Below are 144,179 nucleotides of genomic sequence, written 5' to 3'. Positions count from 1 at the left end.
CGTTTGAGCTGGTCTCTGAAGGACAGGCAGGACATCTCCATGCGGGAGAGGAGGAAACAGGGCTTGCAGCAGAGGGGCTAAATGTCTTCAAACTTAAGGTAATGAATATGCCATAAGGGGCTGCCCTGACACATACCCTGTCCCAACGTCTGTTAGAAACTGGAAACCGCAGGAAGAACATATGCTCACTTTGAATCGGGCAGGCCTGGACTCCGTGTTGGCTCTACCACTGACTAGCTGGGTGACCAGGGCAAGCCACTCCGCCTCCCTGAGCCGTGATCCCCTTGTCTGTTAAGCCAGGTACTACAGCTCTCAGATCATTGCAAAATGGAAACAAGATACATCACACACATCAGACAGCTGTGTGAGCTGGGCTCCCCACTGAGAAAGGTGTAGGAGGGGGCTGCAGGAATGCGGGCAGCTGCGGCCCCCTTTCCTCTCTTCAAGGGCCCCCTCTGGGTGGAGCATTCATGGGTGTGTGCCAGCCTCTCTTGACCAATTGAAGTTTTTATCCTGGCCCATCTTACAGGCCAGGATGGCCATTTGTGTGAAGAGCACAAAGTCTGGAAGCAGCCTTCCCGCACCCAGTCCTGCCCACCGCACGCCAGCTGCGTGCCTGTGAGCAAGCCCTCACGCCTCAGCCTGTTCCCTCATGTATTAATGCAACATGGGGGTGCATTCATTCCACTAGTTTTAATGTTGCACCTACTATGTACGAGGCACTATTCTGGCACACGGAACAATGCTGGGGCTACAGCAATGAACCACACAGATCCCAGGCCCAGAGCAGAAAATGTTCTGGATGAGCCTGGAACATCTTCTTGGCCCAGAAAACAAAGCAGTTATCAAAGATCATATGGAAAGTTCTCAGGAGCCAACTTGAAGGGGCTCCCTCTGGCCAAGGAAGAGCATTTTTAATGAGACTAGCAATGGCAATTGATCGACACGCAGCATTTGTAAAACTCCGTGAGTTCATACTGATGGTTTTTTCAATGGTGATATTTTCAGGATGTTAGATACATTATTCTGAAAACCTGCCCTTCCTGTATGCACTGTATCTCAACGTAACTCGAGAGGGGTTGGTGAGGGGACATTTCACTCTATTATTATTCCACATAATAAAATGAAAAAGAAATGATCGTCTCGCAATCCTCTGATGAATTAAGAGGTCTGGACCATGACCATTGATGGCTGCTCACGCCACAAAAGGAGAGGCAAGCGACACCATCAGACGCCTGATGCAGGGCTGCCTATGACGTTCTCCTGGCAAACAACAAAAAACAAACCCGAATCTGAAAAAGCCTTGAGACCTGACTACCAGTTTGCGGGAAATACAGAGGAATGTGTTAAACGGCGTCATGAGAATGCAGTCCGTAAGATCCAGGCAAACCATCCAGTTTCCGCAATAATAAATTGCAAAAAGAGGGAAAGTAGAAGGAAGGAGAGACCTGTGAACCTAAAAGAGATATCAATCAAACGTACTCTATGAATCTGACATGTCGATACAAACAAACCCACTATTAAAAAAAACCACTGATGGTGTTTAATGGGTACAGAGCTTCAGTTTGGGGAGATAAAAAATGTCCTGGAGATGGACGGCGGTGATGGCCATACAACAATGTCAATGCTACTGATCCGTACACTTAAAAATGGGTAGAATGGTAAATTTCATGTTATTTATATTGCATCATAATAAAAAATTGTTTATGAGACTATTAGAGAAATGTGGACACTGGATATTTGACCATATTAATGAGTTACTTTGGATGTATTTTACATGTTCTCATCATTTAGAGATACATATCAAGGTATTTATGGATTACATGATATGATGACTGTGGTTTGCCTTAAATGAATCCAGTGCTGGTGGGGGGATGGTATAAATGATACAAGATTGGCCGGAGTTGGTGATTATTACAGATGGATGATGGCTACAAGAGGTTTATTGTATATCTGAAATGTTCCATAATGCAGAAGTTTAAAAAAGACTCTTGTCTCACAGAGTTTACATATTTTGACCATGAGAAAATAGACAAATAAGCAAATAAAAGTTATAGATTGTCAGATGGTCCTAAGTGTTATGGAGAAAAAAAGAAGTCAGGAACGTAGGAGGAGATACAGGCTGGAAGCATAAATGTGGACATTTTCAGGATGTATAGCTATTTAAAGCCATGAGGCTGGACAAGTTCATCTAGGGCGTGAGTGTAGACAGAAAATGGTCTGAGTTTGGAGTCCTGGGGTCCTCCAAGGTTAAGAGGTTGGAGAAATAAGGAGAGTTCAGAAAATAATTTGGAGAAAGAAAAGTCAGTGAGGGTGGAGGAAAATCCCTAAATCCAGGGACAAACATGTTTCAAGGAGCAGGACACCCGTGTCAAATGATGCCAACAGCCCGGTGACTTCAGGACTGAAGATGGACCATTGGATTGGGCAACATGGAAGTCACTGGTGAGTGGGGCAGGGCTGGGCTCTGTGGGATGGGGTAGGCAAAAGCCTCCGTAGGGTGGGTTCAGGGGAGAACTGGAGACAGGGAGAATAGACAACTCTTTTGAAGATTGTTGCTGTAAATGGGGACAGAAAACCAGGGTGGTAGCTGGAGCAGTATAGGGAGTCAAGAGAGGAATTCTTTAAGATGGGAGAAACGAAAGTGTGCTGTTAGGCTGTGCGGAGTGAACTAGCAGAGAGCAGCCAAGTGGGGTGGAGGGGAGAACTGCCGGGGCGATGCCCTGGGTAGGCAGGGCTGGGGGTGGGGACTGCACACGCCCAGGGACGGCACTCACCGCGGGTGGCAGCAGGAGGGGAGGTGGGCGAGATCACGTTGGCACGGACTCTTCAGGTGGAGAAGACGTGCAGCTCTGTCCTGGGGGCTTCCATTTTCTCAGTGGCGTCATCAGGCGAGAGCAAGAATGAGGAAGGAGGTTCATGCGGAGATTTGAGGCAAAAGGAGTGAGGGAGTCACCCTTGAGTGGCGCAGGGGAGTGACTGCACCAGGAAGACACAGGTGGGCTGCCAAGGTATGTCCTGTACTTCTCCCATAAAGCTTTCACCAGAATTCAGTGAGATAATCCACTCACCTGCTCAGAACAGTGCCTGGCATCACAAACACACAGTAACTATTAGCTCGTGTTTTTTTTTTTTTTTACTGCTCTTCCTAAATTCTCTTAATCTTCAAGAATTGTCACCATTTCTCAAATCACAGGGTTGGCAGAAGCCCCAGGTTGTCTCCATCTTACGGCTCCTGGCATGACCCTCTGGGAAACAGTTCCTTCATCTCAAAACCCGCGAGGCTTTGCCTGCCAAGGGCGCGCCCCTGCGCATGCCCAGAAAGGAGCCAGCCCTGGACGGCGGCCACGGAACATGGTGTCCTGCTGCCAGGAGAGCCCCTGCGGGTCAGGTAGCTCTTTGTTGGTAATTGCAATGCCCCGGCCCCCGCCCCCCAGCCTCCGGACTTCATCAGGGCCTGGCGTGGCCCTTGGAATCCCAGCTCTCAGGGGCGCTAGAGTAACGTGGCGTGCTGCACAAGTAAGAAATAACAAACATCCGCGGGGTGTGCAGACTTGAGGAATTCTGTGCAGGAGTCTTTAATGGTGGACTTCCAGCCATGCGTGTGGGTCAGCTTGTGAAGATGAAGATGGATCACCCATGTGGGCACCGGACACTGCAGGGATATCGGGGGTGATGGCGCAAAGTACTGAACCAGGAGTCCAACGGCTCGGGATGGGATCCAGGCCCTGCTACAGTAAAACCTGTCACCCCAACCTATTCAGATTCCTTTGGGGTAGATAAGAATGATGATGAAGAAGGTGATGATGACGATGATAGCTTTACTCTGAGTCTGATGAAACCCAGCCCCTGCAGCTCTGAAGTCTGTGCTCCTAAAGGAAGGGAGATTGAAGGAGGCACGATTCCTGGGACAGCTGCCTCCTGCTGGCACCCCCACAGCCACTCTCCACCCTCGTCCCCTCCACTCTGTGTGCCGGGACGTGGGCCTGGGTGTGGCCTGCATCCTCGGGCTTCCTGGCCCTCTGGCTCCAGAGGGGCTCAGCTAAGGCGGGCCCCAGCTGGAGGTTGGTGGCTGGGAGTGGCGTGAGGTCCGGTATTTGTTTGCCACAGGTCGGCAGCAACCTCTGCTGAAGGTGGCAGCTCCCATAGGTTGTCATCTTCATCGTGCCCCTCCGGGTTCTGGTGGCCCCTTCCGCTACAGCTCCCCGGTGGGTGTCCTTAGCCCCACCACGCTTCACCAGCCCTCAGGGGCCTCCCCGAGCCCTGCCCACACCTTCATTTCGACTCTGTTCAAATGCCCTGCCTGGTTGTATGGACCAAATCCTCCCGAGAGCTTGGCTGGGTCCCCTTTTCTAGGAAGTACCAGGCTGTCGTATCACCCCTGGGTGGAGTGCAGGCACCAATGACAAGCCCCGAATGGGTATTTACGGAGCAGTTCATGTGTACCATGGCACAAAAGTCGAAAAGCATCACTTTACCTCAAAGGACTTAAAATCTCACTTGAAAGTCAAGGCACGTGTATATTAAAAAGCAAATGAAATACGAGGACTGTCTCCCAGGTGCCAGGGGTGACACACAGGAGGAGCACTGCCAGACTTCAGAGAGAGGAGGCGGAGAACAGGTTGTTGGGCCTGACAGGGACAGGGAGGAACACAGGCATTAACGACACAGACTGCGGTTCCAGCCCTCCCCTGCTCCGCTAGCGAGTGAGGACAACGCTTGCAGAACCTCTCTGGGCGTCCTCATCTTGTTGGCTTAGTGAGGGACTTTGAAAGTGGGAAAGGGAAGTGTCACGAACGCACTCCGGGCTCCTTCCCTCCCACCAGATGGGAAGCAGCTTTTCAGTGGCTGAGCCCCTGGGCCACTTGCCAAGCGGGGTCCCCACAAACCATGCCCCCCATGGCCCCAGGAGATGCAACAGGGAAATAAGCAAACCTGGCGCCTTTTGTTGTTCAACTGACAGGAGCTGACTGCCCGGAAAGAAAAAGCTAGTCCAGACACGCAGGGGCGGTGTCGGGCATGAGACTCAGAAGGCACTGGGATCAAGTAGAAAGGCCCTGGACTACCACAGGGCAAGGGGAGGGCAGGATGAATGTGGTATTAACGCTACGAACAGGATGCTTTGAGAGAAGAGCGAGCACAATTACACCACCAAGAGAAAAGCCCATGCAAAGATGGGTGGTGGCTTCCTAGCCCCCTCACATGTAAAAAGATGTCCCCAGCACCCAAGTCACACGCACACCTATGGCCCCGAGGCCCATTTAAGGCGGAGGTCGGAGAAGGCAGCTGTGCAGAGGTGCACACGCCCTCAGGGGACTGGGGCTGCAGGGTACTTCCCTGCAACTCTCTTTTGGTCATGACCACGGTAGAACGAGAAAAGGGGAGGGGCGAAGGGGAGGAGTGGGAGCAAAGCTTAATGACATGGGTGGGACACTGGAAGGCCAAAGGCTGGGGTGTGGACATGACCTTGCGCCCCTGGAGCCTTGGGGAGCAGGGGCAGGGAGCTGTCCCAAGCTGCCCGCTCTCTCCTCCCCTCCCCCACTCTCTCCACCTTCCCGCGTCCCTTCCCGGTGGGTCTCTTCCTCCTCTCCTCCCACCTCTCCACTCCCTGTTCCCTTTCTTCTCCCCTCCTCTTGCCACCTTCCTTCATCCCCTACCTCTGCCATCCCTGAGAGGTGGGCTGTGTGCAGCGTGGGCCTCAGAGTCAGGCAGACGCAGGCTGGCATCCGGACTCTGCCACTTAGCAGATGAGTGACATGGGCAAGGTGCTTGGCTCTCAGAGCTCAGTTCACTGTTCAGGGAAAGGAGAAACTAACACGTCACAGTGTTCTTCAGACTTCTGGCACCGAGGCCATATTGGTGCCAGACACAAATGCAGCTCATGGTTTGTTGATTTGCTTATAATTTTCTTTCTTTATTTCAGTATATTACAGGGGTACAAATGTTTAGGTGACATATATTGCCTTTGCCCCGCCTGAGTCAGAGCTTCTATCATGCCCATCCCCCAGACGGTGCACACCGCACCCATTAGGTGTGAATATACCCATCCCCTCCTCCGCCTCCCACCTGCCTGACACCCAATGAATGTTACTGCTAAATGTACACTTAAGCATCTATCAGTTGGCACCAATTTGCTGGTGAGTACTCGTGGTGCTTGTTTTTCCATTCTTGTGATACTTCACTAAGTAGAATGGGCTCCGCTCTAGCTATTCTATGGCGCTTTCTGCATTAGTTTCCTGAGGCTGCCATAACAAACTACCGCAAACAGCGGGAGGACAGCTCTGGGGGCCAGAAGTCCAAACTCAAGGTCTTGGTAGCATTGGTTCGTTCTGGAGGCTGTAAGGGAGAATCTGTCCTGTGCCTCTCTCCCAGCCCCCGGCGGTCACTGACAGTCCTTGGCATTCCTTGGCTTGCAGTCACATCCCTCCGATCTCTGCCTCCATCATCACATTACCTCTTCCCTCTGTGTCTCTGTGTCCGAATTTTCCTCTCTTGTAAGGACACCTACCAGTCCTTGGCTAGGAGCCCACCCTAATCCAATATGACCTCATCTTCCCTTGATTACATCTGTCAAGACCTTACTTCCAAATTAGGTCACATTGACATGTACTGGGGGTTAGGGCATGAGCATATCTTTTTTTGGGGGGGGGAGGGGACAGAATTCAATCCACAACTGTGCCGTTGAACTGCAGGCAATGCCTGGGAGGAACTACAGATTAGCAGACGGAAGCCCCAAAGAAGGAAGCAGAGAAAAGGCTGTGTTGGGAAGGAGACCCGAGCCCTAAACCCCGTGGGAAACACACAGGTGCACGCAAGAGCCTGGGCTTCTGGAGCAAAATGAAAGTGACTGAACCCCAGCCCCACCACGTGCTGGGTTTCTACACTGATGCGATGGGGACATGGTAATTACCTGCAGGCTGTTGGGAAGGTCTGTGAGAATTCAGTGCAATGACATCTCCAGTGTCCCTGGACAGGCATGACTTCCAGAGGCCCCTGGGAATGGCAGTCATTGCTCATGGAGTTCCCTTGCACCCTCTTCCTCCTCACTCTGCTGCCCCTGCTCCCTGGGCACGACTCTCATTTCCCTCCTCCTTTCCCAGATGGGCAGGAGACCTTTAGCCCATTGAGCTTGAAGGAGGAGGGAGCAGGGGCAGAGGACGGGTGCAGGGTGGTGAGATGAGAAAGTGCCTCCCTCACCCATTACTCTTGGAAAAGCTTCTCTTCAGGTCCCAGGGGCATGGACCAGGGGCCAGATTTTTTAAAAATAAACCTCAAAGCTTAAACAATGTGATACAAGTGCTATGTCAGGATGCCTTTGGCCAAATTAAACCCAGACTCAACTGATTTGAACAATAAGAAACGTTTACTTTTTTCACTAGAGGTCCAGGCAAAGGGAAGCTGCAGGATCAATTAGCCCAATAGCTCACAACATCCTCAACAACCTAGTTCTCTTTGACTTTCCACTGTGTCATCCTCAATGTCAGCTTTGTCCACAGCTGTCTGCCCTCATGGTCACAAAATGGCTGCCAGCATTCCAGACCTCACAACAAACAATGCCCAGTGGAAGAAGAGGGTCTGCTCTTCCTCAGGTTTTATTTTAAAAACAAAATCATCTTTCTCATAAATCCTCCCAGACACCTTCCTCCATGTGTCATTGGCCAGAAGAAACTCATGTTCCCCCCAAAGCAGTATGTGGTAAGACTATGGAGTTACCATAATGGAATTGGACTCATCATGACTTGCTCTTGAGGAGGAGATGGGTGTTGGGGTGTCTGCCAACAGTTCCTGTTACGGGTACCCACCAGAAGTCTCACTCTGTTCTGAGGTAATAGGTAGAAGGTACAAAGCTTTTGGATTAGCCAAGTTTCAATGAAATAATCCAACTATGAGATTTAGTATGCAAGAGATTGTGCAGCCCAAAGATGTAAAATAATGAGAAAACACAAAATTGATGGGAAGAGACAAAAGAAGTACCTAATTCTAACTCTTTGTTGGAGAGTGAGGAAGGAGGGGCTTGCTTAGAGGATGTGACAATAAGAAAGCAAACATATCTGGAACAGTTAGTAAATGCCCGGCACAGGGCTAAGTGCATTACACACGTTAACTCATCGCACCCCTGCGATAGTCCTCTGACGCAGTTACTACTAGTTCCCATTTTAAGGTGAGGAAATTGAGGCACAGAGAGGTTAAGTGGCTTTTCTTAGGTCATTAAGTTAGTTCGCTGGTCTTTGGAGTTAAGCCCAGGCAGGCTGACTCCAGACCCGTTCTGTTATTAACACTTAATCCCTGGACCATTCTTCCTCCCTCATCTCAAAAAAAAACAACAAATAACAACAACAAAAAAGCTTTCCACAAGGACGAATATGAGTTTTCTAGATGATTAAGCTAGAGACAAAAAAATCAGGAAGTCCAGGCAGAAGGGATAGCTACTTATATGGGTCGAAGGAGGTAAGGATGGAATACACCTGCTAGAAAGTTATTAGCTGGTTCAGGTGGGAGGTGATTAGGACCTTAGATAGATGCTACGAAAAGAAAGGAAGAGGCAAATTGAAAAAAATATATTAGCATTATTTTCAAAGGAAGAAATATTAGTACTAATGTTAATATACTTGGTAACAGGTGGATGTTGCCAGAACAGAGTCTCATGTCAGTGACCTTAAGAAAAATCAGATTTCTATGAAGGATTCATGGACCTGGAACTGAACCTGGAAAGCCATTTGATGTCCAAGCAAGTTGGCCCACAAGGTCACACTCATAGTTCCTCCATATCTGCCATTCAGTGTTCTCTGTGTTCTCCCTCCATGTTCCAGAGGGGCCTAGGAGCCTTTCTCCTTGGTTGCCATATGGGCAATTGGCCAGTGGATTGGTGGACCCACTCTTGGCCAGTCAGTTCCCACAGCACAGCCTGGCACTGCTTCTCCACCAGGGACCACGGGCAGGGCAGCATCAGCTGAGTGAAGAGACCATGATGCAAGGCAAGATGACAGAGCTGACCCAAAGAACTGGAAGGATAAGGCTATTGGAAGCAGGGAAGTGGATGTAGAACATTTAAAAGAACTATTGTATAGGAGGAAGGAAGGTGATGTGTTCAGTTTTGAATGGGTTGGTTGGGGGAAGTGTGGGGCGGGGTGACAACGCCATTACAAGATGGCGCCGATTTCCGGTGGCCCGCCTGTAGTAAACAAGTTCAGCGCATGCGCAGAGTAAGTCCTGGCCTGTTCTATAAGTATGCATATGAAGGATCTTAGCTTGGCCTATCAGTAATAACCCTCGCGCGCTTTTAACCTATCCCCATCACTTCCCTCCTTCCTTAGAGTATATAAGTGTGTGAGAGCTTGTGCTCAGGGTCTTCCGCATCATGTAAGTCTAAAGGGAACCCCATTAAAGCACTGTCAGAAGAACTCCAGTTGCCGCGTCTTCCTTGCTGGCGAGGCGGGCGCGACAGGGAAGCTGGTGGCACATCCAAAGAATGGCATTACAGGGGCAGAACAAGAATGCAGCTCAGCACTGTAGACAGAGGGATGAGATTCAGTCGTGTTGATGTGATCGTCCAGGTATTGAGCCCGTGGCCGGCACTGTGCTAGCTTCTAGAGCTGCAGCAATGATCAGAATAAAGCCTCTGCCCTTGCGCAGTGTACATTCCAATGTCTAAGCCCTTGAAAATAAATGACCCTTTGCACAACCCCCCACCGCCACCACAAACCGTCCCCAGTGTCCTGTGTGCAGAGGACTGTGCAGGGGAAAGAGTGAAGCTGTTTGGGAAGACAAAGCAAAGATGGTGAACAAGAAAATAAGGCAGGAAGGCGCCATCAGAGAAGAACAGAAAACTGAGAGAGTGTCACTTTATGGAAGCCAAAACAGGAGTGAGTTTAAAGAAGGAATTAGTGTCAAATGGCCTCAGGCTAGTAGCAAAGAAAAAGTCATTGAATTTGACAGCAAGGGTTGCCAGTGGTAAGCTTCTAGCAATGTTTTTTGATCCTCACTGTGCATCACAATCACCTGAGGAGCTTTAAAGCACACAGGTGCCTGGGAGCTATCCCCAAGCTCCTGCCTGCATTGGTCTTAGGAGGAACCTGGGCATGAGTGTTACTTTTCAGTGGCTCAGGTGACTGTAATACGCAGGTAGAGTCAAGAAACAATGCTTTAAAAGTAAGTGATTCTAGCATGTGTTCATTAGCTCCAGTTAGCCATTCTGCAATGTATGCATATATTTCAAAACCTCATGTTGTACACCATACATAGATACAATTTTTATTTTTCAATTTAAATAATTAATTATTGAAAGGAAGTTTGACAATGAAGAAGAATAAGAAAGTGACTTCTGTAGAGTGGTGACAGCAGAAGCTAGATTGCAGAGAATAAAAAGAGGGGCGTGTTTTTTCAGTACAGAGACTAGGAGTCTTAACATCAGACATGGATGTTTAGCCCCAGTCTCCTGCCTTACTGTGTGATTTAACCTCTTTGTGTCTTATCTGTGAAATCAGGGTAGAAATACTTGCTGTGCCCAACTCACAGTTTCCTTGGGAGGTCAAGATGGGATAATAGATGTGAGAGTACTTTGAAAAAAAGATTGAAGTGCTATAAAAATGTAAGATTTATATGGTTGTCAAGTTTTTTTCCCCAAAGATGGCCCTAAAGATAGTGATTATCAGCTGCAAAGACCTCCGTGGAACCAGCATCCCTTTCCACACTGAGCTCACAAAGACGGTGCCCTTTGATAAGTGCTCACAGCTGCTATCTGAAGGTCTAATGCTGTTTGCAACTCCTGCTTTTTCACAGCCAGCCTTGCACCGGATCTATAAGAGATGCAGCTTCCATAGTCTTGCAAATCCTGCCTAAAACTGCTAAACAACACAGCCAACCAGCATAAAACTAAAGAGCTGAAGGATGCTGCTGTAAACGTTAAAATGTAAGTTTGATGTTTTGAGGTCCCTATTAGACTGTCAATCCTCTGGTTATAGAGAAAAGGGAAGGCAGAGGACAGATTGAGAGACATCTGCAAGAGCAGGCAATGCTGCGGGATCAGAAAAGCCTAATTTCCCAGGCAGATGGGGGAGGATTGGCAAAGATCGGAGCCAAAACCAGCAGTAGAACTCAGTGACCACCTCCAGGTCTGCTTGGGTACCTGGATATACCCACCTGCATAATAGATGTCAGGCCAGGTCTCCGAGAAATGAAGCAATACTTCTCTCAATATTCCACAAAACTCTGACTGCCTTTGAGGTAACACCCGTCCCCAGGTGAGCAGCGATACCTGTTTGTGGCGACTAAGGTCCTATAGAGAAGCTTTCTTTAATCATAGATGATCACAGCTGTGAAGAGTAGTGTTTCAGCGTGCTTTCTACACACTTTTGGGCTGACATTTTTCTTAGGTGAAAATACAAGAAATACAATTCATTGTCAAGATAATAGAGTACTTAATAGTTGAGTTTCTTTTTTCCAATATACAGCTTGGATTCAGAGCAAAAATACAAAGATGGATCAACTCCTCACCAGGAGCCAAGCCAGGTGTCAGATAACTGGTGAGAGCATCAGAGATATGGGGGGGAAGATCAGTTACTGCCCTCTCTCCTCTGAGCCTGCCCTGCCTCCTTCTTCTCTGCTTGCTATTAGAGAGAAGGTGCTAATTATACTCTTGGTCTGCCTGCAACCCCTCTGTTACTCTTTACCCAATCTCTCCCACCTGCAGAAAAGCTTGCTTCAAAACTGCCCTCTTTAAAGCAGAAGTACAGACACCCAAAGCCAGCCACTCCCTCATTTAACACTACCTCCAACAGGACTTAGAGATTTTTGCATGTAAAACTGCAAAACCACAGGACAAAACGAGATTTGGAAATGAAGAGATAAAGGAGGCTTCATGACTTTACACTAACCTTCTGATCCATTGAGAAGTCACTTTCCTTGTGCTCAAACATCCTTGAACAAAGCTTCAAGGATGGGGGACAAGGGGTACAGAGGCCAGCATAAGTACTATACCCTTAGCTCCTTTCTTAATGACAAACACCCACTTTGAAGAAGCATCATGCCCCAGTAGATAGAGCCTAAACCAGGCGTCCTCAAACTACCGCCTGCGGGCCACATGCGGCCCACCAAGGACATTTATCAGGCCCACCGGGTGTTTTTGCTGCCGCTGCCTGTCCTGCTTAGCAGCCGACTGGTTCCGGGCCCACAGTGCGCATGTGTGGAATGTGTGCTGCACTCTCCAACGGCCCTCCAACAGTCTGAGGGACAGTGAACCGGCCCCGTGTTTAAAAAGTTTGAGGACCCCTGGCAAGCTTTTGGCTTGGCAGGTAACAAGGTTTGCTGGAAGAAGAATAATTTTGTAGTCATTCATTCCTATATTAAAATCCCATATTTTAAAAAGCTGCTGTGATCTTGGCCAAGCTATTTAACCTCCCTGAGTATCAATTTCCATATCAATGGAAAGGAATACAAATATGATCATATAGTATTATTATGAGCATGACTTGATATAAAATATAAAACATGGTGTAGATCAACCTTTTTATTTTTGCTCTCACTGAGACTTGAGTTTTTTTGATATTAGGAAGTCCAGTGACCTCTTACCTCTGTGGAGTCCCCGTGAACAGAAAACAAGAAATCTCAGCTAGAGGTATGTGCTTATAATTGGGGCAGGCAGTCCAGAGAACAGAGAAGGGGATTCTTAGCAGTTCATTCTTCAACAATTCCTATCATTTCCTCTGTGGGAACAGTATTCATCAATAAATCAGCAAGTGGCAGTGCATTTTCCAAAATTACATGGAAATGTGACCATTTTATAGTGTTATAATAATACACAAACAAAAGAGTGGGTTCCCCCATCCCCCCGCTCTCAAAGATACGTTGTTGACAATTATAGTTTCAAAGGCACAGGGCACAAAAACTGCCCAAAATCTCAAGATGAAGGCTAAAATTAGATTTCCTTTTCAAACACCTCTCCTGACAGTACCTGGTAATGTTATTGTGGCTGATCTAACCGTGGGTGATTTCCTATCCCCACAGTCAGTACAATAAAAAGACACAATAGATGTAAGAATAGCTTAAAACTTAACTGTGAGATTATTTTTCAAGTAGCTTCTCCAAGTATAATACCTTAGCTTCTAGAAAAAGTAATTGCTGCAACCATTTGAAAAGTCAAAATTCTATGCAAGGGCCTGAGAGATTAACACAATTGAACATAATAGCTCCTTCCAAACCATTTCCCAGGGACTCGACTGCCAAAAGCCTTAAGCCTTAAGATGGTTTTCCAAATATATTTTATTTATTCAACAAAGAAAAAGACTATCTGAAGTTCCTGTATTCCTTTCACATGGAGACACTTCACTGAGCTTTAAGAGAAGCATGAGTCTGTAGGTGCAAAATGAGTAATTCCTCAGCTTCTAGAAAATGTGATCATTGCAAACATCTGAAATGTTAAAATGCTTTGCAAAATGTCTTTTGTAGAGATACAGTCAAAAACCTCGAGGTAAATATCATTTCAAACCGGTCTTAGCGTTTATGTTCCAAAAATGAATACATACTTATTAATTTATGCTTAGGATGGGATGCGCAGGATATCTGGCCAGCAACCAAGGCTGCCTCCAGGAAGGGTAACTGAGAGATAAGGGCAAGAGGGAGTTTTACCGTTCACAGTGCATCCTTCTTACGTTTTATATTTTATACTGTGTGCATGTCTTAATATTAAGCTAACTTAATCTAACTACTTAATTTAATTAAATATGGCCTCTTCAATATGCAAGCCAGCTTATCCACCCCAGTGGAGCAGAAGATCTTTGTCCACAGTCGGTACTGGAGACTGGCTTCCTCCTTGGCCTGGACCTCCAGCATGCCGTCATGCAGAGAAGTTCGCTGCCTTCTTTTCACACTGAGCACCATCTGTTCTGGGTGCTTAGCTGGCACTAACAGGATACAATAAAAATAAGATGCTATCTCAAGGCTGTCCCCACAGGATGGCTAGCTCTGCCTTCCTAGGCTCCAGCCCTACTCAGCCCTCTCCCAGCCCCGGGGCAGGCCAGGCTTTTCAGATGCACCGCTCTGGTCTTTTCCTTTTTGCCTCTACCCCTCCACCCTTGCTCATGTGCACTCACTTCCTTAGGAACCTTGAGACACAATAATGAAGGGAGAAGGTTAAAGCCCCCCCCCCCCCCCGGCCCTGGAATACCAGGGGAACACTATGGGGGCCAAACCCTCTTCTGGAACATACTATGTGATCTTGGCATGTTACTGAACCTCTCTGAGCCTCAGTTTCTGAATTCTGAAATAGTGGTAGTCATTCTATCCTCAGGGGAATGGAATAGAGATTGAATGAGATCAGTTATGCAAAATGCCTGGTATAATACCCAACACAAAGCGAATGAGCAATAAGTGTTAGCCGATGTCATCACCATCATCATCATCATCAGTAGCAGTAGGGGTAGTATTAACTGGTTCCCACTACTAAAGGGCGATGCTTTCAAACTCCCCATGCCTGCACACATTTCTAGCTCTCTGTCCCGGGACTGGCTTACAAGGAGTGTGGATGTGTGGGGAGGGTGGGCTTTATAGCCAGAAGGGCTTTACCTTGAGCAAGTCCTTAACCTCTTTTAACATCTTTCTCTTCAACTATAAGTGAGGATAATTACACCTTCCTCATAGAGCGGGGCAAAGACTACAGATAACGTATAGAAGCACCTGGCACATAAAAAGTGCTCTGTATTCATGGCTATTTTAGTTTATTCCATGGGGGCTTCTCTACTCTACTCACTGGAACCTGCAAACCTTTCCCTCTTCTGCTTCCACCTTTTTGTTCGGCCCAGTTGCCCCTGCTACCCTGCCCTTTCTTACCATGTCTATCTCTGGAAGCTTCCATGTATCTTTCTAGCCTGTGTTCCATCTGAGAGCTTTTGGGACACCTTCTCTGACCACAGTGACTTTTCCCACCACTGAACTCACAAAGTGTTTATCTTCGTGGGGAAATAGGAGGTGAAAACCCAGAGGATCTCAAGATCCTTCCTCTGAGGCCACTGTTAGACTTATTAGAAACCAAGATGTTGGCAATAACATGCAGAAAGAACTTCAGTCACATGTAGCCCAAGAGCATGGACTCTCCCTGAACTCCCTGCACTATGATCTCTGTGTTGTCTGGTGGCAAGGGTCATTTGCCCTCCCCAAAGTCAACTCCCTGATGCCTTATTCAGGAGTGTCTCAAAACATAAAGTGGCCAATTGGTTCATTGATAAATTAAGACACGCTGGGGCTTCTAGCACGGGGACAGGCTGGAGGGCCATTGCACACATCAGCCTATATTCACACGAGCAGCCAGTATTTCATCTCCCCATGGACCTGGCTCCAGCTGCTTCTACATCCATTCCGTGCAAATCGGATGGAGTCATTCCTCTCTGCTTCTCAGCAGCGCTGCTAGGGGATACAGGGCAACTGCTTTTCATGTCCTACAGGCCCAGCACAACCTGACCTCAACTCCCTTTCTAGGCTCTTCTTTTGCAGCAGTCCCGTCATACCTCTTGCTGTTCCCCAAGCCCACCATAATCTTACCTGCTTCTAGTCTTCCCTCTACCTGGAATGTGCTTTTATTTTATTTTGAGATAGGGCCTTGCTCTGTCATCCAGGCTAGAGTGCAGTGGCATCACCATAGCTCACTGCAACCTCAAACTCCTGGGCCCCAGTGATCCTCCTGCCTCAGTCTCCCAAGTAGCCAGGACTACAAATGTGCACCACCATGCCTGGCTAATTTTTCTATTTTTTTGTAGAGACAAGTCTCACTGTTGCTCAGGCTGGTCTCAAACTCCTGGACTCAAGTGATCCCCCTGCCTCGGTGGAATGTGCTTTTTTAACTCCTTTACGTAGTGAATCCTATTCATGCTTTAAAGTCCAGCTCAAATGTCCCGGTGAAGAACTCTGCTAACCTCTCCCAGGAATAGAGATTGAGTGAGATAGAGTTTGCTAAACTCCCAGAGTTTGTTGCCCAGTTTTCTCATTGGTCCTCTGGTGTTGAGACTTTCACATGGTATTTCCATTCTGTTTACATCCTTCTCTCCACAAGACTATAAGCACGATGAGGTCAAGGGGGATTTTATAACCCCTGGGGCTGCCCAGCATGTTTTCTGATAACTAACACTTTTTATTTAATGAACTGATAAAAGATAACAAAAATAAGTGAATAAATGAATGAATGAACAATGCTGTTTCTAACAAAAGACAACATCCATCCACACCTTCCCATCCAAGTGGTGCCTGGAAATTAGTCTTGGTAGGTATGGTTGGGTGAGAGACTACACAGGGTAACAGAGTCATATTTGCAAATGGTGGCCACGCATGGGGGTGGGAGAAAGGAAGTAAGTACCTGTGTCCATATTAACACTCCCCCAGACAAACATTAAATCTGAGGGATATTTCCTTTTGATACTTCTGGTTTTCACCCTTCTATATTCTTGTACAGGGTTGATTTCCAATGAAATTTGATACACGATATTTTGTAAAAAGGTGCTAATTATTTTTTAATTTATTAAACAGCTATAATCCCAAGCCTCAAAAATCCCTTATCCAGTAGTAGCAGTTGCTCTTGGAAGCAGTGCCACCAAAATTATTCCCCTGGTAATTACTTATTCACCTGTAGGCATGACACATGAAGCAAGGACGCCTGCCTGCCTGCCTGGTTAACTCTGGGTAATTTGGTCCCTTTACATCATGTGACCTTCAGTGACCCATATGCAATGTAGTCATCCTACAGTGCCATACAGCACTAGAAATCACCTGACTAGGACTTTGTTTAGAAAGTTCGCAGAGGTGTGCTAAGCATAAACAATACATCAGTGTTTAAAGCCAGGCAGAGTGCATCCATATCATGCATGCCAGGAAAGCCTATAATACTGTTTGATAAGAGGAGCTGAATGAAGAGCTTCTTGATGTTTGCCATTCTCTGTAAGAAAATGCCTCACACAAGTACATCCTTTCCTGTGCGTTCCGTAGGAGGACATTTATGGGGTCAGAGAAAGACATTATCAATCTTCCCAAGCTGTTTAGCTCACATTCATGAACTGCTTAATACAGGCCAGAGTCCAAAAGCCTTTACATGCTTTGTTTCATCGTCCCCCAAATCCTGGTAGGTTTTTATCCTGGTTCTGCAAATGAGAAGTCTGAAACACACAGAAGTCGATAACTCACTCAAGGTCATGTGGCTCATAGATGCCAAAGAAAGAAAGCTTTTTCTTTCTTTTTTTTTTTTTTTTTAATTTCAGCATATTATGGAGGTACAAATGTTAAGGTTATGTATATTGCCCTTGCCGAGTAAGCTTTTTCTTAACTGGCACAATAACTGTACATATTTATGGATGCATACTGATGTTTTGATAGATACACTGTATAGTGATCAGATCAGGGTAATTAGCATATCCATCATCTCAAACATTTATCATTTCTTTGTGTTGGAAATATTCAATATCCTCTATTATTGTTAGCTATAGTCATCCCACAGTGCTGTAGAGCACTAGAACCTATTCCTCCTATCTAGCTGCACTTTGGTACTCTTTGATAAATCTCTGTTTATCCCCTCCTTCATCCTTCCACGTCCAGCCTCCACTAACCTCTGTTCTGCTTTTTACTTGCAGGAGACCAACTTGGACGCTTTTTGAATCCCACCGCTGATTGGGTAATTCCTCATGCTCATAGTTGATTGGCTGTGTGTAACCCCAAGCAGTGTATAACACTGGAGGAGGGGGGGCAGAGCAAGATGGCGGAGGAGACACCACCAGTGTCTACGCAAAAAAGACAGATTCTAGAAGAAATTAGAAGAATGAAGCAAGCAGAAGAGCACACATCGGATGAGGGTTGGAAGGAGGGGTACCGGAGACTATGGGAGACTTCGCGGGAGGAGGTTGCAGAGAAGAACTGGAAGCAGAGACCTACTGAGAAGCCTGGAGACCAGCGGCAAGAGTAGGCAGAGCAGTTAACTCTCCCATCCCTTGCATCTCGGACTGCTGGTGGGCTCCCCAGCGGGTGGAGAGACCTGCAGACACCAGCCCAGAGACGGCCACCACCAGTGAGTGGTAAGCTTGTAGTGGACACAGCACCAGGCTCCCAACTCCCTCGGGGCACCTCCGTGTGCACAGACCCAAGCTGCTCGGCAGGTGCCATACTGCTTCATTCTCTCCTCCCCCTTCCCTGTCTGCGGCTGCCCAGAGAGACAAATAGCCACCAGCTGGAGGCACCTCCAGGGAACGGGACCTTCCCCTATGGGGCCCTTCAGCTGACTGAGGGGTACTCAGATGGTAAGCTCCCTACCCGCCAGCCCTCCCAGGTGCTGCTGGCCCGGAGATCCCAGGAGAACGGGGCAGACCCTAAGGCTGAGAGACATTGACCCAGCTTGGGCTCCCCGTGGATGAATTAGGACTGGACTCCTCTCCCTGGTGGAGTCAAGGATTGAATTCTGGGGCCCAGAGGTTAGACCTGCTGACCAGATCCCATGCACCCAGGTCTCGCATTGCCCAGGGCACAGAAGGGATGTTCGTGAACAAGCCTACTAAGGTGTGTGTGCCTTAAAGGGCAGATCAGCATGCTTGAGGGCAAACCTCCTCCCAAGGCAGGGCCATGAGCCCAGCCCAGGTGGCAACCCTGCTCAGGGAACCTCCCAGACCACATCACAGCCAGGGGAGACCCGGTGGCATGAGGTCTGGCCTGCTGGCAGAGGCCAGGAGAAGCCGCAGAGTTGGGGAGGGTGGAAAGGAGCAACGCCTGCTCCAGACTGCAGGTCTCAGACAGTCCCACTGTCACACGCAGACTTTCTGATTGAGTGGGGCCATTCCAGCCCCTCCCTGACAGCTTTTCCCAGAAGCAGAGAACAGAACTTTGACCCCTGCTAATTGGTGGTGCCTGAGGGCAGGCTTACCCAACCCAGCTCCGCCCAGACTCACTCCCAGACCAGCCCTCACTGAGGTGGAGAATAAGGACACACCTGGAAGTCCCAGGGCCCTACCCAACACCTGAGGCATTAGAGTGCCTCTCTATAGGAACAAGAGCTGGTTACACGAGTGTAGCCTGCTCCTCCCAGCAAGTGCCACCTACTGACAGGACATTCTGCACACCCTATTATGGCATCTACTGACTCATCATACAGGGTGTGGTTGAATTGCACCCACAAATGCCACCTACTGGCTCAGAGACTAAACAGGGCATGTCATTATCCAAAGGAAAACCTAAAGGTAAGAAGCAACAACTGATACAGATGGGAAGAAATCAGTGAAGGAACTCTGGAAATATGAAGACTCAAACGGAAATCACACCCCCAAAGAGGAACACCAGCCCCTTAGAAATGGACATCAACCAAAATCAGACCACTAAAATGACAGAAGAAGAATTTTGAACATGGATCATAAGAAAATTCAATGACTTGCAAGAAAAACTGGATAACCAACACAAAGAAAACACAAAAAGATTCTAGGACCTGGAACAAAAATTCACTGAAGAAATTGAAATAATAAAGAAAAATCAAGCCAAACTCCTGGAAATGAAGACTCCATTCAGGGAATTACAAAACATAATGGAAATCCTCAAGAACAGGGTATCTTCAATCCTGGAGATTGAAGATAACACTTTCCAATTAAATAAATCAGTCACAGAGATAGAGCAGAGAAGCAAGAGAAAAAAGCAAAGCCTACAAGAGATGTGGGATTATGTGCAGAAACCTAATGTGAGGGTCATACGGTTACCAGAAGGGGAAGAAGAAAACACTCAAGGGTTGGAAAAGCTATTTGAAGATATAATAGAGGAAAATTTCCCAGACCTTGCTAAAAATCTAGATATACAAGTTCAAGAAGCTCAGAGGACCCCTGGGAGATTCAAGGCAAACAGAAACACGTCACGACATGCAGTAATCAGACTGACCAAAATATCAACTAATGAGGCTTTCTATGAGCTGTAAGACAAAAGAAGCAAGTAACATACAAAGGAAAGCCAATCTGAATAACGTCAGACTACTCAACTAAAACTTTACAAGCAAGGAGAGACTGGGGCCCCATTCTGACTCTTCTGAAACAGAACAATGCCCAGCCTAGAATCTTATTCCCTGAAAAACTAAGTTTTGTATATGAAGGAGAAATCAAGACATTCTAGATAAGCAAAGACTTAGGGAATTCACCAAGACAAGACCAGCCCTTCAAGAAGTACTCAAAACAGTGTTACCCATGGATCAGCACAATAAACACTCACAAATGTAAATCTACTCAAAAGCTAAAGATCAAAGCCCAGATACCACAATGGCTCAAGAGAGAAAACAAAGCAACAAAGTTCAACCCAACAAAATGAACAGAAATCTGCCCCACCCATCAGTTATCTCAATAAATATGAATGGCTTGAACTCCTGACTCAAGAGACATAGGCTGGCTGAATGGATAAAAAAAATACAAGCCAAATATCTACTGCCTTCAGGAAACACATCTAACCTGCAAGGATGCAGTTAGACTAAAGGTAAAGGGGTAGGGAACAATATTTCAAGCAAACAGAAGCCAAAAGAAAGCTGGCATGGTGGTGCTGATTACAGATAACTTAGGTTTTAAATCAAAAAAGGTAATAAAAGACAAAGAAGGTCACTATATACTGGTGAACAGTACAGTTCAACAAGAACACATAACAATTCTAAATATATATGCACCCAACCTTGGTGCACCCAAATTCATAAAGCAAACTCTACTTGATCTAAACAAATGGATAAACAACAGCACCATAATAGTCAGAGACTTTAACACCCCACTGACAGCACAGGACAGATCCTCCAAACAGAAAATCAACAAAGAAATAATGGACTTAGACAGAACTCTAGAACAAATGGGCCTGACTGACATTTACAGGACATTCTACCCCCAAACCACTGAATATACGTTCTTCTCATCAGCTCATGGGTCATTCTCTAAGATTGACCATATCCTAGGACACAAAGTATGTCTCAAAAAATTTTTAAAAATAGAAATTATACCATGTATCTTTTTGGATCACAATGGAATAAATGTAGGAATCAACCCTAACAGGAACTCTCATTTCTACACAGAGTAACGGAAACTAAACAATCTTCTACTGAATGATCATTTCATAAACGAGGAAATCAAGATGGAAATCAAAAGATTCTTTGAACTAAATGACAAACAACACACAAGTTATCAAAACCTGTGGGACACAGCTAAAGAAGTCCTGAGAGGAAAGTTCATTTCCATAAATGCCTATATCCAAAAGTCAAAAAGATCACAAATAGACAACCTAATGAATCATCTCAAAGAGCTGGAAAAAGAAGAACAGACCAACCCCAAACCCAGCAGAAGAAGTGATATCATTAAGATCAAGTCAGAACTAAACAAAATTGACAACAGGGAAACCATATGGAAGATTAATAAAACAAAAAGTTGGTTCTTTGAAAAAATAAACAAAATTGACACACCTTTGGCTAGACTAATGAAAAGCAGACAAGAAAAATCTCTAATAAGCTCCATCAGGAACAATAAATGAGAAATTACAATGGATGCCACAGAGATACAAGATATAATTTTACTACAAAAACCTCTATGCACACAAACCGGAAAATGTGTAGGAAATGGACAATTTTTTAGAAACACACAGCCTCCCTAGGCTCAACCAGGAAGAAATGGAATACCTGAACAGACCAATATCAAGTACTAAAATTGAAACAGCAATAAAAAACCTTCCTAAAAAGAAAAGTCCTGGACCAGATGGTTTCACACCCAAATTTTACCACACCTACAAAGAACTGGTGCCTATCCTGCAGAAATTATTCCACAACATGGAGAAGGATGGAATCCTCATCAACACATTTTGTAAAGTGAACATAACCTTGATACCAAAACCAGGAAAGGATGCAACAATAAAAGAAAACTACAGACCAATATCCCTTATGAATATAGATGCAAAAACTCTCAACAAACTCCTAGCCAATCGAATCCAGGTGCTTGTCAAGAAAATAATCCATCACAACCAAGTGGGCTTCATCCCAGGGATGCAGGGATGGTTCAACATATGCAAATCTATAAATGTAATTCACCAGATAAACAGAAGCAAAAACAAAGACCATATGATCCTCTCAACAGACACAGAAAAAGCATTTGACAAAATTCAATACCCTTTTATGATAAGAACACTCAACAAAATAGGCATAGACAGGGCTTACCTAAAAATGATATAAGCCGTATATGACAAACCCACAGCCAATATCATACTGAATGGGGAAAAACTGCAAGCATTCTCACCTAGAACTGGAACAAGACAAGGTTGCCCACCAGCTCCACTTCTATTCAACATAATGCTAGAAGTCCTTGCTACAGCAATCAGACAAGAAAGCAGAATTAAGGGGATCCAAGTGGGAGCAGAAGAGATCAAACTCTCACTCTTTGCTGATGACATGATATTACACCTAGAAAACCCCAAAGATTCAACCAAGAGACTCCTTGAATTGATAAACAAATTTGGTAAAGTCTCAGGATACAAAATCAATACACAGAAATCACAGGCATTCATATATGCCAACAACAATAAAAGTGAGGACCAAATCAAAGACTCAATCCCCTTCAAAATAGCAACAAAGAAAATAAAGTACCCAGGAATATATTTAACTAAGGAGGTAAAAGACCTCTACAGGGAGAACTATGAAACACTGAGGAAGGAAATAGCAGAGGATGTAAACAGGTGGAAGAATATACCATGCTCATGGATTGGCAGAATCAACATTGTTAAAATATCTATACTACCCAAAGTGACCTACAGAGTCAATGTAATCCCTATCAAAATACCATCATCATTTTTCACAGATATAGAAATAATAATCTTATGCTTCATATGGAACCAGAGAAGACCCCATATAGCAAAATCAATCCTAGGCAATAAAAACAACATAGGAGGTATCGATTTATCAGACTTCAAACTATACTACTGATGTGGAAAATGTCGGGCGCCGGGACACAGCCATTGCTGCCTCCCTGTAGTTCTGTATCTCCGGGAGCCAGTGCTGCATGTGGCCAGTTAGAGGCACACAGCCGCCCCGGACACTCGCGTGTGCCCCCGGGAACCTGAGTGCTGGAATGCCCCAGGCCCACGTGCTGCGGCCTGTTTCCGGCCACGCTGTTTGTGTGATCCTGATTGGGTAATTTTTGAATCCCACTGTTTTTGATTGCATGTTAAAGCTTGTTGTTGATTGGATGTAAAAGCCTGTTGCTGATTGGATGTTAAAGCTTGTAGTTGATTGGATGCTTTTTGAGCCCTACCAAGGGTATAAAAGCAGGGGCAGAAGGGCAGGAAGGGGGAGAACATCGGAAGACACAAAGAGAGCTGTAACACTAGGTGTGCTGAGCCTGCTGTAGAAGAATAAAGGCTCTTCTCCGACTCTTCGTGTGCCTCTCGGTTCTTTCCCCGGTCACAAGAGCTATAACACTAGCTGTACACACTGTGGCAACACTACAAGGCTATAATTAAAACAGCTTTAGATTGGCACAAGAACAGGGACATTGACCAGTGGAACAGAACAGAGAGCCCAGATATATAACCATCCTCATATAGCCATCTAATCTTTGACAAAGCAGACAAAAACATACACTGGGGAAAACAATCCATATTCAATAAATGGTGCTGGGAAAACTGGATAGCCATATGTAGAAGACTGAAACAAGACCCACACCTTTCACCTCCCACAAAAATCAACTCATGCTGGGTAACAGACTTGAACCTTAGGTGTGAAACTATTAGAATTTTAGAGGAAAACATTGGAAATACTCTTCTAGACATTGGCCTGGGCAAAGAGTTTATGAAGAAGACCCCAAAGGCAATCACAGCAGCAACAAAAATAAACAAATGGGACCTGATCAAATTTAAAGGCTTTTGCACAGCCAAAGAAACTGTCAAGAGAGCAAACAGACAACCCACAGAATGGGAGAAAATTTTCACAAGCTACACATCCGATAAAGGGCTGATAACTAGAATTTATTTAGAACTCAGGAAAATCAGCAAGGAAAAATCAAACAACCCTATCAAAAAGTGAGCAAAGGACATGAACAGAAAATTTTCAAAAGAAGACAGAATAATGGCCAACAAACATGAAAAAATGCTCAACATCCCTAATCATCAGGGAAATGCAAATCAAAACTGTAATGAGATATCATTTATCTCCAGTAAGAATGGCCCTTATCAAAAAGTCCCCAAACAATAAATGTTGGAGTGGATGCAAAGAGATAGGAACACTCCTACACTGCTGGTGGGACTGCAAACTAGTTCAACCTCTGTGGAAAGCAACGTGGAGATATCTTCAAGTGATATAAGTAGATCTACCATTTGATCTACCAGCAATTCCACTACTGGGTATCTACCCAAAAGACCAAAAGTCACTTTATGAAAAAGACACCTGCACTCAAATGTTTATAGCAGCACAATTCACAATTGCAAAGCTATGGAAACAACCCAAGTGCCCATCAATACATGAGTGGATTAATAAAATGTATATGTAGATCACAGAGTACTATTCAGCTATAAGAAACAATGGTGATATAGCACCTCTTGTATTTTCCTGGATAGAGCTGGAACCCATTCTACTAAGTGAAGTATCTCAAGAATGGAAAACAAGCACCACATGTACTCACCAGCAAATTGGTATTAACAGATCAACTCCTAAGTGGACGTATAGGAATAACGTTTATCGGGTGTCAGGCAGGTGGGAGGGGGGAGGAGGGGATGGGTATATACAAACATAATGAGTGAGATGTGCCATGTTTGGGGGATGGTCACACTTGAAGCTCTGACTCGAGGGAAGAGGGGGGACATGGACAATATATGTAACCTTAACATTTGTACCCCCATAATACGCTGAAATAAAAAAATTCAGAATAAAAAAGAAACAATTCAGAAAAAAAAACTGAAGGAGAACAACAAAGTGGTCCTCAGAATTTGGTGGCATGCCCCTCTGAGCCCACTGGTGGAATAAAGGCTGATTCTCTGACCCTCTGTGTGCCGCTCGGTTCTTTCCCTGGTCAGTCGCTGTTCACACTTGCTGTTACAAACTTGCTGTATACTAGCCAGAACACAACAAGATGTTTTTAACAGGTGTAATTTCTAGATAGCTCTCATAAGATCTTACTCCCTTTGGCATTTTATACCATACTCATATAATCTTCTCTGGGGAAAAAAAAATAGTAATTTTCCAAAAAACATGGTTTAAGTGTTCACCATATTCAGGTATGCAATAAATGAAAAATAAGTCATATCGGGAAGAAAGATTTTTTGTGTCCTCTTGACCACATTCTTAGATTTTGGTGTAAATGTCTTTAGTGGGTGCAAAGTGACCCCTTTGTCATTGGAAACAGACAGGAGCATTCTGTGTGCTGCTGTCTACGACCACACAGGTGTGTTTCACAAGGAAACTCATCTCGTCCTCATGCCATCTGTAAGAGACAGTGTTTGAGAAAAGAAGACATGGCTCTCCTCCTGAAGAAGCTTACATCCCAGGAGCTCACCCCTTTGAGGAATTTCCAGCCCCCAGACACACTATAAGATTAGGTCCACAAAAGCCCATAAGGCAAGAAGTCCAGAAGAGAAAGAAATCATTACCACCATGGAAAAAAAAATCTCAACTTGCTTTATTGGAAAAGGCTTTCAAAGTCCAATTTCTACCCTCCAGCTTCTTTCATTAGTGCTTATTGACCAGTATTGGGAGGACCAAGCCAAGAGCAAAGCTAGGGTGGAAAGGCCATAAGGTAATTGCAAGGGATAGAGCTGAAGAAACACGTGCGTTTTCCCAGTGCGCCCTCAGAGGCTGCTTCTCTTACTTGGTTCTTGGGCTCTTTCAAGAGAGACCTGGGTGCGTTTATAATACCCTCAGCTTCTGGGTGGCTCAGGCCACCTAGTCCATCCAGAAGGCCTGGATCCAAGGATGGATCCAGAAACCAGGCAATGGAGAGTTAAAACAGGGCTAACTGTCCACTGTCCGGGCCTGGGCAAGTGAGGGGCAGGTGCATTGTCCGCCAGCTGTGCCCCTGGAGCCCGGAGCTGGGAGGACAGGGGAGGAGAAGCCAGGTCCTCTCCACTCACAGGACACTTCCGTCCGAACTTTGCTAGGCACTACTCACCTTTGAGGGATAAATGCAATACGTGGAAGGCATAGGAGGCAGATAGGGGAGACATTCTTGAAAATGCCAAAGTAGAGCTTAAGCGCTCCCAAGGCAAGAGGGCCCAGCCACTGTTTGGGGGTTCCTGGGGGGCCAGGGGAGGAGCAGGCGGGGCCTCAGTGATGAGGGGAGAAGCTTGTAAACATCTGCCTTCCTAAAACCACTCTCCTTGCATCTCCTGAGAAGCACCCAGCTGTTGTTTATCCTCCTCCGCGGGCAGCAAATCCGGTTATTTATCTCCCTATTCCGTGATGTTACAAAGTAAAGAATGGTCCATTAAACTAAGTTTGGGCGTCTGTCTCCCCACAGCCGCCTCCTGGCTGGCACCCTCCTCCGGGGAGGCCGTGGGCGTGGGCTGCAGCCTCCCCGCGTCCGTCCCCTCCCTCCGCCCCCTCCCCTCTTCCCTTCTTCTCCCGCTCCCCTCCCCCCCCCGTTATTTGGGAGATTAGAGTTCATTAATTAAATCCTGTGCTTAGATCGAACTGTAACATTATTCCAATCACATTTATCTTGCGGGCGGCGGCGGAGATGGCAGCCTCGCTGGAAACGCGCGGGGGAGCCTGAGGCGGCCGCCGGAGACGCACGACACGGCGCGCTCCCTCGCCAGCCACGCCGCGCACAGCCCCTCCATCTTCCTGCTCAGCCTCCTGCCCCGCGCGCCCCTGCCTCGGGGGTCCCCTGCCAGGCTCCTGCCCGCCCCCACCGCAGCCCTCCGCGGCTGCCCTGCCCGGGTCCCCTCCTCCGCCACACACGCTCACGCGCGCGCGAACACACTCACGCGCCAGCGAGCTGCTGGCCGCTCGATGGATCGATTTCCCCGCGCTCCCTGATCCCAGCCCAGCCCGGGATGAGAAATTGCAAAATGGCCCGGGTCGCCAGTGTGCTGGGGCTGGTCATGCTCAGCGTCGCCCTGCTGATTTTATCGCTCATCAGCTACGTGTCCCTGAAAAAGGAGAACATCTTCACCACTCCCAAGTACGCCAGCCCGGGGGCGCCCCGAATGTACATGTTCCACGCGGGATTCCGGTGAGTGCGGGCCTCCGAGCGCCCTCGGGAATCTGGTTTATGGTGTGTTTGGGGAGGGGGCGGGGGGTGTTTTGGCTTCTCCGAGACACTTAGGGCGAGATCACTGCGTGGTCCTTCCACCTCTCTCTCTGCCTCTCCCTTCCTCCTCCCCTTTAATTTTTAACCCAAAGCCCATACCAGCCGTTATCCTAATCGATGTGATTGCATTGCTCGTTTTCTTCCTCGGCATCCCTTCCCCCATGTCAAAAATGGGGGTGGGGGGTTAGGAGGAGGATGGTGGAGGGAAGGGCAGCGTGTGCATTGGGGAGGGGGCGGCGACCCGAGAGGTGGACAGGCGCGAGGCGGGCGCCCTCCCCCTGCCCTGTCCGCAGACCGCGGGCCGGGCTCGGTGCGGGGCAGTTTAATGGCGGAGGCGCCGGGCTCCCCTCGCACCCGCCTCCTCTCCGCCCCCACCCTCCATCAAACGATGCACGGGTTTCTTCGCATGAAGCCCTTAGGGCGTTCTCCCTGGACCCTTTCCCCCGCCGCCCTCCCCTTTCCGGGATTTCTGCAATTCCCCCGCCCCCTGCGGGAAGCGAGCCTCCTAGGGGCCGCCTCCCCTCGCCCAGGTCGAAGTCACCGCGGGGCGCAGCTCTGCACAGCTCGGCACCGCTCTCCCAGAGCCCCCGCCCTACCTGCGACCCGGGGAGCTCTCCCAGCGGGGCCTCCTGATGGGCAGGTGGCAACTACAAACTGCAACCTGTGGTCCGAGCCGGGCCGGGGCTGTGGGACCTAGAGAAGCCCCGGCAGGGCGGAGGAGGGGAGCTGGCCGGGGGTCCCCAGGAACAGGCAGGGAGCGAAGTCGGGCTTAGGCTTGGGAAGGAAGAGGTTAAGGCAGGAGCCACCGCCAGCCTTCCCCTGGGTCGCCGGCTTCCTCAGCCCTTTCTCCAAAAATCAATTCTCTGGGCGGCGCGGCCGCTGTCCGCGGTGCTGACTCGGGCCCTCCGCGCGGCAGCTCGGCGCGGCTCCCACCCTGCTCGCCGCAGGACGGCCATTTTATGGTCTCTCCCGCACCCGGAGGGCCGGACAATGGAGACGGGCTTCCCTGTTTTCCTTCTTTCTCCCGGGTGTGCGTGGGGGCCGAGGGCGGATCAAAGGAGAAGGGGCTGCGGGACGCACGGAGCCAGCGCGTCAGCCGCCCCCCGGCCCAGCTGGGCTTTAATGGCTACCTCGGCTCCCGGGCTGAGGCCGGCACGTTTGTCTGTACCCATGCTCCTCTCCAGGTCACAGTTTGCGCTGAAGTTTCTAGACCCGTCCTTTGTGCCCATTACGAATTCTCTCACCCAGGAACTCCAAGAGAAACCTTCTAAGTGGACATTTAATCGGACAGCGTTTTTGCATCAAAGGTAGGATAGGAGGAAAAGGTCCAAAAGGTGCTTTCGAATTCTGGAGCTCAAACAAAACAAAACAAAACACAAAAAAACTCCCAACAACAAAAATCTGTACTCCCTGCCCTCACCACCAGGTGTATTTGCATTGTTTTCTTGACTTGACTGCACAAAGCAAAGATCAGTAACCCTCTCATATGTATGTAGTGCCCTCTCCTAAGAAAGAAACATCAAGAGGACCAATTTGAATAGGAGAGAAAAGATATTTTCAATACCCTCCCTAACTTGGGCTTGATTGAGCACCATGATTTACAATTAACAAGTCTGGCTCATACTCCCAAAGCCATCCATTTAAAAAAAAAGCTATTTGCAAAAAGACCACCCACAGCATTTTCATTCCCCCCCCCCCCCCCCCCCCCCCCCCGCTGAAAAAATTTGAAAAATAAAATAAAATGGTGTTGTTTCACTGAAACACACAAAAAATACCATAATCCATCTCAATCAAATGTTGACCCAAATACATGTAAGTGTTGAAGTATGATTTTGTTTTGGTTTGGCCTGTTTGTTTTCATTAAGCCTTTACAGCTTTTAACTTACTGCAAAGCTATGTAACTCCATTCTCACTAGTTGTCACAGCTTTATTTTATACATGAAGGAGGGTATTTTTGTTTTGTTTTGTTTTTTGAGGGGGGAAGAAGAAGATTTGTTCAGATTGATTTATTCTACTCAGTTATTCTGGTCTACTCTTAGCAAACCCAGTTAAATCATTACTCCTTCCTTCCTAGTGGGATTATTATGCTGCTAAATGGGATGTGAGCCATCTAGTGTATTCATTAGAGGTGTGAATACTTATTTTACAAACCACTCTATTTAGGGAGTTGTGCTTTGGTCATAGCATTTTTAGTTATTGCTCTCTCTCTCTCTTTTAATTTTAATCTACTGGTAGAACTAAAACAAATTCGGTGGGTATCCATGGTATTGAGAAAATATTATTTACTTGAAAAGTTGACATCCAGTCATATGATTATGATTAAAGTTTTTAAAACACTTATGTTTAATTAGAAATTAGTTTATGAAAATTGATCTGTTCTGAAACCCTAGAAGTACTTTTTAAAATCCTGGTAGGGATTTTAATTCAACATTAATTTTATAAACAACTCAGATTTTCATGGGTAGAACATCTTGTATCTTTCCCCAAAACATGTTTACAACTCAGTAAAAATATTCTTCCCACACTAGACCATGTGACCCAAATGACTAGTCAGAAGAATATTTCCTCCTCAAAACTCCTCTCATTTCAATCCATTCATTAGGTAATCTTTAATTAATTTTTACCAGTATCATTTTAAATTTGCCTTACCTTTTTAACAGCTTGTTAGAACAATGCTGGTAACTTTGGAAGTTTTGGATTGAAGATTTCAGTTTATATTCCTCTTGTACTTTGAAGAATGGAGTAGTTTTTTTAAAATAAAATTCCAAGCAAAGTTATGATCTGCAAAGCCTTTCATTTCCTTCCTTCTTTTTTTTAGGCAAAAGAAACAAGAGATTCAATGTGATTGCTTAGCACTGGAGAGTCTAGCAGCAAAGTAGCATGTTACTGGTCTCTCTTGAATATTTTAAATAGCTGAGACTTTAAGAGGAGACACTTAATTGTACTTAAAGCTCAATATGAAAGCAACCTAAAATTAATTCCAAGTGTCACTCTTGCTTTGTTTATGCTCTGAATTGTTAGAATATATATCCATTTTCAGGATTTACAGTAGCCTCATTTTCCAAGGACTAGATTTCTTCAACTAAATTGTGTTTCCATAAAATCAAGTAGAAAAATACCCTTGTTCCATTACTTAAAGGACCTTAATGAGATTATCATCTCATTTCTATTAAATATTCAACTACACCCGCTGCTATTACCATCTTCATATTTTAATAATAGATGGTGCTGTACTGACTCATATCTATTTGGTTCTTATTTGGACACGAGTGATATTTGATATTCTTTGAACACTGCAGTCCAATAGCACATTAGACCTTAGTTACAAACTCTAAGTCACTAATGTTTGTGCATGAATGTGAGCTCTTTCAATTGTGTAAATTGTAAACTGTGTCTGATACAATTTGGCCTATACCTCCTACCTGATCAAATATACTCTTCACTTAGAGCAGAAAACCAAGGAATGGCAGCTAAAACTGTAAGTTGCGCTTACAAGCCTCAAAGGATTACATTCAGAACTGGACTGAAAGATTAAAACATGTCTGCAGATTCTGAAGCAATCCTCTCTTCAAAGACCACAATTATGAATGTGTAATTTTTCTTGGATTCAGTGTGCCTGAGATTTTTGTCTGAATGAAATGGCAGCATAAGACATAAGATGGAAAATCAATTATTTTGAATGCATTTAATGAATTTCTTTTTATTTTAGGCAAGAAATTCTTCAGCATGTCGATGTAATAAAAAACTTTTCTTTGACCAAGAATAGTGTTCGGATTGGACAACTGATGCACTATGATTATTCCAGCCATAAATATGTTTTCTCTATTAGCAATAACTTCCGATCACTCCTTCCAGATGTGTCACCCATTGTGAATAAGCATTATAATATTTGTGCTGTGGTTGGAAATAGTGGGATCCTGACAGGGAGCCAGTGTGGACAAGAAATAGATAAATCAGATTTTGTTTTCCGTTGCAATTTCGCCCCTACGGAGGCTTTCCAAAGAGATGTTGGAAGGAAAACCAACCTTACCACCTTCAACCCCAGCATCCTGGAAAAATATTACAACAATCTTTTGACCATTCAGGACCGTAACAACTTTTTCCTCAGTTTAAAAAAGCTTGATGGGGCCATTCTTTGGATCCCTGCATTTTTCTTCCACACTTCAGCAACTGTTACCAGAACATTAGTTGACTTTTTTGTTGAACACAGAGGTCAGTTAAAGGTCCAATTGGCTTGGCCTGGAAATATAATGCAACATGTCAACAGGTGTGTATATTTTATTGCATTTTACTTATACCCCACCAGATGGCAAATCAATATTGTAATCTCTTGGGGGAGGGAGCCATCCAATTAGGTACTTGTGGTTAGTTTAGTACTTTTGGGCAAACTTTTACCTTTTGTAATGAATGAATGAATCATTCTAGGTAAGAAGTTCAGTCTACCCTCAGCTGGTAACCAAGTGCCAAATGGAGGGCTTGGTGTTTCATCAGTCTCCCTTCTCTATTGCCCATCCCCTGGGTAGTAAGCCTAACCGAGCAGTCATGGAAATCACCGCAAATCAAGAATTTTCTTTAAATGGATAGCTGTTTTCCAATACTGCCAGCAATTAAATTAAACAAGTCAAGTGTTTTGTTTTTTAAAAAGAAGATGCAATTGGCTTAAATTTTTCTCTTTTACTTGATATTTAGGTGTTTCGTAGATATCCAAGATTAGCAAACCATCTAGATAGATAAGTAATAAGTTGTACAACCTGCCTTTATAATTCAAATGCAAAAACATAGGAAAAGTGTTTTATGAAAGCTTATTGTTATCCCTTGTAATTTGATAGACAGATTGACCAGAGATGCAATATTTTAGTCTAGGCTGGTGAATTTCAACCCTGGCTGTACTTTAGAACCACTTGGAGAGCTTTAAAAAATACTTTTGCCTAGACTCTACCTCAGGAGAGCCTAATGCAGTTTTTCTGGTGGCGAGGGAAGTGGGAACCAGGTACTCAGTATTTTTTAATAACTCCCCAGATCATTCCAGTATGCAGGCCGAATTGAGAGCCACTAATCCAGAGTATTTTATAAAGCAAGATTAATTGTAAGATATTTTTTTCCTTTAAATCATTTGAGAAAAATTGCCTCAACTCCAGATTCCCCTGTGTAAATAGCCCCAGTGTCTTAATGTAGCCACAGATATTATCATGAGTTGGAGTGGGTTCTGGGAGATCTGGTAAATAGGGAATGCTAAAGATTTTTATTCCATAATAGATTATTCCCATCCTGTAGTCTCCTAAAGTCCTCCAAATTTAAGATCTGTGTACTGATGTCACATAGGAGGAGGAATTGTAGTCTAATGCACGGTATGTATCTCAGTGGTGGGGTAATACCATAATTGACAGTCCAGACTGGAACTTTTTCTTTGAGAGAAAGGAAGTGATAGGAATAATTGCAGCAGGAATAACAGACATCAACTGGGGTTGTCCTAGTCTTCCAGGAGGCATGGTCACCCTTTATAGAAGTAAGATAGCCCAACTCCTAAGTTTAAAGCAGCAAGAATTTATTTACCCAAAGTCATTGCCCAGAATGGGCAGACCCAGAATTAGAAGGCAGACCTTCTGCCAGCCAGTCCACTGGTCTTTTGACTTCATCATTTTGCTCCCCTTTTGCTCAATTTAAGTTCAGCTGTGCCAAAAGGACGGTCAGAGTCATTCTAACTCCTTAGGTAAGAACAAATAAAACCAAGGCTGAACTTTTCAATTTCATCTGGAAAGGGAAAGGTTCACCTTTGAAGCCTTCAAGTAGTGAAAAAGGAACTGTATGTGCCTAGAAACTTCTGGAAACTGGCCTGCGTGGACTACCTGCCACCAAAGGCCTGTGGAGTTCACCATAATGTTTCACAGCCACTCAGGCTTGAACCAAATACATTGGTTCAGTGAAAACTGGAAGGAAATACAGTCCATAGAAACCTGATTTCATGAATAGTTTAGTTCTGTCCACACACAATGATAAATACACCTTCCCCCCACCCCCCATAGAAGTTCAAATATTTGACAGTGTGGGTAGGAAGGCTTCAGAATACTATCTAAATAGGAAAGGAATAACCATAATTTAGCTTCTTTTTTTTTAAATTCAGAAAATGTGTAAATACATTTCTTAGGTCCTGGCATGACGAAGACAGGCTTGGGAACCTCTAGTTAGAAGACGGGGAAGAGCAGGGAATATAATTTTTTACAAGAGGGTGGTGAAAACTAAGGCCCTGCAGTCTTTCCAAACCCAGAAAGAAGAATTTATTTCTAGGTTTGGGAAAGGAAGTAACAGAGGAGGTCTCCTTAGGTTAAACAGCCTCCTCCACCATATCCAGGGCCCTTTCTGTAGGAGAAGCAGTGTCACTCTCATCAGTGGCCAACTGTTGTGCCACCATTGAGGCAGAGCCACCACCCTTTTAGGAAGACCCAGAGGCAGGGCCAGGTTCCAAGGTGTGACTGCAAGAGATCCCGTGCTCAGAAGGGCCCAACGCTTGGTTTAGTACTTTACTCTCACACTATTGAAATTTTCAATAATGTTTGAACAAAGAGTCCATATTTTTATTTTGCACTGGGTCTCACAAATCATGTAGCCAAGTCATGCCCAGAGGATTTTTGTTCTTTGTGGTCTAAAAGATAAATTCAAAGCAAGCATTAAGTTACCATGGACAGATCCACCTCCCCAGCCAGTCATATTGACCCAGCTGATTGAAACCTTCAACACTGACCGCTGAATCCACGTGTACTTATTGTTCTACAGGTACTGGAAAAACAAACATTTGTCACCCAAACGACTGAGCACAGGTATTCTTATGTACACCCTTGCGTCAGCTATATGTGAAGAGATCCACTTGTATGGATTTTGGCCTTTTGGATTTGACCCCAACACAAGGGAAGATCTGCCATACCACTACTATGACAAAAAAGGAACCAAATTTACCACCAAGTGGCAGGAGTCCCACCAGCTGCCTGCCGAGTTTCAGCTGCTGTACCGAATGCACGGGGAAGGGCTCACCAAGCTGACTCTGTCACACTGTGCCTAAGAACTCCGAACGGAAAGTGCCAAATGGCTGTTTAAAAAGTGCCCCAGATCAAATTGAATAGTCTTCAGAATAGAACCCTAGAGAATGTCTTATAAGGATTGTCTGCCATTTAAAAGGAAAGATGTCTTTTCTCTCTTTTGCACTGCTCTTTTAAGAGTTTTAGCAGATTTTTAGCAAGACAGATGCGTTGAAGGATTGAAACTTGATTGATAAAGGGAATGTTGCATTTGGGATTATGCTGCTAACGAAATGGTTTGAAGTATTTTCATGTTTGTATTTTGATAATAAACTGCCTCCCATTTTTATGAGGACTAGAGCTATAGTTTCTGCAGCTCTGCTCAGACGCAGTCCTTGTAATCCGAGGCCTGTGGCCAGTTGGGGCAGGATCTCAGTTTTGCCAGTGGGATCAGAATCTTCAAAATGGAAACATAAAAAAACTGGTTTGCATAGCTCATCTTTCTATCTCTCTATCTCTTATCATCTCTCTCCCTCTTCCTGCACCCATTCCCTGCCCTATTACCGTGGAGTTTAATAATTTGCTAGGAATCCTATTGAATTAGCTTGCTTGTATGTATTGCATTTGTAATTGATGTGTTTAAGGCTCTGGGTAACTTTGATGTTTCACGAGCAACCGAGCAAATCATGATGGGTCCTCCCATGATTACTTTTGTAAGAAACGCCTTGTAGGAAGCCCTCCCTCGTCCACAGCCATTCTCCAGCAGGGCAGTCCCTCTGTGGTGAGAGGCATATAATGCAGTGCATTTTTCATGATCACAAAGAAAGCCCAGGTCATGAGTGGTCATTGCACGTCTCCCACCACCCCAACCGAAGCACTGGGCTTAGCATTTTCTCAGCATATAGAGGCAGGTGTTAGCTTAAGATTCTGGGGCACATATAGGTCAGAGAAGAAGGGTGTTTAGAAGTTGTCATGGAATCCTGTATACCCTGAAGTGTTGTAACCATGTTACCCATTCAGAGCCTCTGAGAACCAGCAGGGTTAGAGTGGAGGAGAAGCTTCGAGGCTGGCCAGCCCAGGCCCCCCATGTGAACAGGGCTGAGGTGGGGTCATTGGGCCACCACGGCCAATCCACAACCATTTGCTCTCTTCAAGACAAGTGTAGACACTGGATATTCCCGCTTTCCACTGAAGTCAGACCTATATGCCTACAGACTAAGCATTTCAAAAGGAAAAAGTCATTGTGCAGTGGCAAGATTTGCTACTAAATAGCCCTTGGAATGTGAGATTATGTAGACCTTCCATGAGGAAATGAGTTGCCCATTCTCTTTTTCATTATTTCAGCCTTAGGAGTAGAAATCACATCATTCCCCATCCCTGGCTTTTTACTGAGCAGCACTTTGTTCTTCCAATGCAGCCCAAAGTCTGGCCAAGACGATGTTAAATTTTAATAAGGGTTTCTTTCTTCTTTCCAAATGCCAGTCAAGCACATTTTTATACATTTGAGTGGAGTAGCTTGTTCTTTTCCAGAAATCTCATCTAGATTCCTTGCAATGTGACAAATACTGTTTTAAAAAAAATTGCTGTAGTTCAGTAATCAGCTCATTGCCCCTCTTTTTGGGAAGGTACAATCGTACCGAAAATTACACCAAATACAATAAGGAAAGACACAGTCTTTCTGCTCATGTTCTGCCTGGTCCTAAAGCTGTCTTATTTTTTTCAGAAATTCTATGTAATTAGAGCAGCCTATAAAGATCCAGATGTTAACTAATGAAAGAAAAAACACTCCACTTCAGACATGTCACCTATTGTCACACCTTATGTCACATGGACGGCAGTCGTGCAAATAGAGGGGAAGAAACAGGCATAAATGTTTTGAAATGGGAAACACTAAAACAGCTCTATACTTTAATTATAAGGGGAGATATTCAAAACATTTTTAAATTCAATGGTATAATTCGATGGGCATCAAAACCACACCATGTCTGTTCCCTGTCACTTGATAGAGGACAGTGCCACCTTTCTCATGCTGTGCTCCATTCGGGTCACTGTGAGATTGATAACTGACAGAAGTGTTTAGTTGGCTGTTCTTAAGCACTTAGTTCATTTGGTTACAGCTAAGTGATATTAATGCTAGAATTACACGGCCTAGTTTCTGACTCTGGAGTTTTAATCCCAATGTGCCCATTTGTTTTCACTAAACAGAAATGCACAGACACTTTGAACTAGGAAGGTTAAAAGAGCAGAAGACCACAATCACTACAAACAGCTAATTGTTCCATGGTAGACTTTTTAAATTTCATCTCATCATAATGTCGAAGTTTCTGGCTTGTTTTTTTTAAGTTCAAGGAAATTTGTAAAACTCTCACTGCACTCTTGGCTCCATCTCAACCTTAAAGTGGGAGGACTTTGCCACCCCCATCACTATGTCATCTGTCACTTTAACAGGAATTCAAAATAGTGAGGCAATGGACTTGTCTCTGGAACTAGAAGGGGTTAGAGATCAGGCTCATCCCAGCTTATAGGCAGGACTTCCCCAGAGATGATCCCCAAAAAAACCACCCTTCCCTTTTTAAGAAAAGCAGCTTCTAGCTGATCATGCAGAATCTCTTTTTTGTTTTTAAAGACTGTCTCAAAGATTAAACCTGTGTAATCACTTTCACTACCAGAAGAGTTGGTGGGTCCCAAGTGTCCTGATTAGACAGGCTGTCCTGTGGCTCCCAGGCTTGTGTAGTCGAGTGCAGTGAGCTGGGCAGACGGGACCATTGGGTCGTCCCTCCTGATTCAGCTACCGAGACATGCCCCTGGCTTTTGCATTGACCTCGCTTTGTTGATTTCTAGACTAATTACATCCTTTTGTCAGAACCTTTCCCCTTTTTTGGGATACTCACAGCAGAGTCCACCTTCAGCTATTGGAATAAATTTCACCATAAAGCCCCCCAGGCTGTCTACACTTGACGCCAATACAAATGACCAATTAAGTTGCAGAGGAGGAAGAAAACCCCGCAGACATTTGGCAACCTGCTTAATGCCAGACCCTCGGTTTTCATCAGCCGCTCTGAGTGTCATATGCAGGCGTGTAGATCCAAGGGAGACAGGGTTAAAAGGTAGTATCAAGAATTCCTCCCACCCCCACCAAAAATATCGTTCCCATGTTTGATTATTAAAATGCCCATAGTCCCTCTGCCCTTGGGTCTGTGTCTTAAGTGTCCTTGACTATTATAGAAGTGCTGTACGTTGAGTAGTGCCACGTGCCTAGCAGCGCTGACAGGGGGTTGCTGTGCCATCTGCCTGTGACCTTGATGTCAGGCACCTGGCCGTGGGGCTACCAGCAAGATGTGCAAAGGAAGACCCTCCCTCCATCCCCCGCATCTTTGTGCCTAGGCCACCAGTTTTCCAAGATTGTGAGTGCCAAGACAAGCCTAATTTGGTGGGGAAGCCAAGGAATAGAAGAACATTTCTTCTGACTTGGGGCAAGGCAGTAATTATTAGATACTGTCAGATAACAGAGTGGTTATTGACCTGCGGTCAAAGAAAGCAGGGACACACATTGTAGAATGCTAGGCCGCTGGAAAGGGAAGAGGCTTTGGGCTCCTCCAGTCCTGATTCTTAACTTTACAAATGAGAAAATGGAGAAAGAGGGAAGCTAAGTGATTTGCCCAAGAGCGCATAGGTAATTAGTGGAGAAATTATGCCTCCTTCCCTAATACTTCTTAGCCTTATCAGCATCAAATAAAGATGGGCTCACAGGAAAAGTGATTTTGGTCTGGGATCTTCAGGACACATAAAATAAGGTTGAAAGGCTGTAAAGGAGGAAAAAGGAGTCTCCCCTTCCCACAGCAGAATTATTTTTCAATGCAAAACAATATGGAAGATGCTTGCATCGGTGTGCAACAGTCCACGGGTAAGCACCTACATTCTCCCCTGAGATGAAAGAAAAACCCCCCTGGTAAATCATGATTTGGTAAATAACAATTCAGTACTGACGGTTCACAGTCGACAGCTGGAATCTTATCCAATAATCTATTTGTCTTAACAGAACTTTGTCTTAGTAATATGTATGCATAATTTAGACATTGAAGGCTGAAAATGGTTGTGTACTTCTGCATAGGTATAATTTTCAACAGCGGTCCCTTGAGTTAAGAAATGTCTTCCATATAGTATAAGTAATTTCAACAGCAGACTCTAAATTATTATGTTTAGTTCGATGTGCTAAGAAGTAAGACAAATCTATAATGAATAACGTTGGTGCATCTTCGTGTGCAAAATGACAAACTGAGCGGTTTTCTGTATAATTCTGGACCCTTAAATCTGTTTTTTTTCCATAATTGTTCTAATGCACTAGGCAAAAGTTTCTGTTTAAGCCTCTACTTCTCCCTGAACATGCAGGACTGTCCTTTTGCGTACAGAGAGAGCCGGGGCTGCGTGCCTCTGTGCCCGGAGAGCCCAGATGGAGCACCACAGGCGCTGGGGATTGAGGGCACCTTCGCCAGCTGACTGGCCTGTCTGGTCTCTGTGGCCCAATTAATCAAGGCCGCAGATGAGTGGACACCAAGGACTAAAAATGACTAATTATGCGCCTCTCACACTCTGATTGTTTTGCCACATCGATAGAACATTCGAAATGGGAAACCTTTTAGAATGTCATTATTGTATGATGCAGTATTTCTGAACATTTATTTTTATTGTGATGACTTATTATTGAAGACGTGTGTATTTGAATAGATGTTTCTATCCTCCATGAAGCTCATTCTCTTGTTGTTCATGACAGTGGGGTCACAGCAAAGAGGCTGTTGCAGATTAGCTAACTCGGATTTAAGATTACAGCGGGGTTCTGGGGTTAGGACCCAGAATGTACGGCTGACCCTCCAGACAAAGCTGTGTGACATGAAGGAGCTCTTCAAAATACAACTCTCGCTCCTCACTCCAGACCTTTGACTCACTCATTGTCCGGGGATACGTCCAGTTTACAAAGATTCCCAGATGATTCTGATGTGGTCAGCATTTGGAACCCAGTAATACCTTGGAGCAGAGTCACGTATACGATTCTGAACAAAGCAGCTAAATGCTTATCCCTCCTCATGCAGTTAGTATCTGATGCTCCTTGAAGTTATCCTGATACGTGGCAACATAGGCACCGTCGTAGTGATGCAGCCGTTCAACTGTGTCGGCTGAATGGACCAGTCACTGGTCTGTAAGTGAATAGTAACTGGTCGATTTAGCCAGAATGGATGCGAGCCTGGAGAGAAGTGAGGAGCTCAGCTTTAATGCGCTTTACCCCAAGGCCAGCTCTTTGTATTTCACTCTTTATATTTCAAACTAGGAGTGGGATCTAAGGTCACTCATCTTTATAAATGGATGGATTGAGAAATGGGGAAGTTAAATGATTCATTCAGATTCAATTTGGAAGTCATTTTCAGAGCCTAAAATACCTCTCAAGGGGTCTGATTTCTCAACCTCCAGGAAATGCCCAAAATGCAAAAGTCTTCAAGCTAAAATGAAATAAATCAAAAAAGGAAATTCGAGAGGTTGACATTCTAAGACCAACCCAGTATAAGAGAGGTGGTCTGTTATTACTGCCTGCCTCGTACAGGCCTCTGTTGAACAAGGTGCCACCATCCTTGTGAAGGTTGTTTCTATAACTGTGCACGTGTAAAGCCTTTAATCGTCAGAGATACTGAAGGGCTCATTTGATTTCCCTCTTGTGTGATTCGGAGACAGTTTCAGCTCTTCGGTATGCTGCTAAATATTTCACAACTGGCTCTGGAAGACAGTGGGACCCTGATGTGTAGCAGCTACCAATTTCCATGGTGTAAATATTCTCATCCTGGCCAATTTCAAGCTGCTAACTTAATGTCAGCCAGCTGGAAATACAACAAGAGCCGGCATGAGTGGGCTCCTGTACAACAGGAGCTGGCTCCAGCATAGCACTGCCTGAATATTTTCTGAGTCAGTGAGTACCAGACAGGAGAGGCTAGCAGTAGCTTGGGAGGGACTCCTAAGTGCCCTCCTTGGTGAGTTTTACTAATTTTTAGTAAAAGAGCATATTATTGGCTTTTAGGTTAAAGCCCAAAGGTGTTGAAAATATTTCCTATCCATGTGACTCTTAGGAACCTTTTGACAGACTCCTCAATACCTTAGGTAATTACCAGCAATGGCTTTTCTAATTTCTAAGGGTGACTTTCCAGGTAAACATTCTTTTATTTAACTGCCAGTTAAAGCCATGTTTGGCTGATCTTTTTTGCATCCTATAGTTCATCACTTGTTTCCCTGGTTCTGTAGTTTTCCCTGTCCACTTGCTCCTCATCCTTCTGAGACTGCCAAAAATTCACAGGCATCCGTAAAACAGTGTCTTCAAAGGAGGAGGGGAGAATAAGACACCCAACCCACTTACCTGGCCCCACACATCGGGGGAGGCTCCGTGGTTCAAAGGTCTTTACCCCACGGGGGACACCCAGCTATGCATCATGCCCAGCACGTGAGCGTGCACTCCGCTGGGGTTCATTTGCTGTCAGAAAGTTCCTCCTAATGGTCAAGAAACACCACTGACTAGGAACATCTCTGGGCAACGTTGCTAGCTGACTGAGCAAACTCTTTGGAGCAAGGCATCATGTGGTGCTTCTCCTTAACTAAGCGAGGGTAAGGCTAGACCCTGGGGAAAAAAACATCTACCAAGGAACATTTGGCTACTGCAGTCCTCTGGCATTGAGCAGTAGAGAAACCGTCTTTCCTCACACTGCTTGTGAGGGCCCTTCCCACTGGGTGTTTAGAAATACCCTGATCATCCATTGAACAAGCTTTGTTTGCAACTTGAAAGTTTTTCTGATGGAAGTTTTAGGTGGGTTTAATTAAATCCTTTGGAAGATAATGCTGGGGAAAAAAACATGTATTTAATTCCTGGGACACAATGAGCAGCCATAAGTTTTTATTCTGCATGTAATAAAACAAAATTAGATTGCAAAGCAGCAAATCTGCTTTCCCTACTATAATAAAATACCCTACAAGTTCTTTAAGGCTTTTCTAGACTGCAAATGTGTGAAACTCAAGTTGGACATTTTCTACACTGCGTTTAAAAGACCAGGTTATACCTGTTTTCTATTATTTTTAACAGTCATTGAAATTAGCTTGTTTCTCTATACTGAGCAAGCCACATTTTGTTTTTAGCGAGTCAGATGTACATTCATATGTTTTTCTGTAGTCCCAAACAAATTGCATGTTGTTAGTTAGCCTGGGCACAAAGTACACCTTCATCCTCTGGTTCTTTTCCTGACACCAAAGAGATAAATCCATTGCTACAAGCACAAGGAACTTGACAGGTAGGCCCCCATTTTATTGTGAACAAATTCACAGCAAAAACAGCCTTGAGGGACCAGCCACTCCTGTAACACTTTTGACTAGGGGAGGTGGGGAAGAAAACTTGGTAGACAGTGGGAGAGAGATTTGGTAAACATGTATGGGTGGAACAAAGACATTAAAGCCCTTGCAGAAAGGAAGGGGAGGCTTCCCTCTGAAATATGGAAACTAGACCGTTTGTCAAGACTGAGAATAACTGGACCTCATGTTAGAAATGCTCTTTACCCACCTTTCAAGATCCAGATCTGAGCCCGTAGTAGGCAGAAAAGCATCCTTACAGCCAACAGTCTGGGAGGGGGTTATTGACAGGCTGAGAGCCAGTCACCAAGCGTCAGTAATTAGCACTGATATTCTCGTAGGACACAGAACAAACATATTGGAACATCACTGTGCAATATCATTTACTCACATGGGACAGTCTCCTAAGTCCATAGCAGAACTCCACAGACCTGGATGTTATCTCAGGTCAAGAATCCAGATCAACATCTACCATGTGGAGATGAGACAGCTGAGGTTCAGAATTGGCGTGGTTTATCCACCCAGCTAGCTAGCTGGAATTACAGCCTGGGCCTGCAATCCCACCCCACTCTCCCTCACGCGTTAGATAGGAAGCCAACAATCCATGAAAGTATTGTGAAAGTATGAGTGAGAAGTCAAGACAAAATAATGTTTGTGATATCTTCTCTCTCACTTAACCTACTTTGGTTCCACCATTTCACTTTAGCATCATTTTGAAGAATGGCATATCTGTGTAGAATGAGGAACAAAGAAAGCTCTTTACAGAGGAACCAAAAGATTGAAAGGTGGGAGAACAATGAATGTAAGTTACTAAAGAAATGAGCAAGTGTCAGGGGAAATACATGCTGCTTAGATTGTTACTACCGCAATGCCCACCCCCTACACACACACATTTGATGCATCTTTTTGGAAAATGCCATTTTCTGCTGAGAGACTAATTCTGAGGACTTCTCAGTTTTTCCCTTTGGAAAGGTAATGCTGGAAAAAAACATGTATTTAATTCCTGGGACACGATGAGCAGCCATAAGCTTTTATGGCTACATAAGGAAGTTCTCTTGCTCTTTGGGAGAAGCCACAGCCCTTACAAAGCAGACTCGCCTGCCCTGGGAAACAGGCTGCCGGACTACAAGGGCTGCAGAGACCCGAGAGAAGCCAGCACTGCTAGACTGAGAAACCTGTAAATATCTCCTGCCTTCTGGGTGATCAGGGACAATCACCTTTCACAGAGGCAATAGCGTGTCTACTGTGACTGTGGTCTGTGAAGAAAATGCAACGGTTTGCTCCGACAGCCCCTAAATGCACCTGTTAAGTGTGAATGTGCCTGCCTCGTTGCCTCACGTGCCAAACAGTACCGAATGCATTGTTTTTAAATACACTGTTCTCCCGTGCATTGGAAAACACTGCTGATCGTCTCTCTCCTATTCGGAACCCCGTCCCACCATGCACACTTTATCCATCGAAGAGATTGAGAGCATCCTCCTTTTAATCATTCTCAGTGTTTTGAGGTCCTCTCCTAGGATAGTTGTAGGACTCCAGAAAGGCTGGGGTTGGCTGTCTATAGCCATGAACTAGTGGCAAACTCCCAAAGCGTCCCCATGCACAATTTTTCCATAGGTCCTTTAAATGCTCACTAATCGGGCACCAGCTCTTAATATTGTTAATATTGTTAATAATAATACAGAATAATACAGAATGCGTGAATGCCACAATTACACATACTGGGTGAGGGAGAGGTGCTGAGGGACTTCGGTCCATGCTGAGAGCACTCATGCTGAGAGTGATGAGCCAAAATGGAAGCTCGGCTGACCCCCCCCCCCATCCCACATCCCTTCCCCTGCACCTTCCCTCTATCCCAGTCTCTCTGGGTCACCTCCTCCTGGAGGCTTCCCTGATAGCCACTGTCAGCCTCTATCCTTTTCTCTGTGCTAATTTTCCTTACAGCATTTTCTCTCATGGCTTGAAACAATACTGTTTGTTTGGTCATTATTCACCTGTGTCCCCCGCTATATTACAAGCTGTACCTTCAACCCAGCAGGGGACTGCCTGTCTTATTCACACCATGCCCCCAGTGCCCAGAACAGCACCAGGAGCTTGGTAGGCTCTCAGCTGATGTTTGTAGGATGGACAGATGGACAGATGGGTAAATGGATGGACAGATGCACACAGAGTCTGTGTATCATTTCAACTCTTTCATTATCTCCCTCCCCGTCTTTGTACCTGCACTGCAGACACCGGAAGTCTTGGCCCTTTTCTGACTGTGCTGCCCCAGACAGCACCATGAACAAAACTCAACAAGCCATTTGCTGAATGAATGAATGAATGAACAGTCCTAGGAGTTATTTTTCTCAATGTTTGTGCTCCAACATTAAAAAATGTCCCTGCATATTAATGCATCAAAGTGCATCCTATTCTTGTTCCTGGCTGATTGCAATTTCCCAGCAAAAGGAGGAACGTGAGGAGGGTAAATTGCACAGCATTATTGAAAACCCCACCTTCAGCAGATATGGCTGCACCTGAGAGGGCAATGGCTCTTCAGTCCAAATCTAAAGTCCTTATTTTTCACTACGTATAACACTGGGCAAGATATGAACAGGATACAAAATTTGCAAAATCACAAGGTTTATCCTGAAGGAACTTAAAAATCTTATTGGGGGAATGATCCAATACATTACAAGGGAATATCTTTTATCCTGGGAAGCTCCAGGGGGGATTGGGAATGAAGGTGAGGGACAGGGAGAAAGAGAGCAGCAGAGGGAGAAAAGGGTGACACCCATTAAATTCCAGGGAAGACAATAAAAATCTTTTGAGGCCGAATGTAATGCTCAGGGCTCTGTTTCCTGAAAACTATTAGCCAGGCTGATGCCCCTCCCTCCCCCCCACACATACACACATACCCGCGCACACACACCCAGAAAGGGTAACTTGTTCTAAAACAAAACAAAACACTTCACAAACTTCAGCAAAACATGAAATTGACACCAAGTTTATTGCAGGCTCTCTGCCTGGGGCAGATTAGTACAAATTAAATTTTAAAAGTAGAATTTTTTTTTCTAAGAAATTCATTACCGCAGCTTGATCAAAACAAAGAGAATAAACAAAAAAAAAGGAAAGAAACCCCCCTCATAAAAGGGCCAGCCTGACCCAAGGCTGCCAAGCCAGGAAAGAAGTTTGGCCTCTGCTTCTGTCCAAGCAAGAGCGTGAGCTCCTTGTGCACCAGCATTTCCACAAGGCCCGAGGGTCTGCAAGTGGTTGGACCAGCCTCAGCCCCAAAGCTTTCTCCCCATTTTGAGCGTGCAATTCTTGGTAAGAGGGGTCAGCTCTCGGACTAGGCTGCCCTGAACACTAACTGCAGCATGTCATAGGTAATCAGGAACTTAGAGATTCAGAAAACCCAATGCTCTCATTTCCGGAAGAAGAAACAGAGGCTTGGGGAGAGAAAGTGACTTATCCAAAGGTACTCTCCTAGCGAGCAACAATTTAAATACTTGATCAATTTTAACAGAAAAAAAAACCCAGAAAGTTATTTTTAAATCAACTAAAACTTCTCAACTCTAAATAAAAGTCTCCTCATTTTACTTCAATTAACTTATTATTATAAAACTGTTCATCGAAAAAATAGAAAATAAAGATAAGCAAAAGAATATTAAAATTAAAAGACACCTAAACCTTTCACCTGTTTTTCTGAGTATGTGTTTGTTCTACATCAAATTACTATTGTGTTTTCTTTTTTCCCTCACTTAAAATCATATCAACAGCATCTTTCCACATCATTAAATATTCTATGATAAACATAATATAAAAGCACTATCACTGATTGTTGTTTCAAATTTACATTCCTAGCAATTTTTCATTGCTATAAACAGTGCTCTGATGAGCAGCTTCCTAATTAAATATTTGATTATTTCCTTGGATAAATCCCTTGAAGTGGATTTCCAAGAGGTATGAATAATTTTTGTAAGAGGGGTCTTTTTCAAAACTGGTCAGAAGTGTTCAAGTAGAAGCTCAATGACCAAATTTCTAAATCTTTCTTTCTTTAGAAAACTTACAAAAAGGTTAGGAGAAAAACATGCATCATCATTGAGGTTGACTTCCTCAAGAGAAGAATAATGCTTTTTTGTGTACTAAATAGGGTAAATAAATAAGCTATTGTTGTGTGCTACTTAGATTCAGTTACTGAATCTCTTGTGTAGGAGCTGGGAGAACTTCACACACTCAAGAGACAAAGCCCATCCAATTGCATTCTCATTACTAATCAAATAAGAAGCACCCAGGACCACCTGGGAGAGACGAACCTTCAATACAATGATAGATAGCTCTTTTCCTTATTCCGAGAGTATGTTTATTGCTTACTCAATCCTACTGACCTAATAATGCTTCCAATTCACATTAAGTCCAAGAAGTCAAAATGAGGAGGTTGAACGAAACACTCTACCTTGGGGCTACACAAACCCTATAGATCACTTGTTTTTGTTGGAGTTCTTTTAATCAATATTTCCACTTCTGTAGGAAACATGTAACTTTAAGCAAATGCAAAATATGAACATAGAGATTTTTTCAAAGCAGATGTTATTAAGAGTGGCCAAAGCAATCACCGCAGAATCCCCTGTCTACCATTGTCCCTTTCTTAAGTAAATCTGGATTTGCAACAACAAAAAAAGTGGCAAATATATTAATCTCTGTAGGCCTTACAGTTTCTGTCACAACTACTCAACTCTGCTGTTGTAGCACAAAAGCAGCCACAGATAATACACAAATGAATGAGTGTGGCTATGTTATAATAAATTTTTACTTACAAAATCAACCAGGGGCCAGGTCTAGCCGAGGGGGCTGTCATTTGCCAACCCTACTTTAGGCAACGATTTCCTTACTGTATGTGAAGTATTTCGTTTGACCTTCACTGTATTGGTTTCCTAGGATGGCCATAATGAAGTGTCACAGACATGGTGGCTTAAACAACAGAAATTTATTCCTGCACAGTTCTGGAAGCCAGAAGTCTGAAATCAAGGTGTCGGCAAAGTTGACTCCTTCTGGAAGCTCTGAGAAAGAATTTGTCATGCTTCTGTCCTTGCTTTTGGCAACTGCCATAATTTTTATCTCCTGAGAATGGAGACATTGTCCCACTCTTATTCTGACAAAATTATGGGTAATGTGAAGGCGTCCAAGTGGAAAGAGCCTAACTGGTCTTTCCTGGGGTGTCCAGCTGGGAGGCACACTGCATTCTCCAGTTTTTATTTTATTTTTTTCTTTTTCTTTTTTTTTCTTTTTGAGACAGAGTCGCACTCTGTTGCCCAGGCTAGAGTGCTATGGCATCAGCCTAGCTCACAGCAACCTCAAACTCCTGGGCTCAAGCAATCCTCCTGCCTCAGCCTCCTGAGTAGCTAGGACTACAGGCATGCGTAATTTTTTTCTATATATTTTTAGTTGGCCAATTAATATCTTTCTATTTTCTTTTTTTAGTAGAGATGGGGTCTCACTCTTGCTCAAGCTGGTCTTGAACTCCTGAGCTCAAATGATCCGCCTACCTGGGCCTCCCAAAGTGCTAGGATTACAGGTGTGAGCCACCACGCCCGGCCTCCCCAGTGTTTGGATGCACAACTCCAACCTCCGCCTCCATCTTCACGTGGCCTTCTCTATGTGTGTGCCTCTGCTTCCCCTTCTTGTCTCTTATATGGACTTCCTATTGAATTTAGGTCTCATCTCGAGATCCTCACTTTAATTACATCCACAGAGGCCCTTACCCTTGGAAACCACTCAGTTTCCACGGGGACATATCTTTCGGGGACCACATTTCAACTCACTACATCTGTTCACAACAGTCCCAATCACCAAGTATTAATAATTTGAGGATTTATAAAGTATGGCCCATGGAACACAATTCAGCAATACACAGACTCAGATGTACTCCAGGTGTGCTCTGTCTCCTTCAAAGGTAACAAATTCATCCTGCAAAAGTCTAACAGCATTATTGGGTGACAGACATTATGTCCTCAAATTATAGTTTGCAAAGCTTTCCACTATCCCAGAACGTAAATGGATGCTTCCAACAAACAGATTCCAATATCAAATCAAATATCACCTCCCGAATCAACAAATTCTAAAGGCATTCCTAATACACAAGAAATCATTTCCCACATCCAAGAGGTGTGTGGTGCCAAGGAGATTGATCTTCTGTAAGTGGGTTTTCTGGCCGGGTTGCATGCACCACATTGAAGAAAAAGAACATGGATAGAGAAAATGTGAATGTTGATCAACCTATGACATGAAGGGGTAAGTTCAAAAGAAATGTCTAAGATGTTTCAGTAGACACGGTTGTTCTACACCTTAAGGATCAATTTAAAACTCATTCTCATCTTTGCAGCAGATATCACAGATATATAGATATAGATCTAAACAACTTTAGTCACTAACACTAATATGTCTGATTTAGCTTCCAGGAACCTCTGTAACCTAATCAGCAAACAAAACCTATTGGGAACTAAGGTGGAAATTTAGTAGGAGATATTTTTCTCAGAAATGGGACACGTTGAAACAGTCTTTAACAATGTGTTGACGATAGTAATGGAGGCTGATTAAGCAACTCCAAGAAGAGAAAAGTTAGAGTTCAATAGAAAATCGAAACTAAAATGGCCACAAGACTTGTTTCCTCCAGTTGGAAGCACTATGTCCATCAAAACGGAATGTGTGCAAGAAAGTTTTCTGCCTTCAAGTATGTTGATGCCAGAATGACTGCTTGGAGACTTCATTCTTGGTAGACAAAATTATGTGTAATGTGAAGGCCTCCACGAGGAAACAGTCCAATCGGTCCTTCCTGCAGGAGCCTGGGGCGTTCGGATGGAAGGCACATCACATCACACACCCCCAACCTGGGCGTCCAGACCAGCACACGATCCTCTTGTGCCAGGGACTGCCGTGTGGCTCATTTGTTCTCATTCTTCGATCCAGCACTAAGAGAAAGTATTTTCCATGTGCTGGATCCAGCAAATGCCAGAGGAGGGAGAAGAGATGAGGTGGGGAAGAGGTAAGTGCAGTTGAGTCTTTGGTATAAAAGAGGAAGGTCAGGTGGATCTGGATATTATCTAAAGAAGAGAATCACGAACTACAACCAGGGGGGACAAGGGATCATTCTCTATGTTCCTCAATGCTGAATACCTAGACTGTTTCCATGTTGTGGGCAGAGTTTACTCTCTGACAACCCCTTTAAGTTGTCTGCTTTGGTTCTGAATGTTTGTATCCCCCCCCCCAAATTCATATGTTGAAATGCTGACACTGCAAAAGGATGTTATTAGGAAGTGGGGTATTTGGGGTGATCAGATCATGAGGGTGGAGCCCTCACAAATGGGATTAGTGTCCTTGTAAAAGGGACCCCAGAGAGCTGTCTTGCCCCCTTCCCCAAGGGAGGACAGAGAGACGGCACCATCTATGAACCAGGAAGCAGGCCCTCACCAGACGCCAAATATGCGAGCACCTTGATCTTGAACTTCCCAGCCTCCAGAACTGTAAGAAATAAATTCGTGTTGTTTATAAACCACCCGGTCTACAGTATTTTGTTATGGCCGCCCAAACAGACTGAGACATGTTCTCAGCATGCTGCTTCAGGGAACTCCTCCTCATTTGCTTCCTTTCTGCCTACGCTAACCCTTCCTCACATTTTGACGCTGTTGTCTCCCTCCCACTCAGCTCCCAGCTGGGTGCCACCTTCTCACCTGCCCCTTATGGATTAAGGACCTCCAACTCCAGACCTCACCTTGTTCTGTAACCAGAGATCATGCTTGAGGTGCACAAGCCATAACCTCAGGCTTATGATGGTGCCCCCAGCACAAGCTGGGCTGAGCAAGCCCACAGCGGCCAAGACCATGCCCCTGTAGGAAGGGCAATCGGACCATCATCACAGTAACCTCGGAAGCTGGAAACTAGGAAGCCAGCCTCCTCTGCTGCCAGTCTGGGGACACAAAGAAGAAGCCCAAGGGATAAAATAGGAGGTGATCTTGTGATGAAAAAAGAGAAATTGACTCTCATATTATCTGAGTAGAGGAAAGCAGGATCCATTTTTAATCCTACTGAGAAATTAACTTCATTTTAATAATAGATTTTGTTTTTGCTTTTTGAGACAGAGTCTCACTCTGTCACCCTGTCACCGTGGGTCAGCCTAGCTCACAGCAACCTCAAATTCCTGGGCTCAAGTGATCCTCTTGCCTCAGCCTCCCGAGTAGCTGGGACAACAGGTGAGGCGCCACTGTGCCTGGCTGATTTTTTCTATTTTTAGTAGAGACAGGATCTCATTTTTGCTCAGGCTGATCCCAAATTCCTGAGCTCAAGAGATCCCCCCTCTTCAACCTCCCAGAGTGCTAGGATTACAGGCGTGAGCCACCGCATCCGGCCCATTTTAACAATAGTTTTTAACCTAGAAATATCAACGTCTTCCTATCAGAAAGTCTTTATTATTCCACAGGCATGGACAGCAGCAATCCATAGACTGGAAGGGCTGGAGGCCTTTCCAGAACCCCTCTCACTGCGCTGCAAGCGGCTGTGCCGACAGATCTGGACACGGCATCAGATCAAACAGAGCCCGTGAGATCACTCGTAAGATCTGACTCCTAGATGCAGACTATTGCTGACACACCGCTGTCACCTCGCATGCTCTGAGACACTTTAGAGATGCTTAGGTTCACGGCGACTGTTCTCCCCTCTTTGCCCAGGAAAGGACCAGTGTACAACACTTGTCCTGGCATAATTACCAACAGAGCTTCATCTCTCAAGAACGTCATGATTTGGACAATATACGATAACACGATCACCCTGCTTATTGATCATAGGGTCTGGCCACTTCATAGAGGAGGAAACTAAAACCCAGGGTGGTGAATGACGGATGCCAGCTCCCAAAGGATGGTGATGCACTGGCTGACCCTCCCCAGCCACCCAGCCGTACCAGCCTCTCTGCTCATTGGTGGCTTTAGGACTACAGACACTCTGCTGACGTCGCTGGACTTTTCCATGCCTATAGGCTAGATTTTCTCTTTTCCTACTGAAGAAGAATTTACATGTAATAAAGTACATAGATCTTAAGTATTTAGTTTCATGAATTTTAACCCCATTCATGACAACATATAAAACATTTCAGTCAGTCCCGAAATTTCCATCGCCCCCCCCCCCCCAGTCAATTCTTCCATCGCAGAGGAAAACACATTCCGGTTTCCATCTCTACAGATGATTTTGCCTGTTCCTGGACTTCGTACAAACACGCCTGTAATCCTAGCACTCTAGGAGGCCAAGGTGGGCAGATTGCTCGAGGTCAGGAGTTGAAACCAGCCTGAGCAAGAGTGAGACCCCGTCTCTACTATAAATAGAAAGAAATTAATTAGGCAACTAATATATATAGAAAAATTAGCCGGGTATGGTGGCACATGCCTATAGTCCCAGCTACTCGGGTGGCTGAGGCAGAAGGATTGCTTGAGCCCAGGAGTTTGAGGTTGCTGTGAGCTAGGCTGACGCCAAGGCACTCACTCTAGCCTGGGCAACAAAGCGAGACTCTGTCTCAAAAAAAAAAAAAAAAAAAGGAATCGTACAGCTATAGGTCTGGGAGGGTTGGGGGAGGGTATTCATACCACAGAATACTTTTCAGCAGTAAAAAGAAATGAATTACTAATGCAATTAGCGATAGAGATGAATCTCAGCATAATCATGTTAAGTGAAACAAGCCAAACCTAGGAGAGTACCTACTCCATGATTCCATTTGTATCATATAAAATTCTTGAAAATACAAACTAACCCATAGTGACGGAAATCAGACCCTGGTTGCTTGGGATGGGAGGGTGGGTGGTAGGAGGTGGGGGCAGTAGAGAAGGAAGGATTAAAAGGGGGACACATAGAAACTTTTGGAGGTAATAGACACACTCATTACTTTGATTGTCGTAAAGGTTTCATGGGTGTATACTGATGCCAATACTTGTCAAATTTTATACTTTAAATATTTGCAATTTATTGTATGTCAATTATAGTTCAATTAAAACTCTAATTTTTAAAAAAGTTATTTGAAGTTTACCTGGCTTCTTATCCCTGCCTTTGGCATGTTCTTCCCTGCCACTTTCCTATTCTTTCCTCCTGGGAAACGCTCATCACTTTCCAGATTATATTTCCTTCAGGTTTCTTTCTGTTTTTGCCACTCTGATTTTTTTAGTAGTAAAATATATATGATCGTAAATTATCATTTTAACCGTTTTTAGGTGTAGAGTTCAGTGGAACAAGTACACTGACATTGTTGTACAACTATCATCACCATTCATGTCCAACTTTCTCATCTTCCCAAACGGAAACTCTGTGCTCTTTAAACAATCCACTTTCCCTTCTCCTGCCAGCCCCTGGCAACCACATTTCTATTTCTATCTCTACAAATTTGACTACTCTAGGTAACTCATATAAGTGGAATCATATAATATTTGTCCTTTTGTGACTGGCTTATTTCACTTAGTATAATGTCCTCAAGGCTAATCCATGTCATCAGCATTTCCTTCCTTTTAATGGCTGAATAATAAGCCACTCTATGTGTACCACATGTTGCTTATCCTTTCATCAAAGCACTTGGGTTGCTTCCACTTTTTGGTTACTATATTTGATGGGTTATGATTTTGTAACTTATCTGGCTTATTCTTTTTTTTTTTTTTTTTTAAGGCAGAAGCAGTGGTTTGTGTTTGGTTGGTGGGGTTTTTGTTTTGTTCTGTTTTGTTTTGAGACAGAGTCTTCCTCTGCCTCCCTGAGTAAAGTACAGTGGTGTCAGCCTAGCTCACAGCAACCTCAAACTCCTGAGCTCAAGCGATCCTCCTGCCTCAGCCTCCCAAGTAGCTGGGACTACAGGTGCACGTCACCACACCTGGCTAATTTTTCTATTTTAGTAGAGACGGGGTCTCGCTCTTGCTCAGGCTGGTGTTAAACTCCTGAGCTCAAGCAATTCTCCCTCCTCAGCCGTCCGGAATGCTGGGATTATAGGTGTGAGCCACCTCGCCCCGCCCAGCCGTATTTTGCAATTCCACTCCCTAAGAATTAGAAGTCCTCCATATATTGACTTATTGATCTCATTTTTTTATCTGACGCAGAGTCCTAGAATTGTAGAAAGGGTGTTTATATTCTATCAAACAAAGAAGGTTACGAATTATGAAAAAACATAAATGCGAAAGCTTCTGATTTATAAAGATGTTTGTGCTTTTCAACATCTGAAATGAGAGAACCACAGCACAAACAGCCAACAGAAATGTGGTCACTACTGGGCAGGTACTTTTCAGTCTAGTTACTTTCTTGCTACATTGTATTTTCTCCATAGCATTAGTAGGAGATAGCACATTAGATTAAGAGATCAGACATCATAAATTAGTCAAATTTTTCACAAATTAATACACAAATGTAACAAAATTCTAACCAGATTTTGGAAATAGAAGGCAGAGGACAAGGCAAAGACCAACTTAACTTGACAGAATGCTATTAAGCTCAGCCTGAAGAATAACTATGAGAAAATAATCCAAAAATTATTTTTAAAAAAATTAGTAATGAATGACTAGCCTTGGAAGATATTAAAACATATTTTAAAAGTTACTATAATTAAAAGTATATTACTGGTGAATGAGTTGACGTAAAAAATCAATATATTCTGTTCTTGAACAGAAATTCTGAAAGCAGATCCAAGAATTCAGTATATGATTATAAAGACATTTTAAATTAGTGATTAAACAAATTACATTGAGGAAAATGGCTAAGCACCTAGAAATGAATAATAAGAAAGTTAAAGTTACAATCACTCAGGTTTCTGCATCTAAAGAGAGGTTTCTTGTTGCTGTTGTCGTTGTACTGTTTTTAACACAGTCTCTCATGTTCTCCTTCCATTATACTTATTTTTGTTTCATTTACCAGGAAACTTTTACCAGGTTACTCAAATGTTTGGATTACTAACCACCTTGCAAACTGTCACTTACGCAAAGCAAGCAACATTTTTTAATGGCAGATTTTTAAGAATTTGGATTTCTTTCATAATACTGGCTCCAGTGGAAAAGCTAAGGAATATTCTTTGGATATTTCCAAGGCTGAAATATTATTTACAAATATTCAACCAATTAAGCTCAGTCTATGGGCCAAGTAGTGTTGTGTGTAAGTTTTGAAGATAAAGAAACGCGTAAGGCTCGGTCCTCCCTTCAAAATGCTATCTAACCCATCATTGGAGGCGATAGACTGCCTGCAATATATGTCACCTCTTTGCTTATTGTGAAATCATATTGTTTGGTTATAATTTCGTTATAATAATAAGAGCGCATTGGGTAAAAATAAGAAATACTAGGTAAAAACCTAAAACTCCAGAAAAAGGATGCAGTACAGCTTTTGCTTATTAGATCTCTGCAGAGATTAAGCAGGATCGTCAGAATCTGATGCCCGTGTCTGAGGACGTTCGCGCTAGCAGGTTTGCTGAACAAGATGGATCCTCCAGTCTTCCCCCCTCGCCCCGCAAAGCAGACGCAGCTGGAAGCCTCATCACTGCTCTGCCCTCTCCCAGAACAAATCTGACAAGCTGATCGCATCAGGCCGTGACATACAAAATATGGCATAATTGTAGACTGTAATCATCGCCATGATAGCTGACTTGATAAGAGAGGTCAAATCCCATTTTTATATCCTGAATTTCTAAAATATTGTTTCGTCAAAAAAATCAATTTCTCATTTTTCTAGCGTTAACTTGAAAAGGGTATAATTGATCAAGCCTAAATCCCTCACATCACCCAGGACTGTGTGAAGGGCTCGTACCCAGCGAGCCACTTGAGTGAGGGCCGGGCAGACGGCAGCCGCCTCCAGCCTCTCACACCCATGGGCCCGCACGGCTTCAAAGCAAGAACACGTTTTACATCCTCTGGTTAAGACTGTGGGGGAAACACAGGCTCGTGGAATATAGATGCTCAGCTGGCTCATTTGGGTTTTGTGGTCCAATTTGTGGATGAGACAGTTATAAAATCCGGTGATTACAATGCCATCTCATTAACATTCGTTAAGTGAAAACCACAAAGTGCAGGATGAGACTCCAGTCTGAGGGGAGAGGGAGGAAGAAGATGAGCAGGGAGATTGGTTTTCCTACCTCAGCACAGGCAAAAACAGAGATCAGATGCAGAGGACCCCTGCCACTTCCTTCAGGTGAGACTTTCTTCCTGCGGAAGGGAAAAGGGAAGGGAGAGGAAGGTGAATAGTTTTTCCATGTGTTAGTTTTGTTTGATCTCTGAGCAAACCAAATCCAAGTGAAGGCCAAGTCAATTTCCCCACAAATTTGAATTCTCCATTGCTTGTAAGATTCAGCCAAGCAGATGCCTCCTCCAGGATGTCTGCCTAGACTGAATTTGCCTCGCTAGATCTCTGCATGCTCAATGAGGCCATGTGGACTGGACTCAGTGTTTTCAGCACAACGTTGCTGTTGCTGATTTGTGACTGATTTCTGCCCCCGTCCCTGTGGGGAGGCAGTTTGGCTTCATGGAGAGAACCAAGACTGTGCAGTCAGAAAAACCTGGGCTGCAGTCCCAGCTCTGGCACATCCTGGTCCCAGAACCTCTGATAATGTTCACTTTGCAAGGATGCTATGGTGGTGGGGAGTGTGGAAGGGAGGACCATATGAATTCCACAGTATCTATCTAATGAGGGCACTCAATCAATAGTAGCTACAATTATTATTATTTTATTGATATCACTGACTTTTCTAGTCAATCTCAAACTCATGGGTGGTTTAGATTATGCATCCTATGCATAACCAGCAATGGGGCTACCCATTCAGTGACAGACAGCATATACGAACTGAATGTATGAGTGATGCTACATCCAGCCAGAGGACATGTCAATGTTGGGCTCCATTTTCAATGATTAATGGCTGTGGTGTGTGCAGTGACTTTACTTCAGGATTCTGCAAACTTTTCAGACCAGTCTTTCTTTTTTATCAATTATAGAAAAATCTAGATCTCCAGTGTTCTTCTCTCCTAACACCCTAACACCCTAGTCCCCGTAATAGCCACATATGCAAACACACACGCACAAACACAGCCAAGATTGTTTCAGTGGTCCTTAGAGTCACTAAACATGGAGCCAGAAACTCCAAATGAAGATACAGAGGCCCAGAGCCAAAGGCTGCTGGACTTCCATCATATGCTCAACCCAAAATCATAACCCACATTTGTATCTTTTGCCAACATTCATGTTTTTGGCAATGAGAGGCAGAGAGCCATCAGCTAGAAAGGACTGTTTCTGTGACTTTAATTCCACACTGTGCTTTTCCACTGCAGACCAGAGCTGCATGCATAATTAACCCTCTGCAGGCTGAGTAACTGAAGCACAAGATTGCTGGAGCTGTCCAGTAGAAGCAGAAGACTGAGTCTGTCCTTCCAAGGGCCAGAGGCCAACACAATGCATCGCATGTAGAACTTGTGGAATTGCAAGTAAGAAGAGAATTTCCCAACCCTACTATCCTGAAAACAATCGAATGGGCTGCCATGGGAGATAATGCAATTTTCAAGATGATAACCACAGGAATTACTGGAGAGATTCTTGCATTGGGAGGAAACAGAAGTGGCTGGCCCCTGGGGCTCCTTCACCTACTCAGACTCAGCAGGCAGGCGCCAGGGAAAGGCTGGGAGCTGGGATGAAGTAAGCACCACTAAAGCAGTGATTTTGGAGCAATTAAGGCTTCAAAGCTCTGCTGCTACACCTCTCTGTTCATGATGGGTAGGTTCACACAAGAGCAGATTATTATACACAGAGACACATCAGTCTATTCATTGAAGCCTTTCAATAAGGAAGAAGAAGTCTGGAGAAGAGATGTTGTTGATCATCTTCAGCATTAGAATCTCAAACATCTTGGTCTCTCACCTGAGGGTTCCTTCCTCACAGCTGGAATGTCCTTAAATTCCCCATTCTATCTCCTAAACACACAGTCTCTTTGCACCTGGGTTTCTCTCTCAATTCTACTTCATTCAGCATGAGTAGACTCAGCAGCAGTTAACTTGGAATGATTCAAAAGACATTCAAATTCCCTCTCACCCAAAGTTCAGTTCCTCTACCTAATTGTAACTATCCCTGAAACTACTGCTATTAGACAGACAGCTTTAGGTTAAAGAAATTCTTCGAGGATTGTGGTAAGTACATGGTGAGCCCCACACACATGGAGCACATATTATTTTACCAACTCCCTAGCAAGGACAGGGTCCTGAAAAGAGTAGGAGCAAGACCAGAAGGTCTAAGTGGGAGGTGAGATGATGGCGTGAGGCTAACTATGCAAGGTGAAAGATGGATTGTGGAGTTAGGAGAATAGGAAGCCCATGAGAGGTTCCAAAGTTGGAGAAGGGAGCTGAGTACCCAATGAGTCTGCAGTAGAGTGGAAAAGAGGAAATCCAAATAGAAATAGCAAACAAGTAAAACCACAACTGGCCAATATTCATTCATTCATTCATCAAATGCTTCTTGAGTGCTACTATGTACCAGGCACTGTCCTGAGCACTGCAAAGTCGGGGACTTACTTTAATGTCCCCGACTTTGCTTTCTGTCCACTCAAGTTTTGGCTCTGTGGATCTAAACCTCCTAATTCCCAAAGGAGGAACCCTACTACATGAGGACACAGTTAAGAGTCCCTTTAAACCTTAAGCTAAAGCTGCCACCCAATTATTTTGGGGTCCTCATGCCAAGAGACCAGTAAGCAAGTAAAGGAATCAAGCACCTGGCAAGGGTAATTGACCCTGGTCAACAGGACGGGGCTTTGCTTCTGCTACATGATAGAAGTAGGGAAGATCGTGGTTGGCAATCAGGTGTCTACTGGGGAGTCTCTTGATGCTGCCATGCTCATCATTTAATGGTGAATGGGTGAGAACAGCAGCCACAGACTGAGAACAGCACAGTAACCAGGAGCTCAGGACCCTCTGAGATGAGGGACTGGTTACCTCCAGCAGGTAAGCCGCCCAGATCAGCACAGGAGCCAGCCAGAGTTGAGGGGAACAGAGAATGAGTGGTGAAGAAGGGCAGAATGAGTGGTGAAGGAGGCTTGAGATCAAGTGCAGCAGCAAGAACTGCGGTATTTCCTACTAAACCTTCCCTCATAAGCTCCCAGGAAACAAGACCAGCCAAAATTCAACGAGAGATGTTCCCAAATAGGGTGATTTTATCATAAGAAGTAAGTAGATTTGGGTGACACAGGGACGGACTGTGGTGCTAAGGTGCTCTACCCAGATCCCCTCAGACTGACGCACACACCCCCCCATGCCCGCTGCTAAGAATACTGAGCTGCCGGGACTCACTGGGAATTATCTCAGCTGCAAGAGCTGCCTTGTCAGGGGTGTCAGCCCCTCTTGGGGACAGCCTACCGCCAATGGCTGGCTGATGAAGGGATGGGAAGGTCTGGTCCCCACGCATCAATCAGAACAGCTCTGAGGGGCCGTCCCAGCTCCAAAGCTCCCTGTAGAATTGGCTGAGACCTCCTCTGCTGCAGGAATACAGGCAGGTTTCTCCACCACCTTACAGACGTACGTTTTGAAAACACTCACAACGAACTTTCTATGTGAAACCCTGTCTTGAAGTCTGTTTCCTAGTACACACTCTCGGACAGCCCCGCTCGCACACAGCACCCCACCGCCCAAGCAGACTGCGCTGGAACAGAGAGCAGGGGGGTTCCTTGTCTTGGCTCCATCTCCTCAAGTAAGTTCTCTGTTTAATCAGATCTACCCACCCTCTCCGAATCTAGGTGGGTAATCCTCCATCCACGCCTCATCCTGAATCTATGAGGCTACACAGATAATTAAGTAAACCCTTTGCAAAGCAATACAAGTGGCCAATAAAGATAGTGAGGTAAGGGCATTTTAATGTCAGGAAGTTCACATGAAGGTATCATGGTATCATGGCAGACTGGTCCATAAGAAAGGTTAGAAAGTCTAGGTCGTTAAGGCCTAATGACTATGGAAGTCATTTAAGCTCCGTGAGCCTGTTTCCTAATCTATTTAAAACGCTTGTTCTGACTACCCCCAGAACTGAGACTCTTCTCTATAACAATAAAAGCACTTACTACATGGGGTTCTTAGAAAGACTAAATGAGACAATATATTACAATATCTGGCACATAGTAAACACACCATATATGGTCAGTATCAAATGAAAAGATACTTGCAAAATGACTTTGAAAATTTTAACATGCTACAAAAATTCCAGCAATTATGATTACAGTGCAATATATTTAATATGTCATATTTTACATATTTTCAGAAGGTTAACTTTGGACTTAAATGAAATGGAAAAGAAGGATTCCTGTTCTTGTTAAAGAGGGATGCTGTTCTTGTTTAGGTGACAAAGCAACTAGCGCAGTGTCTGCCACCTGGTAAATGCTTAAAACGTTTTTCCTGACTTGCAAGGCAGGAATCAGTGAGGAATGCTGTGCCTTGGCACCGTGTGACTACTAGAAGTGCAAATGCTTCTGTGGAAGAGATTTTTTTTCATTAGACCAAAAAAGGGGAGGAAGAGCTACATTTCCCCAGACCACCTAAAACATCACCCAGTGATTTCAAATGCATTCCTATTTTGTCGGAATGTATTCAAGAGTTATTTCTAACCATCTGATATTTGTTATTTCAGGGTGCTGGTGTATGTTCCACTCATTTTCCTTCACATTTTATTAAATGAGAAATCAAGGATTACATCTGTCCTATGCTCAAACTTTTTAATGGAATCAAAATCCTCTAAGGATTATCTTAAATCCAGATAATATTTTTAAGTGGGACCTGAATTTAGCCAAATAGCTGCATGGTTAGAAACACGTCTATCTGTCTCCTTAAAGTGATTCCATGACTTTGGATTTCTGTATTGCTGATCCACACCAATGTTGGCATATACATTATGAGGATTCAAAAACCACTCAGATAAATGGAGGTGTGTCTCCAGGAAAGGATGGTTTAGACAGCCCTAAGCTGTGTGAGGCTAACTTTGTTCTCTATCTCTCATCTACTCATCTCCTTCTCGTTATCTGTGTTGGTGCCCACAGTTTCTGCATCAACAAAATAGCTTCTTTTTCCAGAATCTTCCATCTTTCCTCAAATCTTACTTTCTATTTATGCCTTCTTGATACACAGCAATATCCAGAATTCATGTCACGTGTGAAACTTGGGGTTTCCCCATGTAAACGATCATCGCAGAGCACCAGGCCACAGACTTTGCTCAGCCTTGGTTCCTGTCCTGTCCGCTGGACTGCATCCAAGGCAGGAGCAACTGCCGGCTCTCTTGGAAAAAGGTGTAATCATTGCCTAGTAATTACCTAAAACACTGGGTAGCATTTGGTATTTCAATGACAGGTCTCCATTTCACAGAGGAAACACAACTACAGCATTTTTTATTCATTCCTATTATAAAATGTTTCTAGGCCGGCACGGTGGCTCACGCCTGTAATCCTAGCACTCTGGGAGGCCGAGGCAGGCGGATTGCTCAAGGTCAGGAGTTCGAAACCAGCCTGAGCAAGAGCAAGACCCCGTCTCTACTATAAATAGAAAGAAATTAATTGGCCAACTAATATATATAGAAAAAATTAGCCGGGCATGGTGGCGCATGCCTGTAGTCCCAGCTACTCGGGAGGCTGAGGCAGCAGGATTGCTTGAGCCCAGGAGTTTGAGGTTGCTGTGAGCTGGGCTGATGCCACGGCACTCCAGCCTGGGCAACAAAGCGAGACTCTGTCTCAAAAAATTAAAAAATAAAATGTTGTTTCTTTATATTACCAATCTACGTTGATATTGCCCTGGAAGACCAGTGAGAGTCACTCATATGTGATCCACTTGGGATGGTGATCGCCATAAATTCCAGCAGCTATGTCTCAAGCCAACTGTTGTACAGCACCTGCAAACATATCCTTGCTGGGTTCCACTCCCTGAGTTACTACTGTTCTATGCGAGAAGTATGGGCGCTGAGGTCTCGGTAGCTGACTATGTTAATACACGCCTTTTCATGGCACCTGTTTTTTCACAAAGTCTTCACTGACTGACCTTAAAGACATGAGAAGGAATAGAGATTTCAGATAACCTGGCAAGCCCAAGAAAGAGTCATTTTGGGGCATAAAGTTCAGAAACTCTATCAGATCATACCATAGAAATGGTCACTTTAGCCGGGCGCGGTGGCTCACGCCTGTAATCCTAGCTCTTGGGAGGCCGAGGCGGGCGGATTGCTCAAGGTCAGGAGTTCAAAACCAGCCTGAGCAAGAGCGAGACCCCGTCTCTACTATAAATAGAAAGAAATTAATTGGCCAACTGATATATATATAAAAAATTAGCCGGGCATGGTGGCTCATGCCTGTAGTCCCAGCTACTTGGGAGGCTGAGGCAGAAGGATCGCTCGAGCCCAGGAGTTTGAGGTTGCTGTGAGCTAGGCTGACGCCACGGCACTCACTCTAGCCTGGACAACAAAGCGAGACTCTGTCTCAAAAAAAAAAAAAGAAATGGTCACTTTAATGTCAAGCAGATTCTACAGTGTTCTTAGAGGTTGTTTTTCCCGGTGTACAAATGACCCAGTTGTGTAAACACGCAGTGCCTTGTGAGACTTGAAAGTTTCAGGGCTAAGAAGAAACACTATTCTCATCAACCACAATGCTACTGTCCAAGGTATTCACTCCTGCCTTCTCCTCCTTTTACTAAGCTTCAGATGAATTTCACATCCCACACTAATATTCTTAAATAACAGAACTTGGAATAGATTGATCATACAGACTGGTAGTTAAAAGCATGTCAGTCAGACCTCCATTCAAATCCCACCTTCACAACTTACTATTAGAAAGATCAAATTATTTAACCTGATCCTCAGATTGCCCTTCTGTAAAATGGAGATAATAGAAGTTCCTGTCTCATAGGTTTCTTGTAAGGATTAAATGCGATCAAACAGGTGAAGCCATTACATAGTACAACACACAGTAACGGTTCTATCAGTGCATTGTTTTAGCCAACATTTGGCTACTCAGAAATCTAGGCACCACCAAAACATGCCAGCTGCAAAACTGCTATGATATGCTATGAAGGTAGAACAACTTAACTCAATTTACTCAATTCCCATCTTTTATTTCACCATGCCATTTTAATTCTGTATATGTTACATCCCACAACACATTATTGTTTTGTGTAATCAATGTTCTTTATATTTTCCTACATTCTTGTTCTTTCTAATGCCCTTCATTCCTTCCTACATTTCTATGTTTCCATGTAATCATTTTCCTTCTGCCTGAAGAACTCCAGAGGTCTACTAGAAAAAAACTCTCAATTTTGTTTATCTAGAAATGTCTTTATTTTGCCCTCACATTTGAAGGATTTTTAAACTGGCTATAAAATTCTAGATTTGCTTCTCCCCCCAGCACCTTAAAGATGCCATTCCATTGCCTCCAGCTTCTATATTATTGTTCTGCCAATTGTATTTTTGGATTCCTTTTATGCATTGTCTTTTTTCCTCAGGCTTTCTTTAAGATTATTTTTGGCAACTTTATTATGAGATTTTTTTCTTTGTATTCATTCTTTTTGAAGTTCGTAGAGCTTTTAAAACTGTTACTTGATGCATTTCATCTGTTTTGGAGGATTTGGGGGACATTATCTCTTCAAATATTGCTTCTACCCCATTTTTCCCCTCCTGCTATTCTTAAACTCCAATTACACATATGTTAGACCTTTTCATTGAGTTATATAAATTTCTTATATGCTTTCCTGTATTTACATCTTTTTTCCCTTCCATTTTTTAGCCTGTATGTTTTCTGCTATCCAGTAGTCCAGGTCCCCAAGATAGCAGCCTAACCTTCTACTACCACCTGCCAATAATGAGGCAGTCCTCCTACCCTCCCTGGGAAATGTCAGAAGAAGCTAGCTAAAACAGAATGTTTAGGCTGGGCGTGGTGGCTCACGCCTGTAATCCTAGCTCTCTGGGAGGCCGAGGCAGGCGGATTGCTCGAGGTCAGGAGTTCGAAACCAGCCTGAGCAAGAGCAAGACCCTGTCTCTACTATAAATAGAAAGAAATTAATTGGCCAACTAATATATATAGAAAAAATTAGCCAGGCATGGTGGCGCATGCCTGTAGTCCCAGCTACTTGGGAGGCTGAGGCAGAAGGATTGCTTGAGCCCAGGAGTTTGAGGTTGCTGTGAGCTAGGCTAACACCAGGGCACTCACTCTAGCCTAGGCAACAAAGCGAGACTCTGTCTCAAAAAAAAAAAAAAAAACCAGAATGTTTAAATAAGATCCAAGGTCTCATAACACAATATACAAAGTATCCATGTTTCGGTGGTTTCAGTGGAAAATCACTTATACAGATAACCAAGAAAATCTCAACATTAATTTAAAAAGGAAAAGCAATAGTCGCCAACACTGAGATGACAGAGAGGTTAGATTTTATGACAAAGATTTTAAAGCATTCATTATAACTACACTTCATGGAGCAATTATGAACACACTTGAAACAAATGAAAAAATTTCATCTCAGGAAATAAATGCAAGACACGAAGAAGCAAATGAAAATTATAGACTTGAACAATAAAATAATCAACATTTTTTAAAACTCAAATGATGAGTTACACAGCAAATGTAGTGAGTAGAGGAAAGAATCAGTGGAGCAGAAGATAGAACAATAGTAATTACCAAATCTGAACAACAGAAGGAAATTAGACTGGAGAAAACTGAATAGAGCCTCAGGAACTTGTGAGATTATAACAATAGAGCTAAGATTCATGGAATTAGAGTCCCAGGAAGTGCTGAATATGTACTTGAAGAAACAATGGCAGAAAACTTCCAAAATTTCACAAAAACATACACCTACAGATTCAAGAAACATAGTAACCCACAACAGTATAAACCCGAAGATGTCTACACCAAGATAAATCATAGCCAAAGAAAACTAAAGACAACTGAAAACTAAAAACAAAGAAAAAAAAATCTTGAAAGCAGAGAGAGAGAGAAATGATATTTTGCCTGTAGAGGAAAAACCACTCAAATGGCAGTGAATTTCTCATCAGAAACCATGGAAGCCAGAAAAGATATAGCACAGTATTCTTCAAGTGCTAAAAGAAAAGAACTGTTGACCCAGAATTCTTCATCTAGATAAAATATTCTCCAGAAATATATGATAAATCAAGATATTCTCAGATGAAAAAAATACTAGGATAAGTTTTTGCTAGCAGACTTACCCTAAAAGAATGGCTAAAAGAATCCCCTAAAAATAAATAATATTGTAAAAGAAAAAATCTTAAAGCAATAGGAAGAAATAAAAATATTTTAAAAAGCAAAACATTAGTAAATATACTACATTTTCCTTCTCTTCTTGATTTCTGAAAACCACAGTTGGCAGTTGTAAGCAAAAATTATAAACACTATCTGATGAAATGTTAAGTAAATGTAAAGGAAATATTTAAAGCAAATACATTATAAATAAGGAAGGTTAAGATATGAAAAAGGAAGTAAGATTTCTATACTTCACTTGAACTGGCAAGATGTCAACACTAGCGGACTGTGATAAGTTATGTATATATAATATAATACCTCTGGCAACCACTACAATGTTATACAAACATATAAATTCAAAAACATAATAGATAAATCAAAATGAAATTTTAATAAATTTGCAAGTGACATACAGGAAGGCAGAACAAAGAGAAAAACAGAGAGAACAAACAGAAAACAAAAATTAACCCCTAATATATCAATAATTATATAAAATGTAAATAGTCTAAGTAAGCCAGAGATTGGCAGAGTGGATTAAAAAACCATGACCTAACTGTATGCTATCTACAAAAACACTAATTCAAATATAACAATATACTAATAGATAAGTTTAAAGTAAAAGGATAGAAAAGGATATACCATGTAAACATTAATCAAAGAAAGCAGGTATGGCTATCAAAAAAAGTAAACTTCAGAGAAAAGAAAATTACCAGTAAGAAGAACACTACAAAATGATAAGGTCAGTTTAATAAGAAGATACAGCAATCCTAAATAAGTTTTCACCAAAATCAGAGCTGCAAAATATATTAGGCAAAAACTGATAGAACTGAAAGGATAAATTTTAAAAATTCACAATTATACTTGGAAACTTCAGCACCCCTCTCTCAATAATTGATAGAACAACTAAAAAAAATAATCAAGGATACAAAATTCAGTATCATCAACCAACAGGAACTAATTAGCATTTATAGAACACACCACTCAAAAACAGAAGGATATCCATTATTTTCAAGCACTCATGGAACATAAATCATATCATGAGCCATAAAGCAAACCTCAATAAATTTAAAACAATTGAAATGACAGCATGTGTTCTTTGTATACACACACACACACACACACACACACACACACACACACAAACCAAACTAGAAATTAATAACAGAAAAGTTAACAGGTATTTTCCAAACACTTGAAAACTAAACAGCACACTCCTAAATAATTCATTAAGAAGTATCAATGTAAATTTAAAAATACTAGAACTGAATGAAAATGAAAATCCAATATATCAAAAGATGTAGGATGCAGCTAAAGCAGCAATTAAAGGGAAATTCATAGCACTAAAATGCTTACATTAGATAAGAGGGAAAGTTTCCAATCAATAATCTAAACTCTCACCTCCAAGAACCTAGAAAAAGAAGAGCAAAATAAATCCAAAGCGAGTAGAAGAAAGGAAATAAAGAGCAGAAGTCAATTAAATTGAAAAAAGAATGCAACAGAGAAAACCAATGAAGCAAAAACTAGTTCTTTGAAAACAGCAATAAAATTGACAAACCTCTAACTAACAAAGAAAAATGAGAGAAGACACAAATTAACAATATCAGGAATACAACAGAGGATATCCCCTCAGATCCTGAAGACATCAAAAGGACAATAAGGAAATAATATGAATAATTCCACACACATAAATTTAAAAACTCAGGTGAAATGTACAAATGCTTCAAAAAGCACAAATTAGCATTCATTATGAAATAGATAGAATAGTGCTTTAACTATTAAGGAGATTGAATTTGCAACTTTAAAACTCCCAAAAAAGATATCTCCAGGCCCAGGTGATTTTACCAGAGAATTCTACCAAATTTTCAAAGAATTAACATCAGTTCCTTTGGGGGCATGGTGGGGCCCCTTCCTGTAATCCTAGCACTTTAGGAGGCTGAATCAGGAGGAGGATCACTTGAGGCCTGGAGTTTGAGACCAGCCTGAGCAATGTAGCAAGACTCTGTCTCTACAAAGAATTTTAAAAATGAAATAAAATTTAAAAATAATATCAATTTTTTTTAGATTCTGCATATAATTGAGATCATGCACTATCTGTCTTTCTGTTCCTGGCTTATTCCACTTAGCATGATGTCCTCCAGATTTATCCATGTTGTCACAAATGACAAGATTTCCTCCCTTTTTGAGGCTGAATATTATTTCACCATGCGTATGTATGTGTATACACAACAGTCTCCACCTTATCCATAGTTTGTCTTTCTGTACTTTCAGTTACCTACAATTGACCACAGTCCAAAAATATTTGTAGTCTTATCACTTTTCTCATTTTTTCTGGACATAAGGAAAGGAGGGAAATCACGGGCTCTCTTTTTGGCAATAGTTACATATGATGTTTCATCACCACTGTTGAAGCTACTTCCTAACAAGAACATTCTAGAGAAATTGGTGCTTACAGTCACTCTCTTTTATGTTCATTTCTTGACTCAGCTTCTGCTATTCTCCTACCCTCCTTATCTCCTACCATTCTGCTCACTGTGCTCAAACATGCAGAGCACACTCCTCACTGGCTTTTCCTTTTCAGCCTCTTTTGGTACTTTCTTCTCATATTTCCAACAAAACAATTCCTGTTTCTTACATTTTGCCTATTTACATCCACTTTCTAGATGATCTCAACCCATCCTATGGTTTCACATACCACCTATACACAGACAATTGTTAAATTTATATCTTTAGCCCCAACTTCTCATCTCAACCCCTGAATCATATTCAATTGCCTGACCCATGTCTCCTCTGAAATGACTAGTAGACATCTGTACTGAAGACAGACAAACACCTGATTTCTACCCCTCCCAAACCGTTCCTCTCCCTGTCTTCCCCAGCTTTCTTGGAATTCCCTAATAAATGGTGTATAATAGTTTTAAAACATGGGCCCAAACTCCCCAATGCTCCAATGTCCTCCCTCCTCCTTGAATCTGGATGGGCCTGTGAATGATTCTAAATAAAGAATATGGTGGAACTGATACTATGTGACTTCTGAGGCTAGCAGGTGAAAAGCCATGCAGTTTTTTCCTTGTTCTCTTGGAGTGTTCTGTGGACATTTCCTAATGGAATCCTCCCTCTTAACACCCAGTCATCATGCCATGAGAAGCCCTCACTAATGAAGACAGTAAAAAGGTTTGTTTAAGCCCTCTACTTCTGGGATGGCTCATACGGCTATAAAATGGGAACTGATGGCAGGTTTACTCTTTTAATTATTCAGATGAAAAAGTCTGAAAACATGCTTGACTCCTTTCTTTCTTTCTCTCCCATGCCTTGACCAATCCATTAGCAAATTCTATCAGCTCTCTCTTCAAAATATGCCCCAAATCTGACCAGTTCTCACTGATCTGACCAATACTTCTTCTATAAAATGGAACTTTCCTCGGCAGAGTTCTTTGTGGAAAACAACGGAAACTGACTCAGGTTAATAAACACAGACAAAAAAAATGAGTGGAAAGGAATCAGATGGTTCACAGAATAGACTGAAAGGGATGAGAACCAAGTTCGGAAAACCATATGAAATCAATGAAGTTTAGACACAAGGAAACACAGCCAAAGAACCAGCATGGCTGATGACAATGCACCACCTCACCGGCATGAGCTGTAGGTTGTCTCCACACTTTGGTCTCTTTGGCCTCAACTTTCAAAGAGCCTTATCTTACTGGTTGAGCTAAGTAATGTCTCTGAGTCACAACTACCAGGTGATGGGAAAAAGTAAGGTTTGGGCATTTGGGGTTTTATGATAAGAAATAGAGTCCTCTCTCCCATAAAAACTCACTTCGCAGTGCATTCTCTAAACAAAAAAGTGAGAACAAATTCTGAGCAGCCGAGTAAAAGTAAATGTCTATGAAGAGGGTTGGGTGAGAAGAAAAATGAAACATTTTTTGCAGCTAACAAAAGGTTCTCAAAATATGTTAGTATGTTGGAAATATAACTAGACTATGAATTAAAGCCTTGATTCAAGTCCTGTTCTACTACTTACTGAATGTGTGAATGTCAACAAGTCACTTAAATTCCCTGAGATTCAGTTTTACATCTTTAAGATGGGAACAATAACATCTGTCCTGCTTATCTTACGTGCTGTTTTGGGGATCAAATGAGTGTGTGAATACTTTAGTCTCGTTCATCTTTGTAACATGGTTGCCTCGATTAAGGCCAGCCTGGAGTAGGTGTTCCATAAATGTCTACAGAATGAGTAATAGTTATAGAAAGGATTTATAAAGTGAAACCCATTAATTAATTGATGCTACTAAATCCTCCATCTAAGTCAGAATAAGTGTGATATTGTCACCTAGAGCCAGCCTTAAGTAATATCAAATATGCTTTGGGAGGAGACCCTTAACACTGATAATTTTTTGCCACTGACCTCTTTATAAAATAAATATGGAAATGGCAGAGCAACTTATTCTGCCATTATATAGTATAGATTTGGTTCATAGAGCAAATTCCTTCTGTGACATGGTTTAGGGTCTTGTTAATAGTTCTTGAGAATTATTCTAGTATGAGGAAGTAACATAGCTTATTGTCTCCACATCTGGCCGATAGATTCCAGTTACCCTGAGAAAACAAGAACTGTCTAATTATGGAATAACTAATAATACAAGTGCACAATCCCTTAACCAAACCCTTTGGAGATAGATGGTTTAGAATTAAGAATACTTCAGGTGTTTGAAAGGTTTTTGTGGTAAAATCATATATTACTCAACCCCCTCTACAGGATCTGGGGCAGCATCCTCTCATCAAACACAATGATATTTCTGCAAAGTTATGTATGAGTATTAATTCTAAGTGGAATAAAGACTATAAAATAGTCTCAGTTCAGTTAAGGTTATTTCAACACATGAGATTTTAAAAGCTTGGATTTAGAGCTTTTCTAAATTTTAGAAATACAGTCAAGAAATAATAAACTTGTACTTTTAATATAAAGAAAGAGTTTACAGTGCTTTGAGATAGAAAATGCTCCACCATGTACATTAAAAGTTTTTATAAGCTTGAATATTGGTATTAATCTACCTGTTAAAATCATCTATCTAAAGTCACTTTTGCAATATTATTTTCTATTTTTATTTTATTTTAATTGAAAAATGATAATTATACATAGTTATGGAGTACAGTGTGATGTTTTGATACATGTTTACAATGGAATATTACTTGATCCTAAGAAATGATGGTGAGCTAGCACCGTTTATGCTATCCTGGATTAAACTTAAGCCCGTTATCCAAAGTGAGGCAACACAAGACATGGAAAATGGGCTCTACATCTACTCACCATCAAATTGGTACTGACTGATTAAAACTATGGTTTTCAAATGGTGGCAATGCTCACCAGGGATTGGGGGGGGGACCCAATCTTAGGGAGGTGGCGAGTATTTTGGAGGGGAAGAGCGTATCTCTAACCCTTCTTAGGGAGAGGCAAAGATATACAATGTAACCAAAATGTCAAAAAAAAATCAAAACAAAACTTTTTATCGGGTGGTGGGCAGGCGGTAGGGGGGGAGGAGGAAAGGGGTGTATGCTTCCATAAGGCGTGTGATGCACACCACCAGGGGATTGGACACATCGGGGGAAGGGTGGGGGGCAGGGGCAATATCTGTAACCCTAACAATATTTGTACCTCCATAATATGATGAAATAATAATAATAAAAAAAGAAGTCCCAGCCAGAGCAATTAGGCAAGAGGAAGAAATAAAAGGCATCCAAATTGGAAAGAAAGAAGTTCAATTGTCCCTCTTTGCAGACAATGTGATCTTATATATAGAAACTGTAAACACTGCACTAGAAAAACTGTTAGAACTAATAAACAGATTTAGTAAAGTTGCAGGATACAAAATCAACATACAAAATTCAATAGCATTTCTATATACTAGTAGTGAACTATTTGAAAAAGAAATCAAGAAAACTATCTCATTTACAATCACTACAAAAATTTAAAATATTTGGGAATAAATTTAATCAAGAATGTGAAAGGTCCCTATACTAAAAACTATAAAACACTGATGAAATAAATTGAAGAAAAACAAATAGGCCGGGCGCGGTGGCTCACGCCTGTAATCCTAGCACTTTGGGAGGCCGAGGCGGGCGGATTGCTCAAGGTCAGGAGTTCGAAACCAGCCTGAGCGAGACCCCGTCTCTACCAAAAATAGAAATAAACTAATTGACCAACTAAAAATATATATACAAAGAAAAAAAATTAGCCGGGCATGGTGGCGCATGCCTGTAGTCCCAGCTACTCGGGAGGCTGAGGCAGTAGGATCGCTGAGCCCCGGAGATTGAGGTTGCTGTGAGCCAGGCTGACGCCACGGCACTCACTCTAGCCTGGGCAACAAAGTGAGACTCTGTCTCAAAAAAAAAACAAACAAAAAAAAAACAAATAAATGGAAAGACATTCTGTGTCTATGTACTGGAAGAATTAGTATTGTTAAAATGTCTATACTACCCACAGCTATCTACAGGATCAATGCAATCCTTGTCAAAATACCAATGATGCTGTTCACAGAAATAGGAAAAAAATTATCAAATTCATAAGAAACCACAAAAGACTCCGGATAGCCAAAGCAATCTTGAGCTAAAAGAACAAAGCTGGAGGCATCACACTAACTGACTTCAAAATATAATATAAAGTTATACTAACCAAAAACAGCATTGTACTGGCATAAAAACAGACACATAGAGCCATGGAACAGAATAGAGAGCTCAGAAATAAATCCACACATCTACAGCCAACTGATTTTTGACTGTGCCAAATGTGCCAAAAATATACAATGGGATATACTTACAAAATAGGTGCGATGCACACTACCTGGGGGTAGGACACACTTGATGTTTTGGTAAGATGGGGGTTGGGGGGAGGAATGGCAGGGGCAATATATGTAACCCTAACAAGCTTTGTACCCCCATAATATGATAAAAGTAAAAAAAAAATACATACAATGGAGAAAGGACAATCTCTTCAGTAAGTCATATTGGAAAAACTGGAAATCCACATGCAGAAGAATGAAATTTGACCCTTATCTCTCACCATATACAAAAATCAACTCAAAATTAAGGAAAGACTTAAATTTAAGATGCAAAAATATGAAACTTCTAAAAGAAAATGTATGGGGAAATCTCTGTGACATAGGTCTGGGCAATAACTTTTTGATAAGACCCCAAAGCAAAAGCAACAAAAGTGAAAATAGAAAATGGGATTATATCAGACCAAAAAGCTTCTGTACAGCAAAGGAAACAATCAGTAGAGTGAAGAGACTACCTACAGAATGGGAGAAAATTTTTGCAAATCATATCTCCAATAAGGGTCTAATATCCAAAATAAACAAGGAACTCAAACTACTCAATAACAAGAAAACAAATAATTGTATTTAAAAATGGGCAAAGAACTTGAATAGATATTTCTCAAAAGAAGACATACAAATGGCCAACAGATAAATGAAAAAAAAAATGCTCAGCATCTCTAATCATCAAAAAAATGCAAATTAAAAGCACAATGAGCTATCACTTCTCAGCTGTTAGACTGGTTATCATCAAAAAGATGAAAAATAAAAACTGTTGGTCAGGATATGGAGAAAAGAGAACCCATATACACTATTAATGGTATTATAAATTAAGTATATTTGTTTTGTTTGTTTCTCCATTTTTTTAATTATTTTATTAGATTTAGGGGGCATAAGTTCAATTCCATTGAGTAGTGTACATTGTACCCCATAGGTGTAGTACACCTGAGTAGTGTACATTGTACCCCATAGGTGACTTTTTGTCCCTCATACCTCCCACCCTCTCCCTTGTGAGTCTCCAACGTTCATTATACTACTCTGTGTGCCCTCGTATAGCCATAGTTTACCTCCCACTTACAAGTGAGAACATGCAGCATTAAGTTTTCTGTTCCTGAGTTACTTCATTTAGGATAATGGCTTCCAGTTTCATCCAAGTTGCTCGAAAGACATTATTTCATTCTTTCTTTCAGCTGTGTACTACCCCATGGTATATACACACATTTTCTTTATCCATTCATCAGTTGGTGAGCACTTCAGTTGATTCCATATCTTTGATATTGTGAATTATGCTGCAATAAACATACATGTGCAGTTATCTTTTGATAGAATGATTTCTTTTTCTCTGGGTAGATATCCAGTAGTGGGACTACAGGAGTGAATGGTAGATCTACTTTTAGTTCTTTGAGAAATTACTGATCTCCATAGAGGTTGTACTAATTTACATTCCCACCAACAGTGTATAAGTGTTTTCTCTTCACTGCATCTATGTCAACATCTATTGTTTTTTGACTATTAATAATGGCCATTCTAACTGGAGCAAGATAGTATCTCATTGTGATTTTAATTTGTGCTTGGTGATTAGTGACATTGAGCATTTTTTCATATATTTGTTGGCCATGTGTAGCACAGCCATTTTGGAAAACGGTATTAAGGTTCCTCAAAAAACTAAAATAGAATTACCATATGATCCAGCAATCTCACTACTGGATATATACCCAAAGGAATTGAAATCAGTGTGCTGTAGAGAGAGATGTTTGCACTCTCATGTTCATTGCAGCATTATTCATAATAGCCAAGATATGGAAACAAACTCTCTATTAACAAATGAGTAGATTTAAAAATGGTGTAGATCCAGCAATCCCATTGCTGGGCATCTACCCAAAAGATCCAATGACACTCTACAAAAAAGACACCTGCACTCGAATGTTTATAGCAGCACAATTCATAATTGCAAGGCTGTGGAAACAGCCCAAGTGCCCATCAATCCAAGAATGGATTAACAAAATGTGGTATATGTATACCATGGAGTACTATTCAGCTCTAAGAAACAATGGTGACATAGCACATCTTATATTTTCCTGGTTAGAGCTGGAACCCATACTATTAAGTGAAGTTTCCCAAGAATGGAAAAACAAGCACCACATATACTCACCAGCAAATTGGTATTAACTGAACAGCACCTAAGTGGTCACATAGGTACTACAGTAATAGGGTATTGGGCAGGTGGGAGGGGGGAAGGAGGCGGGTATATACATACATAATGAGTGAGATGTGTACCATCTGGGGGATGGTCATGATGGAGACTCAGACTTGTGGGGGGAGGGGGGGAAACGGGCATTTATTGAAACCTTAAAATCTGTACCCCCATAATATGCCGAAATAAAAAAAAAATTTTTTTAAAAATGGTGTAGATAGATAGATAGACAGACAGACAGATAGATGCATTGGAATACTATTCAACTATTTTTAAAAAAGAAATTCTGCCATTTGAAATAACATACATGAAGCTAGAAGACATTTTGTTAAGTGAAATAAGCTAAGCACAGAAAGACAAATACTGTATAATCTCCCTCATCTATAGACTCTAAAAATATTGAACTCATAGAAGTAGAGAGTACAATAGTATTTTTTTTAAATGTTCAATTCAGCAACTCCTGGATTCAGCCAAAGAGATTATCAATTTCAACTTGCTGCTTTATTCAGCTTATTTTTACTAATATCATCCTAGCCAGTTAGTCACTCCTTCATGTAGCAACCTGCGATATACTCTTAGCTAACTTTAATCATTAAAATCAGCCCCTCTGTCACTTTTACCCTTTGATCCTAACTCTAACTTGGGAGCAGAAAAAACTACTCCCTCTGTCGTGTGACAGCTAGGCAAATATTTGAAGTGGCAGCCATGTACCACATCATTTGCCTCTTCTCTGGCTCTAACATTTGCTCTAACTCTTCCACATAAAGCATGGTTTCCTCTTCCTTCAATCCTAATGGCCTGTGCTAAGCTCTAACTTATCAATATCTGTATTGAAATGAGGTACCTAGAGTTAGATAAACCTCCAACCCAGAATACAAGGAACTTGTTGCCTTCCTTGTAAGCTATATGCCAAATTCCTATTAATGCAGCCTAAAATTCCATTATATTTCTTATGCAGCATACTACTGTTGGGTCATCAGAATTTAGAGTAGATAAATACTTCTTTTCCGCATGCGTTATTGTCACAATCCAGGAACCTCCCTTGATTTATATTTTTAGCCTAAATAAAGGGCTTTATATTGGTCCTTGCTAAATTATATCATGATGGTTTTAGTTCTAAGATGTATATTTCATTCTGAATCTTGATTTCATCTCTTGATATGTTAGTTATAGACAAAATATTTTCTCTGTGTCTCCTACAAATTTGATGAGTAGCCCTTTTTGCCTTTAGTAAAGACTTTGCTAACAATATTGAACAAGATAGGATCAAGAGCATATGGCAGGGGACTCGAGACTTCCCTCTAGGATGGCATCCTCAAGTGGTTACTATCTAAAGGACCAATAATGCACATACACAAATATCACTACTAAATTTTAGAGAGCATGTACTGAACAAGCAAGCAAAAACAAACAAACAAGTGCTATACAGAGAAGAAAATAACACATCCCAGAACCATCCAAAAAGGTTCTATACTTTAACAATTAATTTCAAACACAAGTTTGGCTACAATAGGGCACACAAAGAGACTGTCTTTCCTTTAGCAAAAAATTAAAAACAGAACTATTAATACCATATGAACCAGCAATCCCACTACTGGGTATATATCCAAAGGAAATAAAATTAGTATGCTGAAGAGATAGATATCTGCATTCTCATGTTCATTACAGCATTATTCACAATAACCAGATATGGAATCAACCTAAGTATCCATCAACAGGTGAATGAATAAAGAAATTGTGATATATATATACACACACACACACACACACACACACAATCGAATACTATTTAGCCTTTAAAAAAAGGGAAATCCTTTCATTTGCAACAACATGGATGAACCTGAAAGACATATGTCAAGTGAAACAAGCCAGGTACAGAAAGACAAATACTGTACGATCTCACTTATATGTGAAATCTGAAAAAGCTGAACTCACAGAAGCAGAGAGAATGACCATAGGGGCTGGGAAGGGAGGCAGGGGAGGGGGGATGGTGGTCAAATGATACAAAATTTCAGTTGACAGGAAGAATAACTTTAAGAGATACATTGTATAACATTTTGGCTATAGATAATGACAAAGGATATATTGTATACTTGAAAATCACTAAGAAAGTAGATGTTTAAATGTTCTTGCCACAAAAAAATAAAGATATGAGGTAACACATATGTGAATTAGCTTTATTCAGCCATTCTGTAATACAAATTTCAAATATAAATTTTAAAACATCTTGTCATATACCATAAATATATACATTTTTATTTGTCAATTTAAAAAACAAATTAGAAAAAAAGAATCTGTCCTTCCTGAAATGTTGAAATATATATATATATATTAGGACCACAACAAAAAATCCATTTCCTATTATGGATCTCACCCAGAAAGTTTATAAATGCAGTGTTAACATATGAATAGGGTTTAAAGTAACATAGAGAAGGGAAGGCTAAACCAAGGAAAAATCTTATACCATTAAAGATCAATAAACTCCTATAAAATGTTTCTCCTCCACTGCCCATTTCATTTTACTCACCCCACCCCAAACACTCACCACTGTAAGCAACCCCAACATGCAGAAATCAATACTTTAAATAATCATATATTTGTAAATTATTATTTGGTATTTTAAAAGATTGTTTACTTTTAAAATTGATCATATAGAGGGTTCACTTCAAGGCAAGTAACTTTATTTTTCTTTTGTTATTTTTTTTTCTTTCAGCATATTACGGGGGTACAAATGTTTAGGTTATATATATTGCCCTTGCTCCATCCAAGTCAGAGCTTCAAGCATGTCCATCGCCCAGATGGTGCAACCCGCACCCATTAGGTGTGAATATACAAATCTCCTCCTCCTCCCTCCCATCTGCCTGACACCCGATGAATGTTACTACTATATGTGCACTTAAGTGCTGATCAGTTAACACCAATTTGATGGTGAGTACATGTGGTGCTTGTTTTTCCATTCTTGTGATACTTCACTTAATAGAATGGTCTCCAGCACTACCCAGGATAATACAAGAGGTGCTAGATCACCATTGTTTTTTGTAGAACTCCCTGGTATACATACACCACATTTTATTAATCCACTCATATATTGATAGGCACTTGGATTGTTTCCACATCTTTGCAATTGTGAATTGTGCTGCTATAAACATTCAAATGCACGTTTTTTTTAAATAGAATGTCTTTTTTTCCTTAGTGTAGATGTCTAGTACTAGGATTGCTGGATCAAATGGTAGTTCTACTTGTATCTCTTTAAGGTATCTCCATATTACTTTCCACGGAGGTTGTACTAATTTACAGTCCCACCAGCAGTGTATGAATGTTCCTATCTCTCTGCATCCACACCAACATTTATTGTTTTGGGACTTTTTGATAAAGGCCATTCTCACTGGAGATAAGTGATATCTCTTTGTGGTTTTGATTTGCATTTCCCTGATTATTAGAGATGTTAAGCATTTTTTTATATGTTTGTTGGCCATTAGTCTATCTTTTTTGGAAAAATTTCTGTTCATGTCTTTTGCCCACTTTTTGATAGGGTTGTTTGATTTTTTTCTTGCTGATTTTCCTAAGTTCTGTATAGATCTAGTTATCAGCCCTTTATCAGATGTGTAGCATGTGAGTATTATCTCCCATTCTGTAGGTTGTCTGTTTGCTCTCATGATAGTTTCCTTGGCTGTACAGAAGCTTTTTAATTTGATCAGGTCCCATTTATTTATTTTTTGTTGTTGCTGTGATTGCCTTTGGGGTCTTCTTCATAAATTCTTTGCCTAGGCCAATTTCTATAAGAGTTTTTCCAACATTTTCTTCTAGAATTCTCATCGTGTCCTGCCTTAGGTTTAAGTCGGTTATCCACTATGAGTTGATTTTTGTGAGATGTGAAAGATGTGGGTCCTGTTTGAGTCTTCTACATGTGGCTATCCAATTTTTCCAGAACCATTTATTGAACAAGTATTCTTTTCCCCAGCATATGTTTTCATCTGATTGTCAAAGATTAGATGGCTATGTGGTTTTATATCTGGGTTCTCAGTTCTGTTCCATTGATCTACGTCTCTGTTCTTGTGCCAGTACCATGCTGTTTTAGTTACTATAGCCTTGTAGTATAGTTTGAAGTCTGATAAATTGATGCCTCCCAATTTGTTCTTTTTGCTTAAGACTTTTGCTTAAGGCTTTTGCAATACAGGGTCTTCCCTAGTTCTATACAAAGGATAGAATTATTTTTTTCTAGATCTGTGAAAAATGATGTTGGTATTTTAATAGGCATTGCATTGAATATGTAGATCACTTTGGGTAATACAGACATTTTAACAATGCTGATTCTGCTGACCCATGAGCATGGTATGGTTTTCTACATGTTTATGTCCTCTGCTATTTCATAGTTCTCCCTGTAGAGGCCTTTTACCTCCTTAGTTCAATGTATTCCTAGGTATTTTATTTTCTTTGTTGCCATTGTGGGGATATTGAGTCTTTGATTTGGTTCTCAGTTTGACTGCTGTTGGCATATAGGAATGCTACTGATTTATGTGCATTGATTTTGTAACATGAGACTTTGCTGAATTTGTTTATCAATCTCAGTAGTCCTTTGGCAGAATCTTTGGGGTTTTCTAGATATAAAATCATATCATCAGCAAAAACTGATAGTTTCACCTCTTCCACCCCCATTTGGATACCCTTGATTTCTTTCCTTCTCTTGTCTAATTGCTGTAGCAAGGACTTCCAGCACTAAGTAGAATAGAAGCAGTGATACAGGGCAACCTTATCTGGTTCCAGTTCTAAGTGGAAATGCTTTCAATTTTTCCCCATTCAGTATGATGTTGACTGTGGGTTTGTCATATATGGTTTTTATCTTGTTTAGGTAAGTCCCATCTATGCCTATTTTGTCAAGTATCCTCATCACAAAAGGGTTCTGAATTTTGTTGAATGCTTTTTTTTTTCATCTGTTGAGAGTATCATGTGGTCTTTATTTTGCTTCTCTTTATGTGTTGAATCACATTTATAGATTTGCATATGTTGAACCATCCCTGCATCTCTGGGATGAAGCCCACTTGGTCATGATGGATTATTTTTTTGATAAGCACCTAAATTTGGTTTGCTAGGATTTTGTTGAGAATTTTTGCATCTATATTCACAAGGGATATTGGTCTGTAATTTTATTTTTTTGTTGTATCCTTCCCTGGTTTTGGTATCAGGTTGATTTTGACTTCATAAAACATCGTTGGGGAGGATTTCTTCCTTCTCAGTTTTGTGGAATAATTTCTGCAGGATAGGTGCCAGTTCTTCTTGGTCTGGTAAAATTTGAGTGTGAAACCATCTGGTCCGGGACTATTCCTTTTAGGAAGGGTTTTTATTGCTGCTTCAATTTCAGTATTTGATGTTGGTCTGTTCAGGAATTCTATTTCTTCCTGATTGAGCCTAGGGGTAACTTTGGTTTAGTATGTGTTCATTTGATTGACACACAATTTTTTTCAGAACACAAAGAACCGAAAATATCTAGGGTTGCTGCTATTTGCTTACATTGTGTAACAAACCCAATGTTAAACATGACCCTTGAAACTGTCCTCACATCTTTCCCAGTCAGATACTTTGATTATATAATAAATAACACTACAATACCACTCTGCAGAAACAGAGTTTAAATATGGATTTGGCTCCATCAAATATTTTTTTCACATAGAACTTAAAATCCCCTTCAAAAGAAATACCCACTCAAAAATATGTAGAAAACTCCAAGAAGTGACATAACTCTAAAGCCATTATGGTCTCAGCAATCACTTTAAATCATGATAGTTTTTGTTTTTCTCTCATTCTTTGTCCTCTGTTCCTTCTGCCTTTCTTGATCTGAAAATTAATGACAGAGAGGAGCCAAAAAATCAGAACATACTTCAAAATTGAAAGCAACAAGCCCATTCACTGAAGTAGATCATTTGGAATTAGAAATAAAATTCATTTTTGAAAAAGAGAATCCTGAAAGTGCTTTCGAGTACAAAGTCAACCTTTACAAATTTATTCCATCAGAAATAGCTTTCTAAGAATGTAAGCCCCAAACCTACTTGGATTCATATTTAGGATAGCTAAAAAGCCCAAAAGAAGTTAATCCAATCATCATAATGACCCTAATTTGATAAAAGGGGGTCCATATCAAATCTGACTTTAAGCATGGAAGGGACCTTTAAAAGCATCTATCTACAGAAGGAAAGGGAGGCTCTTTACCACACAGCTAGACAATGATGGGACTAGGGCTAGAATGAAGGTCTCTGCCTCTAGACCCGGAACTTGTTTCCACTATGCCCTTGATCTTGATATATATAGGGTGACAGACTAGCCAGACACAGCACTTCCTAGTCACTTCTAACTCCCATGACCAACATCCACCCATCCCAAAAAAGAACAAGGAAAAAAATAGGGAACTCAGTCCATTGCTTTGAGATGGGTTCTAGATTTGTTGTTGTGTTATTGTCTTTGTTGTGTTTGTTATTTTTTTCTCTGTATACAAAAAAGTGAGCACATCATTAAAACTCAGGATTTGTGAGAACAGGGACCACAGCTAACTTATTCTCATTCTATTGCCAGCACTTATGTGGTCATAAATTTGGGTGTGCTTTTTGTTTTGTTTTCATTTAGTTTGGTTTGTTTTTTTGCTGCCCACTATTCAAATATCTTTCTGATTTTGAGGTTAGTCCTTAAAGTGTGCAGTAGAGGTAGAATGCAGCACCCCCCTTCTCACTCCCTGGTGGTTAGAAACCTAGTATATTTCCTGGGAGAGGTCATCCCCAATTGGTTCTTGTAGATTTGACTCAGAAACATAGTGATAGCATGGAAGTTACTATTGGTAACAGCAACAGAGACAACAGTGTTAGCAAAACCTTCCTAAGCAGTCTATTGTATGGCACGACCTTCATTCTGTTCCTGCTCCTACCCTCCCTTGGTTCCTGCTTAACTATCCTGCCTTTCTATCACTTCTGTGAGCTATTTAATTTCTCCCATAGACATTCTTTTCCACTTAAATTAGTCTAAGGCAGCTTCTTGTTGCTTGCAACCAAAATCTCTAGTAGGCACTCAAATATTTCTTAAATGAAAAAATAAATTAATGAATTAATTGACTGTCATCATAATTTTTTACATAACTTTACAATTTCCAAGTACTCTTCCATATCCTAATCATTGCACCTGGTTACTGACTCATTTATGTTCCAGTTAAGTTACAATATTTAACAAAGGTAAGTCTTTCTTGATGCAAGAGTCAGTAAAAAAAAAATAAATCTAAACATAACATGCTATGAGATCTCACTGTTTTACTCACCACTATGAATGGCTTCATTTGAGTAATATGGAAACCCTAAAAAGAAATTTAGAACATGAGACAGGGAGTAAGAGCTGGAAAGTATGAAGCATGAAAGTTAAAAAAATTTTCGAAGGAAATGTGCTATGCACTGAAGAGGTCTAGAAAGGGGAACCGAAACTTCAGATAGGAGCTGGCATTTACCAGGTGCGCTGAAGGCGGAAATGGTTCATGCACTGAGGGAACAGCATCTGCAAAGGCAAAAATTACGTCCCTTCAAAATATAAAAATCTTTGCTTTAATCATATGGATCTATCTAGCCAAGGGGGGGGGGAGGCATGTGCCTTGTGAATTCTTAAAAATTCCCTCCATATATCCCACCTCTACTTTACTAGACATTGAAGTCAACCATAATTCAAAAATTAAATGGGGAATGGTATGAACTTTTTACATTTATAATTACAAATGGTGTTTCGAAACTTGATGTTTCAGAATTGCCCCAAGAATTCCATGATCTCGTCACCACTTTATGTTGATGAGGAAAAGAATTTGACATAGCACATCTTATTTGGTTTATGTGAACACAGACAACTTTCCCCAGTCTGATAGTTGGAAAATCGTCACAAAATCCAGTAAACCATCTCAGTAAGCAAGAGAGGTGAGGACATTTTGTGCTCAGTGACCTATGTATACTGAGCCCCGTGGACTACATAGCAGGCGATGCGGTGCTCAGATCCCTTTATCGCTGTCTGTATCTGATCTCCAAGGAGCCAGTGCACAACTCTTTCCAGGAAAAGTCTGAAGAACACATTTCACCAACAAAAGAAGATAGTCCACACTTAAGAGTGGTTTCAAAAAGACAGAAAGAAAGGAAACACTGAAGATGAAGTGTTTAAACCTTTTACGTTTTTGCTCTACCCGGTCTACGTATTTCCTAAATAATTTGTGATTCCTTTAAAATGTATTAATCGTGTAAAATTGTCAAATTGTAATGAAAAGCCATATGGCTTTAAGATGACCAACGAAGAGGACACAAAATGTACATACCAAAAGACTACCCAGTGCTTTTCTGATATAGATACCAAAAACAGAAAAGAAAAGGGAAAAAAAGGGGGTTTCCGTACACTGTCTGAATACATCACTTACTTCCTTTTTTTGTGTCAGTTGCGAGGCATGAACTAAAGTGGCTTCTTTAGGGTGTATGCGCCTCACGACTGGGCCATCTCCTCGTTCTGAGGACAAGGCTGCTGCACCCCAGAACCAACCTTCCTGACTGGGGTTGGGGCCGAGGAGGGGTCGCGCGGCCCACCGCCCTCGGGGCTCTCCAGGCTCCAGGACTTGTTGCTCGGCGGGAGCTCGCGCGATCGGCCGACGGGCGCGCCCTGCCCACGAGCAGCGCGGGGAGCCGGGCCGGGCCGGCCTCTGCGTTCGGCGGGGAGCGCGGCCCCGCGAGCCGCTGACCTTCGCCCGCCCGGCCTGGAGCGCGGCCGCGGCCTCCCCGAGCCAGGCGCCCGGTTCGGCGGGGACCGGAAGCGCCCGCAGCCCGCCCTTCCGCCTGCAGCTCGCGGGCGCGGGCCGGGGGCGCTCCGGGGGCCGCCCCTTCCCGGCTGGCCCCGAGGGAGCGTCTCTCCGCCCTCCCGCGCTCCGTCTCCGGTGCCCCTCGGTCTCCGGCCCAGCGCGGCAGAGCAGGCCCGAGGCGGAGGTTCGGCCCGCGGCCCCACGAGCTCGCACCCCGGTTCCAAGGCCGGCCCCGCCGGGCCTAGTGCGAAGAGGCGCCCGGGCCTCGGCCGCAGGAGCCCGCCCGGCGCCAGGCCGGGGCTGGGCGGGGGCGCCCGGCCGAGGGCACCCGAGGGCCGGGGCCGACTCCCTCCCTTCCCGGCGCCCGCGGCCTCCCAGCCCCCACTCGGCCCCGGAATCAATAGTGGCCGCTGATTTTTCACGACAATTGCAGCTGTCTAATTCATCAGTGAATAATTAAATCAGAGGCAGCCAGGCCTGCCTGGTGTCGGAGACTAGGGTCCCCCTCGCAGATCCCACCAAACTGGGGGCCAGGGGGCGCGGGGAAGGCGGAGCAGGGACAGGCTTCGCCCTGCGCAGAGGCCGGGAGAGCGGCCTGGCCCCGGCGCGGTTCCCCACCGCGGGGGCGGGCGGCCGGGTATGAGCAGTCGGTGGGGCCGGCAGAGGGGGCCGGGCAGGGCGCCCCGCGCCGGGTCAGCGCGTCCCTCCACTGCGGGGCAGAGCCCCATCCCGCGCCCCCGCACCGGGAGCCTCGCGTGGGGCCGCGGGCCGCCCTCCTCACGCACACTTGGCGAAGGGAGAGGAACCCCACCCTCGGAGGCGATTTGCCTTTGAGGAAGATGGAGAGGAGCAGAGAGAAGCGCCTAGAAACCGCATTGATTTAGACATCAATCCTGGCCGGCTCCCTCCGCCTCTGGAGCCGCGGGGCCGCGCCCCCCTCCCCGGGAAGCGGCTCGGCGCGGGCCCCGGGGCCGCCGGGCCCAGCGGAGCCGGAGAGGGGAGCGGCCCGCAGCTTCCCGCGCGGCGGCCTCGACGCGGACCCCGCCCGCCCCGCAGGCCCCGCACGGCGCCGGACCGCGCAGGCACGACGCCTGGAGGCCAACAGGTCGCCCACGGCCCTCGGTGTCGCTCTCCCACCCGGGGCGGCAGGGCGCCCTCCGAGCTCGGGTTCTGCAGGGGCCGCCAAACCAACTGCGCCCCGCTGGGGCGCCGGTTCGCGCGGGCCGCGGGGAGTGAGCCCGGCTCGGGCAGCGACCACGGCCCCCGCGGCTACGAAGCGGCCCCCTCCAAATCCCGCGGCCCGCCAAAGTGGCTTCCTCGTACACGTTTGCAAACAAAACAATTCAAAATCCCTACGGTGACATAGAGGCGATTTTCCAAAAAATAAAATGCTCGTAAAATAATCTGAATGTGTACTACTACTTTTTTTTTTGATACTACTACTTTTGATCGTCTTATCCTGAAAGATCAGCTCAGATTCACTTGGTTCTTTAATTTTAGAGGGAACTGATATTCGAGGAATCTAAAAAAGATATCGCACGTGCTTTAAAAAAAAAAACTCTGATTATCATAAATATTTTTAAACCGTCCCCGTTGGCTTTGTTAGCTTTCAAATAGAAACATTTCCTTTTGAAATCGGAAATAATATCTCTCAACTTTAAAATCTGGACAGCTATCTTTTAATACTCTGTATTAAATTGTTTTCCATAGTAGCTAGACAATTGAAACTAAACGCAAAGATTTTTAAACTGACCCATTTTCACTGGGAGGGGACGTAGTAGATATTTGTACTAACTTTTAAACCAATATTGAATCCTCAAGCAGAAATTATGATTTCCAGAGAAAATAAACTATATTTTTACGAGAGCAATAAATAAAAAGTAAGCCTGTGCTTAGTGTCTCGGGGCAACTTGAAAACAGCTCCACTTTCAGAGAGTTAAATTTGTCCTTTTTACGATCAACTGCAACTTTTGCCTTCTTTTGGAAAGAACGACAAAAAGATTTCACGCACAACTTGACCTGAACAAAGGGACATCACGCCGGTTTTTCTTTTGTGGGGTGACAACTGGAGGAGAAGAAAACTTTATTTTAAGCACACTTGAGTTGTACTTTTGGAAACCCCCTTGAAAGAGAAAATCTGAAACAAATACACTTGACTCAAAAATCGACGCTGTGTGTGGGGCTGTGGGAGACAGGGCACAAATAGTGAGAAGGGAACTGAAAGTCGGCCGGGAGAAAATTCTTCTTCATTCTCAGGCTAACAAGTTGCTTATTTAAAATGCAACGTTCTTTGAGAGAGAGAGAAAAGTATCGGTTCTTTTAAGAGCCAGCACGTGCTCCCTCTTCCTCTTCCCCAAAAGAAGCCCTTGAGTATTCGCAGGTTCGAATCCCCAACTTCTTTCCCTTTTTAAAATAACATTTTCCCCAAAGAGGAAAATGATTGCCCCCAACAGCTTCTCCAGTGTTAGCAGCCACGAAAACAAAACGGATGGGTGGGGAAGTTATCGAAAGGGTCTGCGGTGGGCCCCAAACCCGGCGGAGAGGAAAGTGCCCAGGCAGGACCCGCAGTCCCAGCACCCAGTCCCGGGAACCGCCACCGCCGGTCGGGACCGGAGGCCCCAGGCACCCACCCCCACCCAAACCCCTCACGCGAGGGGGCCGGGGGACCCAGAGAGGGCAGAGAGGGGGCGAACCAAAGAAATGTACGTGTGTGTGTATGTGTGTGTCGGAGATGCAAGCGGTCTCCGAGGACACAAAACTCCAACAGTCCCCTATCTCCGGGGGCAGAGGAGGACGATCAAGGTCGGCAGCCCTGGTCCCTCGCTTTCTTTAAAACTAGGCAAGTGGACGCTCTAGGAGCTGAGTTGCCCGAGCTCGGGATTCGGGCTGCGGCTGCCCCTTCAGACCTACCGCCCCCGGAGCAGGTGCCAACGCGCTTCGAGGTGGGATCGCCTTTCCTCCCCCTCCCTGGAGCCAGGTCGCTCCCTGCGTCCGGAGTACTGAGGCCATGGTGGGGTTTGCTTCCCACAGCCTTGCCCCCCACCTTCGAACGCAGGCGCTGGGATCTGGGCTCTGCAAGAACCTCCCCCCAGCTCGCAGGGCTCCAGGAGCTGCATTTTTTTCTTTTCCTGAGAGGCCAGATGAGGGTGAGCACAAGACTAACAACGCCATCTCTCTCTCCACCTGCACACAAAGTAAATTTTGTCAACCAAAAAGTTAGGGGCAGTCCCTGCAAGCTCTGCTAACCCGCCTGGCGTGTGGAATTTTAACCAGATCGACGGAGAAAGGGAAGGAAAAGAAAAAGGACCCGTTCAGCCTCACCGCCCAGAAAACTTTTTTCAAAAAACTTTTCTAGACCCGAGTGGGGACCTGGCGAGTGTCGGTGAATCTCTGAGCTGAGAGGCCGACGACAGTTAGTGGGGCTGGGCGTCGGTTTTTAAGTTTTCTTCTCCCTGTGCTCAATCAGCGCGAGCTTTCAGACAGAAGAAAATTAAAGCTAATGGAGATATCAAACAGAGCCACAATTCCGAAGGCTCCTTTTCCGCCACAAGCACCCACCGCCCATCTGCACGTGTAATCACAGAGATTTGCGGCGTCTTCATCACCAGCGACCCCGAGGAAAGGGGAGAAAATTCTCGTGAAAAAGAGCCCCACATAATCACTACCATTATTTGTGTATAGCAACATAAGAATTTCTTTCTCATCTTAAAATTCCCCCACAATATTGAAGCAGCATTTGTTGTCCGATTCATGCAAACGCTTGAGGCCTTTCTGGAAAACCATTACCATTCAATGGCTAGAAAATTGCTCTCCTTCCTTTAAAAAAAAAAAAAAAAAAAAAAGGCCAGCGCAGCAGCAGCTACAACAGACAACAAAAACTTTCTCCCACATAATCCTCGCTCGCGGAATGACAAAGAAATGATATTGACTTACCCCCGAACGGATGATATGTTTGATAAGGGGGGAGGTTTTTTTTTTGTTTTTTTTTTTGAAGATTTCTGTTCGGGAGCCGTACAGACAGCTGCAATTCATGGGCGACGCTGATTGCCAGAAACGCTATGGATTGGCATGGGGTCTGCAGCTCACAGATCCTGATCAATACCCCTACACTCACACGCCAGATGGTTTGGGGAAGGACAAAAATAAAATAGTCCAAATCAACCCACCATTATGTCTTTTTGTATTGCTCTGATAAACCTAGTCATAGCACAAATGCGTTCTGCCCAACACAAAACCTGGAGAAATTTTGAGCGCTGGGGTAGAAATGAGCAGCCCCCCTCTTCCCTAGATTTGGGTTGTGATTGTTGTTGTTTAGTGAAAACAAAGCTGTTGGGCCCCTTATCCAGATTGGCTTTACTTGTGGTCTGTTTATTTTTTCGTGAATAATTTATAAAGTCTCTGTTTTAATTGAATAATGCTCTCTCTCTGCCTAAAAACAATTTTAATGTGATAAACACTTAGGAAAATTTCTGACAGTAAATATTTTCAGTCTTTTCCTGCAATTGCTAACTCAAGTTCAGTACTTTTTCTTTTATATTGCAATAGCCTTCGTTTGCTGTCGAAGATGCATTTTATTTTCATGCTTTTTTTTTTTTTTTACCTATTGAAGTTTCTGGTCTTAAAGAAAAGAGGACCTGCAGATGTGCTATGCTAAGAAGTGTATATGCTGGTACTGATATAATGCTTGTACACTGTCCAGATTCTAATAGTCATGAACTAGCACTTACGACACCACATTTCTATACAGTCTCTTTGTAAATCAAATGTTGAGGGGGGATGGGCAGAGAATAGAGGTGTAACTTCAGATTTTAAAAAATCTGAGTTGCAGAACTTCTGCAGGTTAAAGTATGGATGCTAAACAAGGGGCAGTTAAAAAGCAACATTTCCCTTTTATTTTCTGAAAGAAACATAGAGAAAGAAGTATCAAAAACATTTAAAAACATATTTGAAAATCTTTCAGCATTGATATTCTTAATATTACCTTGCGGTAGAAAATAAATATTTTTCCTTTTTAGAAAGAAAAGGAAAAGGGCATCCAAACCTAATTCAGTGAAAATTGGGGTGCTCAGTAAACAGACACATTCATTTTCCTTTTAAATGGGTTTTGGGTTGAAACGTAAAACCTCAAACCACCATTAGAAAAACAACATGAAAAATCTGCTTTAATCTAGCCCAATGAAATTATACACAAAGAAGCCAATACGATTTCATGATTTCCCTGAGATCGCCAATATTGATCGAGGGAAGGAGGGAGGAATGGTGGAAGAGAGGGAGGGGGGAGGGAGGAAGGAAGGAAGCAAGGCAGTGAGAAAAAGCAACTCCCAGGCACACTGAAATGCAATTCCCAGGAGCAGATTTATCTTGGTGGCCTGGTAAATGAGTTTATCATTTTGAAAAATTATTTAAATGACAATTTATATACTTAGGTTTCTGTATGGCGGCAGAGCCAGCTTAGGGTCACTGGCCACTCTTGAGCCTGAAGCCAGGGCAGTGAGGCTACCTTTAGCACCGGGGCACCTCGGACTATTTCCCAGTCCTGCTCCTCTCCTGCCGCATTTGAGTCGCTGAGCACTCATGGAGCAACACCAGGTTGCACTCTTGTGAACTTTTGTTCAACTCGGTGTGTATTTCAAACATTAACTGATTCAAATTATCCCAAGTGTCCTGCCACCAAATACAAGGTAGGGAGTGGGACTAGGGACAGAGGGCGAGGGGGAGAGGAAAACCAAAGAAACAGAAAAACTCAGTTATTTTACCTGTCTCCTGTTGTGACACTAAAGATGTGAGCGGCCACAAAAGTATGCCTGGCAAAGCAGGGAATCTGCTGCTGCCTTCTTACCCAGGCTTTGATATCACAGAGAAGATGCTATTTGAAAGAATAATTGACAACGTATTGGCCAGAGCTCAATACAGTTGATCTATGAATAACGTCACTGCACATTCATGTGACAGGATGGGGGGGGTTGCTTTAAAGCTAGAAGAGAGAGGAGGGCAGCAAAAAAGGTCACTGAGAAAAGAACTGTTTTCCAAATGAATTAAACCTTTCTCTAGAGCCAAGAAGGCACATACAGCATTCTAGGCTGTGCCCTTGTTTTCTTATCAAGTTTTCTCTAACAGCTGGAAGTGGTGGAGGGGGCTGTCTTAAGAAGACCCCCTGCTCTTCTTTTGACAGCTGATCAAAAGAAAATAGGTCACGCTTCTCAAACTTATGTCCACCCTGTCCTTAATTACTGTCTCTTTAAACAAAGGCAACATCTGCGCAACCTCAGCTCGCTTGAATCTTCGGAGGCAAACAAGCGCAACCTGCTTTGGAAGAATCTGTTACTTTTCTGGCTTTACGCTGGGTGTTGGCCTCTGTGGCGGTCTTCCACCGCCCCTCGACCCCCACCCAGGCCGCGGAAATCTCCACCTCCTCTCTCGCCCAGCTCCCCTTCCACCTGCCGACCTGGGGTTGACAAACGACAGAAATTCTAGGAAGACGAAGGTGTACTTTTCAAAGCTATGGCTGGCAAGCGTTCTGGAGCTGGCCAGGGCGCTGGTCTTTTCAGAAACACGGTTTGAATATACAGATGTCAGCGGAGGCTCGTGGTCAGCTACCCAACCCCGCAACGTGGGGCGTTCCTCTCCTGGGATTCCAGAGAAGCTGTGTGTGTGTGTGTGTGTGTGTGTGTGTGTGTGTGTGTGTGTGTGTCCGCGGGTGTCATCCTAGCTGGTTTGCACACTCTCTGCCCCCTGGAGAAGTTTGCTCACTACGGGCACCAGCAACATTCCTCACCCCCACCCCACCAGTTCCACACTGTCCCCTTTCTTTCCACGTCGCTGATGGATTAGGCACTTGATTGCCTTGAAACGGCAGCTCCTGGAATTCTAGTTTTGTTTTGCAATCTAGCAGGGCCCTTCTGAAGCCTCATAACTGGGAGATTTATGGGCTCGCCGGGTAATTAAATGATGTTATTGTGTTAACTTTGCATGCAGTACCGCTGCCCGCGACGCGCGGGGGCAGCTGGCCGGCCGCAGCTCGCAGGCGGGGAAGGCGCTGGAGTTCCTCTTGCCCGGTAGACATGCACGCCCTGGCCTCGGGAATTTACCGTGCGTTAGAATACATTAGCGCCTGCCTTGTAAAAGGCTAAACTACTGGCTCCCGGCTAGGGACTCCGGGGAAGTGGCTTGCTAGGCGACGCGTGGTTGTTTTTACACCAGCGCGTAGCGGAGTCTTTTCCTCCCGACTCGTTTGGAGAAAAGCTTTGAGGTGAGGCGGAGGGGACCGAAGCGATGCCCCTTTCCCGGGTTCGCAGCTACCCGGGAGGGACACAGCGCAGCATCTTTCACATAATCTGTCTCCCTCGCTCGCACTCCAGCCTCTCTCCCTCTCCCCACCTCCCCCTTCCCCTCCCTCCCTCTCCTTGACGTTTGATTCCAGTGGCAAAGGAGGAAAAAAAGGCACCGAGCCGTCAGCCAAACGTGAAACGCGCGGCCCCGCCCCCTCCACGGCCATTGGCAGCTTCGCAAAGAAGGCCCGCCCCCCGGGGCAGCCACAGCCGGGGAGTGGCTGGTCGCGGCGCCCGTCGGGCGCGGCCCCGCCCCAGCGCCGGGAGGGTAGGTTGGCTGCCCCGGCGAGCGGCAGAGCCCTTCTGGACAGCTCCCGCTCACCCAAACAGAAGACGTCGGCGCCGGAGCGGGCTCGGACATGGCGAGGCAGCGTGCCGGCCCGAGCGGCGGGGCCCGGTGATCCCTCCCTCCCTCCCCGTCCCCTCCCCTCTCCCGCACGCACGCCCCGTCCGCCCCCACCCCGCCCCCACCCCGGGCGAGCCCGCAGCCCGGGGCGCACACCCGCACGCTCGCTCCCCCTCCACACACTCGCGCACTCCCGCGCCCGCCCCCGCTCCGGCCGCCGACCCCGCCACGCGCGCTTCGCCAGCCCGCCGGCCGCCCCCGCCGCCCCCGCCGCCCCCGGGCCCCGATGGACTGAATGAAGGCTGCCTACACCGCCTATCGATGCCTCACCAAAGACCTAGAAGGCTGCGCCATGAACCCGGAGCTGACAATGGAAAGTCTGGGCACTTTGCACGGGCCGGCCGGCGGCGGCAGCGGCGGGGGCGGCGGCGGGGGCGGCGGGGGCGGCGGCGGGGGCCCTGGCCATGAGCAGGAGCTGCTGGCCAGCCCCAGCCCCCACCACGCGGGCCGCGGCGCCGCCGGCTCTCTGCGGGGCCCGCCGCCGCCGCCAACCGCTCACCAGGAGCTGGGCACGGCGGCAGCGGCCGCGGCGGCGGCGTCGCGCTCGGCCATGGTCACCAGCATGGCCTCGATCCTGGACGGCGGCGACTACCGGCCCGAGCTCTCCATCCCGCTGCACCACGCCATGAGTATGTCCTGCGACTCGTCCCCGCCCGGCATGGGCATGAGCAACACCTACACCACGCTGACGCCGCTCCAGCCGCTGCCACCCATCTCCACCGTGTCCGACAAGTTCCACCATCCGCACCCGCACCACCACCCGCACCACCACCACCACCACCACCACCAGCGCCTGTCGGGCAACGTCAGCGGCAGCTTCACCCTCATGCGCGACGAGCGCGGGCTCCCGGCCATGAACAACCTCTACAGTCCCTACAAGGAGATGCCCGGCATGAGCCAGAGCCTGTCCCCGCTGGCTGCCACGCCGCTGGGCAACGGGCTAGGCGGCCTCCACAACGCGCAGCAGAGCCTGCCCAACTACGGTCCGCCGGGCCATGACAAAATGCTCAGCCCCAACTTCGACGCGCACCACACTGCCATGCTGACCCGCGGCGAGCAACACCTGTCCCGTGGCCTGGGCACCCCGCCCGCGGCCATGATGTCGCACCTCAACGGCCTGCACCACCCGGGCCACACTCAGCCCCACGGGCCAGTGCTGGCGCCCAGTCGCGAGCGACCACCCTCGTCCTCATCCGGCTCGCAGGTGGCCACGTCGGGCCAGCTGGAGGAGATCAACACCAAAGAGGTAGCCCAGCGCATTACCGCCGAGCTGAAGCGCTACAGCATCCCACAGGCGATCTTCGCGCAGAGGGTGCTGTGCCGGTCTCAGGGGACTCTCTCCGACCTGCTCCGGAATCCAAAACCCTGGAGTAAACTCAAATCTGGCAGGGAGACCTTCCGCAGGATGTGGAAGTGGCTGCAGGAGCCGGAGTTCCAGCGCATGTCCGCCTTACGCCTGGCAGGTAAGGCCGGGGGCTAGCCAGGGGCCGGCGAGAGCTCCGGGCGCTCGAGGCCGGGGTCTGCGTGCCCAGTCTCTTCTCTTGATTCTCTCCTCCGCTCCCCTACAAACTTCTTCTTTTTTCTCGTTTTTAGTTTCTTCTTTGTCTTTTCTTCCTCTTCTCCCTTTTCTTTTTCTCTTCTCTTCCTTCCTCCCTCCTTGTCCCAGAGCTTTCATTTATGGACCCCCCCTTTTCCTTTGCCCTCTTTTCAATGTGTCGACCTTTGCCCTCTCTTTCCGACCTTACCCAATACTAGGAGGTGGGATGGGGGTGTGCGGTGTGGGCTAAGAGCGCTCGTCTTCCAAAACTCACAGAAACTAGGAACTGCCTTTATGCAAACCTTGTGCACTTCAACTCTGTTTTTTTCAGACAGTTTTTCAGGCTGCCTAGTTTCCCTGTATGGAGGTAGTTGAGGGGCTTTGCTCTTCAGAAGGGAAAAAGCTCTCCGCTTTGCTATCCACTATATCAGGGAAACTTCTTTGGTTATTGGCAGGAGGCACAGCCTTGCCCGCGCGGGGAACGGAAGGCCAGATACAACAGCGCTCCCGGAGCCCATCTCTGGCCTTGGCGTTGGCGCAGAGACTTTCTGAGCGGGCTTGACTGAAAGAGCGGGCTCGGGCCAGCTCCAGTGTCCCTGCCTACAGCAAGGGGAGAGTGCAAGGACGAAGGTTGGACTGTTACATTCACCAATTTGGGAGGACGTGGGAGAGACTGAGGGTGTAAAGCGCCCCGCCTCACTCGCCGGGCTGCCCTCGCGCAGCTCCTAGCGTTTGCTGGGATTTGCCGAGGTTCGCCGGGGCTCTGGGAGATGCTTTTCGCTCGCGGGAAGAGGTGCTGAGAAATTAAAGATGCAGGTTAGTTAATGCATCTCGGCGGCTGCGGGCTGTAGGCTCCGCCTTTGCATTAAGCGGGCGCTGATTGTGCGCGTAGCGCGGCGGCGGGGAGGGCTGGCGGCCGGCGGGAGGGGACGGTTGGACGCGCCGGTTACATTGTTCTGGAGCCGGCTCAACTCTTTGTGCCTCCTCTAGCGGCCGAGCCGCGAGGTACAGCCCTCTATTGTTCTAGGAATACAGAAACCTCCTGTGTGGGCGGCGGGTGCTGTAGCTGGAGGGAAACACACAGTAGTGGCTGCGACTGGCACGCAGTTGCGCGCTTTTGTGCGCACAGACGCCGCGCCCGCGCCCGGTGCGTGGCGACTGCGCTGCCCCCAGGAACTAGCCGCGGGCCCGGAAGGGCAAAATGTGCAGGCCCCCCACTGGGGAGGACACACAGTACGCTACTGCAAGCCGGAATGGGCGGCTTCTCCAGGACTGGAGGCGGGAGGGATCTCTCGGGATTGTGGGAAGATCTGGGAGAACAATTCGTGGTGGCATCGATTTGCATAGAGTGGATATTGGGATGCGCGCGCGGATCCGAGCCGGCCGCGCACTGCGCGCTTCCAGAGCTGCGCGCAAGCTCAGGCTCCCACCCACTCCCGCTCCCCAGGGCTTTGCTCCCGCCGCTGAGCCCAGCTTGTGGGGTGCACTCGCCAGATGCCCCGCAGAACATGGGGGTGTGACAGGCGGCGTGTTCACCCGCGCACAGGGAGGGGGCATTTCCGCTCTGATAGTATTTTCTTTAGCGCTGCAGTTAAAAAATTCCGACCTCCAGTCAGTAATTGCTCCGCAGTGTCGATGTAAGATGGTAAAGAAAACCAGCTTTCTCTTAAAGAGCTTCCCCCAAATTGGTGGACTCCGAATACTTTTGAACGGATTTAGAAATCTGTGTAATCTTTCTTTCTGCTTTAGTTTACTTTTAATCCTCTCCTACAATTTTCTCCTATTTGCTCTTGTTTCCTGGGAAAGATAAAGCAGTGAGCAGAGAGTGGCGATATGAAATAAACTGAAGACTTACTGACAGTTCTTAACACTGTAGTACCCCTTTGTCTTAGAGTCCCCCCCAAATGCCCCAGGCCCTCTCCTGAGGGCTCCAGCACCAGCTGGCTTCCTGGGCACAGGGGGCCAGAAGGAACTTGGCAGCTGGTCTTGGGGAATACAGTTAAAGGCAAGATGACAGCTATTCTACTATGGCCCATCTCAGAGCGCTGCCGCCCCCTCATGCCTGTCGCGCAAAGAACACAGCTTAAAAAAAAAAAAAAACACGTGCTTTCTGCCTATGTAGGTCCGAAAATAATGCGGAAAGAAATGCTTCGCCTATTAGCGCATTCGGGCTGTTACAATGACCCCAAGCATTGCTGGGATGGGGAAGAGTGTGGCATCATCGCGGGGGGGGGGGGGTCCTCAGCCCCCCTCAGGCCCACGGCGACTCACCGGGAGCTGTCCCTGGAGAGCACGGCCCAGGCCGCTGGCTTTTCAGGGGAGCAGCGCCGAAGCCGTGGGAGACTGAACGCCTCCCCGAGCGAGTGGGAATGCGTGCTGAGGACCCCGCTTTGCTCAAGCATTCAAATGCGTCTGTTTTATTACCGTGGGTTGAAAAGGGACAAGAGCTTTAGCCTTTTTATCTGGCCATTTTATCAGCAACTACAAGTGTGTTGAGTGGTTATTATTACATAGGAGGCTTTTCAGTTTGGGGTCAGTAGATCAGTCTCTTCAGACACTGACGCAGAAGCTGGGCCGGGTAAGTAGGTATTATGTGCTCAGGAGCGCTAGGGGACAGGAGCAAATGGAAGAGAAAAGCGGAGGTCTGCTCCGCCCGGAGTATCGATCCGAATCCCCACCCGGACGCCGCTGAGGGCCTTCGCCGTTGGGCCCCGGGGGGCTTAACTAGCCCGGGCTCCGCTGGGCGGCTCGGCCAGACTCCCAGCCTCGAGGACATCGCCCCCCCCCCATCCCGCCAGACTTGGCCTCTTTTCTCTTTCTGTCTCCTATTAGCTTCCCTTTCTTTTTCTCCTTTCCCCGCCTGCCCCCGCCCCCCACGCCAGGTCCTGCCGGAGGGCCAAGCACGCCGGGGGTTAGGGGCCTCAGAATTGAGTTGTCTGATGTGGCCAGCACCGCAAACCTCACCCTTAGGCGAAGTATGTCCAGTCTCTATGGAGGCAGGTCGGCCCCCTCCTCCCTGCCACTTCCGATTCGTCGCAGCCAAGGGTGGCACTTGAAAGGGAAGGGAGAAGACGTCCCGGAAACTCAGATTGCCCCAACCTTAGGTTTCCAGAAATGGACTCCAAATACGTGGTTTCGTTTGGAAAGGACGGCTTGGGCAGCACGTGGTGGCACCCGCCCTGTGGGGCCTCGTCGGCGGTTCCCTAGGCCAGCCCTCGCAAGGGCGGTTTTTACTAACCTGGCAAGAGGCGGCGCGGACAAATTACACACACTCTCCAGCGCTGAGCCCAAGAGGCCTCTGAACCAAGCACTTACGGGAATAAGGAGGAACTGAGAGCACCCAGGCAAGCACCTGAACCGGCGTCCCGCAGAAGAAAAGCGAGGCCCTATCTGCGGGCGTGGTGATCTCTTCCAAAGCTGGGAAAACAGTGGCGCACCCCCTCACCCCCTACCCCTCCACCCTCCCGACTACACCCCGGGTGGGCCCGGCTCCCCCCGGCGGCCTGCCCGGAGCCTCCTCCCGTCCACGCCGCGCCCGACGCACAGCCCTCTCCCTGCAGCTCCCCAGCGGCCAGTCTGGAGCCAACTCTGTTCTGGCGGCCGAGGGCCCTTAGCCAACCCGCCGAGATGTCTCCTGGGCCATCTGACGCCCGCAGCGGCGGGGCACGGCCTGGGCAGCGCGCCGCGGCTGCTGCTAGTGGCACCATGTGCGTGCGTGTCTCTTGCTGCGCTGAGACGTGTTTGGGTGACGCGGCCGCCGGGCATCTCCAAGCCGACGAGCAGGAAGGGGACCTCCTTCGCAGCAGCTTCCCCACCCCCTCCCCTCTCTCGTTGCTGCGGCTCCCGGCTCAGCTCGCCTCTCCTGGCGGCTTAATTAGGGATCTGAGCCCGAGACGCCGAACGCAACCCGCGCCAGTAGGAACAGACGATATGTTCGCCTGCTGGCTCGTTGGATTAATAATTGAAAAGCTCACTACAGCCCTGCTTCGTCAAGTCCCGGTGCCAGAGAACACCTTCCTAACACGCATTAGGGTGGGCGGGGGCAGGCGGAGGAGGCAGGACGTGAGGGAGGGGAGTGAACTTGAGCGCGATAAGTATTCCAGGCCGCCAGGCACCGTGGATGCGAGAGACCGGGCGTTTATTTTTATTCCAGGCTTTCCACCGTGTGGTTATGTCACTTTCTCAAACAAATGTGTATATGGAAGGAGATCGATGCTGATAATGTTTAGAAGATTAAAAGAGCATTAATGCTGGCAACAATAACGTAAACGTGTGGACCCAGATTTCATTGATCTGGAACCTGATCCGGCGCGTTTCCAGTAAGCCCGTCGGCGCGCTCTTCCCAGCAGAGCGCTCGCCAGCGCCCTGGCTCCCCGGCTCCCGGCGCTCCTGCAGCGCCACTTCCCCAGCTCGGGGCGGGATCTCCTGTCTGACCGCAGCTCCTTCCCCGCGTAGTCCCAAACCGCCCCTACTTCCCGGAGGTTTTTCTCCTGCTTTCGCGGGGCTCCCCGTCCTTTCCCCGAGCCCTGGGGCGCCCACGCCGCTCCATGCGCTCCCAGAGGACTGTCCGCGTGCTACGGGCGGGGAAGGCGCTGCGCCAACGGGCGCCAGTCCTCGCAGCTCTCCTGTCCTGGGCCCGTGTGGCCCGCACCTGGTTCAACAAGGGCCGGAGGCAACTTCTTTTTGCTATCGAAACCGTCCTGGAAAGGCCCGGATGATTTCGAAATTCGGTCTTGATATGCACGAACGACCATGCGCGAGTTTGGAAATGACGTGGCTAAAGTGGCCCGCTAACCGCGGAGCTCGATGATTCTCAGATCCCCTCCGAGTCTGTATACATTCTGGTACTGAAAGTCCCACTCACAGACTTTTTACTCAAGTGCGTTAGTTGGACAACTAAACGGGGCCTGAGTAACAAAAATCTGGGTTTCTCCCCTGAGAATAGTCAGCTCTGCTGTGAGCTAGCTGGGTCAACCAGAGAGGAATCTTGTTCATACCTTTGCTGGGGCAGGAAGGTAGGAAAGGCAAGCTGAAAAACCCCCTCACCACCCCTTCCCAGCAGGAGAGACCACCTGCGCTCTGAGCCCGGGTCACAAGCCCTGGGTAGGGTGGTTTTCTCTGAGACACCTGCATTGACTGGGAAAGAAAGAACTTTTAAGTTCTTCCTTCCAGCCCGTGTGGGACACCACAGCACCCTGCGCACAGCTCCCGTGGCCAAATGGTGGCTTGTTCTTCCAGAAGGAACAGGAAGGTGAATTTTAAGGGAAGAATGAAAGAGCAGGGACCAAAGTGGGGTGGGATGAGAATTAAATTGTTCTAGGTGTTTTTTTTTATTGTTATTGTAAATCCTCCCATTAGGGAAAGGTAAACTTTCCCTTCAAGAGAAGGTCTCAGTCTGGAGGGGGGAAAATGTTTTCCCTCCTTTGCCAAGAACAATAAGAAAAAAGAGAAAGGAAAGGGGAGAGAGGAAAACGCATCTTGTGTTGTTGTGCTTTCAGATGAGGCAGAGGGGTATCTTCCCACCAGTGGTCTTCCTTAAAGAAGGGAGCTTTGATACACTCACGGTTCCTAGTCAGAAAGTGCCCTACTCACCTCCTAAAACCTATAATGAGGATAGGTCAGGCGATCATATACAGAAACTTAAGGAGGCTGGATGGTTTCCTTTTGGCCTGGAGGACAGCTGGCCCCTTCTTGATCATCACTCACACATGAAGGGCTCTTAGGCTGGGAGGTGGGTTGAGTGGCATTTCGAGGATGGGGTCTTAGACTCTCCCTTATCCCCATCTTAGAACCCCAAGACAGGACAGGATTCCTGGTGAATGGTGGTCAATAGGGACAGGGTAGAGGATAAACTGATTACCTCTGATCTCTGTCCCCCTACAAGGTACCAGCAACTGCTCCACTCTTCTCTTGACCCAGATCTGCCCTGAAGCAACAGCACCCCGGGCGAGTTTTACCTTCCTAAGCTCCAGACCTGAGACCTGAGAAAAGGAGAGCCAACCTCTCCTGCTGTCTTCAAACCAAGACTTCATTTTAGGGTCACCTCATGATGTGGGAGGGATCTTCTCAGGTTTTGTGGCCTTTAGAAACGTGTTTCTAAAGCAAGACCAGAGGAATGGGGTTGAAGAGTTCTCTGGGAGAAAGTCCTGGGCCCCACCACACCAGGACTGGTGGCTGCAGTTGGCAGAAACTGTCTTCATGAAAAGTGGTATCATGTAGGGGGAGTCCCTGGAGGACCGCAAACCTCCAAGGAGAAGCAGAAAGATTTAGTTTCTGGGTTCTTGCCAAAGGAAGGGAAATGAGGAGAGAATAAATAGAAATAATTGCCTGGATAAAGGGCCCTGGGGAAGAGGGTGAAGATGGAGGCAGCCTGGGCCTTGAACTTCATCTGTGGACTGTCTGAACTGTGCATACCCCTGAGTCTTTCAGGGACCCTTATTTTTTCTGACCTGGGGAAAGTTGCTTCCTCCAGGGAGATAACTCTTCTTGGTGGGGAGAGTCCATTATAAGGGAGCCTCATGGAGTAATTTATGCTGTTAGGTGCAGAGCCTAAGAGGACTAGCTAGTCCTGGGGGGCCCATTGCTACCCCTCATTGCCCAGTTTTGCCCCCTAACCAACCTCAGTGCCTTTGGAGAAAAGGCTTTTTGATTTCCAAGTCTCAGGCAAGGTGATGATTGAAAAATGTGCATGGGTTTTTGTAGGGGTTGGTAGGAAGGAGTAAGGGAATTGATTGGATAACCCAGCCCATCTGCTGCCTGACATGGTACAGATGGGCAAGGCATGGAGGCAGGCTGTGGGCTGTGCAGATAGAGACGGTCTCACTTGGGGAGCAGCACTCCTAGAAGCTGTGGACGTTTATTATGAAAAACTGTCCTACACAAATTGTCCCAGAGGGAAGGGAGGCTCTGCATTCCACCTTGGCGCCTCTCTCGCCATTTGAGGATCCATTACTCTTCCGTAGAAAGCAGACTTTGTTTGGGTTGGAAGCACACCTCTAACGTAATTTAATCAGCATTGGACTTTGGCTCGTGTAATCAAATATACATATACTTTCTCTTGCAGGAAGAAAAATAATTTCTCAGTAACTGGTATTGACTTGAAGTCATGTAATCTCTGGAAAGCATCACATTTTTAAAGGGAAAGGTAAAATTAAGGGGAAAAGAACCCACAGTGTTAGTGGTTTACCTTGTCCTTACTAGGAAGAGCCAGTTGCCACTTAAGAAAGGGCAGAAAGAGCATTCGTAGAGCTCATATACTCAGGCTGCTCCAACTGTAGATATTTCACTACAGCTCCCTCTGTTTAGTCAGCCTCCGAGATCTATATTGATAGGAAATTAGGTTGACTGACCCACCAGATCCTAGAATGTGGGTCTTATATTTGTGTGTACATTGACATCATTGAAGGAAACTGGTGTTCCATTTTTCTACCCTATTTGGAGAGGCCACAGGCGGCAGCAGCTCCCTGAGTGCCAGTGGGATCTGGGTGGGTGACAAGATCCTTCTTTTGTGGGTGATTTGTAATCATCACCAGCTTGCTCTCTGCTCTGCTCCAGGGCTTTGAACACGAAGCTCTGCCCTAGAGTGTCCCCTTGGAGCAAGCTTGGAGTCCCCACCCCTATGGCAAGGCTCTGGGCTTTGCCCAAGTTGAGTCTGTTAGGGAATCTGTTGTAAACACAGATCCATTGATTTGCATTTGTCAGAGAGTAAAGTTAAACCAGTGAAAAGAGAAGCCCTTACCCTTTTATGCAGGGCCAGGGAAACCTTTCATATTGATCTTATTGATCCAACCTTTCCCTTTAAGGAAACCACATAGTTAAAGACCCTCGTTCAATAGATTTACCCTTCATGCTTGTGATATTCCTTTAAGTGTTCTCATCTAGGATAGCTGGGCATTAAGCCCACACTCCAAACCAAACAAAAATGAAAAGGGGGTGGGAGGAGAAGGGGTCAGGAGGCAGAATTGTGGGAAGTAAAATTAAATCAAACTGAAATGTATAATGACCCAGTTGGGGATGTTTTTCTCATTCTTCTAGGATGACATGCAGGGATAAAGACAAAATAGATGCATTTAACATCTCTCTTTTTTCCCCCAACAGAAGAAAATCTGTTTATATACATAGAGTAAAAATGTCTCAGGAACATCATTTTCTATTGTAAAATTATTTCATTCAAGACACTAGCTTGGCTCATTTAAGCTAGTTTGCTTAAAAGTAGTAATACTGCCACAAAAATTATTTTGGTTCATTTGTAGTAAATCAGGAATAGGATTTTCCCCAGAAATGCAATATTTTGGACTCCAGATGAGCATAAACACTGAAGTCACTTAAGAAGCAGGGTGGGGGGAGCTTTGGAGTTGTGTGTTCTGATGGAAGTAGGAAGAAGCTATCTAAGAGCAGGGTACAACTTCTGTTGTAGAGCAGTGTAAATGGAATAGGAATTGCCAAATACTATTCTGTATCCCTCTTGCTTACAGATATGAAAATGAAAGTACCCTTTGTCTCCAAAAATGTTGGCATGATCATTTCATTTCTTCCCTGACTCTTTTTTGCTCTCTAAATAACATCCATCCGTGATTTTTTTCGCCATGGTACACAAGCTATTCCTAATTGACTATCTCTTGGGTTGTTTTTAGACATTCATGTTTGTTTTATGTGATTGAAAAATATTAATGATTCCTTAGGTGAGCTAACGTATTTATCTGCTGAGCGAGTTCAAAGGGCAGAGTTCAGCTATGGTTCAGGTTAATTGAACAGGAAGCAGCGAGCTCTCCAGGCTGTGTTGAACAAGGGACCAGTCCCTTAAAATATCACACTCAGCAAACACAGAATTTCAGTGGCCTCATCCTGGAGTCTGATATAAGAGGCTCAGATCAACTTGGACTGCCTGTTTAAAAACCCAAAGCAAAGCACAGCAACTGCAAACCCTGGAGTCCCCCTCGGGGAAGAAGAGTTTTCTCATTGGCTAATTGCTTTATTGGTAGCACTGACCTGCAGAGCAGCTGCAGGGGCCTGGATGAAGGCTTAGGCCTCAGAATAATGTGATCCATTAGAACAGGGCAAGGCATTTTTTGTTTACTCAATTGGAGCTCCCTGCAAAGTGCCATTAACCCTGGCCCAACTGCTTGTGTGCTGCAAAAGCCAAAGGTCACGCCAGTCAGCCAGTCAGTCTGTAAGCGAAGCCAGCTCTGCCCTGGTAGGAGGGGTGAGGTGCACATCTTGCTGGCACTGCCCTCCCCTGCCGGCCTTGTGGGCCCCCTCCAGGGCTTTGACCAAAGCAAGCAGTTGCACAACTTGTTTACATTTCCCAACTGCTGAATCATGTTTTGATGATTAAACAGTTTTCATCTGAACCTATCAATCACACACACTGAAAAAATCCTCCCACCCTCCCTCTGTTTTCTATTTATAGTCCCTTCCTTACTGGCATTACAGTAAATAGAACTGTGCAAATGGAGCTTTTAGCAGGAATACAGTCTGGATAAGTGCTTGGATCAGGAGGAAGACAGAGCTCCAAACATGGCTGGGGGGTTGTGTGGCAATAGGGAGGTTTCCAGTGGATCCGGGGAACACAGTCAAGGCTTCCTCCGCCAGCACTTGAACTAGAGTGCCACCTGCTGGGAGTCTTCTACCGCCTTGCACCTCCCGCAAAGTCCACCTTTTCTTCACTTGGTTCCTAGTGTTCCCATTCCCCTCCAGATCGCCACCCATGCAAACATTACCTTCCTAGAAATTGCTTAAGGGAGTTTTTCCTGGTCCTTCGGAACTCTAATCTCTGCCTTTTCTAATTCATTGTCAAAGAGAAATCAACAGTTCTGCTGCCATAGATGAGGTGATTTGCTCATCCTGCACACTGAGGTCATAGTCTCCAGCTTAGTTGGAAAGTGCTTGGGGGAGGAGAGGCAGAGAAAGCAAAAAAGTATGGGAGAGAAGAGGAATATATGGAAGAGACATGGCCGAGTTGGTGGCGCCAGTGAAGGCTGTGCCAACTGTAAGGTGCTCTGCAAAGGTAAAATATTGCATAAAGGAGAGACGATGGAGAAGGAGCAGTATCTGCAAGCTGGAGATGGGCTCTGTGAAGTCCTTTGGGAAGAGAAAAAGTGAACCAGCCATTTTGCAGTTGCAAAGAAGCAAGCCAATGAGCTAGACGTGGAGCCAAGCGAGGGAGCTGTCTGTAGCTCTGTGAGCGGCAGCTGTGGCCAGCTTGCCTCGCCTGGATCACCGCCGCGAGCCCCTGGCAGCAGGGCGCCTGTGGGTGGGTCGCTGCCTGCTCGCCCGGGCGTGGGCTTCAGCACCACGAACAGCGCCATGGAGCGTCCCGAGAGCCCGCGCGCCGGGACGCAGTTTGAGCGAGTTTGCATCTCAACCCAGAGGAAGGAGGTGGACCCTCTACCCGGGTTAAACCCGGGCAGGCCCCTGACCAGTGGCTCCAGCTCTGTAGATCTCGGCGCCCGCGACAAAGCAGGGCCTCAGATTTTCCTCTCGCTCCCCATGGCTGCTTCGGTTCTCTGTGTGAGGTCAGCGACAATAAAGGGAGAGGAGGCGGCGTCGGGGTGAGAAGACAAAAGACGCTGAACGACCCTTTCCTTCGGAAAAAGAGGAGCATTACCTCTGTTGGGGGCGGGGCAATTGAACCATTTTCTCCGCGTTGCTGCCTTCTGCAGGCGTGATTGCCGCTCTCGACGGGATATTTTAGATTTAAGATTTCCTTTCAAGGTTGATTGTCTGGCTGCCCCTCACACAGGTATGCACACATGAATGCTTTCCCTTCCCCACCTGCTTGCTCCTGATTTTTGAAAACACGATTTTCATTATCTTAAACAGTATTCTCACATTATATCAGCAGTAGTGTCGCAGGGAGAGCCAACTATGGGACATCACTACCTCGGATACATCTGCAAACTGGGTTTGATTTCCTGAGAGTCTGGTGGTGAGGCTCTTTTTAAGAAGAACATTACCACCGCGTCTGCTGCCCCATAACAATGGCCAGAGATGTTGAGTCACTTCCTCCAGGCCACACAATGGAGCCCCATCGCCCTGGCCAGAGTGAGAGCTGACATTAGGCACTGGCCCCTGACTCTGGCCTTTTTCAGCCAGTAGCTCTGCTTCATTTGAGTTTTTATTCCAGAGAAAAGAGACAGGTGGGTCCTTTTGGTTAATGATAGGGAACACCTCACATCCCCTTGGGTTTCTTGTAAAATGGCCCTTGACTCTCCAAAGCTAATTAAAATGTAAAACTTTTGCTTTATTTCAAGGAACTTTAGTTCAGGCCTAATTTATTGCTAAAGTGGATCTCAGAGGTGGAGCAGAGGAACAGACAAGTGTGTCCCCTTTAAAAGAAAGCCTAGGGTATGGTAAATGAGATGATAAATGTGACAATTCATTTTTAAATTCCAGTGGCTCTAGTGTGAAAGGAAGAAAAATCTAGCCCAAAACAAAACAAATCTGGTAGAGCATTCAAACTCAGTGTTGAAAAAAAATTTTCTGTGTGTCTGAACACCTAAAATTTTGCTGTAAAAATAATCAGGAACATACCTGAATCAGATCTGAAACCTGGTTTTAAATCTGTTTCATAAGCTTCAACTAAAGGAGTTTCTTAAAGCCGTGCAGTCTTCGTGCAGATATGCATTTCTTAGAAGTTGTTGGGTTACACTTTCAAAGCTTTTCCAGTAAAACATGGATTTGACAGTAAGCATAGGCTTTTTTTAAAGTCACTTTTATATGCATCACTACATCTTATTAAAATAAGGCATTTTACTCTGCAAGGACTGGTACTGAATGCATTTCCTTTGTAGTGAACTCAATATGGTTTTTAAAAAATATTTCAACAGGACTACCATGTAAACATGACCTTTTTTGTAGTCTTTTTTGACTGAAAATGCTGGAAAATGTGTGGAGTAAGAAAATTTTATCCTTTTCTGAATCAGTGTCACAGATCCCCAAATCTAAAAGATTCAAGGAAAGAATCCTCTTGGATGCAGTTGCCTCCTAATGTATAGCAGTGTTCACTTCAGTTCATGTTCAAGGGACAAGAGTGAATTCTTTGTTCACTTTCAATGTCTAGCCCTTCTCATCCTTTCTTCCATTCTTAGGAAGAGGAAGAGGTAGTCTTCCTGTTGAAGGCCAAATCCTCTACATTTTCCTGGGCTCCGGGGTCTCTTGCCTTATAAGGGTCCCATCCTTTCCTGTACTCATAGCCTCTTCCTATAGCTGGTTTTTTCCCATCAGCATTTTTGTGTTCCAGTCTTGTCTATCTTTTTAAAAACTGATCCTCCAATACCCATTCTGGCTTTAGCTCTTCCCTCCCTTCATTTCTGGGAAGAGTCATCATCACTCAGTGTCTATTTCTTACCTTCCCCCTCAGCCTCTGCCCTTCTCAGTCTGGTTGCAGCCACTCCTGTGTACAAAACGTGTTCCTGACAGTGTCGCTGTTGAGGTCTTTATGGCTAAGTCCAATGGACACTTCTTAGTTTGTAGCTTCACTTCACCTCTGCACAGCATTTGACACATTGCTGACCATTCTTTCCTCTAAACTTTTTCTTCCCCTGATTTCTGAATTACTATACTTTCTTGTTTTTCTGTTTAACACTCTGGCCACTCCTTTTTAGTCTCTGTTCTGGCCTCCTCTTACTCTGTCCATCTAGCCCAGTGTTCTGGCCTGGGCTGCTTCATTTTTTTCATTCAACATACTCACCCTGGAAGATCTCATCTCATCTCATTTGGTTACCATCTCTCTATGTGGAAGAAGGACTTCTCCATCTCTCTCCCATCCTGATATTTCTCTCCTGAGCTCCCAGTCCCTATGTCCTTCTGCATCTGGACATCCTTGTCTACATGTCTTCAAACTCAGCCTTTCTCAAAGTGAACTCATTTCCTTACCCTCCAGCCCTGCTCACCATCTCCACCAAATATGAATCTCTCATTCCCTCTTAGAATAACATCACCACATATGCGGAGTCTCAAGCCAGAAACCAGAAAGTCAACTCTGGCCCTTTCCTTTTCTTTTTCCCCCATTAGTCAACCATAGCAATGAGACATAAGCTTAATGTGGAGAAAACAGTGCTCAGGAAGGCTTGGTTAACAGCCAAGGTTGGCTGGCCACAGTTGCTCACGTCTATAATTCCCAGTATTTTAGTAGGCCAAGTGGGGAGTATTGCCTGAGGCCAGGAGTTCCAGACCAGCCTGGGCAACATAGCAAGACACTGTCTCTACAAAAAAATTAAAAAATTAGCTGGGCATGGTGGTGTATGCCTGTTGTCCTAGAGTCCTAGCTGTATAGGAGGCTGAGGCAGGAAGATCACTTGACTCTGTGAATTTGAGCTGTGATTGTGCCACCTGGTGACAGAGCAAAACCCTATCTCTTAAAAAAAAAAAAAAAAAAAAAAGCAAAAGTTGTTCTGCTTCTATACAAAGCCAAAATTGTTACCTGTCTCAGAGCAATTAAACCAGCAATCGTATCAGCCAGCAAATCAGAGGAACTAGTTTCCTCTTTTAAGTCATTTTAATTATTAGTAAACTAAAATTGCACATAAATGGCCAATACTTGATATACTACAAAGTTTTAGATTGTTATTGACTTAAACTTACCTCTAAAGAAAAAAGCCAGAGGTTAACATTTTTATACTTATAAGTTTTTTCTCTTCATTTGATGAATACAATTCTGCCTACACAGTACTGACTGAACTAAGTAGTTAAGAGAGGAAAAACATTTACTACTGTGTTTCCCCAAAAATAATACCTACCCATAAAATAAGCCCTAGCAGGATTTCTAAGCATTTGCACAATATAAGCCCTACCCCGAAAATAAGCCCTAGTGATGGGCGTGGCTATGCAGCGCATCTGCACAACCCATGCATTTCATCGCGTAGTGGTAAAGGTGAGCAGCCCTTCTCATCTGCACCATGAGAGCTCTAGTGCTCAACATGAGAGATGGGGGCCAATGGTTCTAAAGGAAATAGAGTCACAAGAAATTCAGGATGGAATTCGGGGTTTGGAGAGTTATGATGATGTTCCAGAAGAAGATGACTTAACTGTATTTGAATAAATGTAGATTGTTGTACTGTACTTAAAAAAAATAACACATCCCCTGAAAATAAACCCTAGGGTGTCTTCTTGAGGAAAAATAAATATAAGACCCTGTCTTATTTTCAGGGAAACATGGTAGCCCTTGTCCTGTTTGATTTTACTGGATCCTTAAGATTCAAGTAGATAAATGGTCACTTACCTTTACAATATCCATATGGGATTGAGTGAGAGCAGATTTTATTATCCTAACTTTAGTGAGAAACTACAACTAAGATAATTTATTTGCTATACATCTTCTATGGAAATTACATATTGCTTTGTGATATTTTGTCTTTTTTGCATTGTGTTTTGACATTCCTATTACATAAATAACGAGATGTGAAGACCAAGCATATATGAACAAAGTTTAGGGTTAAAATTAAAACATTCCAGACTTTGATTTTTTGATGCCTTTAATTGAATGCATTGCTGTGCTGTGGGATACTTAGGTATGCACGGTAAGCAATTGACTTAAGTGACTGTCATGTGTGTGCCTTGCATAGCCAAACCAAGTTTCCCTTGACACTGAGGCAGAGACAGGCAGGGTTGAGCTAAACAGGAAGCAGCTCTGAGGCCTCTCTGAAGGGCCTTAGACTCTCACTTTGCCGGGGATGGGGGGTGGTAGCCAGGGAGGTTTTGGAGACCACCCTCTTCTCTGGTTGGCCATAGCCTAGACACGGCTGGCACCACAGGCTCTCAGCCTCCTCTCCTGCCACCCTCCCAAAGGGAGGTGGGACCAGGAAGAGTCAGTATTGCTGCTCCCACCACCCCCAGACCAGTTCTCCATCGAAAGCTTTAGATTCAGGCTTCCATAGACAGATTCTGGAAAGTCAATTAAAAGGTCAGGGTTGGGAGTACATAAATAATTGGATTGGAGGAAGCCACTCCCATGGTAATATACAGACATCAAGAGATGTCTAATAAGGCAGGACTAATTTTGGCCACAAATAGAAGATAATGTAAGAGTATTTCACATTCCCGAGTAACAATCCTATGCTCACCTTTACAAGAACCGGGTCTCTTTGTGGTGTGACAATTTATACATAGTATGTTTGATTTTTCTCTAATAGATCGTAGCAAGTGGGGACCCTGAGCTTTGCTCTGCTGCATCTTCCTTTTAGCCCTCCAATAGTGCCTGACACATAGTTGGCACTCAGTAAATGTGCAAGGCTAAATGACCCCCAGGGTCACACAGCTTTAGTGTCCTAATGGGAGGTCTCCTCTAGCCCTACCAGGAGATTGCAGGCATTTTAGAATAAGGTTTCATTTTAAACCTCTAAAATTTTTTCCACTGAAATAATCACCAGCGGTTAGAGGACCAAGTCTGTTGCCTACAGAAGCTAAGGCATCCAGTTCAGGTTTAGGTTACTCTGTGTCAAAAAATCTAAACCATGTGAACCCTGCTTAGGGTTTGCCAATGAATATAGAAGCAAGTTGAAATGATACCAAAAAGATAAAAAGATTTGTTCATTTGTGACTTTAACAATGTCTAAGTTTTGGGTTTTTTTTTTCCTTAACCTCAGATTCTACATCTGGAGCATGCTGATTTTTTAAAAATCATAAACAGTATTAAAAAAAATATGTAGCCGGGCGAGAGGCAGAGGCAGGAGGATTGCTTGAGCTCAGGAGTTCGAGACCAGCCTGAGCAAAGAGTGAGACCCTGTCTCCACTATAAATAGAAAGAAATTGGCCAAACAACTAAAAATAGAAAAAATCAGCCAGGCACAGTGGTGCATGCCTGTAGTCCCAGCTACCTGGGAGGCTGAGGCAGGAGGATCACTTAAGCCCAGGAGTTTGAGGTTGCTGTGAGCTAGACTGATGCCACGGCACTCTAGCCCAGGCAAGAGAGTGAGACTCTGACTCAAAAAAAAAACAAAAAAAAACTTGACAGTTTTGTCTTGATTCTTAACACGTGTGTTAAGTGATGTCTTCCATCAGTGAGTATGTCCCCATCATGTGTTTATTGCATCTTCCTTTTCTGCCTGTCCCCTAATTATCTGGTACACAGAGGGCTACTCGAGCTGATTTATATGGATCTCAGTCGCTCTCATTTGTGCATTCTTAATTCAGAGGGGTGAACACATTGATTTCCAGACCCCATTTTTTCAGATATTGTACTAATATAGGTATCTTAGCTGCTCTAACTACATTGTCTGAAAAGGAAAACATTTTAAACCTTTGGAAGCAATTTTGATGGACATTTCATTGTGTTCTATATTGCTAAACTAATTAAATTTCCTTCACGTTGAGGTCTGTTTAAAATTAAATTGAGAAATATTTTTTAGTTCCATTGGGCAGATAACTTCATTTAGCTGGGTTTGTTCTGCATATATATGAAATGGCATCTTATGAATCAATATCCATTGCTTACACTGGCCCTGGATGTGAAGAAATGGCACCCGTAGTAGGCAGATGTAGTCCCCAGTTTTTCATAACAAGCTGTCCCTAGATATGGACCATGTTTACCCTGTAATTCCAAAAAGGGCTTGTGTTTTTGTGCCTGTGGTTTGGCTTGCTGATTATGCTGAGCATTGTGATCAACATCTGTAACTTCTTTCCTGGATTAGCTGGAGTCCTGGGACTCCTGTTTACAAGCTCACAGTTCAGCTCAGGGCAGCAGCTTCCTTTGGCGCATACAGAAGTCTTATTTGCATAGCCAAAGGGGTAGAATTCCCACTTGGATTTGAAAGCAAACAGGGTAAATTGTCAGATTCATTCCCATTGCATCTTTGGAAACAAGGCATAGGAGCAAAGCTTCATCTTCAACTCCACCCACCTTGCTACTGAGGACAGCACAGCAGGGCCTCCTCATCTTTTATCCTGGCCCTCCTTGAGACATTCCATTCAGTTCTATGGCAAGGGAGCTTATGGTGACAGAGCTGTGATTGGACAATTGGCATTCCATAAGCCCTGCTTTAGTATCTTAAAAAATAGTACCAAAGAACTGCCTTTTGTTGCATTGTTAATTAGCCTTTGAACATTTCAAAATTCATTAGAATCTTCTAGGTGTGTCAAGGTCTTCAAGGTTTATCTTGTTTATCTCTGTGCCTCAAAAAAAAGAGGCACATCATAAGGTTATTATGAGCCTTAAATGAGCTAATGCATATAGATGCTTAGAACAATTGGTTATCTTGTGGACACTTGCTAATTTAGCTGCTATTATTATTAATTGGTTAATATTACCTTTTGTAACTTCTCTGTATATCACCAGGAGATTTGGCCTGAGTCGCCCTCTTTCCCATGGCTTTTTTTTTTTTTTTTTTTTGCAATCACACAAGAGGAGGTTTATTTTCTGGCTAGCCAGGGTCCAAGCCCCAGAGCACCAACGCAGTGGCCACTCTCGCAGGCAAGGACCTTTCCCATGGCTTTTATATCTGTAGAGTATTGCTTGGCATTGTCATAGAGAGCATGAGCTTTGGAGTCAAGCAGATCCAGTTTGTGTCCAAACCACTATTTACTACCTCTGTAACCTCAGGAAAGGGACTAACCTCGGAGATCCTCAGTTCCCTGCTCTGTAGAAGGAGGGCAAGGGTACTGACATCATCCAGTCCGTGTGCAGATTACATGAGATACCACAAGGCACCTGTCATATACTACAATGACACCTTATTACACGTGGATGCATCTGTTCCTCAGCATAATTTGAGTGTCATTTTCACTGGTGAGATTTATGGTGAGAAAAATTGCTAGACTCTATACATATCAGTGGGTACACTCTTTACAAACTGGTCAAACACACAGCAGGACTAGTTATACCCTACCAGTCCTTTTAAGACTCTCTTAACAATTATGGTCATTTTGTTACACTTGTGCTTAGAACCCAGACATCAACTGTCCACATAGTAGATTTTGATTGAATGTTTACAGACTTATGTTGGGATAAGTCCATTTTCCAAGTGTGGTATGTGTTGAGCAAATGTTTTACATTTCTTGGAAGTTTACATATGAAAATTGCAGCTGAGAAGCCAGGTGTGGTGGCTCAAGCCTGCGATCCCAGCAACTCGAAAAGCTGAGGATCTCTGGAGGCCGGGGATTTGAGACCAGCCTAGGCAACATAGAGAGAATGTCTGTACAAAAATTTTTTTAAAAAATTAGCCAGGCATGATGGCTCATGCCTGTAGTCCCAGCTACTCAGGAAGCTGAGGTGGGAAGATTGCTTGAGTTACAGCAAGTTGTGGTCGTACCACTGCACTCTTGCCTGGGTGACAGAGGGAGACCCTGTCTCTAAAAAAAAATTGCAGCTGTACCAACAAGGCTCAAATCATCCATCTCCATAATGATCACAGGTTTGAAGAGTCTTACCAAAAAGTTATTTTCATAGACACTCAGGTATTTGGGAGGTTAAAAGTGCTGGGAAGAATGGTTTCCCCTTTAACATCTTTTCTGGTTTCAACAAGTCTGGGCCAGGCTTTTTCATCATGTTCCCCAAATCCATTCACTTGGTGCTCATCACGCTCCCTGAAGAGCCCCCGTTTTGATTCACACCATCATCTTTATTCCCAAATCCAGGAGCCTTCAAAAGAAACGTGAAAAGAAAGAAAACCCATGGGCACCCAGTTGTTGCTTTTCCAGAAGTAGTTACTTACTTGCTAATACGAGATTTTGAAGCCATGGGCCTCTGAATTCTCAACATGCTAGTCTGTTTAAACAGTCTCTAGTATCCTTTCCTGACCCCAAATTACTCTCAAGCATTAATTGTCCTAGCGGTTTCATGGCCACATTATTTCATATTCATTAGTGTTTTCATGAAAAATTATAACACTAATTAGAGCAGCTTCCAGTTAATTCAGTTGGTGATTCATTACTCTCTCCCTTCTTGGTGTTCTGCATGTGGTCATCCTGGAGAAAGCATCCAAGGGGTAATTGCAGCTCTATTCCCTGAGTGATCGCCTAATGCCATTAGTTCTGATCCACAGGCGCATCTCGGGCAGCTCTGATGGGGTCTGGTTACAGCTGCACTCTCGTCCCTGCCCTTCGGAGGCAGGGAAGGAGGGAAGCCAGCAGTGAGGACTGGCCCTGGGGAGGGGGTCCAGGGCAGCAGAGGGGAGGGACATCATAAAGAAGAGGAAGTCAGGAAGGGGGGAGGGAACTGAAGGGTGTGAACATTCCTTTACCATCTTCTGGGACAGACATAAGGACAGGGTGGAGTGAAATCTGCCCTGGGAACTTGTGCCCAGGAGAGAGTAAGGAAGGCGAATTCTCTCGCATTTCAGCAGATGTTGCGGGTTGGCCGGGCACTGAGCTAGACTTCGGAAGCCTGGTTCCCTCTCAGAGCTCTGGCATCCAGTTCTTCCAATTAAAAGTTGGTTTGGTCTCACACCCATTAGGAAAGCTGCTGTCAAAAACAGGAACTAGGAAGTGTTGGTGAGGATATGGAGAAATTAGAAACTTGTACACTGTTGTTAGGAATGTAAAATGGTGCAGCCTCTATGAAAATGGTATGGAAGTTCCTTGAGAATTTAAAAATCAAATTACCATATGACCCAGAAACACCACTGCTGGGTATATACTCCACAAGCACTGAAAGCAGGGTCTCAAAGAGGTATTTGTACACCTGTGTTCTGTGTAGGTGTTCAAAATAGCCAAAAGGTGGAAGCCAACTGACCATGGATGGATGAGTGGATAAGCAAGGTGTCTAGAGGTGTCTAGAGTAGTCAACCTCATAGAATCAGAAAGTACGATGGTAGTTGCCAGGGGCCAGGAGAGGGGGAAATAGGGAGTTGTTGTTTAATGGGTAGGAGTTTCATTTTTACAAGATGAAAAAGTTCTAGAGGTTGCAAAGCAATGTGAATATATTTAACATTATGCAGCTATACCCTTAAAAATGGTTAAGAGTAAATTTTATGTTATCTGTATTTTACTACAATATTGAAAATTATTGGTATTTATATTGTAATGATTCTTTAATTTAAAATATTAGAAAATAGAAAAAATAGAAAACAAGCCAGGTGCAGTGGATGTGCCGGTAGTCCCAGCTACTTGGGAAGCTGAGGTGAAAGGATCTGCTGCCCATCCGTGTCTGGCATCACTATGGTGATCTCCTAGGAGCCGGGGATCACCAATTTGCCTAAGGAGGGATGAACTGGCCGGATCAGAAACAGAGCAAGTCAAAAATCCCGTGCGGATTAGTAGTGGGATCAGACCTATGAATAGCCGCTGCACTCCAGCCTGGACAACACAGTAAGACCCAATCTCTTTAAAAAATAAGAATTTCTGCTGAAATGGGAGAGAATTTGCCTTCCTTACTCTCTCCTGGGCACAAGTTCCCAGGGCAGATTTCACTCCACCCTGTCCTTATGTCTGTCCCAGAAGATGGTAAAGGAATGTTCACACCCCTCAGTTCCTCCCCTCTTCCTGACTTCCTCTTCTTCCTTTAAAAAATATTTTCAGTTCTGCCACTCAAAGACAATGAGGTTAGTGTTTTGTGTTTATTAAAATTATTTTTAATTGTACTTCAGTAATGCATTAAAGCATTCTACTTCTAAAAATCAAAACATTAATTATTTGCCCACCTCCTTTAATCCCGATCTCTATCATTACTTCCCAGTAGTAACCATTCTTATGGCTACAAAGGTGTCTGCCCATCCAGGCACTTCCAATGCATCTATTTATCTACATAGGTACTCATAGAAATTAGATAGATAGATAGATAGATAGATAGATAGATAGATAGATAGATAGATAGATAGAAACATAGACAGATATCATAAATTTGTGCATTACTTTAATGTAAGTGGCATCACACAGCATGCATCGTTCTGAAGCTCCCTTCTTTCATTCAGTAGTATGCATATAACTGAGGTTCCTCCCAGCCTGAATTTGTTGCATACTATCTGTTTGTGGGAATTTGTATTTATTTAGCCATTCCTGTATTGATGGCCCATTAGGCTGTTTACTGTTTTTTGGCTATTTGCCATCTTTACTGAGCAATGTTGAGTGAACATCCTCCTTTACACCTCCCCGTGTACCTGTGGGAATGCTTCCTGGGGTAGACACTGAGAAGCAAAGTGCTAGGATATGGAGATTCGCATGCTTTAATTTTGATAGACATGAGTACACTGTCTTCCAAGTTGACTGCCGATGGGCAACATGGGAGAGAGCCCCTAAATCCCCCACACTTGCCAAAAGTTAATATATTGTCCACTTTGCTTTTGTTTTTGCATAGTTGATGGATTAAAAAATACATAGTTGCTTTATTTTATTATCTTCTTGACCCCTACTTCATGTCATGCCCTGTTACAATGCTTATCCAGTTATTCCAGCTCCATTATTGGAAATAACATACTTTCCTCGTGTTCTGCATATCTGACCTTGTCATTAAATCAAGTGTCCATATGCGTATGGATCTGTTTCCATGTTTTCAGTTCTGTCCCACTGGTCTAGAGTTGTATATCCTCGTCCCAGTGCTACACCACGGCAGCCTTCTTAAAGGTCTTGATAGTTGATACAGTGAGTCCTCCCATCCTGTTCTTCTTTATCAGGAATAACTTGACTACTCTTTGATCTTTGCATTGCCAGGTAAGTTTCAGAACCAGCTTGTCAATTCTAAAGACTCAAAAGAAAGAAAGAAAGAAAAGAAGGAGAGAAATCTGCTGAGATTTTTATTACAGATTGCACTGTTATCTATTGGTCAATATGGAAAGAATTCAACTCTATTAAATTGAGTCTTCCAATCCATTTATTTAGGTATTCTTTAACTTCTCAAAGAAAATTTTATAGTGTTCTCTGTCATAGTCTTGCATACCTATTGTTAGATTTATTCTATGTACATACTTGATGTTTTGATTCTATTATAAATGCTTTTTCATTTTCTGTTTGTTGGGTTACATAGAAATAAAATTGATTTTTGTCTACTGATTTGAGCCTAGGAAGCTTGCTAAATTCTCATATTAATTCTAACACTTTATCTGTGTCTTCTCTTGGATTTTTATATATACACAATCGATCTTGATTTTCTATGTTCATTGTGACCACCTTCCTTAACTTTCTTATTAATTCTAGTAGTTTGTCTTTCAGGTTCTGGAGTTTTCTAGGTAAAAAATCACATCAACTTATAAGTATGAGAGTTCTGTTTCTGTCTGGAGAAGCAGTGTAAGGTAGCTATTAGGTACAAGGACACTGGAGTCAGACACCCTAAATTTGAATCTCAGCTCCATTGCTTACTATGTAATGTTAAGTAGTTTACTTAATTCCCTGTATCTCAGTATCATTCATTATAAACCACATCATAGGGCGGGTGTAAAAATTAAGTGAATTTATACACTTAGAATTGTGCCTCTCAAATAATGAGCACTCAGCTTATATAAGCTTTTGGCATTTCATCAATTCATTTCATTCTTTTCTAGATTTCCACTTCTTACTTATTTTTTCTTATTTTATTGTTTTGGCTACTTTTCCAACATAATATTGAATAGTCGTGGTGCTTGCCTGCCTCATTTGAAAGTTTAACACTTTGAAACATTTCTGTCTAGTTTTTTCCTATAGGCATGTTGTTTTGTTTTGCTTTTCATGTTGGGCATGTCTGAAATCACCTTTGTTTTTGAGCCTGAGTCTTGCTCTGTCGCCCCAGCTAGAGTGCGGTGGCGTCATCATAGCTCATTGCAACCTTACACTCAACCTCACACTTGAGCTGGGCTCAAGCGATCCTCCTGCCTCAGCCTCCCAAGAAGCTGGGACTACAGGTGTGCACCACGATGCCTGCTAATTTTTCTGTTTTTAGTAGAGACGGGGGTCTCACTTTTGCTCAGACTGTTCTCAAATTCCTGAGCTCGAGAGATCCACCTGCCTTGGCCTCCCAGAGTGCTAGGATTTACAGGTGTGAGCCACCTTGCCTAGCCTTGAAATCATCTTTAACTGTACTTCAGCCTCATGAGTAGCTTAGACTACAGGTGTGCACCACTGTGCACCCACCGGCTAATTTTTTAATTAATTAATTATTTTTGAGACAGGGTCTCACTATGTTGCCCAGGCTGGCCTCAAACTCCCGGCCTCTAGTGATCCTGCCATTTCAACCTCCCAAAGTGCTGGAATTATAAGTGTAAGCCACCACTATTGGCCTTTAAGTTCTTTTTCTTAAAAAGTATATAGATACAGTTTTTGAGTCATTAAATAACTCAGAATGCCTTCCTACAGAAGAGACCACCTGAACTGCATAAAATTCCAGGGTTACAACCACAGTGTCAGTTTTGCTTTCAGTTTCCTCCCGTGCTACTGTATTTCTCATTTTCTTGCAAAGGTTTTATTTTACTGATCTTGTTTCTTCTGCTTTTTCATTACATACTATTACTTATAGATTCCTGTCTGTTTTCTTCTTAATCATTTTCCGTTCCTGTTTTTATAAAAGCCATCTCTTTTACATCATACTGTGCTATATCAAGTGATTCTCTAAAATGTTCTTTAAGTTCCTGGAAGATATGAGCACATGAATTTTCTCTGATTTTCAGATAATGGTCCCTTTTTCTGTTTTCCACTATTTTTTTTTTCATCTCTTTTGCAGTGTTTATTCATTCTGAAATGAGAAAAGCCATTCAGGTTTAATGTGGGCAATAGAAAGGGTGTGTGTTTCGCTCACGACCTCCTTTCTGGATGTTAGTGCACTCATTCTCTAAGACCTGTTCTAAATCATTAGATGATACGCCTAACAGAGTGTCTACCATCTAACCAGTTTACTTGTCATTTGGCCCTGCGGGGCTGATGTGAATTCATCTCCTGCATGCGCTCCTGAGTTGCTGACAAGCTGACCAAGTGGAGTATGTGTGGCAGTCCCCAGTACACTGCACATCAAGGGCTCCTGTTGCCCCACCCACACCCAGAACACTCTGGACACTACATCTTTCAGGGAATGATGTACTACCCTTGGTGTCCCTCTTCCACCCACCCCCCTGAGTTTTTTTGCCCAGTTGTGTTCTGAGACTTACAGTTCCCAGGTGGTAGGTGGAAGGGAGTGGACAGCACTCTGGCTCTTTCAAAAGGCAGCCACTGCCAAACAGATTGATGGCTGCCAGATTTAAATTTCTGAACAGTTGGAGGACTCAGGTGTTATTTTTTCAATCCAGATGCTATTTTTCAATCTAAGCCTCTTGGTCTTCCATGTAGGTGAAAATTCCCCAGCAATGCCCAAAACAGGTGGACTGAAGTCCTAGTTTTCAGTGTGGTAAGTTCTATCTTTTACTATATGTCTTTGAGATGATTTTAGTAGGAAGTTGAAGAGTCTGTCCCAGGCTCTCCTAGCCATTTGAAGCCAGGTGTTTCTATCGCTAATTAAATATTTGTTTTAGCAACGCAGGACTTCCTGGATGGCTTGGAGGAATGCCGCTAGGCAGCACAGCTAAGGATCCCTCTTTTCCAGGCTCCTGCATAGGCAGAATACGTGGCATGGAATTGTGATTTCAAAGCTGCGTGCCCCCCAAAATTTATTCTAATAGGTGGGTGGGAAACAAAAATCCCTCTGGGCTAGATGGGAGGGTATCTGGGTCCTCGGAGCTCTGTCTCTGGGTCCTTGAGCATAACTGTGATCAGTGCTGGGCAAAGGATGTCAGCTCTAGGAGTTCCAATCTCTTTATCTCTAAAATAGGGGATTGGACTAAATGATCTCTAAAGTCCTGCTGTTCTTGGACTCTGTGGTTTTACCAGCTGGCCTGGACCACCTGCTTCTTTCTTTTGCTCTCAGAGCCTCTGCTGAAAGGACATGGAGGCAGGAGGTACATCTCACCCCCACCCCCACTGGGTGCAAGCTCCAGCCTGTTTCCTACAGGCAGCACCTGCGGGCGGGGCCAGCGGGAAGGGTGCCCAGGCAGTTGCTGAGGCCTGTGCCTTCCTGGGAGATCTGCCCCCTGGGGTCACGCCATCAGGCCCTGCCTCCATGTAAGCAAGTTTTTGCACATCCAAGAGCCCTCATTTCTGGAGTCCCCTTCCGTGACTTTGCATTGGAAGTAAAAATAGGTACAGGATGTAAAACGTGCTCTCTAGTGAATGTCTTTGAGGTTTGGGAGCTCAGGATGGTTGCTGCGGTGTGCCTTCCGTGTGACAGGAAGTGGACATTGGAGAGTTGCTATAACATTTGTCAAGACCCACTTGCTCATAAACCTCCAACACCCAAGGGGAAGCAGAGGTGGTGGTGTGGAGGAAGTGCAGAGGTTTATCATTTGTCATCCACATTTTCCAAATGAGAGGAAGAAGTGACTACGGGAAATACCCATATGGTCAGAATTTTGCCCTATGTCACAGGTGAAGCCTGTAGCATGGCTCAGACAGTCAAGGGCAACCCTGAGCCTCCTGGGACTTTGGGCATCTTTGACCTTGGGGATGTGACCCCCACGCTCTGGGGTCTCAGTGATGAGAGGAGCGCATGTGCATGCGCCGCCCTCAGCTCTCCCTTCTCCCTCCTCTGTCCTTTCCTTCTCTCCTTTTCCTCTTGCCAAATGGGTTAGAGGTTTTCCTGCCAGGGCTTTGCCTACACCCACAGTTAGAAGAAAACGAGGGGAGGGGAGGGAAACCCAACAGCCAAGAATGGTTCCAAGTCCACTTGCACTGCACGTCCTCCCTGGCTCTGCTCTCGGCCTCCCAAAGGGATGTTGGTCGGCTGCCTGAGCGGACTGGCATCTGGTCCGGGACGGCCGCGTGTCTGAGGAAGGCCAGCTCTCAGCCTTGAGACAAAGCCATTAAGTTTCTCATCCGACTCCGGCCAGAGATGTTTGGAGAAACAAGGGCAAAGTTAGAGTTTAGCTCTCGGAGGCCAAGTTCACCGTATTGGCTCCACCATAATCTGGACCAGTGTGGCCTTTGGTGATAAGGCACGAGTCATAAAGAAGCAGAGAAAACAGCAAAGCATCTTACTGTGAGCTATTTAGGGTTTCCAAAATTTAGGGAGCACAAAATAATCAAGTGATTATTTTTCAGAAGAGCCCTTCCCCCTCCACCACACCTTCCCCCTCCCAGGTGGGTGATCAGTGCCTCTGGGACTGGCTGGCCCTGAGTGGCCCACGGAACTGCTCAGAGCAGGCGTCCTCAAACTACGGCCTGCAGGCCACATGCCGGCCGCCTGGCACATTTATGCGGCCCTCTGGGTGTTTTTGCTGCCGCTGCCTGTCCTGCTTAGCAGCCAACTCATCCCGGGCCCACGGTGCACACTCTCCAACGGTCTGAGGGACAGTGAACTGGCCCCTTGTTTAAAAAGTTTGAGGACCCCAGGCTTAGAGCTTGAGCCCCAAGTCTTGTGTGTTGGGCCCCTCCCTCCGCCCCAGGTCCCCGTGGCCAGGTGCTGGCACCCAACCCTTTACTGGCCCCAAGAAGCATGCGTTACTGAGATTTACAAGCATTGATGGCTTACTGAATATTAAATATGTATTATCAGAGTAATTCTTCCATTTTCTTGCTTCCTTGTTTGAATGTAGGGGATCCTAGTACTTTTAATATTCCCAAGGCTCTTGAACATGCGAATGAGTTCCAAAGGAAGGGTGCTGTCCTGCACGCCATCACCTCTCCCATAGACTTGCTGTTCCATCAGCACCAAAGGGCTCCCCATCCAGAAAACAGAGGTAAAGGGAGTTTATTTCCCTTCTTCTTACCTCAGAGACCTGTAAGTTTCTCCAGGAAACCAGGGGTGCAAATGTGAACTCACTTTTGTAATTGATTTTTCCACCGTAACCCCAGCCTTGGTTGATTGCCTTGGTTGATCTTTCCAACACAGCTGAAGCCCCTGTGTTCTCTCTGGAGTGTGCCCTCCTTACTGGAGAGGTTCACTCCCCCCTCTTCGCACGAGCCCTTGTAGGAGGGGCAGCTCCGAGCTCTCCAGCTGACAGATGAGAAATATTCTTCTGTAGGCACACTTTTCAAACCAGGCACTTGGAGGTTAAGTGTCCGCTGACAAATGCAGGCCCTGCATGGTTTCCTTCCCCACCCCCACCCTGTGCCCTGGCAAGACCATATTGAACTATTCAGGGAAAGTATTTACTGAATGCAAGGAGACTAGAGCACTTCTGCATTATTTATTATGGGCTAACAATACCTTTCATATGCAGAATGTATTTGGACATAAATTAGTGATGTTAGGAAACACCGGTGGTCCAAAACCTATTAGGATCTCTGACACATATGTAAAACCACGTCGCGGTCTTACCTCTTGGACCAGGCTGGGAATTGGCTCTGAGACACCTTCCCAAGGAAAACAAAACTCTTTAACCTTTTATTTGCCATGAACCCTCTGGGAAGTTCATCTACTGTTGAGTCAGACTTGGAATCATGAATTCTTAACCTCACCTTCTTACACACCTTCTTTCTTCTTTCTCTATGAAGGAAGAAAGAAATGTTCATCACGTTCGCTGAGCACCTACTGTGTGCTAGGTGTTATGGCTAGCTTCTTGATGTCCTGGAGTGGTGGGCATCAGGATCCCCACTTTATATAGATAGGGAAACTGAGGCTCAAGGTCATGCAGCTGATAAGCAGCCAGCATGGAATTGGAGACCAGATCTCAACTTCAGACTGAGGTTTCTTACTCTCCATTTGGCTCAGCCCCTGGGTGGGAAGGCAGAGGTTGTTCTTGGCTTTTGTATCAGTTACCTATTGCCACAATATTGTTGCAGAACACAGAACCACAAAATGGGTGGCATAAAACAATAAACATTGATTTCTGCTCAGGAGTCTGTGGGTTGGCTGAGGGTTCTGCTGATCTAAGCCGTGCCTGGCTGGTCTCAGCTGGGCTCACTCGTGCACCTGCCGTCAGCTGCTGGGTCAGGTGGGGCCGGCCGATCCAGGATGGCCTGGGCCGGGACAGCCCCTCTCCTCCCGCAGGCTGGCCTGGGCCCTGCAGCTGGGCACAGTTCCAAGAGCATGAACTAACTAAGCACATGGCTTCTTGACGCCTGGTCTCAGAACTGCCACACGTCACTCCTGCCATGTTCTGTTGGGCAAAGTAAGTCATTAGGCCAGCCCATATTCACAAGGAAAACGGATAAACTGCCCCTCTGCTGGAGAAGCTGCAGTCACACTGCAGGGGGTACAGGTGTTTGCAGGGGAAGAACTGGGGCTACGGCTGCATCAGCTCCCTCAGCTCCCTCTGCGGGGGCTGTGCCCTGTTGGTGGCACCTGTGCCCTGTTGGTGGCACCTGCCTCTCGTAAGCCTCCGTTCTCTCAGCTCCTCTCTCTTAACACCTGTTCTAGGGGCCTCCTGCCCATTCACACGAAGGACAGAATGGCTTCGGGAGGTTACCATGGGGAGAGGTTAAAACAACCCTTTTCCCAAGGGCAGGGCCAGCGCTTCAGTCTGGCCGGGTTACGCCTTCCACTACCCTGACCTGGCTGAGGCAGAGCCACAGCGCCAGCCTGCAGTGAAGCGGCCGCGTCCAGATGTCCCCCTCAGGAGTGGCTTCCCTTGCCCGCCTGGAGCTCCTTCATCTGACATTGTTTTGCTTATGGAGCCCGGGGCCCCTCCGGCCTTCCCTTCCCTCCCTTCCCGCAGCTCTCTGCAGAGACCTCTCTTTGGCCCACTTGCTTGTGGTTTCGGGGAGGAGGGTGGGAGGGAAGAGTCGTTTCCGCAGCTTCCGTGTTACCCGGGGCTGCGAGGGAGAGGGTGCTGGCCGCAGCGGGGGGCGCCCTCCAGGGAGCGCTGGACTCTCGGAGGACAGGGCTGGGCCAGAAAGCTCATGAAAATGAAAGAAATGAGAGTGGAGAGGAAACAGGAGAGGCGTGAGTTTGAAAATCAAATGTGAAAGATCGGAGATGAGGGGACAAGCCCATGTTTCCAGACACTGGGACCCAAGCAGGTCACACTTCGCCCTGCTGCTAACTCGCACCCAAGGCTTGCTCAGGCCGTGTCCCGGAGCAAATAATTTGTGAGCACACACTGGGACCGCCACTAGGGGGTCCCAGAGGTTAATGACACTCCTGGGGCTTCTAGTCTGGGAGGGAAGAGAAGCTCTGTCCTGATTCCTTTCTCGACGAGGTGGCGGGGGTAAGTGTCCCGAGAGAGGTGCCTGCCCGGGTGGGCCTGCAGGGACAGAAGGGCCCGTGTTTGGTAGCAGCTCGCGCACGGCAGCCTGCAGTCGCCACAGTTGTTCTGACCACTGAAGGAGAGGTGAGAGCAGTGTCACCGAGGAAAACTGCATTTGCCTTCGGCTTGAGAAAATAAGTAAAATTGTACTACGTAGAGTGGGAAGACCTTGGCAAATCTGGCACAAAGGCGAAAAGGACCTGTGTCATCACTTCCAGTTCAGTCACCACTAGGGAAACTGAGGCACGGGGAGGCCAAGTGACCCCACCCAGGTCACACAGCTAGCGAATGGCAAAGCCAGGCTCTGGCCGTAGATCTGATGGGGAACTGCCTCGCACTTACCCATTTTAGTCTTCTCCTTCTGAGCCAGTTGTGTCAAAAATAAATAAAACTATAGACAAGGATTCTAGTTTTCAAGTTTTAGGATTGCAGTCCTTTTGTATTAGCCACTTTCCCTTCCTGTCTAATGAGACTGCGGTGCAGGAGCCCTCATTATTCCAGTGCTAATAATTCTGTAGCAAATCATCAGGTTGAATTCTCCAAAAACAAATGGGAAGGTTCCAGCCCAATACAGAAAACATTGTTCAATGGGGATCTCAATTCTTGGCGCAAAATCCAAGTAGAGTGGGGAGTTTCAGCCCCAGAGCTGGGAGGATGAGAGGATTCTGACTCGGTGTTGGGTTGCTCCACTTCACAGGCACCTCAGGGATGAGGGAGGCCGGGAAGGGAAGGGGTTTTCCAAATCCAAATCCAGGCTCCAGTTCTAATTGTGTCACCCTATGCCAGCCTGTGTCACTGCACCTTCACCACCTGTAAGGTGGGAGTCCACACCTCTGCCCCACCTTCCTCTGGGCCCAGACTCAGCTGTTGGTGAGTTCCCCATGTGTCCGTCCCCCACGGGAAACTGACAGCCAGGACCATGCTGTGAGGAGGGTCAAGTTATGGGAGGGAAGAGATGTTCAGGTGCCTTGAAGAGCTAACGCAGGTGCACTTATGGGGCCAGGTGTCAAGGCCAAGTGTGGTTCTAGGATGACTCCCTGACCTATATCTGCCTCCTAGAACCAACCCCCTTACTCTCCCTACCCCCACCCCCCACGACTGAGGTCACACCACCCTGTGTCCAGGGAGGTACAAAAGTGGAAACAGGGCAGGTGGCAGGCAGACAGGGTCCTGCACCCACCCCTCGCTCTAACCCTGTTTCTCTCTCCCCACCAGCTCAGAGGCCCTGACTTTCAATACACCCTTTACCACTGAGCATGCAAATATCCAAAGACCTCTGTCACTGGAAGGAAAATTCATGGTGGGTCAAAAGCAGCCTTTCCTGTCAGAGAAACTAACTGGTTACTGGTCTCTGCAGTGAGTGCCATGCCATGGCCCCTCCCCACGCATCGCCCCTCCCTGGAACCCCCTCTGCATGGGAATCACTCCTGCTGGGTAAGCTTTGTCATGTCTCTGACCACACTCCTTTGTGCTGCCTGGGGCAAGGCGGTGGACAGCCCCACTGTCATGGTAGATCAGCCCTGGCCCCAAAGGGACTTGGGGTTGGGGGCGTGAAGGGCTCAGCCGTGGAGAGACATTCTGTTTCTCTCCCCCAGTTAGCAAAGATCAGCTCCCCGGAAGCAGTACATCCTTGGGGGAGGCACTTTCTTTGTCCTGTTTTTGATCCCCCGAGGTAGAAAGCTACAGTGGCCACCAGGGGAAAGACAGGTTGGTGTCTCAAGATCTCAGAGCGCTTGTGCCCGAGACCAGAGCTTCCCCTCTTGTTATTTCACCCTGGGAACCCAGTGGTTTGAATATGTAGTCTACCAAGGGACCTGCATTTTTAGACAGTAGCTGTCTGTCACCTTTGTTGTTGTTAATCTCAGATTATATGTAGATCTGCTAGTCCCAGGGGCTGGCTATAGGACACAGCCAGCATGACTAATCTGAGTCGATGTTACTCCTTTCAAAAGCTGGGGGGAAAGGCGCCGCCTGGGCAGGTAGCCTCACTGTAGGGAAACACATGCTTTCTACGAGTCTTTGAAATAGGAATGATCTCTTGGTCCTCCACGTGGTCCCACATAGGAACGCTTGCCCTGAGAGAAGAGCAGGTCAGGGCTTTCGGGACCCCATCAGGCGATGGACATCACCCCTGGCATGTCCCCCCACTCCCACTTTTCTCCCAGAAGAGGTAAGAGAAGAAACACGTCCAGTTATCTAGAGGAGGCTGGGCTAACCTTCAACATTCCATTGCAGAATTTAATTTGTGTAGCTGGTCAGTGGAACCCCCTGACAAGCATGAGATTGTGTCGAGACTCAATCTTTCAACACCTCAGATGAACACCTGCTGTTTTGAGTTTCTAACACATCCCTGGGTTGTGTAGGGAGCTACTTGGCACTTTCCTAGCTGTTCAGAAATGGGTGCATGTTGACTATAGAGTGTAGTCATTTAATCACACCCAAACCATGTACACTCTGCTTGTGCCTACGGGGATGGCTGGCCTCACAGCCTGGTTCTGAGAATTCTGAGGTTCACAACCTCACACTGGCTTCCAGATCTCATTGCATTGGTCTGCTTTTCCTTAGACTTTCAAAGTAGTTGTTCTCCCTGTTGTTTTTATTTTCCATCAGCTCCTGACCAGCTGTGTTTATAAGAGTTATCGGCTAGTGAGTGTGAGCTATAAAAACTCTGGGCAACTCATGGACCTACTGCCTCACTAGTTTGGGCTTTGGGACTTGCCGTACACTTGCAGACTGCAGGCTACAGCTTTGCATTTGCTGCTGTGGAATCAGGTGGCTTGGGAAGGCATAGGCAGCGTGTATTGATCTGTTCTTTCTCTGCAGTCTGCTGAACGTTAAGTCTTTAACATTTTTCTCTTAAATTAAATATATGTATATAAAATTTTAAATATGTATCTTTCTCCCAACCTGGCAAGGCAATGTGGACCTATCCCAACACTGCCTAATCACCCTATTAAAAGCACAAATACAGCATTATCTGAAGAATAATCAATATCAGGATGAAAATTAAGAGCTGTCTGGTTAATCCAAAGGAGCGTGAATTGACAGGACCACAGCCAATATTTGCAGAAGATATTTGCCCGGATTTTGTTGCCAGGAGATTATCACACATCACTATTTGTTCAGAATCCTCTGGATGAAGGCTCAGCACCAGGTGTCCCAGGAGGCTGTGGGGGGGACAGTAGTCCAGGGACATATAGTGGCAATGGGGACAAGCATACTGGTTCCCACATCTCAGAAGGGTCTGCAGGGGTTTGTATTAAATAGAAGCACACATTCCAGAACCTGGTGCCACATGGTGGAAATCAGAACCTCTGGGGTGGAGCCCCAGAGGCTGCCCTGCAAAGAGGTCCTCTGGGGTAGAGTCAGGTGTGGGGCCACTGCGTACAGGAGGAGGGTGGATACTCGCCTGGGTCTGCAGCAGGCCTGGCATGTGGCCTCAGTCCATCACTTCCACCCCTAGGTCTCCATGGATTTCCTTTGAAAATGAAAATAATTTTGCCTGATTTGCCTATCTCAGAGTTACTGAGGCAATGCAATGAGAGTGAAGATGGGAAGTGAAAATTTACCTGTGTTATCCCACCTAAGCCTCTCCAGAGGTGGGCATTTTTATTTCCTTGTTCAGATGAGGAAGACAGATGCTGAGAGGTAAAATAACCAGCAGCATCTCAGTCTTAGAGGTTGAGTAGCCCAGGTTTGGATCCAGAGCTCTCCATTGCATAACATGCTCCTCTGAGATCTGGGAAATCAGGCAGGACCTGGCTACTCAAACTGAGGCATATGGGCCAACAGTGGGGCCCCACCTGGGAGCTCATGAGAAACGCAGAATCTAAGGCCCCATCCCAGGCTAACTGCGTCAGAACCTGCATTTTGATGAGCCTTGCAGATGATTCCCATGCACTTGACAGGTTCGCAGCACGGCTACAGCAGACTAGAGAGTGAACAAGAGGGAGTAAGTCTCAAAATGAAGCGTGGTAACCGTACAGAAATCATCAGAATCCAGCAAAAATGTGTGGCCCTCGTAGGAATGAGCAAAGAAGAAGTTGTCACTAGGAAACTCTTGAGAGAGGGGCAGCTGTGGGCTGTCTCAGCCCTTGCCTGGGCTCCCATTGCAAGGGAAGCTCTCCTCATCCCAGTAAGTCCAACTCCCGCAAGACAAATGGATTTTAAGATGGAAACAAGTTGTTTGTGTGTGTGTGTTTCATTTTCAAAGGTAATATGCTTACTTTTATTTTTAAAAATGAGAGAGGGAAAAGTCAGGAAGAAAGAGTTTAGCAAATCGGACATGGCCCAGCAGTTTTTCCGTTTAAGGACTCTTCTCTTCCTTGAGAACATTGGTACATGTCATTCATTCTAGGAGTGATTCCTTCATATTCCTTTAGGACACATAGCATCCACCAGGGAGGATAGCCTGTTAGGTGGGGGAAAGTTCAACTTCCAGAATATCTTTTCTATGAGTGTTTGTCCTCAGATTAAATCCTGTCTTAGTCCATTCGGGCTGCTATAACAAACAAAATGCCATAAATTAGTGCTTACAAACAACAGAAATGTTTTTCTCACAGTTGTGGAGGCTGGGAAGTCCAAGATCAAGGCATTGGAAGATTCAGTGTCTGGTGGGGGCTTACTTCCTGGTTCACAGAAGACACCTTCTCTCTGTTTGCTCACATGGTGGAAGGGGGAAGGGGTCTCACAGGTTTCTTTTATGAGGGCATGAATCCCATTCATGAGGGCTCCATTCTCATGACCTAATCACATCCCAAAGTCCCCACCTCTTAGTACCATCACCTTGGGGATTAAGATTTCAACATGTGAATTTTAGGGGGACTCAACCATGCAGAACATATCAAATCCTAAAACCTAAGTTTGGAAAGATGTTCCCAATACATGTAGTAGACCAGACCCTCTGCACATGATGTCGACTGTGGAATGTCATGAGTAGGAAATGCTCTGACCAAAGAGCAGGAAACGAAATTTACACACCAGGGGCTGAGAAGTACAGAAAAGCAGCCAAGCAACACCCTGCATTGCTAGCTCTGGGGGAATGTTGGTCCAGTAGGAAGAGATTCTCAACCTGGGTGCCAGAAAATATCCAGTAGAATCTGCTTGTTGGGAGAGGGCCCTATCTGGCTTTTTGCTTCCTCCCAGCCTTTTCCTGACACGCTCTGTTGAGGCTGTACAACAGCCTAGGGGAGCTGGAATTTCTTACAAGTGATCTTAACACGTTTTCATGTTTTAGTGTTATGATTTGCATGTACTGTATTATTTAAGGCTTATAAATCATTTTTCTGAGACACCAAATCTGTCTATAAGGTGTACAGATTCCCTGAAAGAGTCAAGATGCAATTTGTCCTCATTGTCATGGTCATTGTGTCCATGCTTCCAAAAAGTAGTCAGGAATACTACACAGACCTGGTCCCTGCCTTCTGGGAACTTGGAGGCAGGGAGAGGTAGTGACACATAAATTAATGTCTGTGTGTGGATATTCCTTTCTACTAAGTCAGAGTCTCTGTGTACACTAACCGACATACCTAGGAGCCTAAAATCCTGTCATTGCTACTTTGGGCTTCTCCCCCCGCCGCCCTCCATCCCACTCCCATCTTCTTGTACTGGTTTCAAACTTCAAATTGGCCAAATTAGAATTGGCTAAACAAAATTTTCCATAGTCTTTCCCTTCCTGGCTTTCTTGTTTTGTTTTGTTTTAATTTTTCAAAGTTCTGAACAAAGGAGATGGGATGACACCATCCTTCTATCGCTTCTAATTTCATTCTGTTACCAATTTTTAGAGTCTCATGGGTAGAAGCTTTGATTTTGAGAAACCATGCGCCTTTAAGTTTTGATTCCAGAAGGTAATGTCAACTCAGCTGTAAACAATTCTAGAGGGTGACTATGAAAGAGGAAACTGCCTGGCTTGGCTTCCCCCTGGGGACCTGGAGTCTCTTTTCCCTTCACAGAGCCTGATAAAGAATTTTAAGGGTATGCTGGGGGTGGGATGTAGGGGTTAAAAGAGAAAACCAACCGTGGTTGGCTCAAAACCAGACCGTGTAAGGCACAGCCCTGCTGCCGTCTCCTTTCTCCCACCCGCCACTCACTAGCCGATGCCTTCCATAACCCAGAGACGAGCTGGGAGGCTGGTTATTGACAGCTGGGCAATTTGCACAATAAAGTTTAACGGTTTACATCCCCTCGTACAACTCTGTCAATGTTTTCCACGCATCACCTTCTCGGGTGATCCCACTGACTCCTCTCCCTCTTCTCTTTCCTTTCAAGCGTGCAAACGCAAAGAGCAAGAACCAAACAAAGACAGGAACAATTCCCAGAAGAAATCCCGCCTGGTGTTCACTGACCTCCAACGCCGAACGCTCTTCGCCATCTTCAAGGAGAACAAACGCCCGTCGAAGGAGATGCAGATCACCATTTCCCAGCAGCTGGGCCTGGAGCTCACGACCGTCAGCAACTTCTTCATGAACGCCCGGCGCCGCAGCCTGGAGAAGTGGCAAGACGACCTGAGCACGGGGGGCTCCTCGTCCACCTCCAGCACTTGTACCAAAGCATGATGGAAGGACTCTCACCTGGGCACAAGTCACCTCCAAATGAGGACAACAGATACCAAAAGAAAACACAAAGGAAAACGACACCGAATTCTTAGCTGGGGCCCTTCACTGGTGATTTGAAAGCACAATTCTCTTGAAAAGAAACTTCTATTCTAGCTGTAATCATAGGCCAGGTGTTCTTTTGTTTTGTTTTGTTTTTAATGGCTATGTAGTCCAAGTGCAAGCTGAAAATTAATCTTTTTGAACCAGACACTGTCCTCTGAGCATGCTAAGCATCCCAGAAACCCAAATGGGGCCTTCCTGGAGAGAGTTAATTCCAGTATGGTGTCAACCAAGCTCGGGATTGCTTAAATTGTCATCAGTCTCACTTCAGGTCCTGTCAACCTCTTGCAGTCAGAGTTCCCATGAGTAACAATGGGGATTTGGCCTAAGTAAGGACTCCTGAGTTTAGGCTTCCAAGATGCTACAATAAGAAAAGACTGTGGCAACAAGAAAGACCTCATTTGCTTTCCAAGTGCTTAGCCTCATTATACCACAGTACACCAAAATCCACAGCCATAACATAAAAAAAACATCAGAATGGTAATTACTGAGCACAAGTTTTAAGTGTGGAAGTTAAAAAAAAAATCCAAGGACTTGTTTTTCCAACTCAGGCATCTTTTCATTGAATGGTTTGGAAAGCTTTAAGTTGATCCAATTTGCAATTTTCTTTCTTTCTTTTTTTTTTTTTTTCTTTACCTCCTGGAAATCTCACATGGTCTTGGATCTGTCAAAAAACAAATCAGTTCACTTGAGCTCAAAGTATCAAGCACAACGAAGATAAACAGAAGTAAAGAAGGTTCTGGATTCACCACATCGGGATTTTCAAGACACCTATTGTGAAGTCATTAGGGAATCATTGGGAATATGGCTTCAAGCACATTTTGCAGTTTGCTACAAATCCTGTTTGTACATAATGCAGACGCACACTCAGGAGGCCAATTTAACTGTTACGGTACATGGAGCAAATGCAGCATTTTAAAAGATCTAGATTTTTTTAGATCATTAATGTATCCTTCTTGGTTTATCAGTCATCTGGTTCCTCCTTCTGTGCATTGTGACCACCACGTAATTCATTCTCACTCTTTCTGATTTGGGTTGTTCCCTTATCCATCCTATTAGTAGGGATGCTTTCAGTGTTTTCTAACAAGAAAAAAAAAAATCAATCAATCAACCAATCAATCAAACCTCCATACGTGTTATTCATGAGTCATCCAGTCCTAAATCTCTTCCATTGTGGAATCATCCTTACAAAACAGCTTAACACATCTGGAGAAAACACAGCACACCAAAGAAGCAGAATACTGCAAACCAAAGACATTTATTACTTGCCATTTTCTAGCCTAAAAATACTGTGATTACTTTTAGAAATCAGAAAAACCTCTGCAACTCCAAATGGCATCCAGCTCTTGCATTTGGCATACCATCGGGCTAAGCGGACCAGCCGCGCCAAGGACGTTAGCCATGCCACCCAGGGAGTGGCCTTGCCATGCCAGCTCTGGTTCCTGGCTTTCACCTTCCCATAGCAAGTGGAAGAGCGCCCACAGAACTCTGGGAGATTGCAAAGGTCACGACGTGCATATTTACCAGTGAATGGCCCCAGGTGGGCACCGTGGGGGTGTTCAAAGCAAGCCAAACGCTGCAATGATTCTTTACAGACACTTGAGACTGACTTTTTTATGAATTACTTAATCGAAACCAAAGAAACTTTTTCTGCACCTACTTCTGCAACAAACAAAACTGTCCCATTAAAAAGAATAAATAAATCCGTGAATCAATGGAAATCACCACCAACAAGACGGAAGCACGCCAGAAAAACAGAACCCAAAACAGCGAGACACACTGTGTTCAAACAGACCTCTTGGGACATTTTTTGGAAGCAGATTTTTAAAGAAGGGGTTGAGACAAGGATAGAAATAAGGAAGAGCCTCAGTGGCTGCTGCTTCATTTGACAACTCACGTGGTAATCTTAAAGTTGAAGATTGTCTTTAATTTGTGCCTATGCAGTTTTTCAAAAGAACATGGAACAGAGCAACAGAAACCTCAACAGCTACAATACCAAAGATGAGGATTTCTCATACCTTTTGTTTCAGTTCATTATCTCCTCTTGCCTGGCTAAAATACTAATAGCGCCATTGATCTGTATAAAGGTAATCAATTATGTTTCTCTGAGCAACAAAAGGAAAGGGTCATTTATTTGATTTCATGGTTTCCTTTTAGTTTTGTTTTATGGCTTTTTACCCCAACATGGAATCTCTCAAAAGCTTCCATGGACTCCAAGTTTAAGATGTTGGGATATTGAACAGTTCTCTTCTCTCTGCTCAGCAGAGGGTGGGGAATGATAGTGTCGCTTCAATGTCCTTTGCTTAACCCTTAGACTTGGTTACTTCTGTGTTCAGAGTCTTATCATCAGGGGAGGGAAGGGAGCGAGGGTCAGGGGTAAGGGTCTTGGAGATGCAACCTCTCCCAAGCCACAGAACCAAAGAGTTGATAGAGGTATTTGCAGCCTCGTCTTCATGTCATCGCTACATCCTAACAGGGCTTCATTTGGGGGTGGGGGGAAACATGTAAAAATAATTGCCAGTTTCTACTTTTCTATTAGCTTTTTAAAAATCAGCTGTAAAGTTGCATTTCTAATGAAAGATATATATAATATATGAATACATATATAGATCAACTTGACATTGGTTGATAACCCAAAAGTATTGCTGTCCAAATTCATGTCTTGTTTTTTGTCAAGTGCTTCATTCGTTAAGGATTCAGTTCAGATTTTTCTCATTTCCTGTGCCATTCCAGAGTTAATTTGCCTTTGTGGATGATTTGGAGTATTCAGATCTCTATGAAAGTTTCTGGGAAAGGTTTAAAGTCAAGTTCAAGCATTCCAACATTTAACCTGTTGATAAGTGGATCCATGGTATCAGTGAGTTTCCTTTGTATTTGGAGTCATCTCTATTCTATGCCTCAGTGAGGCACATCCACAAGACTTGGCCCAGAACTGGACCCGACAGTGGGTGTTCCTCTTAAGTGCTGGGGAAGCTCAGTGGTCCATTTCCACCAGTTATGGGATATGAGGCCAGACCGGAAACCTGTTCTCCAGGAGCAGCCCTGTCCCACCTGGCTGCCTCAGTCCCCCTCAGTGAGTAGATCCACCAAAGGGACTTCTCATAGGGGAAGTCCAGCTCCCGTTGCAATGGGTTGATCAGGCTTCCTCAGGGTGGTAATTACCAATTCGTATTGACAAGCCTGTGTGCAACCACAGCTGGTGCTGGGGTGGGGCAGTAGTGTTGTGGGGGGGGGGTCTCAATCCTGGAGGGAAAATATAAAGCAGGTTTTAGGGAGACTCCCAGAGTCCTGCTCCTGGAGAGCCCCATTGTCATTCTTTGTGCCATCTCCTCATTCCCACCACGTGGGTCTCCCTTGGCAGGAGCAGCAGCTGTGGAGCTGTGACTGAATGAGGCTCTCCATGATTTTTGTAATTCATCCTGCCTGGGGGCTTGTTCCTTGACTTTTCCCTTGTCTCCCTTGGTCCCTTGCTCATAGTCCATGTATCCTTTGTCAAAGGACCTAGAAAAGAGCATATTTCAGCAGAGGAATGTTCCCATATGGATTGATTTCGACTTGAGTCGTGACTTGGGGCCAATGGAGATAGTTGTTCTTCTCGAGTTTGGATTGAGGAACGGAGCCTGCTTGATCTGGTCAGTGATTCTTTGACACACTAAGCTCAGTATTTGGGTGTCTCTGGCATCCTCTGAAGATGTCTAGGACCAAAAAAAGGCTGCCATTGTGGCCTGACATTTCAACACTGGTCAAACCAGTCCTCTGGTGATCAGAAGAAGGTGTCATAATGGAAAAGAAGGCAAGAATTTTCCTCCAAAGACTTTTGATAAATGTCTCATACCCAGATAATGTCATATCAGAAAGAAGTGATTGCTTTAAAAAAAAGTATTGATATGCATATAAAAACATATATGGCAGAATTTCAGTTCATTAGAAATCTGAAAGAAAAATTTGCTATATTGAAAGGTAATGGAATTTAACCCAGTGAGCTTCCTGAAGAATTTTTAAATTTTATTTTAAGTTAATAATTTCAGAGAAAATAACCATTTGGTCTTGGTTATAGTGTAGGATCCATTTCCTCAATCCAAGAAAAAATGCAAGGCATTCCTCAGCCGTCACCAACAAAAGGGACAGTGTGAAGGAACAGTTCTCAACCAAATTTCACATTCTTGCAGCAACAGAAATCCAAACACTCACAGTTATTAAGTGAAAAGATATTTTTCTTTATTCCTTTACATAAAGGAGGCTTGCTTTATTTTTATTTCAATGTGATTTTGGTACTGGGGACATAATTCTTTCATTTCAGGAATAATAATAAAAAAAAAAAAACACAGAGCCAATACATTTCTTTTTAAAATGAAAACAACAACGATAAAAACTCAACACCAATATTTAAAAAGTTTTCCAAAATGTTAAAGAGTGTTGAGGTTGTTACATGCTTAGAGGTTTAGGTACGGGCTAGCCTGATCCGAGAAGCATGGCGCTTTCTCTGGCGATATCTGGGAAAAGTTGCCTCTATAGCTTCTGTTTTCTCCCCCTGCAAGCTCTTGGCAATTGTGGGTTTAGGCAATAAGAGCTAATTTTCATTTCAAGCTAAAATCAAATCAAAATTAGGAAGGTAAATCTGATAGACACACATGCATTTTCTAAGTCAAACAATGTATTTCAAAGCCAAATATAAATACCTTTTAAATAACCAACCACATCTATGCTGGACACCCACCTATTAATGCCAATAAATTAAAGTTATTTTTTAAAAAAATAAATCACTATTACCTGGGTATAGGGGGAAACTTTCCCACTTTTGAAAATGTTGACATAATAGAATTATAGGAGTGTCTGTTGGATTTTCATTACCAAAGTGTCATGACAGTATGCCTTTGCAGTAAACTCAGATTTTCAGGAGGTTATATAGTTGGATTTTTTAAAATCTAAGAAGAACAAGATGGTTTCCAATGTTGTTGAAAACTAATGGACTCCATTAAAAAGTGGAGAAGAAAAGATGATACATGTGGTCAAGGTTGACCACAAAGCCCAGACACAAGTACTTTGATGATAACTCTAGATTCATTACAGATTAGAGCTGACTTTTTGTTGTTGTTGTCGTCGCTGATGCTGTGTGATTCAGACTTACTAGCCTAACTGGAAGAGTGAGTAGAAATGGTAGACAAAGAAGGGATAGAGCTGGTGGACCTATAACTTTATGATATTTACCTGCAAAACTGGATAGATTAATAATTTTGTACTTTTAGCTAAGACCAAGTCACCTCTGAAACAACAGGAGATTCTAGTTTTAAAACAAGACCACAGAAATTCTTACTAAAGGAAGAATGGCACCCCAGTTGGTTGTATAAATATCATAAGGTAATGACATTGGCTTTAAACATGAATGTCTCCATGCCTATTTTCTATCAATAATTTGTTTCTTTCCAAGGTGTGGAAGGGGGGAAGGGAGGGTTTGTTTGTTTTAGAAAGTCCCAGAATACTTATAAAATACCAAAATACTTAAAATATATAGGACCTCACATAGGTAATTACAAAACTTATCACTGAGGCCGATGGGCTATTGTGAGAATCCCACAGGACCTTAAAGGCTCCTTGTTCTCAAATACCAGAATGACTGTGACAGTCACACAGCTAGAGCCCAAGCTTTCCTTAGAGGTTTTTGAGTTAGGTTGATGGAATTAACCAGCTAATACCTTTCTAGTGGAGAAAAGGTGTATAAGATAAAACACATTGCTACAGGAAGGTTCATTTCATGGAAGTCTTCCACTCTGCCCCATTCTTCTCAGCAGGCATTGCACACAGCATATACTTTGGTAGATAAGTTTGCCTAAACCTTAGACAGTCTGTCAGCTTGGATGTATACAGGTTTAGATACATATTTCAACATGTATTCTCATAGATGTCTTCACAGCAACACACATTACCCATTGGTGTCTAGACTGTGTACATGCAAGTGTGTACAGACATGCTTAGTACATATATACTGTAATTTGTTACAATAAATACATTTAAGTCATCATTTAACATGTATATGGTACTTCTACAATGTATATTGTTTTCATTATTTATTGTAACGTTGAAAACCAAAGTTCAGGGGGGAAAAAAAAGTATCCCAGCATCTTTCATTGTGTACTCGTGTAATTACTTTCATTTGGGTACATCCAAGATAAATTCAACTTTCAAGAAACCTTGTATATTATTTAATCATCTGTGTTAGCATGACATCTATGCTTGATGACTTCGGTTAAATAGCTTTATTCTGGATCTCTCATAACTAAAGCTAAATCCAAAGACCTGAAAAAGGACAACAAAAAAAAAAAAAAGAAAAAGAAAAGAAAAAAAGAAAAAAAAGAAAAGAAAGGAAAAAAAGAAAGAAAAAAGAAAAAAATAGCAAAGTAAAACGCAAACCAATGGGAAAAAAGTGGGCTCTGGTTTCCAGGGTTGAGACAATGGTGTCATGGTCTTGTGGAGGCTGTGCTGGCTAGCTGGGGAAGGGGTGTTTTTTTTTTCATTCTTGACACATCTAAATGGTCTTTAACATGAGAAAGCTTTAGATATTATAATTTCCTGCTTTATTTTCATTTAAACTGTGGAAAGAGGGTATACATTTTGTCAGTTAAAAAATGAAGACACCCCCCCCCAATTATTCTTTTTATCTTATCTCTTTGGGTTATGACCCAACATGCTGAATATCATTAATGTAATTAATTTATTTAAATTAGTTTCTAGTACACAGATGTATAGCATCTGGGCAAGTATTTAATCGTCCTTTCTTAGGTTGATTTTTACCCCTTGTACTTATTTATCAAAACCTAGACCCATGGTGCATCAGAGATGCAAAATCCTATTTAGAATTCTCTCGAAGTTTAGTTTGCTTTATAAAGCAGTGAAATTCTGTTACAGACAGGGAAGAAATACAGGTTACAACAAGAGAATATGGGGTATTTTTCCTTCTTGAATTAACTTTTAAAGTAGTTTAAGTAACAATTATTAACTTATTTAATTTAAGTTCGCAGCCCCACCTGGTACCAGGCGAACTTCATCTCTTAATTATATTGTGGCCCTCGGAGGCTTCGTATTGTAACTTATTTATTTAACTTATTCCGCATCTGTGAAAGGTGTACTGTATAGTTTATATTTTTTATTTAAAACAACAGAGAGCACTACAGTTTGTTTGCTGTCAGAACAACAGAGCAAATTTTGTGGATGAGCAATGACTATTCAACCTGAACCTGTGCACTCAGAAAACATAAGCCGAGACCCTGCTTCACCAGCCTGGATTTCGGGGCTTCTATACAGAAACTGGAAACATACATTTTTTAAAAAAAAAATCATAAACAAAAAGAGAGAAACCCTTCCATTAGCTGCTTCCAAGAATGAACTCTGTGTGTGTGTGTAAAGCAACAAAACAAAAAAGGAAAAAAATAAAAAAAAGCAGAAAAAGGAAAAACTTTCTATTCCTAGTGAGAACCAAAGAAGGCTACCTCACTGACTTTTTCCATTTGTAATTTTAATCGTGTTGATGACACCAAAGATACCAAAGATTTCTTTCTCTGTGCGGTCTGCATTTTGCTTGTGCTCTTTTATAATTTGAACTATTCTCTCTGACATATGGTATGTACAGCCACAGCTCAGATACCCCAAAGAAATAATTATCTATGCGACGGCGGCTGCTAATTTGGAAAGGGATATTTTCTGTGGTTCTCTCATTTGTTCGCTGTCCCCTCTACCTGTTCAGGATGCAAGTTCAGGTGCTGCTGTAATTGGACTCCTTAAATTCTGATTCCAAATTGGTGAAGAAAACTGGTTGGAAATGGCCTTCAGTCTTAGCCATGGCTTCTGTCCCTGCTTTGGAGCTACCACAGTAGAGATTTCCAATTATTGAACTGTTAGAAACTCTAACCATCGAATAGTTGAGCTCGAAGGGACCTTAGAAATCATTTAGTCCAAGCCCCTGGGGCATGCCGCAGTGAAATAGTTACCCAAGTCAAGGAAGAAACTATCTAGAGGCAAAGCCCACCCACGCCTCCTGGCCCCTGCCCAGTGTTCTGTGCATTCTGTGGTGCAACTCCTGCATGAGACGGGTCACACGTTGGCAAATAGGAAGGTGGCGATCCTTTAGCAGTGAGCAGGGACTGGGTTTTATCACTGAACATTTTCATCCTGCAAAAACAGTCACAAACATTTTCAGTATCATGTTAGTATCTCAACATAGTCACATATGATCAGTTGCTTAATAAAGGTGGCCTGCCTTGAAATATCAGGGCTCATACAGGGGTTTTTGCTCTGGGAAGTGCGTATTGATCCAAAAAAAAAAAAAAATGTGATGGCTTTTGAACTTCCTCATTACAAAGTGTTGTGTAAATAAGCTTCTGATTCAGTGGGAGGAGAAAGCTCATTGTTGGCCTGTTGACTTTGATGATTACGGATGATTTTAAGTCAGTATTTATCAAGAAAGGGAATCTGATCACCATTTGCACATGTGACATTTAAGCTCTTCAGCCTTTTTCCTTTTCGTTTGTAGGTGTTTATATTTCATTTCTAAGCCAACCTTGGTTTTATGAGAGCAGTTGAAGCCTTACATCATTTGATGGTTAAGGGTTATTTGTTGTAAATGAAAAATGACCCCAAAATTTCAGAGGAATGGATATGCCAGTTTAAGAAATGGTGACTTAGAAAGTTGCTTCTCTCTTTCTATCTTACTCATGAAATTAATTGGTCTCCTTTAAGTTTCTTTTGATTCCATTAAATGATTAAATCATGATTAAGATCCATTCATCCTAGTGATTTGTATGCCCATCAACGAGTCTTTCTCAACATTTAACCACATGGGTTTTAGACACATACAAAGGTTCACCACTAGGCCACATAGCTCTGGATTGAGCACTAGTATTTTGCATTTCACGTAATGTGTTGTCTTTGAGCTTTTTAAGGGTCCATTTAGACAAAGAAGCTAAGAAAGGAAAAGACCAATCAGCTCATCAGGGCCATGCATCAACAGAGCATAGTGAGTAGAGGAGTATAGAAGACAGACTAGCACACTGCAGGAGACACTCAGTTATCCTCTTTCTGAAGCCTCCACGCACCATCCTGACCTATGGTGAAAGCTCTCCTGTGCTAACAAGCTCAAAGCCCCATCTTCTCCCTACACAAGGCAAACCTGTAAGGCCTTTCTTCCAAACAGCAAATTGCTTTGGTTTTCTTCCCAAATTCCCGTTGGAAATAGAATTCTCAGAATCCCTGGGAGACACCGCAATGATGACCTAATTCATGGAGCAGCAGAGTGCTCCCCGTAAGCAAACGTCACCTTCCCCAGCCTTCCTACCACCACACCCCTACGAGAGAGGATCTAGAAAGAGCGATGGCAGCCTGAACACAGAAAACATCCCCCGTTGGCAGACCCCTCCTCAGCAATCCCCCCAGCCTCATGCTTCACTTGCAAAGTGTGACATAACCACGGGACGAGTGCCTTGCTTGAACCAAAGCAACGATTTAGCCAGTCTGGACCTCTCTGCTTTTTTTAATCCTTCCTGTGAATACCTCAGCTTCAACTGGGCCTCCATACTCTCGATGGGTGGGCTTATTGTACTGTGGTGCTTTGCAATGCAACCCTGCAAAGAACAAGATTTGTACTAATACCAAAGGTTCTTTCTCTATATCTCCTTCTCTGCCTCCCCCGTTCTTCCCTTTTTTCTAGTTCTTCACGGTTCCAAAGCTTTACTATGAACCTGGGCATGTTGGCAATGCAGACCGCGCAATTCCTTACCGAATTTTCTCAGATATACCTCATAGATAATAGTGTTTAGAGTAATGTTATTATAGCGTATGTAATAAATTATTCACTGTTTCTTTTGGTAACTGTGATTTAAAAAAAGAAAAAAGAAAAAAAAGCTTTATACGTTTTAGGTTGTGCTTTTGTAATAGACGAAAAGGTGCGCTTAAAAAAAAATGTATGTTCTTTTTTTCCCCTTTGGATTTGATTTATTCTGGATTGGGGAAAGTTGCAGAATGAGCCCAAAGTTTACAGTTTCATATTTTGCTGAAGAAACAATCTGTGTTCATTTGCTCTGTTGAAAAAAATAATTATTTTCTACATTTGTGCTACTTGGTCTGAACAATTAATTGTTCTGTGTTAACAGTGTAGTATTATAATTAGCAACTGCCAATCAGTGCTATAATTTTATGCATGAGGCTAAAAATTTAGCAGTGTGATGCATTGTGGTCTTAATAGCAACATTTTTCATTTTAACTAGATCTTCCCCCTTGGTTCAATGGACTTTATTTATGCATGGGCGCCTATTGTTTGTTAGCAGTTGTGGAACAGTTGTGTATACATTAAACTGTGAAAATGTACACAGTTCAGCCTCAGACAGTGGTAATATTGGTTTTATTGGGAGATGTCTCACCTCGAAAATACCTTTACATCTGTTGGGATCTTAAAATGAGTGAGATTGAATTGGGTTCAAATTTTATAATGAGAAAGGTCATTCTAAATTTGAGTTAGCCAACTTGCATTTCACAAATTGGGTCCCTCGTAACCCATATACATGACTATATCCTAGAGGGTTTTGAAAAGAAGTATTGAAACACAATTCGCCACTGCATTTTTAATTTCCACTAAAAGGAGTTATTTTAACTTTATGTTCAAGACCTTAGACCTAACTGGCCACATATATAGAGATGCTAATTCATCCAGCTCTGGCCCTCTTGGATCTCTGCTTGGAAATGGCTATTTTTGACTATGTGTGGTTTCTTCTAGTATTTTTGTTATTAGGTCAGTTCCCAGTAGAAACTCAAATGACATCAATATCTATAATTCTTCTCTGACTTTTTGTCACTCTCCTGGACATCCCCACCAACTGTTATGGTGATTTGGGCAAAAATGTGTGGCCATTCCCCCAAACTTCACCTGTGTAGCTATATCATGGTTTGTCCTCCCTGGAGTCAGAAGTGACTCTAACTTACTTTTTACCTGCCCCACTATGTTATGTCTACCTTCTAAATGAGAGTATAAGAAGAAGTTTCGAAACCCAGTTTAGAAAAACCATCTCCTTTAAATCCCCCAATTATCTGAGCTCTCTGTATCTCAAAAAGTATTTTTCAGTGGCAGTAAATTGGGCAAAGTTGTTCTTTCTTATATTTGGGTTCTGAGACCCATTGTCAAGTTCCATGCCTATTTCCCAAACCAATATGCTTGACACAAAGCCAGATAACTGCCAAGCACACTATTTTGCATAGGAGAGTGCAGCTTAGGAAATAATGATAGAAAAGCAGCCGTCTGCTATGCAAAATATTGGAAATCACTGATAGTAGAGCATTCATATTATCTGTCAATGAGAATATATTGAGAATGTGCTTTCATTAATAATACAAAGAAACATATTTTTCTTTGGCCTTATCAAGTAGATTATGATCCTAAAAGCTCTGTAATGTAGTCTTTTTATTTTTCCCCTTATTAATCTGCCAAAGATGGGAATGGACATGAAAATTTTAAAATTGGCTTTTGTAAGACAGTTGATTATTGTAATAGTGTGTTTAATCTTCCAGAAAGCTTTATGTGTTCTTCCACAATAAAATGGATATTTGTTTCAGTAAAGTTCTCCTCCCACTTACAAACCCACAAACTGTTTCTCTTGATGCAAATGTTATAGTATCTACAAAGTTCGAATGCATTTTTGATCCAAAGAAAACAGAGGGGTGTTTGAGACGTGAGCGTGCCCAGCCCTTTTTATCACAGGCAACCATGAGTCTGGTTCTCTAGGATTTGCCAAGAAGACTTGTCTTATGAAAATCGAGGTATATTTTGTTAATGCCATTTTATGTCCTTTTTTTTTTTTTAACATTGTGGAAAGTGATATGTTGAATCAAGTGTAAGCTGAGTTTTCCAGACAATTGAAGTAGCTACATCGTGAATGTTATTTTGTTATTAAAGAGTTTTTACTCAATGCTTTGTGCCAGTGGATGTCCTTTTCCTTGGAGACACAGAACTATGGAGTTATCTCAGGTTGGCCTGTGTTCTCCTGCCTTCCTGGGGGAACATGGGCCTGGCCTGGGAATTGGCAGGTCATGGGCTACAAAGGTAGGTTTTGGCACTAGGAAGAGATCTCCATATCTGTCAGCTTTAAAGAGAACTGGGACAAAACTCTCTAACCTCTCTCTCTGGACCCCAACACTTCTCTCTGATCCTTGGCCTTGAGCACATGCCAGCATGAAGGCAGACACACTTCATATAGGAAAGGCAAGAAAAAGAAAACAAGCAATTTCAAATCTTGCGTGACCCACCAGACACTCATCTTTCCCCAAGTCGAGCTCCACTTGGCCAAGGCTGTGGTGGCCCATCTGGTTGGCTTTACCTGGGACATCAATTAAGGCATCTTCCTCCATCCTGACTCCCAAAGAGTCTGGGTCCCTTCAATCCAGTGGGGCTCTTCCACATCAAACGTTCCCTTTCTACCCATACTCTGCACCCCGTGTAGCTATCCCATCTATAATTTGGGGAGATGATTATTTAGAAAAAAAAAAAAAGGAAGATATGGAATGGGGTTTTCTATTGTTTTGTTTCCATGTTATATTTTAGCTTTTCACAATTCTTTGATCTGGAAGAATACAAGAGGAACAAGAGACCCCACTGTGCCTCTGTGCCTTGCTCCCATGTCGGGGCCATGCACATGCTATTGATTTTTCTTTGGACACAGGCCAAACCACAGCTATTGAACCAACCAAGAACGTGGCCCATTGACGGCCACTTGAAAGTCCTATGCAAAGAGTTATAGAACTTGGGATTTTCCCCCATATCCCTTGCTCTGGCTCAATTTGGCAGTTAGCTTAAGAGTCAGCTCACTGTCTAAGAAAGTTTTTGTTTCAGATTATGACAGGGAACCTGCCACGTGGGAAGAAAGGTGAAGTATCCAAAGACTATCTAGCTATTGGATGGGTAGTCATATCATTAACTGATACTTCAATAAAGGTAGAATATTACTTTCTTTCCTTACTATGTTGTTTTGTGTCACATAATCCTAAATGGTGCCTGCAAACTGCTTACCAATAAAGGTCATAAAACACCTGGCATACTGAAATTTCTGAAACAAGAACATGAACTTCACACTGACAAATTGATAACAAAACCACTGAAGTTTGAAGGCAGGTCTGAGATGATAAAGATATGATCTTTGTGTTGGTTTCTCTTTTAATCCATATTTTCAATCATTAAACCTTAGTTTTTAACTTCAATTCTAAAGCAGTTCAGTCTTTTCTCTCCAAGTCTGGGATGCTGAAGAATTTCATAGGCAAATATAATTAGGGATTGACCAACATTTCAATTAGTTCTCTTCTTCATCCTTTACTTTTCTCAAAGGTGTTTTCCTGGACCAGAGAGAAAGAGCCTGGTCAATTTTTTTCATCCCTCATATTCAAATATTTTCACCCAAATAATAATTTATTGGCATAAGTACTATAGCTTCTTTCTCAATGAATTCTTACAAGAGAGGCTATTAATATCTTCCTATCAAAGTGAATGGACATAAGCTCCACTATCTTTTCTTCCATTCTCTTTTGTTCTCAGATTCCAAATCAGTCCTGGTTCTTTTCTCACTTTAGTGAGAAAAGATGTGTTTTCTGGTATTAAAGATGTGTTTATTATGGTATTAAAAACACCTTTTAATTTTACATGCTGGCCTGCAGGGTTTGGATCCTTTCTCCTCATCTGTTGGTTGCTTCATGGCATTTAAAGGTGACTACAATGAGGTAAAGAGAGAAGAATTTGCCCCAGCTCTGTTTAAAGTTTTAAAATGGAAAAGAGACCCATTATACCACAGGGAAATGGCTACAGAGGGTGAACCTCCCTGTCAAAAACCATGCCCTGCCACCTACCTTCTAAGTAGCTGTCCCAGAAACCCAGCTCCTTAGTAGAGACCTAACTACCTTTCCTAGGATTCTTCCCAGATTCCGAGAGGGCAAGAGATCAGAGAATCACATGCTCACCTCTTGTTCTGTTTCCTTGCTTTTACAGATATTATCTCCAAGAAAATGATAGGGGAAAACTTTAAACTGTCGTTTTGAGTTGATCCCTTTGACATCATCTCTCATGTTTTAAAATGAGGAAAACACACCCCTAAAATTTGCACTCCTTTCTGTTTTGAAAAAGAAAACCCACACACTGACCCACATTCTTATTGTGTTTTCACCCTGAGCTATCTTTCCAAAGCATACTCTAATCCAGATTTTGCCCCATCTCAGACATGTTGAGTCGGACTGTGCTGAAAGCTTTTCCAGGGATGGTCAACAGGGTATAATATGTTCAGTGGCTGCCCTGAAATCCTGGTGGGGACGAGGATCAGACATCATCATCGAGGGGAAGCTCACCCCTTGATGGGCTCCCAGTCCTTTAGAACATTTCTTTGAATGTTAATTGCATCTTCAATTCTGCTCATTTCCCGTCCTGTTGTTTTTGTCTGCAACATTGCTTACACTGGATTCTATTTTTATTCCTATCATTAAATGGTAGTGCTGTAAATTCTGCAATTAATGTTAAATAAACTGCTTTAATTCATTGACCATGTCTCAGTTGCCTTCTTTGTCTTTTCATGGGAAGAATTAAGCGACCCTGCCCTTACTGCATCCCATTGTGGTTTGATAAAGAACAGTAAAGCTGCTCTACTTTGAGAGACTGCAACTTCTGTTTCTGACGAATGCAAGGTACATGTTAGAATCAACAAACCTGTCATCCTTGTTAGAAATCAGAAAAGGTTGGGGATGTCCCATAAAGATGACCTTATTCTTAACCCATTCCCAGTCTTTGTACAGGTTCCATATGAGGTCACATGTGGTGAGTCAAAAGAAGGATCATGTTACTGTCACCCTGTAGAAGAATCCAGGAGAACAGAAAAACAAATTTGGAGTCAGGAGGCCTCATATGAAGTCTAGACTGTGCCACAAATTAGTTGTATGGCCTTGAGCAAGTCATTTAAACCCTCTGGGCTTCAATTTTTCCTACTGTACAAAGTCAAGGAGAAAATAGGTTTTATATAAAGTTCCTTCCATCTTTTCATTTGCTCCAAATTTTTTGATATATTTATATTTTGTGTATAGATCATATCATGGCTTATTATTTTCTATAAGTTAATGAGTTAAAGAGTTCTTTTATTCATTTTAAACTCAAATATACACAATCTTCAAAGAAGTCCCATTAGGTTAAGCTTTGGTCTAAACCACCTATAATCCAGCCCACGAAACATTACGGGCCTATATCTAGACTAGTGGTTCTCAACTCTAGAATCACCCAGAGAGCTTTTAAAATATACTGATATAGGCCGGGCACGGTGGCTCACGCCTGTAATCCTAGCTCTCTGGGAGGCCGAGGCGGGCGGATTGCTCGAGGTCAGGAGTTCAAAACCAGCCTGAGCAAGAGCGAGACCCCGTCTCCACTATAAATAGAAAGAAATTAATTGGCCAACTAATATATACAAAAAATTAGCCGGGCATGGTGGCGAATGCCTGTAGTCCCAGCTACTTGGGAGGCTGAGGCAGGAGGATTGCTTGAGCCAGGAGTTTGAGGTTGCTATGAGCTAGGCTGATGCCACGGCACTCACTCTAGCCTGGGCAACAAAGCGAGACTCTGTCTCAAAAAAAAAAAAAAAAATATATATATATATATATACTGATACAGACCAGGTGTGGTGGCTCACACCTGTAATCCTAGAACTCTGGGAGGCCGAGGTGGGAGGACTGCTTGAAGTCATGAGTTTGAGACCAGCCTAAGCAACAGCAAGACCCCGTCTCTACAAAAAATAGAAAAATTAACCAAGTATGGTGGTGCACACCTATAGTCCACGCTACTTAGGAGGCTGAGGAAGGAGAATCACTTTAGCCCAGGAGTTGGAGGTTGCAGTGAGCTATGATGATGCCATTGCACTGTAGCCAGGGTGACAGAGAAAGATTCTGTCACACATACATACACACACACACACACACACTGATACTAATGCCTATCTCAGACCAATTAATTCAATTTGATAGGGGTGGGCCTCAGTGGTATATAAGTTAGTTTTGCTGCATAACAAAGCACTCTAAAATATAGTGCTTAAAAGGACAATCAGGTTTATAGCTCACAATTCTATTGGTTGTCAATTTGGGCTGGTCTCAACTGGGTGGTTCTTCTGGGCTGGGCTCACACATGCATCTGCAGTCAGCACCCCCGTTGGCTGGGAGCGGGCTAGTCTAGGATGGCCTTAGTCTGGACAACTGAGCTCTGTTGTCTTTCGTCTTCTGGCAGGCTGGCTTGAGCAGGGTTGCAGGAGACCAGGTGAAACACACTGGGGCTCTTGAGGCCTAGACATGGGACTGGTATAATCACTTCTGCTGCAACTTGCTGACTGAGGGAAACCATCAGTCAAGCCCAGACTCACGGGGGAAGCAGTGAAAGAAACCCCAATTCTTGATGGGAAAATCTGCAAAAGCACATTGTCAAGAGGGCAATGAAGGATTGCAGCCATTGTTTGCAATCTACCACAATCCATATTTTGTAAAGCTCTCTAATGTGCAGCCAAATTTGCAGAACACTACTGCAAAGCCTACTGTTTCCCCATTATTTCCCCACAACCTGAATCCTTCTGTGTCAACTCTCTCAAATGCCTTTATTGTATAGCCTGAACTCATTTTATGAAAAACCAATTCACAACTTCCAAACTTGTAAAATAGGTGTCACCCACAGGCTGAATTTATATAGTTGAAAAAAACAATATTCCACAAACCAGAGTGATTTAGACACTCGTTGGCAGATGAACTCCCAGCCTCAGCTACTGGTGGCTGCAACTACTCCATCAGCCATTCCATGTGCAAGGCTGGAAGGCAGCCCTGGGAAGACAGAAGCCACAGGTAGGGTTCCACCTGTTAGAGGAGTCCTCAGCGGTCTCAGGCACGTGCCAAGAACATTCTTGGGTCTAGCGCCACCTTGGGGCCAACCATGGTGGTCTTGAATGCAAAGCACCGTGGCCTTCGGGTCTAAAATGAAATCTGCTTACCCACTGCTGGCACCTCACCCAGAAGGCATGCCGTTATTTATTTGCAGACCTCTGGACAGAGAAGATCATCTTAGAGAAGAGTTGCACAAAATTCAAGGCCAGACTAGATTATCACCCAAACTTCTCTTACCTCTGCCATCCCCTGCCTCAAATGGCCCATCACTGTTACTCAGAAAGTGAAACAGTGGCTAAAGCTGGCAGATTTCAAAGCTAAGGGTCCCTGGTCTCTGTTTAGCTACACCAGGATAGCCAAAACAAGAGAAGTTTTATAGTCCAAGTGGACCCTCTGAATGACAGATTGAGCTCATTAGAGGAAGATACTTCCTCACTTTGGGAGCTCATTGGCTAAAGCCATGTGATTGGCACACAGTATCCTTTAGTCAAAATGCTCCAATTTTAGGCCGGGCGCGGTGGCTCACGCCTGTAATCCTAGCACTTTGGGAGGCCGAGGCGGGCGGATTGCTCGAGGTCAGGAGTTCGAAACCAGCCTGAGCGAGACCCTGTCTCTACCAAAAATAGAAATAAATTAATTGACCAACTAAAAAAATATATATATACAAAAAATTAGCCG

At 44.3% G+C, this 144,179-nt stretch overlaps 2 protein-coding genes and 1 long non-coding RNA gene across 3 annotated transcripts; 2 read left to right on the top strand and 1 right to left on the bottom strand.

The window, feature by feature from the left end:
- The first annotated feature begins 26,801 nt into the window (after positions 1–26,801).
- Positions 26,802–38,997, top strand: ST8SIA3 (ST8 alpha-N-acetyl-neuraminide alpha-2,8-sialyltransferase 3). Its single transcript, XM_012745478.3, has 4 exons — positions 26,802–27,164; positions 28,427–28,549; positions 30,952–31,509; positions 34,014–38,997. Exons 1-4 carry the CDS (start codon positions 26,986–26,988, stop codon positions 34,294–34,296), a joined length of 1,143 nt encoding a protein of 380 aa, XP_012600932.1. The 5' UTR covers positions 26,802–26,985; the 3' UTR covers positions 34,297–38,997.
- On the bottom strand, positions 31,370–81,512 carry LOC105860611 (uncharacterized). The gene is made up of 3 exons (XR_001149133.3): positions 81,247–81,512; positions 54,726–54,795; positions 31,370–31,481 (listed from the first exon to the last, which is right to left on the bottom strand). It is a non-coding gene; the product is annotated as an uncharacterized LOC105860611 (long non-coding RNA).
- An 8,057-nt stretch (positions 81,513–89,569) lies between these two features.
- Positions 89,570–141,142, top strand: ONECUT2 (one cut homeobox 2). Its single transcript, XM_012745477.3, has 2 exons — positions 89,570–90,815; positions 126,205–141,142. Exons 1-2 carry the CDS (start codon positions 89,588–89,590, stop codon positions 126,489–126,491), a joined length of 1,515 nt encoding a protein of 504 aa, XP_012600931.3. The 5' UTR covers positions 89,570–89,587; the 3' UTR covers positions 126,492–141,142.
- Positions 141,143–144,179: the final 3,037 nt, after the last annotated feature.

Source organism: Microcebus murinus, chromosome 17 (genome assembly GCF_040939455.1).
Source record: "Microcebus murinus isolate Inina chromosome 17, M.murinus_Inina_mat1.0, whole genome shotgun sequence".
Lineage (NCBI taxonomy): Eukaryota > Metazoa > Chordata > Mammalia > Primates > Cheirogaleidae > Microcebus > Microcebus murinus.
The sequence above is the reverse complement of the archived record's forward strand: the minus strand, read 5'-3'. Positions and strand labels throughout refer to the sequence as shown.

What these genes read in the sequence shown, in the direction of transcription:
- ST8SIA3 (XM_012745478.3), top strand. Translation starts at nt 26,986, where the DNA reads ATGAGAAATTGCAAAATGGCCCGGGTCGCCAGTGTGCTGGGGCTGGTC. An exon ending in ATGTTCCACGCGGGATTCCG is followed by an intron (nt 27,165 to 28,426) that starts GTGAGTGCGGGC and finishes GCTCCTCTCCAG; the next exon opens with GTCACAGTTTGCGCTGAAGT. An exon ending in ATAATGCAACATGTCAACAG is followed by an intron (nt 31,510 to 34,013) that starts GTGTGTATATTT and finishes ATTGTTCTACAG; the next exon opens with GTACTGGAAAAACAAACATT.
- ONECUT2 (XM_012745477.3), top strand. Translation starts at nt 89,588, where the DNA reads ATGAAGGCTGCCTACACCGCCTATCGATGCCTCACCAAAGACCTAGAA. An exon ending in GTCCGCCTTACGCCTGGCAG is followed by an intron (nt 90,816 to 126,204) that starts GTAAGGCCGGGG and finishes TTTCCTTTCAAG; the next exon opens with CGTGCAAACGCAAAGAGCAA.